Below are 144,179 nucleotides of genomic sequence, written 5' to 3' on the forward strand. Positions count from 1 at the left end.
ATTCATCTTGAGTTGATTTTTGTATATTGTGTAAGGAAGGGGTCCAGTTTCAATCTTCTGCATATGGCTAGACAGTTTTCACAGCACCGTTTGTGGAATTGGGAGTTCTTTCCCCATTGCTTATTTTTATCGGCTTTGTCAAAGATCAGGTGGTTGTAGATGCATGGCCTTAATTCTGGACTCTTTCTCTGTTTCATTGCTTTATGTGTCTTTGTACCAGCATCATGCTGTTTTGGTTATTGTAGTCCTGTAGTGTCACTTGAAGTTGGGCAGCCTGTGGGTACATAGTATGTATACATACTTGTGGGTTAACTGAGATATTTTGATACAGGCACACAATGTGTAATATAATCATATCAATGTAAATGGGAACCAACAGAATAAATATATACATAAATAAGGATTTGGCCCATGTGATTATGGAGGCTAGCAAGCCCCAAGATGTGCACCTGGCAAGCTAGATACCCAGAAGAACTAATGATGTCAATTCTAGTTTGAAAGCCAGGAGGCTGGAGACTCAGGAATACACATTGTTTCATTTTAAGTCAGAAGGCTGGGAGAAACTAATGTCCCACATTAAAGGCAGTCAGACAGGAGAAAGAAGAATCCTCTCTTACTCACAGAACGGTCACCCTGTTTGTTCTAGTCAGGCTTTCAACTGTTTGGATGTGGTCACCCACTTTGGGGATGGCTATCTGCTTTACTTAGGCTACTAATTCCAATGTTAATCTCAACCAGAAACACCTTCAGACACACCCAGAGTAATGCTTGATCAAATATCTGAGTGTACCAGGTCGCAATCAGATGGAAACAAAATTAACCATTGCAGGGACAGTCTTTATGAAACCTTTGCTGATCCCTTTGTGCTGCTGTGAAATCATGTCTTTATCTTGAAACTGAAGCATAATTGTAGCATTGAGGTGCTAGTAGACTTCCAATGTATGGAACTTTCTAGGTCTGCATGTAATGTGCCCCAAGCCACCTTCTATGCCCTGGGAAACCTCACTGTACCCTATATTCTGAAGTATTTTTAGATCTTTAGTTTTATGAAAATAATTTTATATGAACCAATTTTGCTAATTAAAACAATTATTTTAAAAAAGCTTGGTGACAAATACACGCACAGTGAAACATTTTTGAAATGCAGTAGAACAAATAGCTTCAAAAGCAAGGATTTTAGAAATCTTCATTTCCTCATGTTTGTTTAAATGGAGGGATAGCTCAAGCTGCTTGTTCGATCACTCTGATGGATGAGGATTTCTGCTTGTTACGTAAGGGAAATTACTAATTGTATTATTTTTGTGTGTGATGCTATGCCAAAGCAGAGTGAGGTTGAAAGCCAAACTATCTAGGGGCATTTGTCCTTTTAATTTTTCCCCCTAAATCTTTTTATTAACTCTGGTTCTGAACTTATTCTATTTTCTAGAAGATGTGCAGGTAGGATAAATGAGAAATACACTAGGCAAAGTTCAATGTGGGTGGAGGGGATGGGGGTCCCACTCAGAAATGCTCTGCTTAGTCTCCTCTGGAGTATGGCAGATAGGGAGGGACACCATTGTTGCTGGGGCACAGAGACCCAGGGCTGTAAGGGGAGCAGGAGGAGGCGGGGTTAATGCCAGAAAAGATAATTAGCCACAGCCTGTGATCTTCCAACCTCATAATCTCCTGTAGCCTGCTTCTCATATATTAAATGTGTATCTGTGGTGTATGGGTGGCTGGGCATAGAGTAAAAGAGGCCTCATACAATGCAATGTGTTTGGCCCTAGCTGGTCAAGAGGGTAGCTCTTTTGAGGTTTTGTTAATAATCAGAGAAGGGGAGAGAAGATGTTTGCAGAATGGCAAGTAGAGATAAGTGAGCCCTGTCAGGGAAGCCAAAGTCAGAACAAAGGGGAGACCTTGAACTCTCAGAAGTGCTCTGGGTGCATCGCATTTGACACAACAAACCCTCCCCACAAAAGGCTTGTGCCCATCTCTTGCTCCCGTACCTTCAATTTAAAGGCAATTTGGTTGGCTTGTTAGACACTGGGAGCCCATAGGACCAGGGGAGACAAGAATAACACTGGAAGGGTCAGCACAGCAGATCTTACAAAGTGGAGTTGTTTGAATAACGAAAAGCAAAGAAACAATAGGAGACCAATTCCAAGGAGTGGGGCAGAACGGAAGAGCCCTGTAACATCGGAAGAGAGACACAGGAAACAGCATCTAAAGCAACTGTGGTTTCTCTAACAGGGAGCTTTTGCTTTATTTTTCATCTCTCAAAAGGTGTCAACTTAAGAAAACCTCACAGCTCCTGTTGGCTTCTTGCTCTCAAAGGGAAATTAATTATTTAGAAGTGTGATGAATAGTTCATCAAACCTTACTCCAACAGGGTTGCTGCTTAGGCTCAGAGTAATTGGCCAGGAGCAGAAGCGGGGCAGGTCCTTTCCTCAGTGGTTCTTTCTTCGCCTCTTGGGAGGGTGAGGATGACTGCCTGGGGTGGATCTTTTATCCCAGATGAGAACAGGGGCAGACAGGAAAACCGCGGTAATTCCCAGGATCGGCCTGCAGGAGGAGCCAGCGCCCTTCAGTGGAACAAGCTGTCGTCTTAGGAAGGGAGGGCTCTTACCTGGGAAGGCTTCAAGGAGCCTCAGATTCCTCCCTAAGTCCCAATCTCCCATCCGGTGGAGCAGGCAGCAGGTGCTCCCAGGCACTCTGCTTTCACTATTGCAGACCCTGGGGGGTAGGGGCTGTACAAGAGAAGGTTGTGTAGCAGAAGGAGAAGTGTGGTGCAACGTCCAGCCACAGAACTATGCTTCCAAGCCAGCCTCTGAACAGCCTTGCTTTTCCCCACAATGTTCCTTTTCTTTCTCACCCCTTCCTCTCTCGCATATCACCCACCCATTCACGTCCACACCCCTATACATTTAGTGGAAATGGTCAAAAGTTTAGGCCTAGCCTCATGAAAACAGTTTCCAGACTGAAGAGGTGGTATCTTTTTAAAGGCAAAGAACACAGATGATTCGAGTTTGTAAAATCACTGACAATTGGAGGAAGACAGACAAAAACTATTCCTGGCCTCATCCTGATCAGTAGATGAGGTGAGAGGCAATGTATGTCGTGCCTCTCTTTACTCCGTCCAATATGGACACAACTCAGGAGCTTTGCTCCTAAGCTGTTTGACTTTAGACCAGAGGCTCCCAGCCTCTGGGCTGCAAATGATGCTTGTCCAGACTGGCCTGTTAGGAACCAGGCTGCACAGCAGGAAGTGAGCTGTGGGCCAGTAAATATTACCACCTGAGTTCTGTCCCCTGTCAGATCAGCCATGGCATTAGATTCTCATAGGAGCAGGAGCTCAAACACATGCAGGAGATCTAGGTTGCATGCTTCTTGTGAGAATCTAACTAATGCCTGATGATCTGAGGTGGAACAGTTTCAACCTGAAACCACCTCCCCACCTCCACTGCTGTCCGTGGAAAAATTGCCTTCTGGTACTAAAAAGGTTGGGGACTGCTGCTTTAAACCTTTCACATAACCTCTCTAAGCCTGAGTTTCCCTGTCTGTAAATTGGGAATGGTAATATACATTTCACAAGGAAATTGAGAGGATTAAATGAGCTAACTTTTGTAAGGTTCTTGGTCTATAGTCAGCATTTGATAAATGCCAGCTATTACTCTTTTTTTTAAATGTTATCATAATTCCACATTTGTCATAGATCTTATGGGGAACTGGGCAGAAGAATTTGAATGGGTCTGGGAAAATCAACTCTTACTGTTGGAGAAAACATTCATATTCCCATCCTATTTCTTTTAGCAATGGACAGCTGTTTTCATCAAATTGCTGTTGCTGTGCTAATGATAGTGAATTCTCTCTCCCTTCCTCCTTCTTCCCTTCATCTGCTTCTCTCTCTCCCTCTCCTTCTTCCGCCTCCTTCCTTCCCTTCTGCCTCTTGTATTCTGGGGAATTTTTTCTGAGATGTTGTGAAATGTCTGTTTTTTAGTAACAAGTTCTATTATTGAAGGATTTGTGTTATATTACTAAGCCCATTGGCTACAAGTTCATTACTTTCCATTCCAAACCTAACTCTACTTCACACAAAGAAGAGTAATTTAACTACACACATGCACAAATGAGTGTCCCATTTGACTTCTGTTCTTCTAAAAGATTTAAAAAATCATTTAGTACAATTATTTCTGACATGCACCCATTAGCTCTGACATGGTTCTGTGAAAAATAGTTGTGGTCATTTCACTCAAAGTAATGGATTAAGATAATAAATCTGGCAAGGCCTAGCACTGAACCAATATAATCCTTTCACCATTGTTTGTAATTATGTCTTTTGGCAGAGAAAATATTCTGAGTAGGAGCAAGTTACGTCTCCAAATGAGTGTGAAAACTTTCAAATCTGGGGCTTCCACGTGTAGAAAGCTCATAAACTCAGTTGCAAAAGGTTCCTGGCAATTGCTGCTGGGTGTTTTCCACTCAGTGCTACAGTGTGCTCTGTGGCTGAGGAGCAGGAAGCTTGCTGTCAGCTAAAGAGCCTAGGATAAAGGCAAATCATCCTCAAGCATTTGCATTTGAGAAGCAAGGTATCTGTGACCAGGAGGCTTCCAAATGCCCACTAATAGGTTATGGCTGTATGTTGATTCATACATCCACCCAATGTTTACACCTAGCATTTACAGAATTCTAGGCAATGGAACTACAGAAAGGACTCACACGTGGATTCTGCCCTCAGGGAGCTTACAGTGTAGTTACGGAAACAGACAAATTTAATGAGGCTAAATTTAGAGGCAAATACTGGATATGTCTGGCAAACTGCTGTGGTGAGTCCTCTATGCCATCTGTCTTTAATTATCTGAACAAATTCACATGGAAGAAGGATTTGATTTGTTCTCCATAACCATTCAGGTCAAAGCAAAGAACTAAGAATAAAAATAATTCTACTTTTTGAATGCTGCCTTTGTACCAGGCATTTAACACGTATTGTCTCATTTAATCCTTACAGCAACTATAATAGTCTGCTCAGGCTGCCATAACAAAATACCATTGACTGCATGGCTTAAACAACTGAGATTTATTTTCTCACAATCTGGAGGTGAGGAAGCCCAAGATCAGGGTACCAGCCTCTTTGGTTCCTGGTGATGGCACTCTTCCTGGCTTCCAGATGGCTGCCTTCTAGCTGTGTGGTCACATGGTCTTTCCTTGGTGCCTGCAAATAGAAAGGGGGAAGTGGGAGAGTTTTTCTTCTTTTTATAAGGCCACAGTTGTATCAGATTGGGCCCCACCTTTATGCTCTCACTTTACCTTGATTACCTCCTAAAGATTCTATCTCCAGAAACAGAAACTGGGGATTAAGGCTTCGACATATTAATTTTTGGAGGCATACAGTTCAGTCCATAGCACCAACCCTATGCCTTACATTATTATCCCTGTTTTTCAGATGAGAGGAATCCCGCTCAGAGAGGTTATATAACCTCTCCAAGATTACACAACTAAGAAGTTGCAGAGATAGGAGTCTATGTCTGTCTGACTAAAGGATGACTTTTCTTTTGTGCTATCCTGTGTTGCCTCTTGAATCAGTAGCATCTCCCACTTCACTGCATAGCACATTTTGAATCAATATGAGAGAAATCTTTGATGTTTGAAATAATTAGAGCTGGTAACAGGGTCTCCATCACAGACAGTCTTAAGCAATGTATAGATGTTGTAGAGGAGATTCTCAGACGGGGTGGAATATTGTACCAGAGCAATGATTTCCGAAGTATGCTAAGTGATGGGGTGGGCCTTGGGATGCCTACCCCACATATCGTTCAATCAGAGCCACTCAGAGTTCATCTACTAAAACAATAATCAGACATTCATTTATTGAGCATTTACCAGGTACTGTTGCATAAACTTCCCATGTATTCGTTTATTTAATAATTGAAACAGCACCAAGAGGTAGGTACTGTTATTACCCCCATTTTACAGATGGCCCAAAAACGAAGGCATGGAGAAACAAAGAAACTTGCCCAAGGTTGCACAGGTAGGGTAAGTGGAGGTGGGATTTGAACCCAGGGCTGCCTAGCATGGGAGCCTGTACTCAATAAGCTGTATGCCAACCATCTTCTCAATTTTATTAGAAATATTGAGTTTCTTTGAAATAATTCACATGAACAAATAGTGATACAGATTGAAATTTTTGAAAATCACTGTCTTTTCTGGCATTTTTGAGTTTCACTGGTTCAATAATCATTCTCCAGGTTGATGGTCAAGAACCGCCAGTGACGCTTTCTACCAGATAAGACTGTGGCTTCGGCCTCTGACTGCAGACTCGAATCCTTCTTTTAGCATTATAAAGCCAGAATTTGCTGGATTTGGCCGTGGTTGCACCTGTAGACTGACAAGTTGCCACAGCCTGACTTTGTCTCCCAGCTCTGAATTTGCTCTCTAGCTTATAGTGCTGTGATTTGGTCTGTGACATGTCTATACATGGAAGCTATCCATTGGTCCCACCCAACCTGAGCACAAACCGGAATTAAGGTTCACTGGACACAATGAACTGGTGGAACATGGAAGCCTGAGGAACCTCCTGAGGAAAGACTTCCCTGGAAAAGAAGGAGTCAACCAGGAGTGATGAGCCTGACCCTGTGAGAAAGCCCTCGTCATCAGAGTAGAAGGGAACAATCATTGTGTAACATGGTCATCTGTCTCTCAGGTCTGTCTCCTAGCCAAGACCACCATGGACTAATGACTCAGTGCTGTGAATAGGAGGCATGCACATAAAAAACCAAGAGCACTGGTTTATGCAAAACTCCTTAAGACACCTAGGCACCAGTATTGCTGCTTAAGTATGGCTCTAACGGAGTCCAACCTGAATAACAAAGTCAGTCATTTAGTTACCAATATGGGTTGTACATCCATGGTGCCCACAGTCTAGTGCTTAATTTTCTGCTGAACAAGAAACATGAGTTTTTATGAGAAAGGGAATACAGTATAGGGGAAGAACATAGTCTTTATCTAATGGTGTCAGATGAGGAAGTAAACAAAAGTACAGCACTAGAGAGCATGCATGGCCAGAAAGCATCTGAATGTGTATAGACTACATATAATGCTGTTATCAGAGATTCATTTCTCTTATCTTCCCAATGGGACTATTAATACCTACCTTGAAGGGTTGGTGGGTAGACTAAATAAAAATGTGTATAAATGGATATAAAGTATCTTGATCAGTTCCTATAACATAAGAGCCCTGATAAATGGAAGATATTATTATTGGTTGGAGTAGTAGTAGTATTGTTATTATCTTATTATTAGTACCCGTGAAATATGTTCCACATAGCAAAGAATATGAATCTAGGGACAGTCTAAATAGTGGTTATGTTTTATTTGTCAATATCAATTTCAGCAGCTTAATTCTTGTGACTTTCCTATTGAATATGCTCTGGATGTTACTTCTATCTTACTGTCTGGGTAGGGAGTTTCCTGAAAGCAGGAATTTCATTCCCATCAAATTAGAAACTTGGTCTGGAGAAGAATCACATCTTCCCAGCTCTACAGGAGAGCCTACCATCAGATGTGAGGCAGGCTGAAATTGCGTACAAGCCTCCAACACTGGATTTTAGTTTTCCCCAAAGACATAGATACTATCTTGTATCTAAAGCCCACAGGTGGTCGTTTGGTATGTGACGTTCCTGAGTGTAATGAGATAATAGCATTCTCCATTTTATTACTCATTAATGTCTTGCTATTATAGTTGGATTGAGCTAGAGTGACAAGGCAGAAAAGAGATGGGAGCAGGAAGGCTCCAGATGCCTCATCATAGTTGAATTTCTATGGAATATCAGAAACCATTTTGTACTCCAAAACTGTGTAGCTGTCAAATGTCCCCATCCACTGCACTGAAATGTTTCCCTTTAGTTTTAAGCCTAGGCACATTTCAGGCCCTATTGAATGCATGTGCTTCCAATTGATTTACATTTAACACATCAAAATGTTGTTTTGTAAGAGATTTGATGTCCAAGATGCCGGCTGAGCTGCTTTTATGAACATTTTAAAGCCTTTTTCTTTGAAGGGATTGAAACCTAGGTGGTACTCTGTGTTGTTTCCAGCCTCAGATAGCCAGAGGGTGCTGGAATAGTAGAGGGCATCCTGGGATGGCCTGCATCTAGTAGAGTGAGTGGTGAGCTGGGGGAAGACAAGAGACTGAAGGCAGTTGTGGATCAAATGTGGATGGGACACATTCTTTGTGCATAATGACTAGACAGACATCTGAAGTCCCAAATATTGTCATTTAAAACCAAATTTGAGTCCTAGCCCTTTCAACGAATTTTTATTCCTTCTTGTTCAGACTTTATCTTCTTCAATTTCTTAACCTTTCTTGTTCAAACCAGAGTGCAGGACACAGAATTTGCTTTACTGAAATGTTACTATGGCCAGGAGATGTGGAATGGGAGGTACCTGTTGGAAGAGTAAAAAAATATAAAAGATATAAAGCACCACTGGAGTTGAATGAATGTTACTTACAAAGCACCTAATCTTGTGGTCCCCATAAGTGTAGCTGGTGAGTGGAAGGCATTAGGGAGTGGGATTTTGGAGAAGTGGAGCATGTATTCTCCATCTAAAATCATTAAAAATATTTAAACACTGTCCAGACCAAACGAAGCATATCAGTGTGCCCAGTTCACGATACAGTCTCCAGTTTGCAGTACCTTTATCTAATTCAACCCTCAAATTTATTAATGAGGAAACTAAAACTTGAGAGCTGCAAAATGACTTGTCAAAATGCACCCAGCTAGTAAGTGGCAGGAAGAGACTCAAATATGTATGTATTTGCGAAACCATATGTAATTTCATATATATACTCATATTTATATGAAAACATATATTTTTTTATTGCATTTTAGGTTTTGGGGTACATGTAAAGAACATGCAAGATTGTTGCATAGGTACATACATGGCATTGTGATTTGCTGCCTTCCTTCCCCTCACCTGTATCTGTCATTTCTCCCCGTGCTATCTCTTCCCACCTCCCCACCCCTCCGATCCTCCCCCATTTCCCCCCAACGGACCCCAGTGTGTAGTGCTCCCCTCCCTGTGTCCATGTGTTCTCATTTTTCAGCACCTGCCTATGAGTGAGAACATGCGGTGTTTGATTTTCTGCTCTTGTGTCAGTTTGCTGAGAATGATGGTTTCCAGGTTCATCCATGTCCCGATAAAGGACACGAACTCATTGTTTTTGATGGCTGCGTAATATTCCATGGTGTATATGTACCACATTTTCCCTATCCAGTCTATCATCGATGGGCATTTGGGTTGGTTCCAGGTCTTTGCTATTGTAAACAGTGCTGCAATGAACGTTCGTGTGCATGTGTCCTTATAGTAGAATGATTTATAATCCTTCGGATATATACCCAGTAATGGGATCGCTGGATCAAATGGGATTTCTATTTTTAGGTCCTTGAGGAATCGCCACACTGTCTTCAACAATGGTTGAATTAATTTACAGTCCCACCAACAGTGTAAAAGTGTTCCTATTTCTCCACATCCTCTCCAGCATCTGTTGTCTCCAGATTTTTTAATGATCGCCATTCTAACTGGCGTGAGATGGTATCTCAATGTGGTTCTGATTTGCATTTCTCTAATGACCAGTGATGATGTATTTCATATGTATATGAAACCAATGAAGGAAACTTATGAACCACACAATGCCTAGTACTGGTAGTTTAGTGAGGAGAAGATTGGCAAACTGACAGTGGAAAAAATAACAAAGTGGCTGGGAATCAGAAATAAGGAAATGGAAAGTATACATTAGAAATTGGGGATGGCTCAGAGAAGGTGGATCTTGAATCACTTCTGAGCTAGAAGTGACAGAAAACTCGAGAGCTTAGAAGCAGGTGTGAGGCAGGAGAGTGATGGCAGCATGCAGTCCCTTTGAAGAGTTAGATGAGGAAGTCTTAGACAAACATGTAGTCTAAAGTGATATGTGATTAATATTCCAGTTAACAGTTTAAAAGCATATCAGGCACTTCCTAAGCTAAGAAGTGGAGGATAGAATGTTTGTATTCACCTGGAGGCTTTCATTTTGAGCATTATGATTGTTTGTGTGTGTGTGTGTGTGTGTGTGTGTGTGTGTGTGTGTGTCTAGAAATGTAAGTTAAATACTACCGTATATCTAAGATCAAATGTTTGACAAGAAAATGAGCTACACTGTACAAGCATATGATGTCACTTCCATGTATAGAGTTAAATTTTGACAGATAGCTTCTCCTTGGGAAAATGGTGCCATCCACAGTCATCATGATCCTCATTTAGTTGCTGTCTAATTTTTACCTGCAGTTAGAAGTTGATATTATGTGCACGTGTGAGGTACCATTTCAGGCCCTCTGTTCTCTTAATCAACTGTGTGATACCATTTTTTTTGGAGTTGACACCATTTATTAACACCTCTTCCAAAAGCAGCTTTCAGCTAAATTTAAGGAACACCTAAAAGGTTCCTTCAGGACATAGTCTTCTTTTACATATTGGAGTGGCTGGTTTAAACTTCAGTCCATAAATTTAGGTTTCTATAGTTCAACTTCTTCTTGGGTTCCCTAACCCATAGGATGGCCAAACTCAATATCATTCTATTTAAGGATCTCTCCTTCCCCTATGGTTGTATGCACTGGCGAGCCATCTGATCCTTAATGTCATCTACTAGATAAGTTGCACCTTTGATATCCCTCCACCTGTCCCCTTCAACTCTAATGGCTCTCTTTGATACTTCCATACTTCATTTTGCGGACTTGGAAATTATTCTGATCCTTCCTGGCCATAATCAGGCACAGAAATTTATGTTCTTCTTCATTCCCCAAGGCTTTTGCCTGGAAGGAATTTGCAAAGACCCTCTTGCTGGGTTCTAGTTATGTTTATAGTGTCAAAATTTCTTTCTCTCCTTCTGTCCTCCTCAATAAACATGTTCAGTTTACTCTCTATCCTCTCAGAACTTATTTTTTTTGGACACCCAAACTGATCAACTCTTTTATTTCTGCTTTTGTTCAGTCATATCCCTACTGACACAATGAACACAAAATTGTGGAACTGGTGGAATTGGGAAGGGAGTGGTGGTCATTGGGGTACAGTCTGGATTACTAGGAGAAAAATGATTTCAAATAATGTTATTTCCTGGAGCTGCTGGGATTCTGGGATTTGGCACCAGGGGCAGTCTGTTGTCTGAAAACTAGGCAAAGCACTCCACGAAACTATTGGATAAAGCCAAATTGTCTTTCGTATCTTCTACCCCTTTAGTGTCAAGTGCAGTCATTACTCTGCATAAAGATGTTTGCTAAATTCATTTTAAGGGGTACTATGATTTAAATGATTGTTCCCTCCAAATTTCACATTGAAATTTAATTGCCATTGTGACAGTATTGAGATATGTGACCTTTAAGAAGTGTTTAAGTCATGATGGCTTCTTCCTCATGAATGAACATCTAATGTCATCATCATAGGAGTGGCTTTGCTATTGTCATCAAAGGAATGAGTTCGCTTCTCCTGGACCTCTCTTTCTTTTTTTGGCCCTTGCACCATGTGATACCTTCTGCCATGTTATTATACAGCAAAAAAATCCTCACCAGAAGCTGGCACCTTTATACTGGACTTTCCAGAACTGTGAGCCAATACATTTGTTTATTATAAAATACCTAGTTTATGGTATTCTGTTATAGCAGCACAAAACAAACTAAGACATCCTGAAAGAGTAGTGTGTGTCCTTCTTGGCTTTTATGAAATTGTTAGTTGGAAGTCCAGATATTGCAAATATTTTCCAACCTGAACACTTCTGATTGCAAAATATGTATATGCACATAGAAGTGTTCACATAGGGGAGGTGTATCAAGAAGGGATGCAAACAACAGATAGAGGGAAATCAATCAATTAGAGTAATCTAGTATAGGGGCCAATAGAAATATTCCATTTCAAAAAACCAGTAAGTACTCAAATTATGGGTAAGAGCAACGGAAAGAAACTGATGGCTGGAGGAATAAAATTGGAAGCTTGGCTTTATTTTCAATAAGAGACAGAGGTTTGTGGGACAAGAGAGAAAATAACAGCAAATGTTACTTCAAAGCTCATTTCCCTTCCTTGCCTTCCTCCCACCCTACCTCCTTGTCCCATAGTGAGAAATAATGATCATGTTCCACACTTGGAAGAATGGGTAATGGGAAGCATAGTGAGAGGAAATGACTTTCTCAGCAAATTGTCAGCAGTGGTTGAAGGACCCACAAGTGATGTTTCTCTGGGTGCTCTCACATACAGGCTTCCAAAGCAGACTCTGGCTGGATAACTCAGCTGTCAAAACCCTGTGGCAATAGGACCAAGGTAGTGGGTTTCTTCTAATTTGGGCCTGGTGGCCTAACTCTGTTCCCCAGCTACAGATGGAACCCAGGCCATAAGCTTTAACCCTATGTATAGTCTCAGCCTCAGCCTAGCCTTAATCCCAGAAGAAAGTCAAACCTTGGTCGCAGGTAGAGCCCTAACATTCTCCAGAGGCTGAGGTCCTAATACTGATCATAAAATGACCTCTAATCTTTGTCATAGGTTGAATTCTTAAACCCAGCCATAGGTTGAGCCCCTGACCTTGGCTAGCTACCTCAGATGTATGTATTATGGGGCATCAAAGGGATCAGGAAGGAAGGTAAAGATGTTGTAGTGTATCTCTATTATTTCTACTAAGAAAAGGAACTTACTCTATTAATAGGACATGAGTAACCTATTTTCACATGATGACAAATGATATCTACATGCTTTTTTGCTAGAAGCCATGAGGAGAAGCTTGCTGGAGTGAGAGTATGAGAACTGTAGCCTCTAATTGAGGATAGAATTTAGGATCGATATGATAAGGTCTCCTTGAAAACGTATCTGCCAGGCCGGGCACGGTGGCTCACGCCTGTAATCCAAGCACTTTGGAGGCCAAGGCAGGCAGATCACCTGAGGTCGGGAGTTCAAGACCAGCCTGATCAACATGGTGAAACCCTGTCTTAAAAAAAAAAAAAAAAGAAGAAAATGTATCTACCATTTTATGTCATTTGTTAAAAAGATAGCACTAGTGTTTGTTTTGCTCCACTCTCTCATGTTTAAGATACCAAGGGCAATGCCATGACAGCCATTTATGAAAATGCACCTAGTACTTACAGTCCCTTTCTTTCCTGAATCCTTTACCCCAGTGATCTGCCAGAATATCTAAAGCCTCCAACATTTGAATCACTCCATTGGGTTTTGACATGGGCAGCTTCTGTTTTATTGCAAATCTCACTTGGGATATTTCCTGTGTATAGATAATGATAATTAAAATACATTTAGAAAAGGAGTCCATTCTGAGTAACCAAAATAAACTGTTTCCAGCATTCAAACCAGTCCAAAAGTTGGTGTAAAGTGTACAAGAGGTTTAAATACAAACTGGAAAAATAACACTTAAAATGGAGTAAATCTTACTAGGTAGTTAAATATTTGATGCAAGTTTGGAATTTTGCCTCAAACATTTACAGAAGTATAGGGAGAAGTTGATAGTTAATTTTAGTTACCTAAAAGGCAGTCATATCAGAAGCAGGGGAAGGCTGGGTGACTCTCCACTTCCAGGCAGTAGTCAAGTCCTAGGTAATTGATCAAAGTTTGCTAGAAGGTAGAGTATTTCACATATGCTGCCCAGAGACAAACTTCTGATCTGCTTGAAATTTCTAGTTGGAAATGTATATATCCTTGCAGATATTTTCAAACCTTAACACTTCTGATTATAAGGGACTCCTATCTATAGGGAAGCATGATATGTGGATTGCTGTAACAGATGATGGGACTATAGAAAGCTGTTTTCTGTATCTGCAATCTCTCCTTTTCTCATCAGTTCTTAATCTCAAGTTGCCTTCTTAACGTAAAACACAGCAAAAATAATCCTTCAATCCCATATTCCGCTTCTTAGCCAAAATTTATCAAATAGGTTGAGCTTACCGTCTACACTCCCTCAGTTGCACTTAATTTTTAATTTAAACTTTATTGAAATGTAATTTACATACAATAAAATGCACACATTTTAGTGTATATTTAATGAGTTCTGAAGAATGTATAAACTCATGTACCCATCATCACAATCATGCTATAGAACACTTTCATCACCCCAAAGTCAATTGCCCCTTCCTAGTTAATTTTCTACCTTCCAGCCCCAGAAAACCTCTTACATTCTTTTCGTTGCTATAGATTATATTTTGGGGTGGGTGAGTGGGTTCATATCAATCAAGTATAATGTATACTTTAAAATGTTTAATTTATTTTCTTTTCAGATAATTTGTTTTTCTTCCTTTTTATTGAGGTATAATTGATACATAAAAATTACATAAATTTAAGGGGTACAACATGATGGTTTGCTATGCATATACATTGTGAAATGATTACCACAATCAAGTGAATTAGGACCTCTATAATCTCAGAGTAACCTTTATTTGTGGTGAGAGTACTTAAGATCTACTGTCTTAGCAAATGTAAATGTAGTCACTATGCATTACATTAGATCTTTAGAACTTACTCCTCTTATAACTGAATGTTTGTATCCTTTGACTAATATCTCCCTGTTCCCTCCCTCCACTCCTGTCCCCAGCCTTTAGCAACCACCATTCTGCTCTCTGTTTCTGTGAGTTCAACTTTTGTAGACTCCACATATTAATGAGACCATGAAATATTTGCCTTTTTGTGTTTGGCTTACATAACTTAGGATAATGTCCTCTAAGTCATCCAAATTGTCACAAATGGCATAATTTTCTTCTTTTTTTTTTGTGGCTGAATGATATTCTATTACTTACACACACACACACACACACACACACACACACACACACATATTATAATATACACCAAATTTTCTTTATCCTTTCATCCACCAATAAACACTTGGGTTGTTCCCGTATCTTGGCTATTGTGAATAATGCTGCAATAAACATGGGAGTATAAATATTGCTACAGAATACCAATTTAATTTCCTCTGAATATATATGCAGAAGTGGGATTGAGGGATCACATGGTAGTTACATTTTTAATTGTTAAGAAAATTTCATACTGTTTTTTATAATGCTTGTACCAATTTACACTCCCACCAACAATTTACAAGAGTTCCCTTTTCTTCACATCAACACTCCTTATATCTTGTCTTTTTGATACGGGTCATTCTAACTGGGATAAGAAAATATATTATTGTGGTTTTGATTTGCATTTTTCTAATGATTAGTAATGTTGAGCATCTTTTCATATACCTATTGGCCATTTGTATGTCTTCTTTGGAAAAATGTTTGTTCTGGTTCTTTGCCCATCTCCTAATTGCATTATTTGTGGACTTTTTTGGGCTGTTGAATTTTATGAGTTAGCATGTCTTTTTTTTTTTTAATATCTGACTTTCACGAAGCATAACATTTTTGAGATTCATCCATGTCATGGTGTGTATCAATAGATTATTTGCAGATGCCCTTTATTGGGTTAAAGAAATTCCATTCTGCCAAACTTGCGAACATTTTTTGGGGGAATGGGTGTTAGATTTTGTCAAGTGTGTTTTCTGCCCCTTTTAAGATGATCATGTGATTTTTTTTTAGCCTGTTAATAGGATGAGTTATTTTTATTGATTTCCAAATACTAAACTAACCTTGTAATACTAGGATAACTATTGACCCACTTGGTCATGATGTAGTATCCCTTTATATGTTGTTGAGTTTGTGCCATCAAATTTTGTTAAGAACTTATCTATTCATGAGGGATATTGGTCTGTAGTTTTCTTTTCTTGTAATGTCTTTGCTATATTTTGGTAACTGTAATGCTGGCCTTATGGAATGAGTTGGAAATATTTCTTCCTCTTTAATTTTCTAGAAGAGTTTTTATTGAATTTAAATGTTTGATAAAATTCGTTAGTGAAACCATCTGGGGCTGGAGTTTTCTGTCTGGGCAAGTTTTAAACTATAAATTCAATTTAAAAAATAGATATAGGGCTTTTTAGGTTATCTATCCTTGAGTAATAACGACATCTGTTTGAGCTACTTTGAGTGGTTTCTTTCTTGCAAGAAATTTGTCAGTTTCATCTGCTGTAATATTTATTAGCCAAAGTTGTTTATAATATTAATAGCTTTTTAATAATTATAGAATTGGTAGTGATGTTACCACTTTCATTCCTGATATTGATAATTTGTTTCTTCACAATTTTCCTATACAGCCTGGCTATAGATTTATCAATTTTATTGATTTTTCTCAAAGAACCAGGTTTTTTATGTTATTTATTTTTCTCTATTGTTTTTCTTTTTTTACTTCATAGTTTTCAACTCTGATTTTTATTATTTCATTTCCTCTGTTTATTTTGGGTTACATTTTTTTTTTCTAGTTTCATAGATGGAAGACCTTTCTTATACTCAAATACATTTATTTAGTGCTATAAATCCTCTGGTAAGTACTCTGTTAGCTGCATTATACAAATGTTCCTAAGCTGTGTTTCTAATTTTATTAAATTCAAAATACTTTCTAATTTCCCTTTTGATTGTTTTAATTATTCATCATTTATAAATGTGTTTAGTTTCCAAAAAATTTGTAATTTTCCAGAGATTTTTCTGCTATTGATTTGTAACTTAATTCCATTGTGATCAAAGAAGATTCTTTATGTGACTTAAATAATTTTAAATTTATTGAGACTTGTTTTATGGCCCATATTATTGTCTATCATGATAAATGTTCCATGTATACTTGAACAGAATGTGTATTCTTCTGTTGTTGGGTGGAATGTCCTATGCTGATTATATGCTATTATTTCTTATCTATCCTTGCTGACATTCTGCCTGGTAGTTCTATATCAGTTGCTGAGAGGTAGAGGTTATAGATACCAACTGTAATTAAAGATCATGTCATTTGCTTCTGTCTCTCAATAAATATTGTTGTTTTTTGCTTGATGTTCATTGTCTGAAAACGATTGTTTCATATATTTTTTTCCCTTTTTGTTAGCTCCATGTATACTTGAACAGAATATGCATTTTTCTGTTGGGTGGGATGTCCTATGCTGATTACATGTTATTATTTCTTCTCTATCCTTGCTGATATTCTGTTTAGTAGTTTTATTAGTTGCTGAGAGGGAGATATTATAGGTCTCAACTATAATTAAAGATCACTTCATTTATTGCTTTCATCTGAATAAATACTGTTTTTTGTTGCTTATGCTCAGTGTCTGAAAACTACTGTTTCATATGTTTTGTTCCTTTTTGTTAGTTGTTTCAGGCAGGGGAGTAGACTTAGTCCATGGTAGTCCGTCTTGGCCAGAAGATGGACGTCCAGCAACATTTATTTTTAAGCATGTTCAAATTTGGCTTTCACATTCCTGCTACTAGAAACTGCCCTTACAGGGGTCACAAAGAACTTTTTGTTGACAAATTCAATGGATGATTTTCAATTATCTTTTTTACCTCTTGGAAGCATTTGACTCCGTTTACAGGACTTTCATCTCAGAATATTTTCTACCTTTGCCTTCTGCAAAAGTTATGGATTATCTTGGTTTTTCCTCCAAGCTTTGTGGCAACCTTTCTCAATCTACTTAATTAGTTCATTTTCTTGTACTTGTCTCTTTGATTTCAGTATTTTAACACATATTAATTGAGCTTCTCCTGGATGCTAGATGCAGTGGCAATTGTTATAGGGGCCTCAAACTCAATACACCTCAAACCAAAATCATCTTCTCTCACTTCTTACCTGACCTTATTTTCCTATGTTTCTTTTCTCAGTAAGTGCCATCCAGGGTCCTACCTGGAAACTTGTGAATTTTTCCCTCTCCTTCACTATGCCCACCTTACATTCATGTCTGATAACAGGGAATGATGTCTATAAAATATTACCAGGGCCAGGCAATCTGAATGGAGGGAGGGGCAACCCTGACTAAACTACATATCAGTAAAACTTTATGTAAAGGTTTTGATTTTGTCCACCTTTAATGGGAGACTAAACAGTGTTTCTCACCAGAGCCTGAACCACCCTCAGCAGTCTCATTCCTATGCAATTAGTTCTCAAGTCTTTTAGGTAGTATGTATTTAATATCCCTTGAAACTGTCCACTTTCTACTATCTTCCTGGATACCTCCTTTGTTTGGCACAATGATCAAGGCTACCACTCTAAACTAAACTACCATTCTCTCTTGCCTTAACTACTATAAGAGACTCCTAAGAGATCGCTCTACTTCTACTCTTACCCTGCTTTTCTCCTAATCCATTCTCAATTTAGTAGCCAAAATTGTCCTTAAAAATGAGAATCAAATCATAGTATTACTTGCTTTAAAGCCTTGTAGTGACTCTTTTTTGCCTTTTGTTTGTAAATAAAGTAAACACGCCATATCAGGATAAATAAAACCCTGCAGGATCTTGACAGTGCCTATCTTTCCAGTTTCATCTCTTGTCATTCCCCGATGCTCACCACTTTGTCTAGATAATTTCTATTCATCCTTAAGATTCCATCTCAAGTACCACTTCTTCCATGAAGACTACTCACTCCCTCATATGGTTTGGATTTGTATTCCTGCCCAAACCTCATGTCATACTGTAATCCCCTGTGTTGGAGGTAGGGCCTTATGGGAATTGATTGGATCATGAGGGGCAGTTTCTAATGGTTTAGCACCATCCCCCTAGTGCTATCATGAGATTTGGTTGTTTAAATGTGTATAGTATCTCCCCACTTGCTCTCTTCCTCCTGCTCTAGTCATGTAAAATGTACCAGCTTCTCTTTTACTTTCTGCCACAATTGTAAGTTTACTGAGGCTTTCCCGGACATGCTTACTGTACAGCCTGTAGAACCACAAGTCAATTAAATATCTCTTTAAGAAAAATAAATTACCCAGTTTCAGGTATTTCTTTATAGCAGTGTCAGAACAGACTAATATAGAAAATTGTTACTAACGAGTAGAGTATTGCTATAATGATACCTGAAACGGTGGAAGTAGCTTTGAAACTGGGTAATGGGGAGAGGTTGGAACAGTTTGGAGGCTCAGAAAATGACACAAAGATGAGGGGAACTTCTTAGAGACTTGTTGAATGGTTGTGTCCAGAATGCTGATAGTGATACAGACAGTGAAGTTCAGGCTAAGGAGGTCTCAGAAGGAGATGAGGAACTTATTGGGAACTGAAGCAAAGGTAACTTTTGTTATGCATTAGCAAAGAACCTGGTGACATTGTGCCCTTGCTCTAGGGATCTGTGGAACTTTGAACTTGAGAGTAATTAATGATTTAGGTAGGGTATTTGGTGGGATAAATTTCTAAGCAGAAAAACGTTCAAGAAGTAACCTGGCTGCTTCTAAAAGCCTATGCTCATATGTTTAAGTAAAGAAATAATCTGAAACTGAAACTCATATTTAAAAAGGAAGCAGAGTTTAAAAATTTGGAAAATTTGCAGCCCCATCATGTGGTAGAAAAGAAAAACCCACTTTCTGGGGAAGAATTGAAGCAGAATGCAGAAATTTGCATAGCTAAAAGGAATGCAACTACTAATAGCCAAGACAATGGGGAAAAGGCCTAGAACACATTTCAGAGCCGTCCACAGTATCCCCTCCTATCAAAGGCCTGGAGGCCTAGCAGGGAGAAGAAGTTCCTTAGGACACTGCTCCTGGCATCCTGGCAGCTCCAACTTGGGCCTTGGCTCAAAGGGGTCCAGGTACTCAGGCTGTTGCTTCAGAGGGTACAAATCATATAAGCTTTGGTGACTTCCATGTGGTGTTAAGCCTGCCAGTGCACAAAGTGCAAGAACTGAGGTTAGGAACCTCTACCTAGATTTCAGAGGATATATGGAAAAGCTTGGATATCCCAGCAAAAGTCTGCTGCAAATGCGGAACCTTTATGGAGGACCTCTACTCAGGCAGTACAGAGAGGAAGTGTGGTGTTGAAGCTCCCGCACAGAGTCCCCACTGGGTTACTGCATACTGGAGCTGTGAGAAGAGGGCCACCATCCTCTAGACCCCAGAATGATAGATCCACTAACAACTTGTACTGTGTGCCTGGAAAAGCCACAGGCACCCAATGCCAGCCCTTGAAAGCAGCCATGGAGGCTGATCCCTGTAGCGCCACAGGGGTGGAGTTTCCCAAGGCCTTGGGAGTCCACTCTTTGCACCAGTGTGACCTGGATGTGAGACATGGAATCAAAGGAGATTATTTTGAAGCATTAAGATTTAATGACTGTTCTACTGGTTTTGGACTTGCATGGGGCCATTCTTGAGGCCAGTTTTCTCTTTTTTGGAAAGGAAGTATTTACTCATTTCCTATATCTCCATTGTGGAAGAGACTTGCCCTGTCTCAGGTGAGACTTTGGAATTTTGAGTTAATGCGGGTATAACTTAAGACTTTGGGTGACTGTTGTGAAAGCATGATAGTATTTTGAAATATGAGAAGGAAATGATATTTTGGAGGGGCCAAGGGCAGAATGATATGGCTTGGATTTTTGTTGCCACCCGAATCCCATGGTGAATTATAATTCCCATTGTTAGAGGTAGGGCCTGGTTGGAAGTGATTGGATCATGGAGGCAGTTTCTAATGGTTTAGCACCATCCCTCTAGTGCTATCATGAGATCTAGTTGTTTAAAAGAATGTAGCACCTCCCTGCTTTGCTCTCTTCTTCCTGCTCTAGCCATGTAAGATGTGCCTTCCTCTCCTTTGCCTTCTGCCATGATTGTGTGTTTCCTGAGGCCTCACCATGCTTCCTGTACAGTCTGCTGAACCATGAGTCAATTAAACCTCTTTTCTTTATAAATCAACAAGTTTCAGGCATTTCTTTATGGCAGTGCATGAATGGACTAATGTACTCCTTAAAGGTGATTTTGGTGACTCTCCTCTGTGATCTTGTAGCACCCTTGATTTACCCCTATTTCAGCACTCATCATACTTTAATTATAATTGCCTGCTTAGTTACTTGCCTCTACAGCTTGATTGTGAACTCCTTGAAAGCAAGGAGTCTTTTTTTTTTTTTTTTTTAGCTCATCATTATATTCTCAATAGTGAGCACAATTTCTAGCACATAACATTTTAGGGACATATGAATAAGTGGAAATTTAGCCTACATCTTAAGAGGAGTTAGTATTTTAAGTGTTTTCCAATACTACACCAAGATTGCCTTCAGATTTTCTTCTCTATTTCTGACGGTGGTACAGACGAAGAAGAGAGTACTTCCCTGTGGAATGATCAGGGAAGGTATCACAGGGAAGTGGAATCTGAGGTCTGTTTTGAAAATCAGATAGGACTTCTGCCAGATGATTATGGAGAAAGTATTTTTAAACCCCAGGAATAGTATGAGCAAAGACATAGAGGGAGGGTTGATTGTATACTCAGTGTCTGGGGAAGAGCTAATAGTTTAGTGCCATTAGGAGAGAGGGTTGATATAGGTGTGTAAAGGGAGATAAATATAGAAAGCTAGATGGGGACCCTGAGGTGGGATACTTTGAATTGCCTGCTATAGGGTTTAGACTTGATTTCATGGGCTCTGAGGAGTATTTTGCTTATGTTTATCATGCATTATAAAGACTTATTAATTATGCAAAAGGATTGGACCATCTTGAAAACACAATGTTTTTTTCCCCAAGAATATATCTTAGAAATTGTATTATAAATGAATAAAAATGATTTACTTTACAAACATGTATTTTTGCAGGAAACATTTTGGGTGTGTATAATTTTCTTTAAATGATATGAAATTGAAATATATATTAAATCCAAAACAAATGATTTTTAAAAGTATTCATTGTTTGGACTTTTCTTGCCATAACTTGCTTTTGTGCAGAGGTAATTGATAATTAACTACATATTAAATAGGCAGGCTGTCAGCCTGGTACATGATGTCTTGCTCCCAGCCAAACGCCTTGAATTATTGTTGTAATTCTTGGAATCAAATCCAGTCATCAACGACATCAGTTGTTAGCTGTATATGAGTTAGTGGAGTGGTGACAGTGGGAGAAGATGAATCACTGGACTATAAAGCAGAACTGAATTCTAGTCTTACTCTGATACTGGCTAACTGTGTGATTTTGGAGGAGTCAATTCACGTATTTGTACTTAAATTTCCCCAACTGCAAATAAACATTTAACTCTAACATTGTGTATCATTTTTTGCTTGTCAACATTACTCAACCCAAACATCTTTATTTGCTGGGAGAAAATAATCTTTCTCACATCCGTTTGTTTCTAGTGAGTTACTCCTATGATCAATTGGCCAACTTATTTGGTTTTCATTAGTAGAAACAAAACAAAAACAAAAATGAAATTATTTTGCTTCACATAGCACTTTATTGAAAATGGCTCGTCAATTCCTAAGATAGCTGATCTGCATTTGGAACCTTTGTCCCAATCTCCTTGTTCCTTCCTCCCTTCATTCACTGTAGGGAATGATCTAATCCAGTATTGCAAAATACTGCTCAAACCTATGTCTCTCAGTTTTGGCCTCTCATTTGAAATTTGGATTTGAACTTCCAACTACTTATAGAACATTTTCATTTAGATTTATCCTGCAGGCACCTTAAACTCAAACTGTCCCAAAATGAACTCCTCATTTCCAAAAAAATAACAGTGACAAAATGAACAAAAACCAAATGTAGTTCTCTTATTGTTCCCTAACTCAGTGGCTGGTATAAAACATGTAACTTAAAATCACCTGTGCCTCCTTTGTCTCCCTAATGCGGAATCCCTAAACCTAATCAACTACAGATATCTTACAACATCTCTCACTTTTTTCCTCTCCTTTCATCTCCTATTGCCACTGCTCTCGAGCAGAACTTAGTCTTTTTTACTCTATTTTGTGGCAGGAGCCCCCCAAATGGCTCTGCTCTTTCCACTTCTATCTGCACTTCACATTCCCATTAGAATAATCTTTCTAAAGCATAGCTGTTATCATGTCACTCTCCCCCTCATAAACTGCCACTGTCTCCATCCTCATCACCTACAAGATAAAACACAAATGGTTCTGCTTGGCATCTGAAACCATCTACAATCTGGAATAGCCTACCCCCTCAGGCTTATCTCCTCTGGCAGGCTATGCTCTGTATTTGAAACGTATACTATTGTTTGTCACTCTTACACCTTTGTTGTACAAAGGTGTTGTTACACCTGCAATGTGTTTCTATCATTGCCTGGTAAAATCTGGCTCATCCTTCAGTTAGTTATGTGTGCTGTTCTTTGAATATTTTGTGATTCTCGATTGTTAAATTTCCTTTATTGATGAGATTTCCTGCCAGATTGTTGTCTCTGTTTATGCAGTTCCCTGGAAGGTGCCTGTTGGGGCTTTTGCTCTCTTTACAGTGAGCATAGAAGATAGATAGAGATGCTTCTAATGTGTCAATGGGCAGGATATTTTAACAATTGGCAATCAGGACATGGCCACTCCCCTTTCCTTTCAGAAGTTGTCAGCCTCTAGGGACACTATTCTGTCTCCCTGACTCAAGCACGGTTCCTGCTTGAAGACGGACACTCCGATTGCTGTTGCCTGACTCACAGTGGGGACAGAGCAAGGGAATTCCCAGAGGTTAACCAGTTTGTCTGCTACAATCACTTTAGTGACCCTTTTAATCTCCTTGCTGGCTTTTTCTGGATCACACCCTTGTCAGATTTCATGACCTCCAAGTGTGAAGCACCCTTTGTGTAGCTTCTACCGTTTGTGAAAACAGACCCTGGTACCTAATCTGTGCATGCCATGGGCTGCTGTTTTCCTATTTAGTTTGATTTGTTGGTTTTCAATTTTGCAGAGATTCCTTAGATTTTAGTCTCCTGATGATGTAGCTTTTGGATTTTCAGTCTAGGATCACCCACTCCCCTCTGTCCTTCTCTGTCTCTGTGTCTCATTTTAGCTTTGGTGGAGAAAATGGTATGGAGTCAGGAGGTAGGAAAACTAGCGTGTGTATTCAGTCTGCTATTTTGAAACCATCTTCAGATCTCTGTGCAAAATGATTTGATCCATGAAGTCATTCCAATTACAATTACTCTCTCCCTTGCTATTCTTCTACCACATTCATAGAAAACAGAGAAAAATTTATATGAGAATTGATGTAAAGAAATATGGCATTAAATAGATATTCCCAACTAAAAAGTAACACTCAATAAAATTGGAATTATTGGATAGTTCTTAAAAATGACTTAAAGAGGCTTAAAATGACTATATAAAATATACAACTAAATGGGGGCATCTGTGTGTGTGTGTGTGTGTGTGTGTGTGTGTGTGTGTGTGTGTAACTGATATGGTTTGGCTGTTTCACCACCCAAATTTCATCTTGTATTGTAGCTCCCGTAATTCCTACTGTGGGAGGGACTCGGTGGGAGACAATTGAATCATGGGGCCATTTTTCTAATACTATTCTCATGTTAGCGAATAAGTCTCATGAGATCAGATGGATTTTCAAGGGGAAAACCCTTTTGCTTGGCTCTCATTCACTCTCATCTGCCACCATGTAAGATGTGTCTTTTGCCTTCTGCCATGATTGTGTGGCCTCTCCAGCCACATGGAACTGTGAGTCTGTTAAACCTCTTTTTCTTTATAAATTACGCAGCCTTGGGTATGTCTTTATCAGCAACATGCAAATGGACTAATAGAGTAAACTCGTACCAGGTAGTGGGGTGCTGCCATAAAGATACCCAAAAATATAGAAGTGAATTTGGAAATGAGTAACAGGCATAGGTTGGAACAGTTTGGAGGGCTCAGAGGAAGACAAGAAAATGGGGGAACAATTGGAAATTCCTAGAGACTTGTTGAATAGCTTTGACCAAAATGCTGATAATGATATGGACAATGAAATCCAAGCTGAGGTGGTCTCAGATGGAAATGAGGAACTTGGTGGGAACTAGAGCAAAGATGACTCTTGTTATGTTTTAGCAAAGAGACTGGTGGAATTTTGCCCTGCGCTAGAGATTTGGGGAGCTTTGAAATTGAGAGAGATGATTTAGGGTATCTGGTGGAAGAAATTTCTAAGTGGCATCTTGAATACAAGATGTGGCATGAATGCTGTTAAAAGCATTCAGTTTTAAGAGGGAAACAGAACATAAAAGTTTGAAAATTTTGCAGCCTGACTATGTGATAGAAAAGAGAATACCGTTTTCTGAGAAGAAACTCCAACTGCTGAAGAAATTTATATAAGTGATGAGTAGCCAAATGTTAATCCCTAAGACAACAGGAAAAATGTCTCCAGGGCATGTCAGAGGTTCTCACACCAGCCCCTTCCATCATAGGCCTGGAGGCCTATGAGAAAAAAAATTGTTTCAGAGGCTGGGCCCCGGGCTCCCCTGCTCTGTGCTTGGTGTCCTGCATCCACGCTGCTCCAACTGTGACTAAAAGGAGCCAAGATACAGTTCAGGCTGTGGCTGCAAAGGGTGCAATCCCTAAGCCTTGGCAGTTTCCATGTGGTGTTGAGCCTGTGGGTACACAGAAGTCAAGAATGAAGGTTTGGAAACCTCTGCTTAGATTTCAGAGGATGTATGGAAATGCCTGCATGTCCAGACAGAAGTTTGCTGCGTGGGGTGGGGCCCTCATGGAGAACCTCTGCTAGGGCAGTGCAGAAGGGAAATGTGGGGTTGAAGTCCCCACAAAGAGTCTCCACTGGGACGCTAACTAGTGGAGCTGTGAGAAGAGTGCCACCATGCTACCTATGGTAGATCTCCCAGTAGCTTGCACAGTGCACCTGGAAAAGGTGGAGATTCTCAATGCCAGCCCATGAAAGCAGCCAGGAGGGTGGCTGTATCCTTGTAAATCCATAGGGGCAGAGCTGCCTAAGACCGGAGAACCCATCTTTTGCATCAGTGTGACCTGGATATAAGATATGGAGTCAAAGGAGATTATTTTGGAGCTTTAAGATTTGACTGCCCTGCTGGGTTTTTGGACTTGCATGGGGCCTGTAGTGCCTTTATTTTGGCCAACTTCTCCCATTTGGAATGACTACGTTTACCCAATGACTCTACTCCCATTGTATCTAGGAATTAACTAACCAACTTTTGAATTTACAGGTTCATAGGCAAAGGGGACTTGCCTTGTTTCAGATGTGACTTTGGACTGTGGACTTTTGAGTTAATGCTGAAATGAGTTAAGACTTTGGGGGACTGTTGGGAAGGCCTGGTTGGTTTTGAAATGTGAGAACATGAGATTTATGAGGGGCCAGGGGCAGAATGATATGGTTTGGCTGTGTCCCCACCCAAATCTTATTTTGAATTGTAGCTCCCATAATTCCCACTTGTTGTGGGAGGGACACGGTGGGTGATAATTGAATCATGGGGGGAGTTTTCTCTATACTGTTCTTGTGGTAGTGAATGAGTCTGAAGAGATTTGATGATTTTACAAGGGGTTTCCCTTTTCACTTAGTTCTTATTCTCTTTTGTCTGGCACCATTTAAGGTGTGCTTTTCAACTTCTGCTGTAATTGTGAGGCCTTCCCAGCCACATGGAAATTTGAGTACATTAAACCTCCTTTTATTTATAAATTACCCAGTGTCCGGTATGTCTTTATCAGTAGAGTGAAAATGGACTAATACAATAACCAAAAGCCAAAGTCGTGTTAAATGGTGAAACACTAGAAAGACTTCTATGAAAGCCAGGAAGAAGGAAATAATTAACTTTGTTCTGGGGGTTTTAGTCATTATAATTAGATAAGCAAAAGAAGTAGGAAGTATAAAAACCGAAAAGGAGGAAGCCAAATGATCAGTTTTTTACTGATATGATTAAATACCTAGAAAACACAAGAGAATCAACTTAAAATATAGTACATAGTAAAATAATTCAGACTTCTCAGAATAAAATTAATATATACAATTGATAAACTTTATATAAAAATATACTCATATAATAAAAAAATCCTTTTTGCAAGTGTAAGAAAAATGGTAACAGACCTAGAAATAGATTTATCAGCAAGGTACAAGATATTTTGAAGAAAACTTGGAACACAAAGAGGAGGGATCTAATTGGAGACTTGAACCAATGGAAAACCTATAGCATATTCTTGAGTTTGAACACTGACTATCATACCTGTGAATTTGATGACTTTAATATTATCTGAATAAAAATAACCATAGAAAACTAAAGTTCATATAGAAAATTAAACATGCAAGCCTAGTGTGGAAAAACCTGGAAAAATTTACTAGTGGAGAGCTATCCCAATCCATATTAAATACATCATAAAACTGTAGTAATTAAAACTTTAAGATACTGACACATAACAGACACACAAATCACTGCAAGAGTATAGATAATCTAAAACTAGACCCAAATAGATAGAGGAAATTAATATATAATAAAGATAATATTTCAAATCAGAGGAGAAAAAAATGGATTATTCAACAAGTGGTACTGGGTCACCTGGGTAGCCATCTGGTGATGATTTTGAGTAGCCAAAAATAAGGTTGGATGCTTCCTTCTATCTATGCCAAGTGAACACAGTCACCAGCATAGCTTATATCACCAGTAATGTTCACTGCCATAAAGATGTCTATAATCAGAACCAGTAACTACCATACTAACTAGCAGCTATCACCACTATTCAGCTCTAATCCCAGACTTCGTGCCTATCATCAACAACTATATTCATTGCCAGTCCCTGTCACCGGCAGCCATACCTACTGCAAGCAGCCTTGCAAGTATCCATCAGCAGTAACCACACCACTGGTTCCAGCCAGCACCAACCATATTCAGTACCCCTCCTTGCTATCACCTCCTCCCTACCTTGACCTCTTTACCTTCTGGACTGCTTCTGCTCATACACATTCCTGTGCCTCTTGTCTCCACCAGCCTCACTCTTCACATAAACAAGACAGCTCATCATTCTCTTCTCAGCTTAACCCTTACCTCTTCGAGTAGGCTGAGACTCTATTTGATTTGCCCATTGTACTTGCCTGTTACATATTTTAGTCAATCAGTGAATTAATTGTTCCATTTATTTAAGTTCTATTACGCTTTATCTTTTTTGTTCCTCACCGTATCTCTCAGAGGCTAGCGCAGTGCCTAGTACGTCACTGGTGTTCCACAAATATTTGTTGACTGACTCACTGACTGGATGGGACTGTTTATTCTTGTGCTAGTCCTTCAGGTTGCTCTGATGGTACAATCGCATTGCACCTTGAGGCCTTTCTTTTCCCAGTGTCTCCCAGCCAGTGTCTGCTAAGGACTTGAAATACTTACAGTTCCTTACTTCTCTGTGTTGAAGCTTGGAGAATACTTGTGAGAATGCAAATATAGTGACCACTGATGGTACCCAGCAAAGAGATCTTATAGTAGATCACAAGGCTCTTCAGGTTGAGAATTAGTCCAGTTGGTTATGATATTAGGGGAGGAGAGACCGCGGAAGAGAGATTCCTCAGCATAAACTTTGAGGAGGGAGTGTGAGGGCAGTGCCCAAACAGTTGATATGAGGAAATTGAGGAGCCAAGATGCAGGTGGGATGGAGGGAGGCAGTGATGCCACAAGCCAGGCTCCATTTATAGCTCAGCTTAAGTTACAATCTGTGTACCTTGTTTAGTTTTTACATAAGAATTTGTTGGCAAAATTTGGGGCTTTTTTGGTGGGGAAGACAAATCCTAACCTTTTGTGAAATGACACTGAGATTTATAATTAGATAATAGTGGCTGTCTCTTGAGGGGACTGTCAGTTTGCAAATGATTCCCACCAGATTATGGTGGGATCAATAGGAGCTGAATAATTAAAATTCGATACTACTACATCTCTCTCAATAACACTGTGGAGAATGATGTATGACAGATTTAATTGAATTTGTCAGACACCATGGCTACATGCATAGATCACGGGGGATATTTTTAGAGTTATGTATTTGATTTTCTGATGAGACTTGCAAGGGGGCTTTTAACATTCGAGGTTCCTCCTGAGCCCTGAGCTGCTGTTTTCTGGGAGTGCTGACAAGGCCAGGGAACACTGACCTGACTTTGTGCTGTACGTCAAAAACAGTTTAAACATAAAATGGCATGGTTGCTAACTCAATTCATGGAGAAAAAGTTGATTGGGGGTAAAAAAAAAGGTCATACAAGAGAACAAAACATCTATTTCCTAGTAATTTTCTTTCTCATGGCATTTGGTTAGCCACTGAAGGGACAATTCTGGAATAACTCAGGTGACTTGAGGTCCAGCCCTGATGGAGTAATGTCATCTGTTTGCCATCTCTACCTGGTAATATTATCAGGGACAATTATGACACAAGATTTCAAAGCATTTTGTAAAATGTTACGCACTATGAGGTAATATGAATATGTTAAGTATTACATCTAATTTTTTCTAGTATTGCCTCTATTTGTTCATTCATTCATCAATCCATTCATTCGCTTATCCATTTAATCACACATCCATCCATTCATTCAGTAGACTTTTACTAAGACTGAACTCTGCCAAGTTCCCCGTTCTTGAGAGGTACATCATCTAGTGGGGGAACAAACCTGTATACAATTAAGTGTTACAAAGTGCTATAGGTATTATGGTAGAAGAATGTCCTAGTTGTAGGGGCACAAATCTGGTCATGGTATGGATGTCCAGAAAGGCTTCAGAGAGAAGGCAAACATGATCTGAGTTGTGAAAGTTGGGTAGGTCTTCACCAGGCAGTTGGTGGTACAGGAAAGAGCATTTAAGGTGGAGGGAGCAGCATAAACAAAGGCACAGTCTAGAGTGCTTTAGGAACTCCAAATAGTTTGGTGTAATTGGAGAGATGAATGTGAAGTTGGTGGGGATGGTTCATGAAGTGGTTCATATGGCATTTGAGGGTGCTGGATCTTTTTGCTAGGGGCAGTGGGGAGCCATTGGGAGGTATAAACGAGGGAGTTGTATGGAACAGTTTGCCTTTGAGTTAGAACCCTCTGGCATCAGCGTGGGAGGTAGATCAGAAGGGGGCAGGGCTAGAGGCAGAGTAACCAGTTAGAAGGTTATTATAATAGTTTTAGGGAGAGATGATGCAGATTTGAATTATGGGTTTAAACACTAGGTGAGTGACGACTTAGCAGTAATTTCAGTGCAGATGCCCAAGATGGGGAAAGGTTTCTGGATAAACTCCTCTTTTATGACAATTCATGAATTTCCTTCCAACTTTGGCTCTGAATGCAGTATTCACAATCTCAGGGACTACCGTCCTTCTATTCACACAGGTCAGAAACCTACCCCTTTCTAATCCTTGACATCCAGTTGTGTAGACTGTACCTTCAAAATCTCTCTCCATCCCTACTGCCACCATCCAATAATCAGGCCACTGCAATAATCCTATTATCCCCTTCCAATCTGAACTCTACACTATAGCCTGGAAGGTTATAGTGTAACAAGGTATGAGAGTGGTATAAGATGAGTTATAAATCATCTGAGCCCAGTGTCTTTATAATACAGGGAAAACAAAGTAAACAAAGTTAATTTGAGAAGTGTTTGGCAATCTCATCTCAGTCTGTGGCAAAAGATACCACTCATTTTTGGTTCTTAAGCTGCCTTGAGACAGGCCGTTCCTTTTTTCTATTGAAAAAAGGGTAATGACTTATAGAATCTTAGTTTTGATACAGCTATTTCCCTTCCTTTTATAGGGCAGAGGTCGGCATGTCTCACCTATTTTTAAATTTGGCCAACAGATTTCTTAAACTATTTTTTTTTTTAAGGTCAATTCAAGTCTCCTTTCTTTGGTTTACTCAGTTACACTCAAGCACCAGTACCATTTGTTCAGTATTTCTAATTTGTGCTACCTAACTTTATTCATTTCACAGATGTTTATGGAACTGACACTTTAAATAGGTAGAATAGACAACTGTGTACATGATGGGACTTCACAGACTCGTAAGGTATTAAAGTTGGAAGGGACCTCAGGGATCACATGTGTCAAGCCCCTGGAAGCAATGCAGTCAGACACACAGACATGGATGAAAATCCTTCTTTTATCACTCAGCCTTTGTGGTCTGAGCAAGTCATATAACCTTTCTGAACCTAACATTCCTTATATGTGAAATAAACATTGTACTACCTATTTGGGAAGATAAGGGAATTATTGATGTAAATCACCTGGAGCACAATGTTTAGCACATGGTAAGAAGTCTATAGATTTTAGTTTTCTTGAACTCCTTCTTTACATTGCATTAAAATGATACATTTAGGATAATGAGTCTCAGAATACTGAGACTAAGAGAGAAATGCTTTCATGGGATTATATAGCTAGGTGGAGTTCAGATTAGAATACAGTTCTGTTTCCTTGCTCTATTCGTGGTTATGCTTAGAAACCCCCCTGCTCTGGTGCAGGAACAGGTTGAGGAGGTGGTGGGGAAGACTTTGTGTTTTTGGCCCAGGAGATAGGGGCAGAGAAGAGTGAGAGGAAGACAGTGAAGCCAGCAGAAGCCAGATTTTACCTCCCTCTCAATTTTGCTAAAGAATACAATTACTGCTCTTGTCCCAGAATGTGTCGTGTGTCATTTATCATGAGTGAGTTTACTTACAATGAGTCAGCATATGGGGCTGCTGGAGACAGGGATCTATCTAATTCCTAGAGAAGTCTTCTTGGCCGCGTGTTGGATGATAAGAGAAGTCAGCTGGGAGGAGTAACCAGCACCAAGGGAATAATTGAGAAATGATATGATTCAGAAATTCTTAGAAAAAGGCACATAAATGAATCTCCAACAATTAATAGCAAGCAGGACTTAGCTGATTTAGAGTGAACCACCTTGAGGTCCTTCAGATTTGTGTGTGTGTGTGTGTGTTTCAAATATTATGTCATTAGGAGACTAAGTTTTATTTTCAAAACTATTCTTCACTACTGAAAGCTACAACAACTGGCAGAGGCTGCATGTTTCCTATTTGGGTGCTTGCAAGGTTATCGTTCTCTGACATTTATTGTCTGTTATGCTTATAAATATTTACTTTCATGAATATTCTGGCATCATGGCTCAGTTCCTCTTTTCTTAATATGAGTAGAGGCAGGGTTATGTTAGCAACCAGAATAAAAAGCACATTGATATTGTTGACCATGAGGCTCTGAGGTCCAGGTAGAGTAAGCTCTGTTTATTTCAATTTATTTGTTCACCTACATAAGAGATTTTGTTGCTGCCCCTCCCAGCCTCCCATCCTTCTATCTTTTATTGATGGATTATAAATTACACTTGGCAACTTGGTGTTCTTCCTAAAGCAAGGTAATACTGTTGATTTATAATCAATTAGATAGGACGTGTCCATTGAATCATGTCTCTATTGGTGGGGCATAGTAAGATTTCTTTGAGGTAATAATACTTAAAAAAAAAATCTTCTTACTTATCATCCAGCCACAAATAACAATCCTATGGCGGCCAAGGTTACAGGGCCCAGTCTGTGGTCAGTGTTAGGGGTTCAGTCTGGAGCCAGGGTTAGCTAAGTGCCAGGGGACACAGTATATGGTTTGTTCAGGTGAATCCCCTCTTGAACTTTTTCTGTAACTCAGAAGAGTATTTACTTTTATGATCCGTCATCTACCACATTCTACTCAGAGAGCACAGACCTGAGGGAGGGGAGCCCTGAGCTGGAAGGTGGAGCGCAAAGGAAGGAGGAGGGGAAGTCAGAAGCAAGTCCAGACTGGGGCAATACAGGCAGCAGCTGCCACTGTGGGAAGCCCATGGGCATCAGGTCTTGCCAGTTTGACTGTGCAGGAAGAGAACCTGGAGGCTGAGGGCCCCGGACACAAACCTCACCTACTTTACAACTTTGTCTTTGATACCTTCTGTAGAATCCAGCACTTTGTCTGGAGAGATTGTTGTTGTTGTTGTTGTTGTTGTTGTTGTGTTTTGAGACAGAGTCTTGCTCTGTCGCCAGGCTGGAGTGCAGTGGTGCAGTCTCTGCTCGCTGCGAACTCCGCCTCCCTGGTACAAGTGACACTTCCGCCTCAGCCTCCCGAGTAGCTGGGACTACAGGCGCACGCCACCATGCCTGGCTAATTTTTGTATTTTTAGTAGAGGCAGGGTTTCACCATGTTGGCTAGGATGGTCTCAATCTCTTGACCTCATGATCCACCTGCCTCGGCCTCCCAAAGTGCTGGGATTACAGGAGTGAGCCACCATGCCTGGCCTGTCTGGAGGGATTTTTAAAGGAGGTATTTTGGAATATGATATGTGGAGTGACAGCTATGGTGTTTGAAAATTCCTTCACCCTTGAAACCATGGACTACCTTTGAAGTGTTAATCACCTTGAGCAATCTCTTGGCCCCATTGGTAGTCAGGACCTCTCTATGTGGGGACTTCCAGTCTGGTCATGTAGGATGTTGTTTAACCTGGAGGTCTGAGCCTGCTGCCAGGCCTTTCGCTTGGGAGAGGACGAATTTTTCACAGGCTGCTGGATGTACTTCTGGATGTGATAATCAGAGAAGGTAAAAGGTCTCAGAGGAAAATCCTTTTAAAGGCATTCAACTTTAGTGTCACCAGAGATGCTTAGTGCAACTTTGTAAAACAGACAGGAAATGCCCTTGGTATCTGCCAGGGAACATATGCTAGGAAGCAGTTGCAATGGCAGCTAGGTTAACAAGGAACTGGTGAAGAATCAGGAGTCCAAGAGGACTGTAGCTTATGAGTGCACTAAAATGGTGATTTCCAAAACCATTTGGAGATTCCATATGGCCTAAACATGGAGATTTTAATTCTTTCCATCCTAGGAGTTAGGGAATATGTGCATTTAACAGATGCCTCAGGTCTCTCGGATGCCACTGGTACTCAAAACTATAGCAGTAACCACACGTAATTTCAGATTTCTTTGAATTGGACCTTGTGTACGCTCTGACGTGAGTTGAGCTGAAACTTCTCTTGGGGTTTGTGATGAAAGGGTTGCTTTAGCAGCGGAGTACTGCAAACAAGTTCAAAATAAGGAGAATGGCTTAGCTGTATGAAAGAATACTCCAATTCTACAAGAATCAGATGTTTGCAAGCACAGTTGAACTATTGTTTTGTGTACTAAAAATTAGTACTCTGTGTTCGTTTCTCAGAAGTCTTTTCCTTTCTGTGTGGTAAGTCTCATAAAGGCCTCTTAGTATGCAATGCTTGCTTTTCCAAATGAAAGCTAAAATAATAATAATAAGTAAAATAATAAAAATCTGCTTCTGGTACATGCGCACGTACACATACACACAAGGTATGTAATTCAGATTGATTTCTGTACAACACATCTGAATGACTAATTTTTGACTACAGAAGAATTACAGGTTATGAAGTGAGGAATGCAAAGGGGAGAATGGTAGCTGAATTGTGAAAAAAGACATACTTCAAATAAACAACTTTTGTGCTTGATGTAGATATCACTACCAGTTTTTCCTCCAGGAAAATCCTTTTTTCATCAAGCCCAAAGCATTAGAAGCCAGAAAAGAGGGAGGGAGAGCAAAGGGGTGGGGAATGAGAAACTAAGAAAGGGTTCAAGGCTGTCCAAAGGAGCTACCGAGTTTGAACAAGCCTCTGAGATCTTTGGATTTCTTTTGTTTTGGTGATGTCTTGGGGACTTTGTCAACCTTCTCCATCATCGACCTCCTCTTAATGTCCATACAATGTTTATGGTACATAGGAGGATTTGGAAACAGAGAAACAGATGGAAGAGAGCCCAACCCCAATAAATCCTCTACAGCCCATTCTCCATCAACATCTCAGTTCTGTCCTTGTACTACCTCTAGGGGTACCTCTTCCCATATAGCACATTAACCCAGTTTGTTCACTACCTCCCCGTCCCTTCTCCAAGGCCCACTGGTTCAATCAGATACTTGCTCTGGCTTTGGGGGAGTGGCATTGATGTAGGCAACTGAACCTAAAATTAGCTGACAGCAAAATTAATTATATGAAATTGTGACCCCAGAATAGGAAAGCCTAACTAAATCAAAACTAGAGAATATGAGTCCTCAAATGGCACAAAAGTGATGGAAGGGACAGGTTGTAGGTATAGATGGTTGGGAAAGTACAAACTTCTCTCATTTCCTTGTATATCCACAAGCTAGAAGGAACAGATAACATAAGATGGGAAGTAGAGGAAGCTGGGAAAAAGTTCAAGGAAAATTTTGTTGTCCATCATAATTTGTAGTCATAGGTATTTTTTTTTTCATGGTACATATCATAGTGCTGTTTATGACACGGTGTCTCAAACTGTAATGTATACGAGAATCACCTGAGGATCTCGTTAAAATACAGATTCTTATTCTGCATGTCTAGGAAGAGGTCTGATATTCTGCATTCCATGGTATAGGTGGGGGTGTCTGGAAAAGTCGTTAAGGAGGAGGTGGGTCTTGAGGAGGCCATTGAATGATATGATGAAGTTTAGCTAGAGAGAGAGGTGAGGTAGGAGATGTCCCGTGGTGCAGGGGTAGGAGAGGCAGTCTGAAATAAAAGTACTGGGAGAATGGAGTAAGCATTTTATATGCCCAGAACAAAGGGAAGTTGAAGTTTGCAGAGGAAAAATCTTATTTGAAGAAGATGCTGAAAATAGGGTTGGGTAGATAGAACGGAACTACTTCATGGAGGGCTTTGAATGCTGGCCTGAGGAATTTGGGCTTTATCCTGATATAAACAGAATCAATGAAAGATGTTGAGCCGAGATCTTACAGCACTACATAGCATGGATCAAATGGAAGAGAACCTTGGAGGGAGGGAAAATGTCAATTGCAGTAAGATAGATGTGAGGATATGAAGCCCTGTATCAGGCTGGCAGTAGAAGATTTGGGGAAAAAAAGTCCTCAGACTGGGAAACTGTAAAACTCTGTGACTGATTGAAGGTCCCCCTCCTTCAAATTACTTCATCCAAAAAAGCTAAGAGGCTGTGGGGCCAAGGTTTATCTGACTAGTTCATTTCTAAAGTTCTTGTTAAACTCCTGACAACCGGGTTGTGAAGTGAGCTGGCTATGTGACCTTATGGGAGAACCAACTTCCTATAATATTGCCAGAGGAGCTGAAAGGTGATGTTCTAAATGGTATATAAAATTCTGAAAGGATAGAACAAATGGATGCCAATAAGCCTTGTGAGATAGTAACTACTGCTGAAACACAGGGTCATAGACAGACCTTGGAGAAGCTAGAAATGGAGCAAGCAATTTAGGTTTGATTCTGTTTACAAGGTATGTGTAATTGGAGTCTATACTGACAAGAGTTCAGCTATAAACACAGATTCCATCCAGAAGCATTTGAGGGCAGTGCTTGACATGCTGTGGGAATAAAGGGTTAAGAGGAAGAAATAAATATGGGCTCTGTCCTTTTAGCATTGTGAGGCCCAAGCCTGACTGGCCAGATGTTCCTCTGCCCTTTCTAATAACTGCTTTGTATCCCCACAGCATGACAGTCATTCAGGGTTTGTTACATTGTTCAGAAAAGTAAGTGACATATGCCCCTATTCCTGAGCGGTAAATTGAAAACAGTGCCGAAAAGCCCCTTCCTCTGTCTTAAGTTTCTCTAATCATTTGTCTGCAGTGGGGCCTGAAATGCTCAGTGTGCAAGTCACTTTGACACACAGGACTCTGTGAAAAGGCAAGTATGTTAAGCCAGTAAAGAATACTTCTACTACCTCATCATGGAGAGAGCATCAAGTGAATGGGGATACAGGACAGGGAAGTTGTGGTGAGGGGAAGCCGAAACGTTCTGGATGATGAGACCATGTTGGGAGAAATCTTCTCAATATGGACGTGAGTGGCACTAGGTAGCCAAGAGCCACTGCTGGGTACAGTAAATGTTTCTGGATCAGCCCGTGGCAGCCCCACACCTGAGGAGCAGCAATCTTCAGTCTTAATTGCAAGGTCTGGTGAGTGGTAGTTTTCTATTCCACACATGTTGGTGGACTTGACTGTTTAAAAGACATCTCCCTGTGCCTCACGCTTTTGGGAAAAGAGCATTGATTCATTCTACAATGATACGTTTCTGCTGGGCTGAAAAACAACCTGCTAGGTCTTACTGGAAAAAAATTGGATCCCAGGATTTATATATGCAGAGGACCATACCTCCCCTGGGTCCTTTTGTAGCTCTAAAAGTTGATACTGAAGGACAATTGAGAGCTCCTATTGCCTGTCACAGAGTTGGCAGTCTGTTTGTTGAATATACTAATAAATGATTGAATACATAAATAAAATACAAACATTCTGAAGAAAGCACTAAATTTAAAGTCTTTTAAGGCTTGAGTTCAAATTTCTAGACTGCCAGAAATTTGACTCTTGGACCTTTGGTAAATGTTTATTTCTCTCTGGGCCTTATTTTCTTAATATATAATAAAATGGAAATAATGATACTTGCCCTGTCTCTTTTTCATAATTGTGGGAGAAACCATATATAAAAAAGAAATAATTATTTTGGAAACTAAAATCCACAGAAATGTCCTGGGCTGAACGAGGAGAGTCATTCTGATGTTTGCTAAATTAAATATATCCCTGGATCTCGTAATGGAGGGTCACTACTGCCAGCCTCTGGTTTAGAGGCATCCTCCTACAAAGAAAGCTCTGTATTGCCAACAACTCATTCTCAGACTCCTGTGCAAGCAGTGTAAGCATCAGATTTTTGTTCTTTTCTGCTGGCTTTTCTCTTCTAAGTGACAGAAAGAATTGGAAGCATTGTGGACTTCACATGAAACACTTTTGGAAGCCATTGACCAGATGTCTATTGTCTCCTCAGCGGCTTGTAGCCATCCCTCCAGGGATGAGAGTTATCTTAACGATATTTTTCTGTGAATCCTCAACTGTCTCTATGAAGGCATTGTCCCAGGGGAGTGGGAATGGGAGGGGATCAGGAGACAGCAGAAGAGTGGGACTTTCTCTCTCTTCTTCCCCACCTTGTGATTTACAAAGAGCAGTTGATTTGACTTTCAATCAGCCTCTTCTTTGTGTCATTTTCCTTTCATCTGAGGGCTTACTCCCCACCTTGGGCTCTGCTCAGTTGATCTCAAAAGAAGCTTTCTCACATTCCTTTTCTTGGACATATTGTGCAGAGTTCCCATTTAAATGGATGCTTTGTTCTCGGGGTTAGGGGAGAGAAGGTAGGATGATTTAAAAATCCTGCCAGGAGTCCTTGAGGAAGCAGGCTGGAGTCCTGTTTGCAGAAGTCAATAGCCTTGTTGTAAGCAGGCATTGTGTGTTCTAGCACAGGCGGCTGAAACAAATCAATTTCAATTTACTTGTCCAGCAAAAGGAGCCATTATTTAGAACTGAATAGCCTGAGCTCCCATAATATATTGTGAAAACTTATTGTAGTTTTTACTGAGAACTAGCTTATGATGAAATTATTTGTTTAGAAGCAAAGTGTGGATGTTTATAGAATATAAATTCTGGAGTTATTGATTAGAGGCATTTGAAGAATGAGTCACATTTCTTTTCTAAATGTGGTGGTCGGATGATATTCATATGATGAACATTGATCCCACAGTACATTGCTGGCTGGAAACCTGGCAGGATCTTTATTTTGACAATAAGTGCAATTAACATGAGGGGAGGCTGTGTGCTAGTTAGGGAGATACCATAGTAAAGGCTGAAGTCCATTCATCTTTAAATGGCAAGTTGGATCATAAATCTGGTTCCCTTATGAGAATATCTGTCACAGGCTCTATATTTTACGTTAGCTATAGAGCTTGGTATATTATCAGTAAATTGTTGAAACTGCCTGTAGGAGTAACATTTAAGGCTGGAGTCACTGAAGTTTTAGTTTCCCTTTTTGCACAGTTTACATTGAAAAAAAAAAAAAAAAAAAAAACAAAACCAACCACCACCACCACCAAGATATTTGGGCTTGAGACATGATTTATGTCTCTCTCCCAAATTAGCTGATCATATATTTTTCTAATTTTCAAAACTTTCTGTGCATCTTATGTAACTTCCTATTATGCTCTTTTGGAAAATGACTACAGTCTGTGTATTGAGATTATATATTGAGATTTTCCATCGAAAGACATCTCCCTAGCTCTCCCATGAGTTTCTGTGTTCTACAAATTTTGGATATATTTACCTATAGAGAATGCATCATTATCAACATACTTTCAGTTTAGTGAAACACAGATTTTTTTTTTTTTTAAATTTCAGTACCAACTCTATGCCATGTACTAGGCTAGGTCCTGTGCCTTTGCCATCACTGTGGTCTAGAACTTCAGATTCTGTTCAGTTGACGGAGTTGGATAGAACCCTGAGTTGAAGAATAATAACTGCTGATGACTTATCATCATGACCTCAGCTCCTAGGAATCTTGAGACCTGTATAACTTACACCATTTCTCTTGACTGATTATCTGAACAACTCATGTACCATTTAGTTGCCTTTTGATCTCTCCTATTTTCTTTTATTTTGTGTTTATTTAACATTGTTTGTGGTAGTTTTTGTTTCCCTTCAGCTCTAGTAAATGTTCCTTGAGGGCTGAGGCTGTGTTCATTTTTTTGTTATCCCCCAAAGGTACTGACATCTGTTGAATTAATGATAATATTGCCTTACAAAAACATTGTAATATCTTGTGTTAATATTGCAAGTAGTAAAGTTGCCACTAAAATAGATTCCACATGCATATAATAATAATAGTGGGCAATAATTATCTCTTTACTGTGTAGCATTCTAGAAACTTTGCATGTGTTATTTAATCCTTCCAGTGATACCATGATATAATATAGTTGGTATTACCATTTTATAGATAAAGAAATTGAGGCTCAGAGAAGTTAGGTCATTTGCCCAACATTACCCAGCTAGTAAGTGGCAGAACTGAGAACTCAGGTCTGCATATCAGTTTTTTGTGAATTTCTCCAAAATATATGTATTAATTAATAATACTTAATTAACAATGCATATCAATTAATAATGCATATAATAATACATATTCTATATATATTTTTTGGAGATGGAGTCTTGCTCTGTCACCTAGGCTGGAGTGCAATGGTGCGATCTCAGCTCATTGCAATCTCTGCCTCCCAGGTTCAAGTGATTCTCCTGTCTCAGCCTCCTGAGTAGCTGGGATTACCAGCATATGCTACCACGCCCGGCTCATATTTGTATTTTTAGTAGAGACAGGATTTCACCATGTTGGCCAGTCTGGTACTGAACTCTTGACTTCAGGTAATCCACTTGCTTCGGTCTCCCAAAGTGCTGGGATTACAGGTGTGAGCCACCATGACCAGCCTCCAAAAAATATTTTAAGACAACCTCCCTAGCCACTTATCATGCCACCTTCTCCCCTCACTCCACATAGGAGAAATCTTTCAACTTCTATCATGGTGAGCATACATTTTATGGGATCTGTGAACTATTCCGTGACTAAGTAATGATTATTATAATGATGTGATAAGCCAAAAGATGAAGATAGACCTCAAATAAATATGGACTATGTAGATCTGTTTATTTACTTCTTCGGAACCATCAAGCTCCAAAATATTGTACATTACTGGACTCTGAGAATGTGAATTCAGAGGTTATCACAAATCTACAAATAATGAATAAATTGGCCAATGAAGTTGAATTTTCGAAACTGGAAAATCTATCTTCAAGAGTCCGCAATGTTGAAAGGATTAGGGATAGGTGACCTGGCAGAAAGGTTCCTGCCAAGAAGGCTGTACAGTTTGTATCATATGCTTCTAGAAATAATCACCTCCTTAATTGTATTACAGTATATAGTGTATGTTTTTTAACATCTGTATTGAGTTGTAATTCACATTTAATGAATACAATTCAATATTTTCAGTATATTCACAGGGTTGTGCAATTATCAGCACAATCTACTTTTAGAATATTTTTATCCTCCCACAAAGAAACCCTGTCTAGCATTGGGAGCAGGGTCTGTAGGGGAATAGAGTGACTTTTGTGGTTTTTGTCTTTGGTTCTTTTATGTGATGGATTATGTTTATAGATTTGTGTATGTTGAACCAGCCTTGCATTCCCAGGATGAAGCCTACTTGATCGTGATGGATAAGCTTTTTGATGTGCTGCTGCATTCAGTTTGCCAGTATTTTATTGAAGATTTTTGCCTAGATGTTCATCATGGATATTGGCCTGAAGTTTCCTTCTTTAGTTGTGTCTCTGCCAGGTTTTCGTATCAAGATGATGTTGGTCTCACAAATCATGAGCGAACTCCCATTCACAATTGCTACAAAGAGAATAAAATACCTAGGAATACAACTAGCAAAGGATGTAAAGGACCTCTTCAAGGAGAATTACAAACCACTGCTCAAAGAAATGAGAGAGGACACATGTCACTCTCATAGAGTGACTGTATTACCCTGTAGACCCTGCTCCCAAGCCCAAGGCAATCATGAATACACCTTCTATCTCTATAAATTTGCTTATTCTGAACATTTGATATAAAAAGAATCTTTCAATATGTGGTCATTTGTCATTAGTTTCTATCACTTACCATGCTTTCAGTTTCCTTTGTTTTACAGTATGTTCCGTGCTTCATTCTTTTTTATTGCTGAATAACATTTCCATTCTGTGGATGGATTGTCACTTAACTTTCTGGATGATGTCTTTTGAAGCACAAAAATTTTAATTTTTATAAAGTCAAATTTTGTTTTGTTTATTATTTTGGTGTCATAGGAACATTTCATTGCCAAATTTAAGGTAATGAAGGTTTATTCCTATGTTTTCTCAGAGTTTCCTGGAGCTTGGTTTTATATAATCATAGATAAAGTTGGACTTAATTTTTGTATATGGTGTAAAGTAGAGGTCTAATTTCATTTTTTTGCATATGTATATACAGCTATTCCAGCATTATTATTGAAGAGGCTACCTTTCCCCCATTTATTGTCTTGGTACATTTGAATAAAGTTAACCACAAATATAAGGGTTTATTTATGGACTTTCAATTATATTCCATTGATTTATATTTTCATCTTTATATCAGTACCATGCTGTTTTATATAATGTAGCTTTGCAGTAAAATTTGAAATTAGGAATTCTGAGTCCTGAAACTTTTTTTCCCCAGATTTCATTTTTCTTTTTAGTTTTGGCCCCTTGTATTTCAAAATGAATGTTAGGATAAGTGTATCAATTCTGTTAAAAGAGCAAAGTGGCATTTTGATATGTATTGCATTAATCTATAGATTCAATAATAATATTTAGCCTTCTGATCTAGGAGCACGATGCTATTATTTATGATACCATTTTTTTTTTTTTTTTTTTTTTTTTTTTTTTTTTTTTTTTTTTTGAGACGGAGTTTCGCTCTTGTTGCCCAGGCTGGAGTGCAATGGCGCGATCTCGGCTCACCGCAACCTCCGCCTCCTGGATTCAGGCAATTCTCCTGCCTCAGCCTCCTGAGTAGCTGGGATTACAGGCACGCGCCACCATGCCCAGCTAATTTTTAGTATTTTTAGTAGAGACGGGGTTTCACCATGTCGACCAGGCTGGTCTCGATCTCTTGACCTTGTGATCCACCCGCCTCGGCCTCCCAAAGTGCTGGGATTACAGGCTTGAGCCACCGCGCCCGGCCATGAGACCATTTTTTTAGAGTTTCTACACACAGGCCAGTCATGGTGGCTCACACCTATAATACTAGCACTTTAGGAGGCTGAGGTGGGAAGATCACTTGAACCCCGGAGTTTGAGACCAGCCTGGGCAACATGATGGGACACTATCTCTACAAAACTTTTTAAAAAAATTATCTAGGCATGGTGGTGTGTACCTGTAGTCCGAGCTACCTGAGACGGCTGAGGTGGGAGGATCACTTGAGCTCAGGAGATCAAGATTGCAGTGATCTGTGGTTACCACTGCCCTCCAGCTTAGGCAACAGAGCAAGACCCTGCCTAAAAAAAAAGAGAGTTTCTACACACAACATTGATTTGTGATGCTACTGTAATTGGAAATGATTTCTTTTTAAAGCATTTAAATGGACAGATATGATTATATGTATTGTGCACACCATGATATTTTGAAGTATACACACACAATGTGGAATTACTAAATCTAGCTAATTAACAAATGCATTACCTCACCTAGTTATTATTCTTGTGGTGAGAACACTTTATACTCACTCTGTTAGCATTTTTAATAATACAATATATTGTTATTAATTGTAGTCACTGTATTATGTTCTCTTGGACTTATTCTTACCATCTAGCTGAAATTTTGTATCTTGTGTCCATCATCTTCATTCCCCTCCCTTTGCCCCCATACACAACCACTTCAGCCTCTAGTATCCATCTCTCTGCTTTTGGGAGATGGACTCTTTTTTAGATTCCACATATGAATGAGATAATGTGGTATTTATCTTTCTGTTCCTGGTTTATTTTACCTAACATAGTGTACTCCAGGTTTATCTGTGTTGTTGTAAATGACAAGATTTTCTCCATTTCATGACAATAACGTTTCATTTTGTATATACACAACATTTTCTTTATCCATTCATTCATTGATAAAATTGATGTGTTTGTGGAAGAACAAAGGGTCCAGGGCTTCCTATCCCATTATCTTGCTAATGGTATCCCAAGGCAATTCGAATTTAATAACATTTATTTTAATTATAAGTAAGGATGACCTTTGGGGATATGCCTTGTGATATAATACAACAGAGTTTTCTGGAACTTTATAGGTGAAAAAGGTATTCTTGCCTTTCTTTCCTGGTTACCTGAGGTCACGTGTGTCATTTCGGGCCTTTTTGGTTATTTGGCCAAGGTTATTGAGCCCTAATGGTTGTTAAATATTTGTATGTATTTCAGAACACATCAGAAATTGGGGACCCAGTCCCTGTATTTGAGGGCAGAGTAATATGGAAAGAAGTTTCATTTCAGATACTGTATTCACTATAATTTGTTTTCCCTGTTTCTCAAATGAGAATATTGAGATAAGAGAAGTAAAGTGATGTCTGCAAGGTTGTGTAGAAGTTTACTGAGAAAGGTAAAGCTAATACACAAGTCTTTTATGTGTATAGTCATATAGCCACACTTAACTGCAAGGGAGAGTAGGAAACATAGTCTCTCTGTCTGTTCAGAAAAAAGTAGAGAACAGATATTGGTGGGCAGCTAGTAACACCTTGCATACTCTGGTAGTTCATGTTAGAAAAGCAAGATGGAAGACATTTGGAGGCAGTAGAGAAAGCAAGAAGAAAAGAGGGCTTGATGAAATAGTCCAGTGTTCTCATAGTTTTTGTGAGTGTATGCATACAATAATAGCATTATTCATTCAGGCACTGGGATAGTGCCTTCAATGAATTATCACATTTAGTGCTTACAAGTTCATGAGATAGTTACCATTATTACCACCTTAAACATGAGGAAAATAAGGTCCAAAGAGGTAGGCTGCTTACTCATATTCACATAGTTAGTAGAAAATAATAAATGATGGTTATGAAGCCAAACCTGTCCAACTCCAATAATTCGATGGTATTGTATTTTTCTGGATTTGGGTTATAATGCAGGCATGTATTATTTCTATTTGGGAAAATTAGAGAACATTTTAGAGAGAAGGTTAGGATTTGAGCTGAACCTTGAAGAATGAATGGGGTTGAATTTTAAATAATGTAGAGGAGCAGGGAATTCCAAGAAGAGGCCTCATGGGGAAAAATTGGGAAGCAAAGGTATGTTCAAGAAATAAGGGAAGCAGTGAAGAAGTTTCCCAGGAGAAAAGTGAAGATGAACCTGAGAAAGTGAGAAGATTTAAATGTTAGACTAAGGACTATGGACTTGATCTTATAGATAGTGGAGATGAATGAAGTATTTTGAACAGGTGAGTGTCAACATCATGTTAGTTTTACGTACACGTAAAAGGCTATGTGTAATTTAAGGGATGTTGGAAAGCCCCTGTGGCCCTATTTCTTCACCACTTACGACTTTCTTATTCAAGTATCATATTACTGAAATTCCACAAGTAGAGATTTCTTTCTTAGGGTTATACTCTCTCCTCTCTTTTAAAATGGAAAATTTTACTCATCCCTGCAAAGAGTAACACATTGTTATTAAGATATCAACATGAAGGTCTTCATTAGTTCTTTTCATTCCCTCAGAGCAGAGGTTTTCCCAAGAGTATAGAATGCCTAAGCAAGAAGGGGAAAAGGTATTCCGGAAGAAGAAAGAAGGAGATTCTTGCCAAGAAGCTTTCTGCCTGCTTCTGGCTTTGGGGTTTGAGCCAGTTCTGAACTCCAGACATTTGAATTACTAACCAATTAGATGTCTGCACCTTCTATTGAAGAGGGTACACACTAAGAGATGTATTTTGCTTTGTGCACAAAGGTTTCTCTTGAAAATAAATTGCTATCTACTGTAAGATTCCAAATCCCTACATTGGCCTAGTCTCATTCTCTCTCTGAATCAGGTCTTAACGTATTAGCTGTAAAATAGTCATAGAAATAAGGATTATGTGTTGGTGTGAGTATATGCATGCATATATATGTAATCATTATTTCTGTGGCAATATTCGTATGGCCATAGGTGTATATCTTTATGTGTTATAAAGGTTTAATTATTTAGCTTTCAGTTTTGCTACCCTTAAGTTAGTAGAGAGCTTCTCTTGATTATTTTTTGAGAGGAAAAAACCCCTCTGCCGAGAGAGGTCTGTCTTAGCTTAGAGAGCTTATGGCAGTAGGCAGAAAGGAAAAGACTGATTGGGCATGGGATTGTGAGAGTTAATGTGACTTGTGTGGAAGCAAGGTCCTCAGATGCCTCAGTCACAACTGGGCAGACTACACTGGGAGAGAAGGGGAGGTAGAGTAATAAAGGCCAATCAGGCAGAGGATTGAACTCTGACACATATCTTTAGGACTTCAGGACTCTAGTGCTGGGAAATGGTGATTTTACAAATCACGGACAGTGCCAGCCCCTGAAAACTCTGCATGGTTCCACATGAAAGCCACTTTTTGTGACAGAACTTTTGAGTGTATCTCTTGAGTAGTAAACTTTAGTAGCAGTCTGAGTTGATTTTTTCCTCAAATAAAATGTTATCTCCGTGTGTGTGTGTGTGTGTGTGTGTGTGCATGTGTGTGTGGGGGGGGGGAGAGAGAGAAAGAGAGAGAGAGAGAGAGAGAATGAATGAGGATCCTAAAAATATGTATGTGGTCAGGGAGAGCTGGAGGACCAGGTTTGCCTTGCTAAAACAATTTTCCAAATGATAGCTGTCACTGAATATGTTAGCTGACAGGATTGAGAAAATATTAGCAAAGTTACATGCACTGAAAAACCTGTTCTACAGGCATGGTCTGGGCAAATGTTACCTTGGTCTATAAGAACTTCAGTTGGATTGACACTCCCCCTTCTTGTCACCCTGACAAGTCACAGATTATCAATGCTGAAAGAAGGCTAAGACTATTCACAGGCTGAATACAGTAGATAAAGTGAGTGGCAGTGTGTTTTATTAGTCCATTTTCATGTTGCTGATAAAGATATACCTGAGACTTGGCAATTTATAAAAGAAAGAGGTCTAAATGGACTTACAGTTCCATGTGCCTGGGGAAGCCTCACAATCATGATGGAAGGCAAGGAGGAGCAAGTCACATTTTACATGGATGGCAGCAGGCAAAGAGAGAGCTTGTGCAGGGAAACTCCCATTTTTAAGACCATCAGATTTCATGAGACCCTGTCTCAAGACCAGCATGGGAAAGACCTGGCCCTGTGATTCAATTACCTCCCGTCAGGTTCCTCCCATAACACATGGGAATTCAAGATGAGATTTGGGTGGAGACACAGCCAAACAGTATTATGTGGGAAGAAGAGATAGGAAGATATCTGAGAATATACCCATAAAATGCTGGAAGAAGGGGAAGCTTAGGAATCATGTGGCTTTTCTTTACCCAATCTCACCAAGTGACGTGACAAGCTATTTTTAAGCTTTAGGCTAACTAGTCTCTACTTGAGTTTACATTGTCCCAGGCTGGGAATTCTTTCTCAAGTCTTAGGTCCCTGATTCCTAATTATGACTTTTCTGTACCATATAGAGGTCTCCAGAACAGCCTGGGACCTAAAAATAGCAACATAGTCACTGGAAAACATATACCCACATGGAACTTGAAAAGTAGGGAAATGACAGTAATGAAATATAAATCTTTTGGGGAATTTTTCACTGGAAACAGGATGTCATGAATTGCATTAATTCAACATGCTTTTATTATAGTGTGTCCAAACGTATGCCTTATACTGGGTTGCTGGGGTATTCTTTATCTTCCAATCCGTTCTTCACACAGTTGCCAGAATGCTCTAGAACGTAAATCACATTATAGCACATCCTACATAGAACCAGTCTTCCTAATAATGGTATTTAAAGTCTTTTGTGGTCTTGTCCCTGCCTATCTATCCACCATTTTTTTTTCAACATGTCTCTTATGCTGCTTTTAGATATTCACTCATAGTGTTCTATATCATGTGTACATGTTTGTCTTCATTCATAATGTCCCCTCTGCTCCAGATACACTTCTCATCAAACTCCCTTTTTCAAGTTCCAGCTCAGATTTTATCTCCTTCAATAATATTCTCTTAACTCCCAGGTCCCTCCTCTCTGCTCTGATAGCAACATAAATTTCCTTTTTTAAAAACACTTAACCATATAATATTTAAATGATTTCATTATCATTTCAGGAGAAGTTAGCAAATGCTGACTGGGACTAATGGTGCTGAATGACTTGGTACCCTTTGGAGGGGCCCTAGGAAGCTAAAAATCTTGACTTTATTATTTTATTAACTACTTACCACTGTATGCAAAAGAACAACTGTAGTGATTCTTAATCTAAATGTTGGGACTAAGTGGCAGTGGCTAGCTAGAGTTTGCTAATTCAGAATTAGTATCTGAATTTGATAGCTTCTCTACAGAGGATGGGGGAAGAAAATATATTTTTGCTCTTTTTTTCTCTTGTTGGATATGCTAGACCCAATCCCTTCATGTTACCTGAGAAAATGGCATGGAATGCTTGCATAAGTACCAAATGGCTAATTAGTTCACTGTCGTTAAATTGCATGGCCTGTAAAGGCCATTTATTTGCTTTGCCTTTCTTGCAACATAGATTTGTTACATTAAATCTAAGAGAAAAAAGATCTGTTTGCCTTACATTTTGGCTGTGTCCCAGGGAGGCAAAGTTTTATGCAGCCTTTCAACCAGCAGCATGAAGGTTTATTAGATGTAAAAAAAAATGCATTTGCTATTCTTTCAGGGCAGTTAATGGAGTTACTACATATAAAAATCTCTATAATATTTTCTGTTGCCAAGAAAAAATTAAGTGTAAGTATGCAAACATCATAGATATACCATTAATAGTTTATATTAACATACAACCCATGTTCAATTCACCTCAGACATTTAGTGTTTACGGTGTTCTAGTTATATGTTAGGAATTCAGGAATTCCTAAATTCCTAGAAATGTGAGACAAAGTCTCCCTACCAGAAAATCTTCACAGTATGATAAATGCAATAAAAAGAGAAAAAAGATATAAGCTACCGAGTGAGCACAGAGGAAGCATGGGTGAACTGTATTTAGGAGGTCAGGGAAGACTTGTCTGAAGAGGGAACTTCTGCCTATTCTTCATGAATGAGTGCGTATTCACCAGATAGACATAAGGCAGAAGGAGGGAAAGGTAATCTGTGTGGCAGGAACAGCATATACAAAGGAAAGGAGAAGCAGCAAGGCTTGTTCCAGTAACTATGCATAATTCAGAGCTGATAAAGCATGAAATGTAAAGGCTTGGGTTATGTAGACAGGAGCCTAATTATGAAGTACCTCATGCACTTTATTTTTTACATGTTAAGGAACCAGTGATAGGATTTAAGTAAGAGAGTTATATAAACCAATCTACATTAATTTATTTATTTGGGGTGCCAGTTAATGAGAATTGCTTGAGCTACTACTATGTGCCAGGCCTTCTGTCAGGCACTGTGGGTATAGTCTTTCTCTTGATGGAGTTTAAGGTCAAGCAGGGGGAAGACAGATATGGTAAAAACAAATAGAAATGTGATGAATGCACTGAAGAAGAAAAACAGAATGTAAAGGGAACTAATCTACGTTAGAGGTATGGGGATGGAGAAGAAGTAACAAAATATAAGTGGACATTAGCTAGGCAAATGGGGAAGGGGAGAACACCCCAAAGACTGAGGGAGGGAGATACACAAAATGCCTGAGGGAAAAACTAACAAGCGGTTTCAGGGTAAATGTAAGAACACCAGGGTGGCGGAACTATGAAAGGTCACAGGAAAAGAGTAGCAGATGGGGCTAGGTTGGTTGGTTAGTTTTTCTTTGCTTTGATTTACTTATATTGGAGAATGTGTCTAGCAGCAGAATAGGGGGTGCATTTTGCAAGTGAAAAGTGGAAGTGCGAAGGAGTATTGTAGCAATCTAAGGGAGATGGGATGAGGTCCTGATTAAGGGCAATGGCAGTGGGAATGGTGAAGAGAGAATGGAAGGATAAGCTGTTTAGGTGGTAATATCAATATGACTTAATAACTGATTAGATCTGAGGGCTAACAAAGAGGGAGGAGTGGAGAATAACGTGCTTTTCTGGCTTAGTTAGTGAGAAAATGTGGGCCACCAACCAAAATAAGAAATATAGTTGGTTATTTCAACTCTGGTATGGATTCCAGTTGCTGATTATTTATAATGGACTTTGAACTTCTAACCTCACTCTACTCGTCAGTACTGGTGTCCTCTATCAAAAAACAATGTATTTTTTATTAAATTACAATAGCACAGGAGTACAGTAAAAAATTAAAATAGTATAGAAATGCACAAAGAAAACGAAAATCTTCCCCTTCATCCACCCTAGTCAATTTCCCCATAGGTAGCCTCTGTTAATAATTTCTTCTAGAAAAATATTGTTTGTACTACCAGCATATATATGTAGTCTTCATAAATTTATATACACAGAATCTTACAAACAGTTTTACACCTTGCTTTTTTATTTTAACACATTGTGGAAATCATTCTATATCAGGACACACCCATTCTTTTTAATGACTGCATAATACAATGTTACATTATATGGATATAGCCTAATTTAATTAACTATTCTCTTATTGAAGGATTTAGGTAGTTTTTAGCTTTTCATTGTTATCCTTGCATTAAATAGGTATATGTTGAGGCACTACTCTGTGCAAGATGTAATCCTTGCCTCTCTGGAGTAAATAGTCTGGTGGAGAAGATAGTCATTAATTAAATTACAGAAATGTCGACTTGCAACTGTGACACATGCTCCAAAGGTGCTTTAAGAACTTGTAATAAGGTATTTGGCTTAGTCAGGGGGGCCCTAAAGGGCTCCCTTGAGGAATTCATGCTTGAGCTGAGTAGGAGATAACAGAGGAGAAAGATGTGTAGGAGATAACAAAGAGGAGAAAAGAGCATTCTAGGCCACATACAAAGAATAGATGCACTGGTAATTAGGGAAATGCAAATCAAAACCACAGTGGGATACCATCTCATGCTAGTTAACATGATGATCATTAAAAGTCAGGAAACAACAGATGCTGGAAAGGATATGGAGAAATAAGAACACTTTTACACTGTTGGTGGGAGTATAAATTAGTTCAACCATTGTGGAGGATGGTGTGGCGATTCCTCGAGGATCTAGAACCAGAAATACCATTTGACCCAGCAATCCCATTACTGGATATATACCCAAAGGATTATAAATCATTCTACTATAAAGACACATGCACACATATGTTTATTGCAGCACTATTTACAATAGCAAAGACTTGGAACCAACCTAAATGCCTAACAAAGATAGACTTGATAAAGAAAATGTGGCACATATACACCATGGAATACTATGCACCTGTAAAAAAGGATGAGTTTGTGGCCTTTGCAGGGACACGGATGAAGCTAGAAACCATCATCTCAGCAAACTGACACAGGAACAGAACACCCAACACCACATGCATGTTCTCAGTTATAAGTGAGAGTTGAACAATGAGAACACACTGACACAGGGAGGGGAACATCACACACTGGGGCCTGTCAAGGGTAGGGGGCAGGGGAGTGATAGCATTAGAAGAAATAACTAATGTATGTGACAGGTTGATGGGTGCAGCAAACCACTATGGCATGTGTATACCTATGTAACAAACCTGCATGTTCTGCACATGTATTCCAGAACTTAAGGTATAATAAAAAAAGAATAGATGCATTTTAAATTTCAGTATACAATAGGAAATCCTTATTAACCAAGTACTTATCTGAGTCTCTAGACTTGGTTATAAGATTTTATGGAGGAGCAAAAAATCATTAAATGATAGGGTTTGGTTCTGTGTCCCCACCCAAATCTCATCTCAAATTGTAGTACCTATGTGTTGAGGGGAGGGACCTGGTTGGAGGTAACTGGAACACAAGGTCTGTTTCCCCCATGGTGTTCTTGTGGTAATGAGTTCTCATGAGATCTGATTGTTTAAAAGTGTGTGGCAGTTTGCCCTTCTCTGTCTCTCCTGCCACCATGTGAAAAAGTTCCTTGCTTCACCTTTAACTTCCATCATGATTTTAAGTTTCCTGAGGCCTTTCCAGCCATGCAGAACCGAGTAAATTAAATCTTTTTTCTTCATAAATTCCCCAGTCTTAGATAGCTCTTTATAGCGTGCGAAAATGGACTAATACACAAAAGCACAACAATATTCTTTTATTCTTTTTTTTTTTTTTTTTTTTTTTTTTTGAGACGGAGTTTTTCGCTCTTGTTATCCAGGCTGGAGTGCAATGGCACGATCTCGGCTCACCGCAAGCTCTGCCTCCTGGGTTCAGGCAATTCTCCTGCCTCAGTCTTCTGAGTAGCTGGGATTACAGGCACGTGCCACCATGCCCAGCTAATTTTTTGTATTTTTAGTAGAGACGGGGTTTCACCATGTTGACCAGGATGGTCTCGATCTCTTGACCTTGTGATCCGCCCACCTCGGCCTCCCAAAGTGCTGGGATTACAGGCATGAGCCATCGCGCCTGGTGACAACAATATTCTTGAGTGAACTGGCCATTTAGGAAATTTTTTCTCACTCACCCCTCTCTACTTAACACTGGAGTCTATCCTTGCTCATCACATAAATGTCTTTGTCAATCTTTATAACAGAAAGAGAGTGCAAATCAATGGCAAAGTGAAAATTTAAATATTGTAAAAGACACAAGACTTAATGAAGTTGATGAAAGTGAGAGATTTGCTTGAATCCCACAAAGCCATTGACAGGTGAGAATTGGCAGAGTTATCTTTTAAATAGACAGAATAAATTTATGTATATAGTGATAAGACGGCTAGTATGAAAGAGAATGATGGGAATATCAGGAATTATGAGAGGTCCTTGGGAAAATTGATAAAATCATTTAATATTTTATAAAACTTACTCTTTGTGATCCTGCTATGAAATAATGAGAAGGATTCTTTCTTATACTATTATGCAATTTAGTCAGAAAAGTCACACCAAAAAAACCCCAACTACCAATATTTGATGTATTCATTGCTCAAATAATGTGCTTGCAGTTGCATTAAAACGTTTTAAAAATTATAAGACACATTTTTGTAGGTTTAATTTTTAAAAAAATTTCAATTAAACATTTAAAAAATTAATGATATTCTGCTTTCTGTTTTAAGTAGACTTCCTTTAAGTAACCCCTTTTCCAGTAGTGGTTATTGTTGGATACATGGACTGCCTCTATTGCCCAATTATCTTCGCCAGAGGTGGCATCAATTTGCATTTCCACCAGCAGTGTATGTGAGTGCCTGTTACTCATCTTGGTGAGCTTTTGAATTATTGACAATCAGGTGGGTGAATAAGACATCTTCATTGCTGTTTGTATTTGCATTTCATTAATCATGAATGAGGTCGAACATCTTTTTATGTGTTTAATGGCCATTTGTATTTCATTTTCTGAGAACTGCCTGTTGCTATTCTTTGCCTGTGTTTTGTGGTGGTGGTGGTGGTGGGGGGGTTGTTTATCCTTTTGTCATTGATTTGTACAAGCTTGTTGTAAACAAAAAACTTAGTCATTTGTCTGTCATATATGCTGCAAACACTTTTTCAATGTGCCTTTTGTCTTTGTTCCTGACATTTTCGGTATTTGTAGTAAGTGTAGTTTTCATTTGGATTCTGACATTTGTATTCTGCTTAGGAATTGCTTTCAAACCAAGTGTATAAATTAATCCCCTTATGTTTTCATCTAGCATCTTTTTTACTGTTAAAACCTTTTATCCATTGAGGATTCATTTTGGTATAACAAATGAGGAATAAATTCAGCTTTTCTGTGAAACAGTCACAAGTCCAAACGTCATCAAGTGAATCATCCGTATTTTCTTTGCTGATATGAAATGCTAACTTTGTCATATGTTAAATTTCCATATGTATAGCAATCTAATTCTGGACTCTATTGTGTTCCATTGGTCCACCTATTTCGTCTCTACTATCAGATTCTTTTAGTCTTTGCAGGTTCACAGTGCTTTTAATTCTGCTCTGTTATGCTTCTCTTTCAGAATTTTTCTGGCTATTCTTGCTTATTTTCTGTCTATTTTGTCTGATACAGATAACAGAAATGTGTTAAGATCAGATCAACTTCTACTGTGTTTTTGAAGATTTCTCATTGCGTTTTATGTAGTTTATGTGCTATATGTTCTGATTCTGTTTTTCAGTGCATGAATATTTATGGCAGTTATATCCTCATTGTGGATGGTGTCCCTTATCAAAAATCCCGTTTCCCCCTTGAATTCAATCTTCTCTGATATTAATATCATGACCTCTGGTTTATTCTTTCATCATTTTTATGATATATAATATGTTTTATAGTTCAGTAATGCTGTTTTGGTTCCCAGCTTTTTTTTTTTTAACCTCTGTAATCTGCCTTTTCATCTTATTCTTCTCATTCCATTGTTTTATCATTTGTCTTTGATGTCTTGTCTCAATGACTCCACATTCTCTTGAAATTTTTCTTTTCCTTACTAAGGAATGTTATTTTCAAGAGTGGATTCAGTATCTGTATTCCCATTTCTTCCTACTCTCTCTTGCTTTCTCCTACTCTCCTGCTCATTCCTGTAATATTTTTGCAAAGCTGTCATTCTATATCTTTCTATCGTAGTCACGTTTAAATTAAAGAGTTCTCCGAGAAATTCTAAATACAGTGGGATAAATTTTTCTTCACTCCCTTATCATTTTGTACCTCCTTAAGAGCCTCCATTTGCATGCTAGGCATTGGGTGTTCTAGCCACATTCTGCTGTGCAAAGGCAGTTGCAATTGGTGGATTCCTGATATCCTGTCTGTAATATCTTTAAAATGCCTGTAACAAGATTCATCCCACTTGGTTCAATAATTATTCTTACTAGGAATCACAATCAATTTGAAGCAACTTTTAAAAAATACCAAGGCTTGGACCCCACCCTCTAAAGATTCTGATTCATGTGACCTGGCTTGAGACTCAGGAATTGGCATGTTTCAGCAGCTCCCCATGTGGTGACTGAGAACCACTGACCCAAATAGTGACACCACCTATTACACATAGAGTATCTTAGGCTTCAAGTTGTTCAAAATGAAGTCCTCGAACCTTTCTTTCCAACAAATACAATCAATGTCAGAACTCAACTTTTCCCATTTTATCCACCCATCCTAGGCAATAGAGAGAAAAAACCAAAACAATGCAAAACCTTTGGGTTTTTGCCACAATACTATCATCCTGAAAGCTTGAAGGGAGAATTGAGCAGCACATGGCCATGAGCTGCTTCTTCCTGAGCCCTTTACTACTTCAAATAATTTTGTCTTATTTAACTGAATTTCTTGTTTGTTTACTATCTCGTCTACTTTCAATTATTGCTAGAGAAAATTATCTGTGGATGATTATAATTGTTATGTCTTTTTACATCAGGATCTACCCCAATTTGCAAAAGCCAAAATGAAGGTTCACTGACTTCTGGTCTATGGTGAGATATTGTGGCTGATAACAAGTAGCTTCTTTTCTTGTAAGAAATTTTCCAAAACTTTTCTTTTCAATCAAGTTTCAGGACTTTAAAAGATTCACTTACATTATTTCCACTGTACTAATTCATGGGAGACAGGGGCTTGATGAGAGCTATAGCAATGAAAACTGTTTCTCATTGCCTTTACTGCAACTTTTCAAAGATTGTGGTATATGAGCCTTTGCATGTTTGCTGCTCAATTTTCCATATTTTAGGTTTATTATTCTTTTTGTAAATGTTGGGAATGTATTTTGTGTAAACTAGCTTCACTCCACCATCTTACTCTTAGAGCTCATCTGTGTTGTCTTTATTTGTCAGCTTCATTTATATTCGTAAGGTGCTGTAATTTTTGGTTCTGTGTCTTCCCCAGTTGTCCCTGGTCTATGGTGTCCAAAAGCCTACATTTTCTAAATTGTGATGTGGTTTAGAGAATTTACTCCAATACTTGGATGGCATTGATTTTGAAAATTAGCCACAAGAAATTAACAGTATAGGCCGGATGTGGTGGCTCAAGCCTGTAATCCCAGTACTTTGGGAAGCTGAGGTGGGTGGAACACCTGAGGTCGCGAGTTCAAGAGCAGTGTGGCCAGCATGGCAAAACCTCGTCTCTACTAAAAATACACAAATTAGCCAGGTGTGTTGGCACATGCCTGTAGTCCCAGCTACATGGGAGGCTGAGGCAAGAGAATTGCTGGAACCTGGGAGGCGGAGGTTGTAGTGAGCCAAGATTGCACTATTGCATTCCAGCTGGGTGACAGAGCAAAACTCTGTCTAAAAAAAAAAGGAAAGAAAAAGAAATTAGCAGTATAGGCAGTTCTATTTATTATTCTGTTGTCACATTTCCTACCAGGGTGTAAGACACAGAAATACTTCAGGCAACTTTTTAGAATACAATAAATCTAAAAGATATAACTTGGGAAAATGTGGTAATTCAACTGACATTTCAGAACAGTTTAGTTCATATCTGCCCACAAAGGAGTTAGGAAAGGCTATCTCTATCCCTTTAAATAATTTGCAGATATATGTTCTTCTCTGGATGATATTGAGCAGTGATGTTCATTTGGTCTTAAGGTTAACATTTCTTGGTGTAAAGAAGGGTCATGGGGATGGCTACTTTCAGTCACAGTCCTGAGCATATTTGTTGAAATTTAATGTTTTATCTGCTTATTCCTTCAGCAAATTTTGATTTGTTGTGGTGCCTTCTATATGCTAGGCTCTGTTCTAGATACTAGAAATACAGCATTTGTATCAAAGAAAAACATCCCTGCTCTTCTAGAGCTTATATTTTACTAAGGGAGATAACAAAAAGAGGCAAGATTTTTATCAGGTACTGGTAAGTGCTAGGGGACAAATAAAGATGATTAAAGGGATAGAGTGATGAAGTGGTATTTGGGGCTACCTTAGGTAAAATGGTCCGGATAGTCTCTCTGCTTAGGTAACATTTAGCAGAACTTGGTTAGGTGTCTGCTGTGGTATGTGAATGGGAGTGAAAAAATAGCCACATAAGATGCTCTATGAAGAAGGTAATCTACAGTTATGTAGTTTTTTTGTGAGCTACTGGATGCTATATTTTTCTCTCAGAGATTCTAAATGAAGATTAACATAGTAAAGGCTCTTGGCAGTTTTACAGAAAAGAAACCAGTTAACTTTGTATACCCTAGTGTTTTTCAAATACATTCAATGACATTTGTGTGTAATTCGTACTCTGGGGAAGGAGGTGTAACTTTTGGGAAATGCTGGAAAAGTGTGATAGAATAGCCACAGTGCCCCAAATACAAAGTCCTTCTTTAACTGAAGCCCAATTATTTAGAACCCACAAGTATGGAAATGTCTGTGCTGCATCTTCCCCTTTCCACTACCCTGCCCCCGCACCATTTTGAGGAAAAAGAGGCAAATGTTAATAAAATAGGCTGAGATAGAGGATACAAAATCATCAGAATTTAAAAAAGTAACATAAATCCAACAACTACATTTTCATGGAATTTGCTAGGGTAGAATACATTTAGCCCACTGTCTTATCATTGCTGTAGATATCGTCTTGTAGTATATGTTCAGGAGACCCTGAGGTCCAGCAGATTTGTGGGTACTCAAAGAGCAATTTGGGTATGTTTCACCAGCTAAACTTTTCCAGATTAAAAAAAAAGAAAGGGAATCATTGTAGGATGATTTTCCATATTGGGGGTTGAATCCAAATTCTTAATCTGTAGTTAGCCAGAAGTTATAAATCACCCTAAGCCCTCACTTTCCAATATCCATTTCATCAAGTTTTCAGAGGTGACCACTAGGTGATTGAGTGAGGCCAGGGTCATGAGGGTGGCTACTTTCAGTCACAGTCCTGAGTGTATTTGCTGAAATGGGCAGAAGCATTTAAAAATACACTGGGCAATATATAGGCTCTGTCAATCAGGAGAAGAAAAAGTGTGGTGCTGAAATTTCTTTCCAAACTCCTGTATATATACAAATGTGTTTCTACAGGTTACGCTGCCTTTTTCAAGGTTTGATCTATGAGACAATAAAGTCTTTATTCAATTGCAAAATTGAATGCACCTGTACATAAAACATCATTTAATATTCTAGGCAATTCATTTTTAAAGAGGAACTGTCAATCTTTTGACAAGCTTCAAACTTAACTTACTCTTACAAATGTCAAGGTTAAGCATCAAGTTTATCTCATCAATCTTTGTAGTTGTACAACTAGGAAAGAGAGTAGCTAACATTATCTTAAGGGTCACATAAACGTTAATTTAGTGAGTCAGCAGATGTAAAAAATCTCTGTCTCTTGTTTGTAGGAACAAACAAGGTAGGCTGTGGCATCTGAATATTGTTATATTTTCTTGGAATTTGAATAAACATTGTAGAAAATCCAGTCTTTGGGAGAGCATACCTGGTTATCATTTCTACTGTCTGAGAAACTGCAAATATCTCCTTAAACAGTGATTGAGGTCTCATAGGTTGAACAGTGAGCTGGAGGCAGCTCACCCTACTTTCTTTGTCTTTTCCATTCTTCCCAGAAATCGCTACTAATTGGACATAAAAGAACACTAGCCATTCCACTTAGAGTATAGATTTTCCTCTCCTATTAGGCAATCACTGGTCACCTATTGCACTGTGTAATTAGAGTGTTCTCCTTAGAAAATATGGGGAATTGGGGAACTGATCATAGTTATAAAATTTACATATTTTTATTTTCCTTGTTTAAGATGAAAACTGTATTTACTGCATTCTGAATCCTAATTTATGGTGGTAGTCCTACCTCTTTTGTTCATTAGTGTGTGTGTGTGTGTGTGTGTGTGTGTGTGTGTGTGTGTGTATGTCTTTGCCTATACACAAGTATTGTTCTGGGTCACTATGTTATTCTTAATTTGGTTATTCTATTGTCTGCCATGTAATTTAGATAGTAGACAAATGATTACTCATGTTTGTATAGCAAGTCCTCTGGTTTTATTGATTAGTTTGGGAATATTTTACAGAAAATATTCAGCATCACAGGAATAAAATTGGAGGTTCTGGTCACATCTTCTCTTCCTCCAAGTATTGTGTTAAGTTTTTAATATATTTTGTACTAAAAAGTAAAATTTATAAAAATGACATGTATTGAGTTCCAGTCCCTGTGTTAAGTATCTTCCTATATACTGCTTCACTTTTAACTATCAGTGACTCCATTTATGCTCCATTTTATAGTAGATACTCAATGTATATTTATTCATTCTTTCAATAAGTAATCTACTCATACTGAAAACTATAGGCTATTCTATCACACCTGGGATGGGGATTGTGTTGATGAAACTAAAGAGATAGAAAAGAAATGAAAGCCTCAGCAGAAAGTTACAAGCCAACTTATCAAGAAGTGTGGGTGTACTTAAATGTAGCAAGTGTGAATATTGGGGAGGTTGATGCTAAAGAGGACCATTATGAAATCCTTTATGTAAAGCAAATACATGAATTGGCATTTCCTGTCTATTTCCACCCTCTTGCCTATCTCTGCTCAAATCATCCCTACCGCCAATACTTTATAAATCTGGATTTTCTTATAGTGAATTTCCTAAATATAGAATATGTGGGTCATGTAAACCCAGATGGAGATGGGCTTTGTGATGCAGAAATAAGATTTGGTATTTGGACAATTTTTTATGTAAGAAAAGTATGGTCCTTGTTGTTGTTTTGGTTCTGCATGGTTGTTTTCCCCATCACAGAAACTGGAGTTTGTGATTAGGAGTTAGCAGTCTGCAAAATGAAACCCAACTGGGTTGCCGAGAGGCAGGCAGCTGCAAAGGGAAGCTCAGGAAATTATGGGTTTGAAAGAAGAATAAAAGCTTTCCCTAGCCATTCAGGATTATATAATCAAATCTGTATCTGTCAATTGCCAGAGTCCGATCATGGAGTTTGCCTATGATTACCTAACCTGAAACCCAGAATGTGCAAAACCCATTAAAAGAAATACTTGGGAAAATGAGCATGGCACTATACAGACTTTGAAATTGACTTTCATGAGTTGTCTCTGAATAATCAGATCTAGGGAGAAGACGAGCCAAGGGGAAGTGATGGGCATTTTGCTAAAGAAGAAAATAAGCATTTCTATGTTATTGTTTCCTCCCTCAAATGGTGGTTAAAATAATAATAACTTTTAAAAATCTAGCAAAGATCTCGCTTCCATCACTTGTTAGTGTGAAATCAATAGGTAATATTTCCTAAAGCCTCCACTTTTGTCCACATTCCCAAATGCAATCCCTCCTCTTCTGTCTTTCCCTTTCCTCAAATAGGTTTTATTCAACCAACTCTTCTATTTGGGTTGATGCTGATTTTCTTCCCTGCTCTGGGTCTTGCTACCAAGAGAAAGGATAGGCCATACAGGTGTGAGAAAAGCACTGTAGATAAGATGGTACCTGGTCCGTTTTGTATCTAATCAGAAGACGAACACATTTATGCTAGTAAAAGTGTACACAATACAGCCATCCAGGCACTCTATCCTGTAACTTATATCATTGACTGCCTGGTACCAAGGAAATTGTTATCCACGACGTATAGAGCTCACTTTCTTGGTCTAAACAAAACTTTTATGGTAGCCATATTGGCAAAACACTGCTGACATAAATTTTATGTGGGGATAAAAATATGCTTGGAGGGGGTGTAAATTTTATATGGATATATAGATTTCAGAATTCAAACCTGACAAATTGATGAGATGGCCAGGGAGAGCTGAATTTTCTTTTTTAAAAGGTAATAAAAATAACTCAAGGGCTGTAGACTGAGATAAAAATAAATGCTCTACATAATGTATTTGATGTAATTTATGATGTCTTTCCTGTGGCTGTTCTTAACAGACTGGAAGGAAGTAGGTCTATAATGCCATTGGGCCCTGCTTTCAGCCAGCAGAAGTAGTTGGTGCTGATTCCTTCCCACTGAGGGTTCTTGCTCCACAGCGAGTATAATAGGTACAGGGGGATGGTATGAAGCACCTGTCAGTTCCTTCTTCAAGGAGGGACTATGCTGCTCAGCTACTGGGAATCAGGTTAACAGGCAGCGTCCAGCTTCCAATCCCTTCAAGGTTTGCATCAGCTGCACGGTGTCACTTCACCCTAGGCCACACTAGTTCTTGGAACATCCATATTCAAGATGGGGATGAAAAGGCCTGATCATCCCAGCCCAAACTGCAATGCCTCTGAAGGGCCATTTTAGTTCCAGAGCTCCCTGTGGGGTTAGCCAAGTCTGTCCTTAAGCTTGCAGTACAGCTTAACATTTCCCTCTGTCCTTTTCAGCTTCCTTTCTTTATCTTCTACAAATGCTGCCACTGCAGGTACTCTTTAATAAACATCCTGGACACGAAACTCTTTCTCAGTATCTACTTCCGTGGAAACACAATCAAGGACCAGGGCCATATTGTGACTTTATTAGTCCTAGGCATTTTTGCCTTCAGTGACATATTCTTCCATAAAATATTAAAATTATATTTTATGATTGTATTGGTATAAAAATGATATATTAAGATTATATATTAAAACACTGTTTTCTACCTCAGAGTTCATTTTTTCTTCAGATTTAAAGTGAAGTAAAACTTTTTTTTTTTTTTTTGTAGACCTCAGGCCCTGTGCCTACTATGCCTAATGGGTAAGTTGGTCCTACTTATGGTAGGAGCCAATTGTGTACCAAGCAATAGACAAAATTATGAAGCTTGGGAAGATTGTTTTTATGCCTCTATCTCTTTCAACCTTAGGTCATCAGGTCCCCCAACTACTGCCTACTTTTCAGGGAAACCAACCTATACTGAGCTCATCTTTTGGAAACGATCATTCCTATGAAGATTTGAATGATTGATAATGCTGAGGTTCATTATTTTATCCCTACAACAGAGAACTTCTGGAGGCTTGCTTTGTACAATGTAAGAGTTCTTGTTACTGATTGGGTCAATTTTCTTCTCACTCCTTATCTTTTTTCTCTGTGCAAATTTCCTGTTGCTCTGTTGAATCTTCTTAAGGGAACATAGATTGAGCCTCATGCCTGGGAAAGGCTCAGATTGCCCTTGCCCATGGCACCATCTGTGTGTGGATGAGTAGGGACAAGTTAAAACAAAAGTATCCTGACACCTTACACTAAAATTAACTCCAGATGGATTAAAGACTTAAACATCAGACCTAACACCATAAAAACCCTAGAAGAAAATCTAGGCAAAACCATTCAGGACACAGGCGTAGGCAAGGACTTCATGACCAAAACGCCAAAAGCATTGGCAACAAAAGCCAAAATAGACAAATGGGACTTAATCAAACTCCACAGCTTCTGCACGGCAAAAGAAACAGTCAGTAGAGTGAATCGGCAACCAACAGAATGGGAAAAAATTTTTGCAGTCTACCCATCTGACAAGGGGCTGATATCCAGAATTTACAAAGAACTAAAACAGATCTACAAGAAAAAAACAAAGAAGCCCATTCAAAAGTGGGTGAAGGATATGAACAGACACTTTACAAAAGAAGACATACAGGAGGCCAACAAACATATGAAAAAATGCTCATCATCACTGGTCATTAGAGAAATGCAAGTCAAAAGTACATTGAGATACCATCTCACACCAGTCAGAATGGCGATCATTAAAAAATCTAGAGACAACAGATGCTGGAGAGGGTGTGGAGAAACAGTAACATTTTTACACTGTTGGTGGGAGTGTAAATTAGTTCAACCATTGTGGAAGACAGTGTGGCGATTCCCCAATGACCTAAAAATAGAAATCCCATTTGACCCAGCGATCCCATTACTGGGTATATATCCAAAGGATTATAAATCTTTCTACTATAAGGACACGTGCACACGAATGTTCATTGCAGCACTGTTTACAATAGCAGAGACCTGGAACCAACCCAAATGCCCATCGACGATAGACTGGATAGGGAAAATGTGGTACATATAGACCATGGAATATTATGCAGCTATCAAAAACGATGAGTTAACGTCCTTTGTAGGGACATGGATAAACCTGGAAACCATCATTCTCAGCAAACTGACACAAGAACAGAAAAGCAAACACCGCATGTTCTCACTCATAGGTGGGTGTTGAACAATGAGAACACATGGACACAGGGAGGGGAGCACTACACACTGGGGTCCGTTGGGGGGAAATGGGGGAGGGATGGGGGCTGGGGAGGTGGGGAGAGATAGCATGGGGAGAAATGACAGATACAGCTGAGGGGAAGGAAGGCAGCAAATCACACTGCCATGTGTGTACCTGTGCAACAATCTTGCATGTTCTTCACATGTACCCCAAAACCTAAAATGCAATAAAAAAAAGAAAAATAAAAAAGAAAGAAAGAAAAAAAAGTAAGATGGACCACCTAGAAAGACCTGATTGCTTTCTTCCTCTCACCTCCTTAGAGTCATAATTCCAGAATGATTAGCTATCTTCTTTTTTGGCCTGTCTGGGCCCTAGATGGTTCTTTTTGTTTGTTTTTGAAAATCTAGAAAATATATATTTTTGAGTGCTTGCTGTTTACCAAACATTTCTTTGGGGTTCTTTACATACATTATCTCAATTAAGTATAACGGGATATCCTAGCTAAGTCTGATCTTGGATTCATGATCTAGCTGTGTGTTGAATCAGGGGCTCACACAATATCAAACTCCATTAACTGAAGTGTCTAACAGGAAAGAGACCTCAGAAGTAGGCTGTTGTGCTTAGGTGACTAGGGGTCAGAGACAGAGAATGGTTAATAGTGAGGGCAGTATGCCCAAAAGGGCAATAGATCATTTCAACTAAGAGCATAGATTGTAAAGTCAAGCTTCCTGGATTCAAATACTGACTCTGCCACTTATTTGCTAAGTGACCTTGGGCAAGTTATCTAACCTTTCTGTGACTCTCTTTCCTTACATGAAAAATGAGAATAAGTACTAACTTCATTGGGTTGTAGAAAAAAATAAATCTGTCAACATATATAAAACATTTAAAACAGTGTCTGATAGTTGCCTGAAAATATGTTAGCTAATGCAATTATGGGGTCTATTGCCCTTACTGATCCCATGGACTGATTGTCTTAGCCCCTACGTACCTAAAAATTACAGACAGAATCTGAAGTTGTTTTTAGAAGAGTCTTTGTGAGACCGAGTACTAATAATTCTATGTTGGGTCCAGGTGATACAATACAATACACACCTGGGGAGGGCACCCACCCCTTCTCTGCATGGAACCAGAGAGTGTCATTGGGGGTTTGTGAATACTAAGAAATAGTCCTCTGATCAGGCAAGCTGTACTCTTATCTGGAACCTGCTCTATGAGATCAGGAGATGGGTGCAGAAGTGTCTGTCAACTTGTGGCACAAAATGATCACGACTATATCAAGGTGCTATGGATTGCTACAGTCCTTCCAACACTGCCTGCCCCATTTATATGACCTGATGTGAGTAGGCCCAGAACCTGGGCTGGGATTTGGAAGAGCAGCAGTTAACCATCTTCTTAGAGGTAGATTAGATACTTGGCTGAATCACTCCTTGCTTTCTGGGTACCAGACCCTGTGTTATCAGTACTATGGCTCCCCTCTAGTGAGCCTCTATCTGGAGACAAATGTTTTCTGGAAGGCCTTTACTGTAGAGACCTTGTCATTAACAGAGTTATTAGGCAGACAATGGGAGATGAAGATAACTCAGAAGGGGTAAAATGTAGGGGTCAGTAAGTGTTAATTTCAAATAAGCATCTTTGCCAAAATGAAATAATTACTGTATCTAGATAAAGCAGACTAAGTTGGAACAAGCAAATGTTCTTGGCAGGAAGTCAATCACATGTTGCACAATTCAAGTTATGGGCAGCTACAGACAGCTTTAAAATATTTTTTTGGCTTAATGTGATGAGTATTGAATCCCCTTTTGTTAAACATTTATTAGCAATGCAGAATTACCAATAAGTAGATCACAAATTTACTTGTCTTACTCTTAAATAATTACGCTCCCTTTCTGTCAACTTTATCTTTCAGAATTATCATTACTAAATTTCTTGGAATAATGGGGACCTAGGCTTCTTTCGTATGATCTACTACTAGGGATCTGACTGGCCCATTGCCAATAAGCTGGCATCTCAGTGGTAACCTTGAAAGAGATTGGAAATAACACTTAACATACATCTTTCCTATTCTAAAAACAAATAAAATCCCTTCCTTGATTTGCACAGTCCTATTCTTTCGTTCCTTTTCTTCTCATCCTAACTTCTTTTTTTTTCATCCTAACTTCTTAAGTAGATTGCACTCATTGTCTCCATTTTCACACCTCTATTCCCTCTTCATTCTGTTTTAAATTGGCTTCTGCTGTCATTATCCACAGAAACTCCACTTGCTCAAGTCAGCACTCTCACCAGGCCTTGTCCACTCATCATCTATGTGGTGCTGATTCCCAGATCTGTATTTTTAGCCCCAGCATCTTCCTGAAATGTCAGCCTTATATATTTGATGGCCTGCCAGTATCTTTAGCAGGATGTATCACAGGCAATTCAAACTCTATATGTTCAAAATGAAGCTCATGATTCGTTCCCATCAAATCTGTTCCTTCTTCTGATGTCCTATTTTGATGCCCAGTTTAAAGGTCATATTTTATTCCTTTCTTTATTTTACTTTCTACATCTAATAAATCACTATGTCTAGTTGACTTTCTCTTCTAAATATTTCTTACATCTGTCCTTTATACTCTATCCCTACTAATGCACTCTTATTTTAACTTCTGAACTGATAGTAGTTTCCCAATAGACCTCTGATATTCTCCCCTTCAGTACACTCCCCATGCTACTACCAGGGAGATGTTTCTGTTATGAAATCTGACCTTTTCGTTTCTTTGGTTAAAACTCTGTAAAGCTTTCCCGTTACCCACTGAATAAAGCTAAACGTAACTCATATGACATATAAGGCCCTCCAAGTCCTTACCCTGACTACTTTTTCAGCTTTACGTTAGAAATGTATTTTATTCTTTCTTTATGCCATGCCATTTCTTGCTTTTCTACTTTGCTTATACTACCACTTAGTCTAGAATGCCTTTCTCTCCCTACACCTAATTGGTCTGTATGATTTGACATATCTTTAAGATTTAGCTTAGGTCCGTCTTCTTTTTTTGAGATGGAGTTTTGCTCTTGTTGCCCAGGCTGGCATGCAATGGCATGCAACCTTGACTCACTGCAACCTTCACCTCCCAGGTTCAAGTGATTCTCCTGCCTCAGCCTTCCTAGTAGCTGGGATTATAGGCACCCGCCATCATGCCTAGCTAATTTTTGTATTTTTAGTAAAGACGAGGTTTCATCATGTTGGCCAGGGTGGTCTCAAACTCCTGACCTCAGGTGATCCACCTGCCTCTGCCTCCCAAACTGCTGGGATTACAGGTGTGAGTCACCACTTGAGACAGAGTTTCGCTCTTGTTACCCAGACTGGAGTGCAATGGCTCAATCTCGGCTACTTCATTTCCAATTGATCCTAAGTAAACAGAGTTTTTCTTTCCCTTTTCTTTCTTTCTTTAAAGGATTAACTATACATTTTACTCCATCGAGAGTATTTGAAATGTCATCTGGCAAAAGAATTTGTTAAAGAAAAAGAGTAGGTAAAGAAGTCTTGTATAGCAAAACAGATACATAGTATAATCCGTTTACTGCATTATATAGTAGACAGTGCACTCAGTTCTAAGCCAAGTTTGCTGCTATTCCAGCAAAAATGTCAAGGAAAAAAAAACATTCCTGACCCTTAGCCTCTTTTTTTCTTCTTTTCCTTCTTTTTTCTTTTCTATTCTTTTTTTTTTTTTCAGATTGATTCTTGCTATGTTGTACAGGCTGGAGTGCAGTGGCATGATGTTGGCTCACTGCAACCTCCACCTTCTAGGTTCAAGCAGTTCTCTTGCCTCAGCCTCCTTAGTAGCCGGGATTATAGGCATGTACCACCACGCCTTGTCCTACTTTCTCATTAGCAATCTTCTTTGCTGGTTCTTCTTTACCTCCATGACTTGTAATTGTTGGAGTGTACTAAGGCTCACTCCTTGGATGACTTCTCTGTCTATCCTCACTCCCATGATAATCTCATCCGGTCACATAGCTTTAATCACCATCTGTATACTGACTACTCATAAATTTATATCTGTAACAGATTCTTCCCTGAAGACCAGACTCAAAAACTTACTGCCTAATGCTCATTTTTACCTTGAATTTCTGAAAGGCAGTTCGAATTTAACATATTCAAAATCCAACTCCTGATCTTACTCCAAACCTATTCTTCTTTCCCATTTTGGTAATTTACAACTGTATTTATCTACTTGCTCACGCCTAAAACATTGACATCTCCTGTAACTTCTCTCTTTCTCTCATACACCAATCCATCATGAAATCTTGCTCTTATGTTCACAGTATGCTCAGAATATGACTATTCTCAGCACCTCTACTGGATTTTTGGAGGAGCCTATTAGTTGGTCTCGTTTCTACCCATTTATGTTCTACTCTCCTTACAGCAGCCAGTTTAATCTCATTAGAGCATAAGCCATATCATAGTACAAGAGTCAAAATATTTCAGTGGCTGAGCTATTCAATTCTGGATTCTCATATAGTGTGGACTTGGAAGTCTTTATCAAGTTGTATGGAATACTTGCTGCTTAACAAATATATTGCTTAGTAAGTGCATAAAAATTACTAAAAAATGGACTAGGTTCTATATGGGCTGATATGGTTTTGTGTGACATTGATCAGAGAAGGGAAAGAATATACAGATCAATAAAAAATAGACTTCTCTGATAAGACTTGGGAAGTGAAATGTGGTATGTGTCAGAGGCCAAGAGGTTGAAGAAAAAGTGACCTCATCAGAAATAAAGGTTATGGGAGCTGTATAAACAGGATCATTACCAACTAATTAGACAACTCTGAGAATGAAGAGTTTATGTCTTTGTATACTCTGGGCTCATTTCAATCTTGAAGTAGAATACATTATGGAAAGAGTAATGGAGGTCACGGACATCCAAATGAATAGCTAGATGAAACCTGGCTGAAAATTTGCTAAATTTAGTGCACAGACAAAAACCAGTTGGGACCTTTATACTCTGAGTTTGTATGTACGCAAAAAGGTAAGGGATTAGAGATAAATTATGTAGGTCATCAGATTAGCCACCTTTATTGGGGGATGCTGAAAGGAAGATGAAGACAATGGAATTTCCAGTGGATAGGTTTAATCAACTGCCTAATTTAGGAACTGAGTTTGAATTTTGAAGGTGTGTCCATTATTGGGTGGCAAGCACATAGGCAAGAATGAATATAATTTTCAATGTGTCCAGTATTCTGGAGGAATAGAACATGTAAAATCATAACTGAAGAAACAGACAGGAAATATAGAAGCAGGTATTGGAACAAATGATTTCAGCATATTAGCAAATTAAGTATACTGCTGAAAAAGAAAATTTGAATAGATTATTTATGACATAGTCCTGAGATTTTAATCAGAATATTACCTGACTGATATATTCACATTAGTAGAATATAAAGCTAGGAATTGCTTTTTTCTTCTTTTTGATTTCTAATGTAATCTGAATTGATTTCTGTATAAACTCCCCAAAGAGGCAAGCATGATAAGATTAATACTGAGGTCATTTACTGGCATCAGGAAAAATATTGCTAATTGTTTCCTCATATAGTATCAGTGGGAGAAAAAAACCTTGTAGATGATTAGCTTTCAATAAGGGGAAGGCCGCTGGATTTAAAGTGACAGTTTCATTCTTGTCTTTAGCAATAAAGCAAGGACCAAATGGAAGGAAAGGGCTGCAGATGTCTATAGTGTATAAAGTAGAAAACAGGAGAATAATTTAATGTGGATAGTGGTGCTGACTGATACAACTCAATCCAATGCATATTTATTGGGCATCTACTGTGTGATAGGCATCATGTTAGAGGCACCAGGGGATACATAAATGACACAGCTCTTGCCTCAAGCTGCTTGCAATTATACTGATGGTCGGGATAATTGCAAAAATAGTCATATCCACAGAGTTTATGTGTGACCTTAGGAGCATAAGTAATTGCTGCCGTGTTAGCTAAAAGCAGGGTGTAGCTGGTAGAGAAGGAGGATTTCTCCTCAATGATTTCAGCTTGGGGCTTATTGGGATTGCCAAGGAAGATGATAAGGAAGAAGTATTTTGCAGTGGTCTGCAGATTAGTTGGGCAGCTGTGGTGGCACAGAGGCCTTATGGGAATATGCAAGAGGATTATTTTTTGTCAGTTGCCCACAGGCATCGCTACTCTTCCTGATTCCAAATATGAGAAAGATGGAGTGATTTGGAAGGGCTGGAGTTTTGGTAGGTCTTAGGATTGTTGTGTTTGTTATTGGGCTGCCCTCTTTCTTGTCATCATGCTCAAAGGCTGCCTGACTCATTGCTGGCTTGCTTCCCAATGGGCTTTTATGAAGCGACCTATTGGCTGGCTTGTTTCTTCCTCCTTCCTTCCCTCCTTCCTTCCTTCACTCCTTCCTTCCTTCCTTCCTTCCTTCCTTTTTCTCTCTCTCTCCTCTTTCTCTCTTGCTTTCTTGCTTGCTTTCTTGCTTCCTTTCTCTCTTTCTTTCTCACTTTCTTACTTTCTTCACAATTGTGTCCTCAGGCTGGTGGTCGTATAAACATTTGGTACATAGGGTTTGCTCAGTATAATAGAAATGCAAAAAGTGTGAGCACTTCAGAAGCACCAGCTTCTTCAAATTACTCCATTGTTATTTAAAATCATTCTTATCTATGCATTAAAGCAGATATTCCTGGTAGGTGGCTGGTATAATTTGAATGAATCCCTCAACAGTTCATATGCTGGAAACTTAATGGCCAGTGTAACAATATTAAGAGGTGGGGTTTTTAAGAGGTGGTTGGGTCATGAGAGTGAAACCTTCATGTATAAATTAATGTTATCATGGAAGTGGGTTAGTTCTCAAGAAAGCAGATTGTTATAAAAGTCAGCTTGGCTTGCTCTTGTGGTCTCTTTTGCATGTGATCTCTTGCCTTATCAGCTATATATCATGAGATGACCCTCACCAGATGCTGGCACTGTGCTCTTGGACTTCCAACCCTCCAGAACCACAGCCAAATAAACTTCTTTTCTTTATATATACCCGGTCTATGGCATTCTGTTATGGCAATAGAAAACAGACTAAGACATTGGCAGAAGGGACCAACTAGTTGTTGTGCCTATCCTATGGGTGCTCTCATATGTGTTGTGCCAATGTCTATAGGACAGGCCTAGTGAACTTTTTATTAATGTTAAAGTAGGGACTAATAAACTAGAGAAAATAATTTGAAGAACAACTAGAGGGTTAGACAAGGTGGCCCAAAAGGAATAAGAAAAGGAGGAGAGCGTCGAAATTCAGAGTGAGACACAAAGAAGAGATTATAGATTGGCAGAGGTGGCAGTGTTGATAGATAAGTAATTCTTTTAAGTGGATAGCAAAGTGTTGTTTTAAGAAAATAAATACAAGAAGAAAAGAGGAGAAATGAGAAAGAGTGGGAGTTACTAAGAGAATAAGCAATAGATAAAGACTGCTTGATTGTCGTGTAGTCCACAGACTGAGGTCCTAAGGCTGATATGAAATTGCTAGGTTTCCTTTGGGATCAGCAGGATTGTAGGGCTCACATACAAACCCGTGAAGCAGCTCCAGTGACATTTTGATATAACTTGGAGCATCATGAAAGTTCTCAAAAACCCTAATATAATGTACAGTGTTCATTGATTGTGGCAAAAAATATGTGTCTGTTCTCTCAGGCTGAAGAGTCACCCTGTACTGTGCGGCAGGTCACAGAAGTCGAGAGAGAAGATTGTAAATTGCACTTTTGAACCTGGCCTCGAAGTGCTCATCCAGGCAGCTGGGCCAGGCTGAAGTGAACACGAGTTCTGCACAGGCGAATAATGATAAAAAATGTCATTTGCAAGTCTTCTCTGTCAATAACAAAGCTCATCTTTTTGTGCCAGCAAGACATTGCAGGCAGCCCATGTTTCAAATTCAGTTAATCTCAAAATAATTCAAAAATCAAAGCGCTTATTCAACCATCAAGATATACCAGATTGACTCACTGTGTATTCATAGAAGAGATTGTGTTTGGGGGTGGGGAAGGAAGAATCCAATATCAAAATCAGTCAAAGAAGCACTAGTTTTTGTTCAGTATAAATTGTTTTCAGAACACACAACTGCATTCTGAATACTAAGAAATATGGCCAAGGAATAGTTGATGATGGAATCATTTGCATTTTCAACTGGAGTAAAATATAGCACCTTAGATCTCTACAATTAAGTGGTCTTCGCTTCTCCCTCACATTTAGCTGTTTCCATCTCACTGGTTTCCCCTCTTAGTTGTTAATTTTATACTCTGCCCTTCCTATGGGCTGTTGTGGTATAAAAAGCTAGCAGGAAGCAGAGGCATCAGGTTTGTAATTTGTTACAATATTATCATCTTTATACTATTTAGCATGTGTATTGGCTAGCACTTTGGCTTGTTTTAAGATTTTTCCCTTCTATTTTCTCCACTGTTTCTCAGCTAAGGGGAAAGGGCTGGTGTTGTATAACTCTTTGAGCCTCGCTTCCCTCATCTGTGAGATATGGAAAGTAATCATACCCTAGAAAGTTCTCATTAAGTATTAGCTGTCCACTCCCTGCATTTACCGCTTCTAGTTTTATGGATGTGGAGATTGCAACCCTGTGAATGGCAGAGTTGTCAGCTCTACAAATGCATCCTTTCTCAGTGTACTCTTTGAAGCTAAGTGAATGAGATGACGTAGGAGAACTGACCCCTTAGAAGTTATATTGAATAGGGAGCATTCATTACCATATAGTGTACATTATTCAATTTTGATGTAAAACACAGAAGGCAAACTGGCTCAAGGAATTAGTTAGAGGGGAATAGTTAGCAACATGTCTCTACTCTGAAAGGGGTGCTGAGGATGAAGACAGCACCCATATATTTACTCAGTATAGATCTTCTTCACTCATATATTTACTCAATATAGATCTACAATCTCCTGTTCACAATTCCAAAATCCAAAGTCTTAAACTTGAGTGCTCTCTCTCTCTCTGGTAAATTTGGTGCCCCAACTCATTGACAGCAAAATCTGTCTTTATCTAATATATGAGGCATTTTACATTCTTTATTAATGCAACATGGAGCAAGTATTTATGTGATCCACTACAGATATATTAATGTGTTAAATTATGGGATGATGACCCAGATCTTGCTGGGGGTGCAATTTATAGTATATAGCCCACATTATCTTTCTCAAATCTGAAAAGTATTCTAAATTCTGAAGAACTTATGGTCCCAAGGTTTTTACATACACGATTGTGGCTCTATAAATACATATTTAGTGCCTTTAGTATGCCATGCACTGTATTAGGTGCTGGGAATGTGACTAGAAATGATAATGAAGATGATGCACCAACAATTAGAAAATACTCACTCCACTTTGGGAGATGTAAAGTGCTTATGTGAAATCTCTGATTTACTGGTAAGGCTTACTGGGACCTTTTGTAGCAGATACTATTGTAAATCATGGTTCTTGCCCTCAAGGAGCTTGTAGCCCTAGGAGGGAAAGCAGCAGGTCTGTGTGATAGAAGCTAAAAGAACTCTATAAAGAAATGTTATGCCCTGAAGTTGCTACTGTTGCCTCGACTAAGACCTTGTGCTATCTATTATCACACTGGTGAATAATGGAGCAGGAAAAAGCCCAGGATCAAGGAGAAAGGAAGTAGCAAAGATGGAAAAGGAAAGATAAGGCTAAGAATGGAATGGCACGGTGGCTCAGGTGTCAAGGGACAACATTTAATGAGACATGATCATATCAGTCGAGGTAGGAAATTGAAATCTAAGAGTATGTTGCTTGCCATGGGATTCTGGCCATGAACCATTAATGCCATAGCATAGATAACTGTGACAGATAAGAGTTTATTGTACAGCCTGGCTTGTTAGCTTTAGAGGAATGGGTGAGGGGAAATCTTAAGAAGTAGCATCTCTTATTTCTCAGCAACTCCTTCCAAAGGCATGACTTAAGGTAAAACATTTCGGCCCAAGATTTTCTAAAGGGCAAGAGCCTTTCTACCTGAGGCCTGAGGGTGACTGCCTAACACCTCCTAAGTGAGGGTGGATTTGTCCACGAGTATATAAAATAATGTCTTGCCATATTGCATGGCTAAGGTCAAATTCTGAAATGAGAGAGAGAGAGTCCAACCTGATATAGCACCTGCCTATTCCTAGTGCAACTTTCTTTCTAATTGCTCATACTTGATGCAAGACCTGATCTATCCTGTTCAGGTGACCATCAGTTATAGGTCTCTGTTGGCAACAGGCCATGCTTTCTGCCCTCCTTTGCTGGCAATTGATGGGCTGAAGTGATTAAGGGTGATATACTACATTACAAGCATCATTCCCATAACCAAGAAGACATGAGCGCACAAGGCATCCATGTCCTTAATTGATAATTCTCATGAGCTGTCCAGACAGGGGCCATTTATATATTTGGCACCCTCATTTTTCTTTCCTCCCTGGGGTTAGGTGCTGCAGCTGGTAGGGCCATTACTCCCTTGTCCCTGCTCGTGAGTTTTGGCTTGTGGCTGGCTTGCCTGTCAGAACATAAGCCTAGAGCACACAGTGGGTAGTAGGATGGTACCAGTGAGTGGAGAGGGGATCTGGAAACTAGCAATCCCCATCTGGTAAAGCAGAGACTTTGAGCCTGACCTAACTGTACACCATATGAACAAGCTGAACCCGGCTTGTGAGAGGATAACAAAATCACATCAGCAACATTTACTATTGTCATTATAACAATTATGACAACTAGCATTGTTTGAATACCTACTCTATGCTAGGGGCTTTACATTCATTATTTCATTTAATGTTTACAAGAACCCTGCAGACTTGCCCTATGCTGCACAGCAAAAGTATTGTAGTTCAATTGAAGTTCAAGTCTATTTCTATCCAAAGCACATACTCTTCCCCTGTCCCCCAGCCCCAAGATGGAGTATCACTCTGTCACCCAGGCTACTGTGTAGTGTTGTGATCTTGGCCCACTGCAACTTCCGCCTCCTGGGTTCAAGCAATTCTCCTGCCTCAGCCTCCCAAGTAGCTGGGAGTGCAGGTGCCTGCCACCATGCCTAGCTAATTTTTGTATTTTTAGTAGACACGAGATTTCACCATGTTGGCCAGGCAAGTCTCAAACTCCTGACCTCAGGTGATCCACCTACCTTGGCCTCTCAATGTGCTGGGATTACAGGTGTGAGCCACTGTGCTCAGCCCAAAGCATGTACTCTTTAAACTAGACTATACTGTCCATTCAGAGAAGTCTCAGGCAGCAGAGGTAATGTGCTTGGAATTCTCTGAAAGCAGAATTGGACTGAGGAGCAGACCAGCCAGGTAGCTGCCTAGAGCATCAGGCTATGGGGGCACTGATACAGCCCTGGAAAATGTGGAAGAGTGAAGCCCATTAACTCATTTCCATATGCAAATCCCTATTTTATTGGGTCCACCACCTTTAGAGCAAACAGAGGCCTTAGAAGAAAATAAAAACCACCCCTTACTAGATTGGACATATATCCACTTACTAATTTTACAGTACACATACAAGTTACATGAAGCACTGGAGGCCTTACTACCAATGCTCAGAACAGCCAGTTGCCTAAAGTGATTATAGCAATCAGTTGAAATTCTGAAAGAGAATAATACATGGTCTAGTGCTGTGTGCCAGGAATGAGTTATTTTCCTGTCAAAATTTTAAACACTTTTAATATGCTTTACAATCAATTTTCTGGTTCAGAAAATTGCATTTAATAAATCCCTTAATTTGAATATAAAGAGGTATTTAGATTCATTAACAGAGAATCAAGTTCGTGTTTGCTTTCGTATTTCTCTTCACTATTTTCTTTCTTCTTTCCCTCTACTCTCTGTCCACATCCCTGTCTCTCTCCCCCTTCCTGTCTTTTCTTCCCTTCCTCCTCCCCCTCTTCCTCGGCACTGTTACTGCAGTTTGTGTCAGCATTTCAGCCCCATTAGCAGTTGGAGACCTATTCAATTCTTTACGTATATGATCTTGGACATCTCCATCCCGGGAATTGCCACGGTTCCCTGCCATGGCAGTGGACAGTCCATGTTGTCTCAGTCTTACAGAAGATAAAGGGCAATCAGCATGGAAAGAAAATGAGTTCTTGGAAAAGGGGCTACCAGGTGCTCCAGCAGCATTCTGCTCCTAGCAAAGCAAGGCTTTGATAGTGTGAAAGGAAGACACGTGGCTTGTATGTCGTGTAAAATGAAGTACTGTATCTTGAGGTTTTTCTTTCCTTTCTCCACTCTGACCCCAGTACCTCCAGAGATCTTCACTTGTCAGTAGATGATGCTCTTAAAATCCTCTTAGGCCCCCCATGTGGACAGTACTACTGGCAAAATGTTGGGCCGTCCATGTTAGCAGTGTTAGCATTCTGGTGTCACCTAGAAACGCTGAGTGAAGCTGCGACATGGGGGACATAAGCAATTCTGGTGGCCCAGAAGCTGGGAAAGATTGCAGAGAGCCCATATATTGCAATATCAATTGAGGACAGAACCATAAATGTTTAAAGCTAAAAGCAGTCCCAGAAATAATTAATGTAACCTTTTTTTTTTTTTTTTTTTTTTTTTGTACAAACAGGAGATGGAGGTCTAGAGAGGAAAGTGGTTTACTAACCTTATATAACAATTCAGTCTCTGGCACAGCAGGCCTTAAACCCTGGTGTCCTAACTCCCAGGGGAGTCTTATTTCTGCTATCTCATGACCATGGGCAATTCCAGGGGTCTGAACAGAATTGTATAAAACTATCACCTTAGGCAGCAGCTATTAAAGCCCCGTCCCTTGGGTTTAATTTCCACTTGTGTACTCTATGTCCTCCTTAGGTCAAAATGTGATCGAAGCAACTCACTTATCTAGCTAGGAAATGGTTTGCTGTCAAAGATTATTCTAGATTCTAAGTATATGGGATTCAGACAAATGTAACTCTGCTTTTAAAGTGTCATGTCTTAGTAAAAGAGAATGAGGAAGGTTTAAACACAAATTGTTTGCTGGTATTTGCAATATTAATGAAATCGAATAAAGCAATATTAATAAAGACAATGGAAATGTGGACAGGGACCTGGCTCCACTCTTATTGATTTGTCTCTGAGACCCTTCAGACAATAGGGGAAGTGGCATTTATTTGACATGGTCTTGTTTCGTTGTTGGGGCTCCTTTTCTCCTATACACTTTAGTTTGTTACATCAAGGGAGACTGGCTTTTATGTGGTAGGCTATTTATGTTGAATAGAGAATCACAATTGGTCACTTCACTTCTGGCATCCTTTTAAAACAAATTCTGGGATGAATGTTTTGGCTTGGTAGGCTCATTGAATTTAAAAGAAAATAGAGCCAGTAGAGAATTTCAGAGTGTGCTCTCCAGGTACTAATTTTTTAATGAGGAAGGCCAGGCTGGAAAGACTTGTTCAAGGTCACACAATAAATGAGTGCTGAGTCAGGATTAGAACTGAGACCTTATGACTCCAAAAACAGTATGCTCATTGATGTAAGGAATTATTTTCATAAATTATCGTATCATATTATCTTGAAAATGCTCACAGGGTCTATGACTAGACTGTACAACATATTTCTCAAATATCATTCAGCTCCAGATTCAAGCTCTAATTCTGAGTCTGCTACCAACTCAGTGTGTGACCTTGGGCAAATCATTTAAACTCTCTGTGTCTCATTTACCTTCTCTGCCAAAACAGTAAATCAAAACCTGCCTAATTTAGCTCACCAAATTCTTTTTTTTTTTTTTTGAGACAGAGAGTCTCGCTCTGTCACCAGGTGCCAGGCTGGAGTGCAGTGGCGCGATCTCGGCTCACCGCAACCTCCGCCTCCTGGGTTCAAGCAATCCTCCTGCCTCAGCCTCCCAAGTAGCTGGGATTACGGGCGTATGCCACCACGCCCAGCTAATTTTTGTACTTTTAGTAGAGACAGGGTTTCACCATGTTGGCCAGGATGGTCTCGATCTCTTGACCTCGTGATCCACCCACCTGGGCCTCCCAAAGTGCTGGGATTACAGGCATGAGCCACCACGTCCGCCCGGCCACTCACCAAATTCTTAGAAGTCTCAAACAAGATAGTGGACAAGAGGTAATTTGTAAAGTGTAAATTGTTGTGGAGATGAGACTGTAGTAGTATTGACAGTTTTTAAATATTCCCAAAAGAATTTGCTTTTAGCAATGCAGACTACTGGCTTTTAGGGACACATTACAACTTTTGTGGGCTCTAGGCACTTTGCCTTCATGGGCCCTAAAATATTCAAAATTGTTTTATGACTGCATTGGTGTAAAAATTTGCATATTAATGTTATGTATATTAAAACATCTTTAACCTAAAAGTATATTTTTTCTTTGATTTTAAAATATATTAAGATATATATTGTGGACTCCTAAAGGTATTGAGGGCCTTAGGTGTGGTGTCTACCATGCCTAACAAATCAATCAATCCTGCTGATTTGGACCAGCCCTCTAACTGAGGGCAATGAGAAAAGGTAGACAAAATACAAATAATATCCATTTTAAGACACTGGGGATCTAACAAAGGAGTGAAGAGTTAGAGAAGAGAGAAGCTAAGAGAAGTTAATCTAACATTTAGTGTCACTTTCTCCTTCAATATACTTCTTGATTCCAAAGGTATAGCTGAGCTGTTTACAATTCTAGGGGTTAACATTTAAAGGTCAGGGTCCATCAAAGAGGAGCGTTTCTAGTAAAGCCCCTGGTTTTAAGCTGACACTCTGAAGGGCAACACCTAGGCAGAAAGGCAAATCAGAAATAGACTAGCTCTTCTAGGGACTGAAGACTAGCATATATTCATTTTAATATCTGATTGGGTTAAATTGATCTGGAGTTGTTCCTGCCGTTAGACTCTTAATGCCTGCCAGAAAACAAAGCAAAACAAAAATGTAAATAATCTCTGGAGGAAGGTAACCTCATCTAAAGCCTCAAATTAGTTTAACAATTTTTCACATTTGATGTTTTGGACTTTCAGTCAAAAATAATTAGGCACAGGAAAAGATAAGACTGTATGACCAAAAACTGAGGTTAATCAACAGGTAATAGAAACAGGTCCACAAGGGCCTCATAATGCAGTTATTATACAGGCTTTAAAATAACTATGATTTATATATTTAAAGAATTAAAGTATCTATAGATGGCATTGTTTGTTCTAGACTGGAAATGAATTACAGAAATACATGTAGTTAAGCAGTGAGACATTTGTCTGTTTATAACATTTACCATACCCATGCCCTGCATGTGAATTTTATACTTGGAAAGCTGTCAGTAGGATCCAGTATGAGATGTTGCCATTCATGTGAAGTTTGGTTTTCCATGGATGGTTATGTATTCTTTGAACATTTGGGTTCCAAGTTCTTCAGGTGTACAACATAGCACTCATTTTTATAACCCCACCCCCCAAATGTAGAATTTATGATAATTTGGAAAATAATGGGCTTTGTTTTATCTTCACGCAAAAACAGATAGTGAAACAAGATTGTAGGAGGAATGCCAAGTCTGCTTAACAAAATGTACTCTTTTTTGAAATAGCCCTTCTTATTTTACATCTGCCTTCTCACAAAAAATATTCTAATTATAAATGAGTCATCTCTCTTAATTAAAGCTTGTCCAAGGGAGTCTTTTTACTAAAGCAGTTTATTAGTAATTAGTTTACATTTGTGAACACTACTTGATATAATTATTTTTCTTTAACGTTTGTATAAAAGTTAGACTCTGAACACATTCAGTTAAATTCTATTCTCAAATAATCTCCTTTGGTAAAGCTTTATTCTCATAAAAGATAATCTGAATATTCAACTTTTTGGATTTCCCCTACTGTCTTTTTAGTAAAACGGAAAGGATAAAAACAATGTTTTCGTAGTGTCCGAGGAAAAAAAGATAAATATTTTGAGACATGGTTTCAATTATTCTTCTAAGGAATACTACCTATGGCTATAGGAATGCAATTTGTTTTTTTCAGCTATGCCAGGTATGACCCAAAGTGTTCCAAAGGAATTAGGTGGAGAAAGGAAGAAGAGTTTAGAATCTATCGATTCAGAGACAGTTTCAACTGACTGTAATGAAACAATTTCCCATTTGACAAAGAAACAAAATGATATTCAGAGGCCACTGGCAACACAGGTTTCTTTTCTCCTATTCCCTCACTCCCCATCCTTCTTCCTTTTTCTAGATGTTAAGTTCTCTCCCAGAAAGCTGTCCTTGTTTTGTGTAATCCTGTTGCTCTCTGAATTATGCCCTTTTGCTTTATTGTGGTTTCTGATCGTAACAAATTTTGCCCTAAGATAACCTTTTATGGCAATTTCAGTTCCCTCCCAGGAGCCTAACTTTTCCCATGGAACACAACATAGGTACAGCCACTCAACTTGAGGAGAGGGACACGTGATTGATTCAGGGGAATTTGTATTTTCTGGGCATTTCATAAAACATAGGTAATTATGTTTCTGAAAGTATACTCAAATCTTTTGTTAACTGAATATGATAGCATTCAGCTCACTGCCCTGTCTTCTGACAAAAATGACCACAAAATGGATAGCCTTTTACTGAGCACCATCTACATGAAAAGTTCACATTAAGAGCTAAAGGGATATACAGAGGAAAGCACAGGAAGGGGTTCTGTCTTTACAGGAGTTTATGAACAAATAGAAGATAATGTTATATGTGAGGAAGTGGTGTGAGGCCTTTGCTCTGCTCTATATTCAGACTTTATCTCTTTTAGCCCCCACTGTGCTTAACATAGTTTCTGGTGTATTTTAGCCACTCAATAAAGGGATATTAAATACATTAAAGAAATGAGTTAGTGTGGGCACTAATTTGGCATTAAACCACACACATACCTCTAGGACAGAGCTCATCCAAGGAGAGCTAATGCAGTGCTCACAAGGAGGCAGTGAAATTTGGTGGTTCGCTGACCATCAACTCAGCAGTAGATCTTTGATGAGATCATTTACTATTTGAGAATATGACAAAAGCTATGAACACTTGTTCCAGAAAAATACGTAAGTGCACATACATGGTAACTTTTGAGTGCAATTTAGACTTCCTGTGGATTCTCTAAATGTCTATAGTCCTGTGGTTAGGAACCCCTACTTTTCTGAATGTCTATTATGAGTCAGGCACTGTGTGGGACGTACACTGGGTGCTGTGAGAGCCCAGAAGAGAGATATTTATCTCAACCTGGTGATTTAGAGTAGGCTTCCTGGAGAGTTAGAGACTGAGGCTGAAACCTGAAGGATAAATGGAATAATAATAATAATAATAGTAATAGTAATAATTAATAAGTCACATGACAACACTCAGGGAGACCTTTCCTATTCATCCTGGTGAAAATAACATGCTGTTTTCTATCTCATTATTCTTTCTTCATTTTTAATAGCACTTATCACACTCTGTAGTTGTGTTCTTTTGTTTATTATCAATGCCCTGAGTAGAATGTAAGTGCCACAAAGGTAAGTGAATTCAATCTGTGGTGTTCACTGCTATATCCCCAGTGACTGAAAGAGTGCCAGACATGCTCATTATTTGTTGAATGAATAAGGACTTCCTAGGCAGGTGGAAGAGCTTGCACGAAAGCACAGAGACATGAGAGACTATGTGGAGTCTATGAGTCATTCAATGTACCTGTAAGGTAAAATGTAAATGAGAGTGCTGGCAGATGAGACTGAAGAGGAAAGGAGTATGCAGGTCATAGAGGACCCCCTTAAGGCAGTTGAACTCTCTGTAGTTCCAATGTGGAGGACAATTTCATGTAGTCATTTCTGGGGAAAAATATTCTAATCTCAGGAGAAAGAACTGGGGATGAGATGGGGCAGAGAACAAAGTAGAATAAAACAAGTCCAATCCAGGCTGACTTAGGATGTTCTGTCATAGAAACTCTACAACTACTTCCTGCCTTTGACTCTGGTTTGGGTCTCTAACTATGGGCTGGTATGTTGGACTTAGGCTCTGTTAAGAAGGATAATGACAATGATAGAGTAAATTGATCAATGCACTGTGCCAAACCATATGCCTAGATTTTGACATTTCATTTTCACAATGACCTTATAAAGGAGATACTGTTATATCACAGTCACATGATTTAGACAAGGAAATTGAGACTTGGGTCACGCAAATTCCTCAGTGTCATACTTCAGCAAGTGCAGGAGTAAGGATTTGGAACTAGGCAATTTGAATCGAGAGCTTAATTCTAACCAGTAACCTCCATGCTTTTCTAACAATTAAATTTCTGTCTCTGCCCCCAGGCTTCATCTCTGGACTTGGATAGACTAGGGCTATACCACTGGGCTTCTTGTTCTTAATTTCCATCCTCTATGCCCTGTCACTTGCTTATGGGTGTTTGTGGCCATGTCCTACTCTAGTCTGTGATAAAACAACATCACATGTAGAATAGTAAGAACTCTTATGACATTCAGCCCTGAGCTCTCTAGAGGTAGTTTGAGTGGATTAGAAATCATCTGGGCCAAATCTTGCTTGCAAATCAGTATTGATGTTGTCACTTTTAGTGATTTGTTGACAGAAACAGTATCTTTTATTAGCCAGATCCAGAGAAGACCTTTTCTGTTAAAGCACGTGTTGGCCTGTGCCAGGGAATGTAGGAACTGGGAAGTCTATGAAGCTGTTTGTTGAATCAGTTTATATCGTAATTAATATGTAACAAGGTAATTCTGCTAGTAACCATGAATGTTTCTGGGTTGCCAGACACTTTTTTAAATAACATTTTCGTGTATTTACTTATTTATTCCATGTATATTTATGAGGTAGTTAGTTACCACTACTATCTACATTTTCCAGATGAGGGTTAATGAAATTGCCCAAACTAAAGAGCTAGTAAGAGGTAAGGCTTGAATATGAATCCAGGCAAGTCTGGGTCCCAAGCCTGCTCTTTTAACTAGACAGGCTGTTCTTTGCAGGCTAGTTTCATAATGTCGTACAAGGGTTTGGATCATAATCCCCCGCCCCACCCCCCCCAAAGAAACCCCACACAATTCCGAATGCCATAATCCTGAATGTCAAAATCCTGAAAGATCTAAATACTTGAAGTCCTGAAAATCACAATCACAAAAGATTGTGAAATTTCAAAAGTTGAAATCCTGACAGTTGAATTCTGGGAAAGGGGTAAGTTGTATGCAGAATAGTTCCATCATGTTAGAATTATTACCTTGTTATTGTCCTCATTTTGACTTGGAAGAAAATTCAGATAAATAGATTGACCATGTGATATGGCAGCAATGCAAACTTCAGTTTAAAATTGCATCATTTGCCTGCATTGGCATTCTTTCCAGCTGATGATATTCCAGGAGCTTTAAATGAATTAAAGCCACTTTTGCCCAAAGAAGCCAGGAAAATTACGGACTGGTTTGAAAATAATTATATGTATGGTAGGATAAGAAGTACTTACTCAGCGATGTTGCTGTTTGATCGCTAGTATTGTTTCTGCCAAATTTGTAATCTATATATGAGTACATGCTGAACAGATTTTCATACACCCAAAACCACATAGGAGCATGGCACAGAATATGGGAAAATTTAATAGGGAATGCTCATGTTGGTGTATATTGAATCACAGAAGAATTTCAAAAAGAGCAGCACCATGTAGAAAATGAATGTGAACATATTCTCCAAGAAGAGCCATGTCCCAAAACAAAAAAGAAGCAGCTATTCATCATGATGCAAGACTTCAACATATAGTTAATGATTGCGAATGCCTGCCAGCTCTTGTGGACTATCTCTTTGCAATTGCCCATAATCTATGCCTGTAACACACTTTTTCATATGTCAAATTTTCTTTTTAGTTTTTTTCTTTTTCTTTTTTAGTTTCTTCAGTATTTTAAATTGTTAGCATTATTTTTTTTACAGTTCACTGTGCTATGTATTTCATCTTCGTATCATTTCCAATGTTGAAGATACCAGTTGTGTAAGATTTTAGAGCATTCTAATTTATGCATTTTTTTTTGCAAATTTAACACCATGAAAATACATTATCCAAATGTTGACTTTGGTGTAAGCACTGTGTGTGCATGTTGTTGTGCAAACATAGCGCGTATACCAAATTCCTCACATATTGTGAAGAATTGTTAACAATTCCTCAATAAACAAAGAAGTGTCCTTTTTGTACATCTGCATTTGTGACTGATAAAATTTCTCCTCATCTTGGCTTTTTGGGCAAATGCATGTGTGGTGGTGACCCACCTCGGTTTCCAATAGATCTTGACAATCAGGTTACTCATCACAGTATTTCAGATGACTGCGGTTATAAACCTGGGTGTACAAAATTACCAACCATGGTGATATGCATTTATACATTTCCCTTCTGATCTATTTCTTTATAAATGCAATTTGTCTCCTGATAACTGTTATATCTGCGTGACAGTATGCCTGAGTGTTTATGCTTGAACAATATGTGTGTTATTATTGCCTATTGTATTGTGTAAAGTGGCCTGTGATGTATCATGTTTTATATTTCTCAAATAAATCCCTTTTTATAAATGTAAATAAGTATCTTTTAAAGAATTAAAAAATATTTTATTCAGAATTATATTTTTGGGATTTTGATCTTTCAGGATTTTAATAATTTGGGATTATGGTATTGAGGATTGGGCTTTTGGGGGTTTTCATTGGTGTCTGTTGCACAACACACTTAAGAAACATGTATTGAGTGCCTATAATGTATGCAGCATTCCACTAGGAACTAATTCAGGAGCCTTTGCATAATGCAAGAAATGATGGAGACTTAAACTAGGGCACTGGAAATAGGTTTGGCAGATATTCCCTTTGGCAATATAGGAATGACAGGAAATAAATGGTAGCTTGTTAGATAGTGCACGTTTGGTTATTTTAGGACAGAAGGATTTGAGTGAGCCCATATCTGGGTGAAGGTGTGCAAGTCTGGGAGAATGAAGAACAGAGAAGGTGACAGTGGCAGAGAGAGCAAGATTATGGAGATGATGAGAGATCGGTAGTTTAAAGCAAGGCTTAGCTTTATAGCAGTGGAAGGCTGTGTGTATATAATGAGAAGTACAAACTAGAAAGGGAGTTCATATACAATGGACATGTTTTTCTTAGTGGAGTAGGAGACAAAAAATCATCAGCTAAGAATGAAAGGACTGAGAATGCCATGGGGTTTTTGTGAATGGGTTGATTGGGGAAGATTTGAGAAGAGAAAATAGAAATGGCTGAATGTGAAATGAAAATATTTTAGCAAATTATGTCCCTCAGAATATTATTTCAGGAGACAATGAGAAAAATGCTTCTAGGGAAAGTGTACTGGGAAATTAATCATAGTATGCATTTCACATTATATATGGGAATATGGAAGACTCTTAGAAGTTCTGTGGTACAGAAATTACCTACCTTCATTATCCTGTATTTTCCAATTTATTTATAGAGCATTTTGTAGTCATTTCTTCACATATTAATTATTAATATCCCATATCATCAGTGTTCCAGGGAATGCATTTCAGGCAATGCTGATACAGAGGGCTGATTTGAGATAAATAAAAAAACTGATGAAGTATGTTGAGAACCCATGTACCTAATCATATAATGCATGTATAATTGAGGCATTTAGTGCTGTCTTGTGACTTCAGCCAGCAATACTTTGTAGCCTGTAATGTAGAGCAGAGAAAATGGAGAGTTGTGTTTGTTCAAGCGTGGGTTTTGGCAAGGCAAAAGCAGCAGAATGCAAAGGGGACAAAATAAATGATGATTTGGTAGACGTGTTGTTGATGAAAGCATGACGGTGGGTAGAGAGAAGGGCAAAATGACTGAGGGGGTAGGAGAAGTTGGAGGGCCTTGTCATAATGGCATCAAAGGACATTTCTGGTGGGCAAGAGGGAATGGGAGAGGTGACAGTGAAGCAAGAAGGTATATATAGATATATTTATTATTTATTTAACAAATATGGAGTGTAATAAACTATAAAATGCTTCTCAGAGTTGGAGTAGGATGAAGCTGGAGAAGAGGCTGATGCATTTTGTACCTAGGAAATCATTAGTTACTTAAAAGTGAACAATTTGTACAGTACAAAGGGTTAATAAGGGGATGTATGGTGAAGAGACTTACGAAATAAAACCTCATTGATTTTTGCCAGTAAAAGGAATGACAAATGGGAAATTACTTGAGAAGACTGAAGGACCAAAGTGTTTTAAAAATTCTTATTTTGTTTGTTTGCATGTAGAACAGGTGAAACAGGGGGCTTGAGGTAAGGACATTGGCTAGGAGGATTGGGATAGGCAGAAAGGAAGGAATAAAATCACCAGCATCACTGAGGGTTCAACTAAAAAAAGTTAACATGGATTTATCTTATGGTCTTTCCCTGGTTTGTTACCTGAGAACAGGAGGGTTAGGGGATGGTAATGCAGGGGTTGAAACAGATCAGGAAAATGGATAAATGTTATGAGGGAGCAAAGCAGGTTGTTTTTAGAAGGGTGAGGGCAGGGTATTAATTTGAGTTCCTGGTGAGGTGAAGTTACAAATTTTGGACAAAAGCCCGGAAAGGAGTGGGAATGAAGGCCTTCAGAGTAGAAGGAGTCAAAAATTTCCTGGGTCAGGGTGTCATATGTATTAATGCAGAGAGAAATTAATGCCACCTTAGACAGGAGTCTGTGTGGGAGGAAATATTGTTAGAAGCACAAAATGGAAGAGGGACTTGGGAGTGAGCAATGCCACCGTGGAGGAAGAGAGGGTGGAGGTGTACTTGGATTATAGTATTGGCTTATAGTATTGGATTATAGTAGCAGCTAAAGGAAGGTGATGGAAAAACAGAAGACAGGCAACTGACATGAGTGAAGAGAAGGCAGAGTTTCTCTCTTGGTCCACAGAAAAAGAGGAAGAACAGGAAGGAAAAAAAAAGGAAAAAGGAAGTGGAAGAGAGGCTTTCTTTTGAAATAGTCATGAGGGAGGCAGAACTCTCAGGGGAAAGACAGCAGGCAGCAGGTAAATCAGGGGCAGACAGAATCCTCTGGGGATAGGTAGAAAATATAAGAAATGCAATTGGTAGTAGAATAAGGCTCCAGAGAACGTAGAAGAAAGGGATGGGGGAGTGTCAAAAGCAGAGACAAATACCATAAGAGAAGATGGACTGAGTTGAAGAGTGTTGAAAATAAAAGAAGCAACACTAGATTTGATGGTTTTATTCTGTGAGCAAAAGTAATGGCTAGTAATGGGGTATGAAGGATGCAAGGTCTGAAGGCTCCAAACTGAGGCCAACCAAGGGGCAGACATTCCTACCCTAGGAGGAAGAAAACCTGGCATGATTGACTAGAGGTAGCTTGACTCCCCATGATATAGTGTTGAGACTGAGGGCTGTGCTGAAGTTGAGAGATGCATCAATAAGCTTACCTGGGCTTTGGAATAATGATGATAGTACATATTTTTTGAGTTGTGGAATCCCGTATCCAAGACCTTGATTCAAAGAGAAGCACAGAGTGTCACCCTAATCCCATGTTTGGTGATAAATGGATTCCCTATCCCTGTGGAATGGCAGTGTCTCCCTATGCATTTGTTAGATGAATGTTTTCAGATGTGCAGGGGGACATGGAGTGAGTAAAGGGAACCAAGATCAATTTGTAAAGTTACTTTCAGGGCCAGCTTTGGAAAATTGTGACACAGAAGGAATTGTTCATGGTACTGGGTATTTCTCTACCTTGCCTCTAGGTGTTCTCACTGATTGCTGCCTGCCCACACTGTATTTAGGGTTCTTGTACCATTTCCTGTTTAACCAGGGCCATTTACAGTAGCCACCCCTGCTCTAACTGTCCCTTTCCCTTATTCAAAAAACTTGACCATGTGCCTTCAAGGCCCTACTCTATTCTTCCCGATGTTTCCTTCATAGCTAACAAGTGAATTAGTGTTAAGGTAGTTAAATTGAATTACTTAATGTCTTCATACCCTCAGGGTTTTTTTCCATTTCATCTGGGTATCTTAACCCAAAGGAAAAACTGACTATGGGAATTGAAAAATCTAAAGTAGAGGAAGGAAAGTAAGGAAGGGCTTCCTGGCCCTCAAATTAAACCAGCAAGACATTTAGCTTCTGGAGGTTTCATTGGGTGTGGAACTGATTTTGTTTTCTAGAAAACTTGGGGTTAGCCCTGGTTTCCTGTGGCCTAAAAGTACTGACACACCAAACTTTTGGGTACAATGACTTGCAGTTGCTTATATTTTCATTGTCTATCGCAGGCGTCCCCAAACTTTTTACACAGGGGGCCAGTTCACTGTCCCTCAGACCGTAGGAGGGCCGCCACATACTGTGCTCCTCTCACTGACCACCAATGAAAGAGGTACCCCTTCCTGAAGTGCGCGGGGTGGGGGGGGGCGCGGGGGGGAGGTGTCTGGATAAATGGCCTCAGGGGGCCGCATGCGGCCCGTGGGCAGTAGTTTGGGGATGCCTGGTCTATCGCCTTTGTTGAGCCCTCTGTGGATAGTGTGGTAACTTTTTTTCTGTTCCTCAGAAACTTTACACTCTAGCTTGCTTGAGGCATAAATAAGCTAAATCTTGCAAAGAGTCTTAGAAAAGTACTTTTCCCTAAAATCAATGCAAAGAAGCTTTGAAAATAGACCCATTAAGTTGTTTTAACTCTGCATGAAAAACTATTTAGTCAGGTAAATCTAATTCTTGAACAGGCTGAAACCTGATTTTTTCCATCCATTTTTCTTCCTCCAACCAAAGAACCCTAGGTGCTCACTAAGGAATGCAAATGTCAAAGTGGAATTTTTTTGATATGTGTCTTCTCGCGAGTGGGGGCTGTGACAATGGCCTTGTTGGTTTCAAGCAATGTCTCAGGCTCTTGCCAGCAATTATAGGCTTACATTCTCACAATACAAAGAGGCTACAAGTGGCACAAATTGCTATCCAGAGCCAACTCTAAGCAAAATGGAGATCCCTTACTTTGTACCCAGGATATCCATTTAATATCTGTTCTTTAGTAAGTATGTGCTGACCCTGTATTTCCATGTCAGAGTTGTCTGTTCAGAATGGTAAAATCATGGGAAAACTTTTCTCATCTGTAAATTTCCCAGGCTATTCTCTTCCTCATCCAACTAGCAACCAATTTATTTGACCATCTGCTTTACTCTCCACTTCTAGGCACCTCATACATAGAGACATTTACGAGTACAAATCTGTTTCTTCTTTTTCAAGACTCTGAGTGCCTTCAGGCAACCATTAGACAGCTCAGAGACCTCTATTGTGTCCCTTATTATGGATCCGTTGTATTGCACCATGTTCTGTCCTATCCCACCTGCCAGCAGCTGTCATGTTAGAAATCTATCTAGCAAATCAATCTCTGCTAAGGTCCTAATACCTAGTAATTGCCAAAGTGTGGCCTCTATTCTTCCCCTCAGGCATATTTGCATTTTAAAAAGGAACTTTTAGAACCACAAAACCTATTTTAAGAAATGACTCTCTATGGCATTAATTTCAGACATTTATTCTTTCAATAAATATTTAACATGTACCTATTCTGAGTCAAACATTGCATTAGAAACAATGAATATGCAATAGTAAAATATGGTTCCACCCTAAGGAGCTTACAGCATAGTATAAGCAATAGGCATGTAAAATAATTTCAGTGTAGTGTCATAAGTTCTATGAGAAAGCTATTATTAATTCATTCAAAATATGTTCATTGACTGCCTATTATGTACAAAGCACTATGTTAGATACCAGAGAAATAGCGGTGAACAAACCAGTCTTTATCCTCATTGAGCTTACATTCTGTTGTATATACAAGGCAGTATAGTTTGATACAGGAAGGAATAATTTGACTGAGAAGGTGGGCAGGGCTACACAGTCATGATATTTGAGCTAGATCTAGGAGGATGAGCAGAAATTCAAGTCCATGAGATGGAAAAAAGCATTCTAGGCAGAAGAAATGTCATGCACAAAGACACAAAAGCATGAAAGATGGACATATTGCGTCTTTGCGAAATGGCAAGTAGTTTGGGGTGTCTGGAGTGTGGGGAATTCTGTAGTGGAGCATCATGGAAATAAAGTTGGAAAGACAAGTTAGGCAAGATGGTAAATGATAGAAGCTGTACAGCCCTGTTTCTGGGTCACACGGAACAGGTTCAAATTTGGGCTCTGCCACTTATTAGTTAGGTAATCTTTGGGCAAATTATCTAATCTCTCTGAGTCTTGGTCTCCACACCTATAGATGGGAATAATAATTGAAACAACCTCATGGTATTGGAGTGAGGATTAATTTATGTAAAGTGTGATGTTTGTCAAGTACTTAGCACAAGGCCTGAAATACAGTAACTCTTCAATAATTTGTAACTGTTGTTATTTTGTAAAGGTGATTGAATCGCATCTGTAGGCAATGGGAATCTGCTTAAACTGAATTCTTCATAAGGGAAGTGACTTGATCAAAGATGTATTTCAGAAAGACCACTCCATCATGAGAAAGAAGGAGAGATTTTAGGGGTTAGCGAGAAGAGGTAAGGCAGAGAGTTAATAGACTAGTGCAACAATTCAGGAAAAAGACAACACAGTCCTGGATAAAATTGAATTGGGGAGGAGGAGAGTCCAAGGGAATGGAATTGAATGGGATTTAGGAGATTGTTCTCTTAGTTCTTGATTTGCACAGGCAGGAAGAAACAGTTGAGGCCAAAGATGTAATCAAAGAAGATGGTGAGTGATTGGAAGGAATGGTGATCCCTTTAACTTAAATGTGAATTACCAGAGAATGGGTATGGTTTTTTGGAGGAAGTGGGGGAATTTCAGGGAAGAAAATTATTGAGACTATCGCAGCAAGTTTTGTTACATTTATGTCTGTAGAACATCTATCTACCTACCAATTGATTTAGCAAGCAGATGAAAAGATGTGTTAGCTGATGAAATTATAGATGATGCAAGAGTAGTAGATGAGATTATCTAAACAGAAAAATATTATCTAAATACAAAGTTGAAATAGACTGGGGACATAACCCTAAGCACTTCATTTTTTTTTAGGGCTAGGCAGAGAAAAAGGAACAAAGTAAGAAAGAACCATCAAAAATATAGAAGGCCAAGTATTAGGACTGTACCCAGGAGCAAGGGATGAGAGTTCCAAAGGGGAAGGAGTGGGAAATAGTCTCAAATGAAGCTGAGAGGTATAAGTGAATTGGAAATTGAGAGGACACTTGGAACCCTTACCAGAGCTGTTTTATTGGAGAAACGAAGGTAGAAGCCAGATTGCCTGGGCTGAATAGTCACCTTGACTTCCTTAGCAACCCTGCTGTATAACTAGCAAAGGGGATGAGGTCACCCAGTGTGCTGGTTAATATTGTCAACTTGATTAGATTGAAGGATGCAAAGGGTTGTTTCTGGGTATGCCTGTGGGGCTGTTGCCAGAGGAGATTAACATTCGAGTCAGTGGACTGTGAGAGGAAGACCCATCCTCTATCTAGGTGTGTACCATCCAATGGGCTGCCAGCATGGGTAGAAAAAGCAGGCTGAAGAAGGTAGAATAAGCTGGCTTGCTTAGTCTTTCAGCCTTCATCTTTCTCCTGTGCTGGATGCTTCCTGCCCTTGAACATCAGACTCCAGGTTCTTTAGCCCTTGGATTCTTGGACTTACATCTGGTTTTTCAGGGGCTCTAGTGCCTTTGGCCGCACACTGAAGGCTGCACTGTCTGCTTTCTTACTTTTGAGGCTTTGGGACTTGGACTGAACCACTACTGGCTTCCTTGCTCCTCAGCTTGCAGACAGCCTATTGTGGGACTTTACTTTGTGATTGTGTGAGTCAATTCTCCTTAAAAAACTCCCTTTCATATATACATATATCCTAATCTGTCCCTCTAGAGAACCCTGACTAATACACCCAGGATATCATAGACCATAAACTTGGAAGAAAGAGTAAGGATTTGTGTCTTATATACATATCTAACCAAATGCTCTGCTGCTCTACAGAGCAACTATATCATAGGCAGTAAGGTCTGTGGCTTAGTTTGATGATCCTTGCAAACAGTGACTCAGTCATTGTGTAGATACAGTCTAAGAAACAAGATTTTAGGGGTTTCAGAAGAGTTGATCTTGTTAATTCGTAATGTCATCAGAAACTCTTTGGTTATCTTTGTTAAAATTTAATCATAGATTAGTAAATTCTATTTTCCTTTAATAAAACATAGCATTTTCATCTCTGAATAGTACTTTTAAAAAATATGCTGCTATATATTTTTCTTCCTGAAGAAAGCTGTTACCTCTTAAAATCTCCGACTCACATGTGTGGCATGAAAAATTTATATGAAGCACACATTTCTTCTTTCTTTTTGGAATTCTGTATGATTTCCACAGAATGGAATCTGAATGCCTGCATAAGAAAGTGTAGGTTCGCCGGGCACGGTGGCTCACGCCTATAATCCCAGCACTTTGGGAGGCCGAGTCGGGTGGATCACGAGGTCAAGAGATCGAGACCATCCTGGTCAACATGGTGAAACCCCGTCTCTACTAAAAATACAAAAATTAGCTGGGCATGGTGGCGCATGCCTGTAGTCCCAGCTACTCAGGAGGCTGAGGCAGGAGAATTGCTTGAACCCAGGAGACGGAGGTTGTGGTGAGCCGAGATCGTGCCATTGCACTCCAGCCTGGGTAACAAAAGCGAAACTCCGTCTCAAAAAAAAAAAAAAAAAAAAAAAAGTGTAGGTCCCCTACCCCTCTCACACAACCCGGGTACCCTTTTCTTCATTTGTATTGGAAGAAGGTTTCTACTTTTCTTCTGTACTCACAGTATATTGAAGAACATATACAGAAGGAAAAAAGAACTTTCTAAAGCCACAACTGCTTTTACTTAAAAGGGAAATCACTTTGCAAAGGACCATTGTGTAGCAGACTTAAGGTGTTCACTATAATAGTTCCGGATGTCAGCTTTAAAATTCATTTCCGAAAGGAATAAAACCATCCAATTCTAGCATTTGTCTGGGAACCCCTACACAGAGAGGAAATTGGCTAGCAGATATGCAGATGTGGGGGTCTGTGCCACGTAACTGCTGAGGTCTGGGATGGATCTTAATCACAGGGGAAGTTTATAAGCAATAAAAGAGGCCTCTGTGGAGGCTTTTCAGGTCCCAAAGCTCATTTTATCCTAAGAATATAGGGCCCTGGAGCCTGTGTGTTCACAAGCAATAAAGCAGTCTAACTCTTCCCAAGTTGCTAAAAGAGCACACTAAAAATGATGCCATCCTCAGCACTTCTTTTTCAAATGGTTCAAGAAGAAAAACCATGTCATCTTTTCTAATACCCACATCCTATTTTCAAATCTGCCAAAAATAGTGATTTTAATTCACAAGCTTTAGACAAGAGGGGAAAATGCACTCAAAAGGACAGCTTGATTTTCTGCTAATCTTAACATTTTATAAAAATAAGCTTACCGTGAAAGTGATGATCTCGTATAGAAAGCTATCTGATTGGAATGCCCAAGGTTTTTGGCTGGGTTGCTTTGCTTTTGTAATTTATTTCAACTGTGGTTGATGTCTTTCACCAAATTGTCCTCATGTCCTCGGCACTTTGTGAGGAAAGAAGCCTTCCTCAAAATTGTCTAAAGCTCTTCTACTAGGTTGCCCTTAGTGTGGACTGGTACCTGTGTGAATCTCAGTCCCAGTTTCTCTTCTTCAGAGAACTATCTGTTCTTCTATTCTAAACATGGGGTCGACCAGCTGCCTCAATGAGTCCAAAGACTCACTCCTATGAAATACTTTCACAGACCTTTAAATGGGGCCCTGTTCCAAGAGGGCAGCCTGGCAAATTGATAGCTCCCACTACTTGATGGAATATTTTCCGGCTATTGTGCAAGGTTGGGCTGCTAGACTGGTACTGAGATATTAATTTGGGACAACTGTCATTCACATTAAACACATGATAATTTTAGGGCAACGTTGACTTAGGTATCAACTCTTTTCCATCTGCATTCCAATTGTGGGTCAGCCATTTGCCTATGGCACCAGAGGTTAGTGGGAGCAGCTGTTGGCATTTTTTAAACTCCTCACCATCCCACTACTGGCACCCAGGACAGTCACCACATTCTTTTGCACAGGCTCTGTGTCTTGTCTCAGACGGTGGGTGGTCACATATATGTCCCCTTAGGGCTTTTGAGACTATTTTGCTCCTATGTCAAGAGTTCTTCTTGTCCTCTCTTGCCTTTAATGGATGTGGTGATATCATATTCTCTGAGGCTGATCTTAAACTGTGCCAGATGAGGGATAGATGCCCCTTGCATGAGTAGAACCACTCTTTTCATTCTGCCCATGGGTCCCTGGCCTATCTTCCCAGCTGGTGGTACTGTATGGAAGTCAGGGGGATGTAGTCAATGTTGAAAGCAACCATATTTGAGGAATGTAATGATTGTGGCCCAAAGCATTGAAGATAATACATGATTGGAAGATGTGTTGTCCTACCTTTATTCTATAAAACCCCTAATGGTAAAAATTTAACATGACCAGAAAACAAATTATTATTCACATTTTCCTGCATACCCTAGGCAAGGCTTACATTTGTGGCCAGCATTAATGGGGAGTGAGGCATAGATGCTGCAGCATCATGAGTTATGATGCAGTGAACATTAAGTAAATGGTATTACAGAACTGCAGAGATAAGATTTACATCATTTCATTAAATGGATTCTGAAAAGCCATAACTTGTGAATAACAGTATTGCTGTTTTCCTCATAGTGGCCAATATAAAATTAGCTAAGAATGGCATACTTACAATCAACCACAAAAAGAGATGGTCCCTGAACATGAAGTATATTTATATGCACAGATCAGACAAGAAACAAACACATAAGCATTGCTTTTTGACCCATCGTTCTAAATCTTTATTAAGTCACTGTATATACCTCACATGAGCCCATAAATTTTGTGATTCATTTTAAAATCTAATTTTATAAATAGTAAAGAGTCCCACAGAAATATTTCACAGGGTTGTTCCCACCCTAGAGGTGGCCATAACCAAAGCATTAAAAGTTTAAACTGCTTGTTAACACAGATACAGTTTTGTGTTGCTTAACAAAGAGGATATGTTTTGAGGATGTATTTTTAGGCAATTTCATCATTGTGTGAACATCATTAGATGATTCTATCATTGTAAAAACCTCATTGAGTGTCCTTACATAAACCTGCATGGTATACCCTACTACACACCGAGGCTATATTGTATAGCCTATTGTTCCTTGGCTGCCAACCTGTACATCATGTTACTATACTGAATACTGTAGGCAATTGGAACACAAAGGTAAGTATTTGTGTATCTAAATACAGAAAAGGTATATTAAAATACAGTATTATAATCTCATGGCACCACAATTATATATACAGTCCATTGTTGCCCACAGTGTCATTATGCATTATATGACTGTACTATACATTTTTTCCCCAGAAAGGGTCTTTATCTATCTGTCAAAGATCGAAGTCAAATAAGAAAGCTGTAATTTCTTTTGGTTTATGTAATATTATTTGGAGCTCAACCCCCAAAGTAGAAACTTAATGAGAAACTAAGATATATACATTAACTGTCACATAGACTTAAATTTCATTGGTTTAGATAATTATTTAATACTTATTCAGTGTATTAGAAATACTTTGCTAAGCATTGGATATATTTCGGTGAACAAATTAAACAGGGACTGAATAAGGACCTCACAGAGCTTAGAGTAGCTGGGGAGACATTAAACAAATAAATATACAAATATTATTGTTATGAGTTTTAATATATTCAAAGGAGAATAAGAAGGCTCTTTGTGAAATGTTGATGACAGGGGTCTTGCTTTATACAGAAAGGGAAGATATTTCTTATAGAGGAGACAAACTGAAACATGAAAAGTCAGAAGAGAAGAGATCCTGGCAGAGCAAACAGCACATAAGCAGCACTGAGATGGTTCCTTCCAGGAATGGAAAATGTGGAAAAGAGTGATTAAAAATGACATTGGAGATGTTGGCAGAAACTAGGTCATGGTGGGACTTGTAGGAGATTGAATCTGATCCTAAAAGCTATGAGAAGCCACTAGGGTATTTTATATAGGAGAGGAAATGATCTCATACGCATTGTTAGAAAACCACTCTGAAAAATGCAGGAGGGTGAGAGTGGAGGTGGGAAGACCATACAGAGGGCTGCTGTATAGATCCCGGTGAGAATGGTGGAAGCTGAATCCAAGGTAGCAACAGTGGATTGGAAACAAATAAGCCACTTTGACATATGTCTTGGAAGTTGAAATGATAGGACTAGCTGATGAAGTGGATTTGTTCATTCATTCCTTCTTCCAACAAATATTTGAAGGCTACTTCCTGTGTTAGGCATTATTGTAGGTGCTGTGAATACAGCAGTGAACAAAAATATAATCTCTGCCCTCATGGATCCTGTAGTCTAGCAGAAAGATAGACATAATAAACCAGGAAAATGTAATATGACCAATGGTGATAAGAACTATGAACAATAATGAAGCAGGATAAGATGTGAAGTGAGTACTGGAATGGGTTTGAAGTTGCTATTTTATAAAGAGTGGTTAAGAAAAAGCTTTCTAATCAGGTTACATTTGAACAGAAACTTAAAGATAATAAAGGAGAAACCTATGTGGTTATCTTGGGGAACTATTCTAGGCAAATAAAACATCAGGAGGTAGAAATGTACTTGGCAGTTTGAAGAACACTGGAGAAATCAGTATGTCTAGAGTTGAATGGGCAATGGTGACGGCAAAATGAGATTAAAGGGGTTCTGCGACGGGGAAACTCATGTTGGGCATTGTAAGAACCTTGATTTGTAAGATAACATGGGAATCCCTCGGAGAGTTTTGAGTAGAAGAGACATGTCATCCAGCTTATGTTTAACAGGATCATTCTGGGTACTGTGTTGATAATAGACCATAAGGAGGCAAAAGATGAAGCACAGGGACCATTTAAGAGACTGTTTCAGTAATTTATGCTAGAGATGATGGTGGTTTGGACTAGAGTGAATATATGTACAGTGCTTGGATCTGTATAAATTTTGAAGTCGAAACAATTTACAAATCAATTGTACATGGGTTGTGAGACAAAGGAGTCAAGGTTGATCCTAATGTCTGAGTAACTGGGAGGAATTAGAGTCACCACATGTTGAGATGAGGAAGACTGTGAGGAGCTGTTTTAGTAAGAAGGAGTTTTAGATTTGGAGGTGGAGTGGGAAAGAATTCAGAATGACTCCTAGATTTTTGGTTGGAGCAATTGGATGGAATGCGGTACAATTTCCTTAGGTGAGAAAGATACAGAATTTTAAAATTTTCTGTGCCAAGCTCCTTATTTTGATAGATGAGGAACAAAAGCCCTGAGAAAACAGCCACTTAGTTCAGTAGTGTAAGAGTCTGGACTTGGTTAAATGTCTCCTAATGAAAGGATCCTGATTCTTGCCTCCTTTCTTTTTCTTTTTCCTATTATACTTTAAGTTCTGGGGTATGCAGGATCATGCAGGATTGTTACATAGGTATACATGTGCCATGGTGGTGGTTTGCTGCATCCATCACCCCGTCATCTACATTAGGTATTTCTCCTGATGCTATCCCTCCCTAATCCCCCTACCCCCTGCTATTCCTCCCCTAGTCCCCCACCCCCAAGGCCCCAGTGTGTGATGTTCCCCTCCCTCTGTCCGTGTGTTCTCATTGTTCAACACCCACTTATGAGTGAGAACATGCAGTGTTTGGTTTTCTGTTCTTGTAAAAGTCTGCTGAGAATGACGGTTTCCAGTTTCATCCATGTCCCTGCAAAGGACGTGAACTCATCATTTTGTATGGCTGCATAGTATTTTATTTTGTATATGTGCCACATTTTCTTTATCCAGTCTATCGTTGATGGGCATTTGGGTTGGTTCCAAGTCTTTGCTATTGTGAACAGTGCTGCAATAAACATATGCGTGCATGTGTCTGTATAACAGAATGATTTATAATCCTTTGGGTATATACTCAGTAATGAAATTACTGTGTCAAATGGTATTTCTATTTCTAGATCCATGAGGAATCGCCACACTGTCTTCCACAATGATTGACTTAATTTACACTCCCAACGGTGTAAAAGTGTTCCTATTTATCCACATCCTCTCCAACATCTGTTGTCTCCAGATTTCTTAATGATTGCCATTCTACCTGGTGTGAGGTGATATCTCGATGTGGTTTTAATTTGCATTTCTCTAATGACCAGTGATGATGAGCTTTTTTTTTTTCACGTTTCTTGGCTGCATAAATGTCTTCTTTTGAAAAGTGTCTGTTCATATCCTTTGCTCACTTTTTGATGGCGTTGTTTTTTTGTCTTGTAAATTTGTTTAAGTTGTCCATAGATTCTGTATAGTAGCCCTTCGTCAGATGGGTAGATTTCAAAAATTTTTACCATTCTCTTGGTTGCCGGTTTACTCTATTAATAGTTTCTTTTGCTGTGCAGAAGCTCTTAAGTTTAATTAGATCCCATTGGTCTATTTTGGCTTTTGTTGCCATTGATTTTGGTGTTTTAGTCATGAAGTCCTTGCCCATGTCTATGTCCTGAATGGTATTGCCTAGGTTTTCTTTTAGAGGTTTTTATGGTGTTAGGCTTCATGTTTAAGTCTTTAATCCATCTAGAGTTGATTTTTGTATAAGATGTAAGGAAGGGATTCAGTTTTCAGCTTTCTGCCTATGGCTAGCCAGTTTTCCCAACACCATTTATTAAATAGGGAATCCTTTTCCCATTGCTTGTTTTTGTCAGGTTTGTCAAAGATCAGATGCTTGTAGTTGTGTGGCATTCTTTCTGATGTATCGTGTTGCCTCCGAGGCCTGTGTTCTGTTCCATTGATCTATATCTCTCTTTTGATACCAGTACCATGCTGTTTTGATTACTATAGCCTTGTAATATCATTTGAAGTCAGGTAGCTTGATGCCTCCATCTTTGTTCTTTTTGCTTAGGATTGTCTTGGTCATACAAGATCGTTTTTGGCTCCATATGAAGTTTAAGGTGATTTTTTTCCAATTCTGTGAAAAAAGTCATTGGTAGCTTGATGGGGATAGGATTGAATGTATAAATTACTTGGGAAAGTATGGTCATTTTCATCATATTTATTCTTCCTAACCATAAGCATGGGATGTTTTTCCATCTGTTTGTGTTCTCTCTTATTTCCTTCGGCAGTGGTATGTGCTTCTCCTTGAAGAGGTCCTTCACATCCCTTGCTAGTTGTATTCCTAGGTATTTTATTCTCTTTGTAGCAATTGTGAATGGGAGTTCACTCATGATTTGGCTCTCCGTCTATTATTGGGGTATAGGAATGCTTGTGACTTTTGCACATTGATATTGTATCCTGAGACTTTGCTGAAGTTGCTTATTGGCTTAAGGAGAGTTTGGGCTGAGACAGTGGGGTCTTCTAAGTATACAGTCATGTCATCTGCAAATAGAGACAATTTGACGTCCTCTCTTTCTATTTGAATAACCTTTCTTTCTTTCTTTTGCCTGATGGCCCTAGCCAGAATTTCCAATAGTATGTTGAATAGGAGTGGTGAGAGAGGGCATCCTTGTCTTGTGCCTGTTTTCAAAGGGAATGCTTCCAGTTTTTGCCCATTCAGTATGATATTGGCTGTGGGTTTGTCATAAATAGCTCTTATTATTTTGAGATACAATCAATTCATGCCTAGTTTATTGAGAGTTTTTAGCATAAAGTGCTGTTGAATTTTGTCGAAGGTCTTCTCTGCATTTATTGAGATAATCATGTGGTTTTTGTCCTTGTTTCTGTTCATGTGATGGGTTACGTTTATAGATTTGCCAATGTTGAACCAGCCTTGCATCCCCGGGATGAAGCTGACTTGATCTCGATGGATAAGCTTTTTGATGTGCTGTTGGATTTGGTTTGCCAGTATTTTATTGAAGATTTTTGCATCAATATTCATCATGGATATTGGCCTGAAATTTTCTTGTTTAGTTGCGTGTCTGCTAGGTTTTGGTATCAGGATGATGTGGGTCTCATAAAATGAGTTAGGGGGGATTTACTCTTTTTGTATTGTTTGGAATAGTTTCAGAAGGAATGATACCAGCTCCTCTTTGTACCTCTGATAGACTTCGGCTGTGGACCCATCTGGTCCTGGACTTTTTTTTTGTTTGGTAGGCTATTAATTGTTGCCTCAACTTCAGCCCTTGTTATTGGGCTATTCAGGAATTCAACTTCTTCCTGGTTTAGTCTTGGGAGGTTGTAAGTGTCCAGGAATGTATCAGTTTCTTCTAGATTTACTGGTTTATCAGCATAGAGGTGTTTGCAGTAATCTCTGATGGTAGTTTGTATTTCTGTGGGATCAGTGGTGATATCCCCTTTATCATTTTTTATTGCATCTATTTGAATCTTCTCTCTTTTCTTTATTAGTCTGGTTAGTGGTCTCTCTATTTTGTTGATCTTTTCAAAAAACCAGCTCCTGGATTTATTGACTTTCTGATGGTTTTTTTGTGTCTCTATCTCCTTCAGTTCCTCTCTGATCTTAGTTATTTCTTGTCTTTTGCTAGCTTTTGAATTTGTTTGATCTTGCTCCTCTAGTTCTTTTAATTGTGATGTTAGGGTGTTTATTTTAGATCTTTCCTCACTTCTCACGTGGGAATTTAGTGCTATAAATTTCCCTTTAGACACTGTTTTAAATGTGTCCCAGAGATTCTGGTATGTTGTGTCTTTGTTCTTATTGGTTTTGAAGAGCATCTTTATTTCTGCCTTCATTTTGTTATGTATCCAGTAGTCATTCAGGAGCAGGTCATTTAGTTTCCATGTAGTTGTATGCATTGGAGTGAGTTTCTTAATCCTGAGTTCTAATTTGATTGCACTGTGGTCTGAGAGACTATTTGCTATGATTCTGTTCTTTTGCATTTTCTGAGAAGTGATGTACTTCCAATTATGTGGTCAATTTTCGAATAAGTGTCATGTGGTGCTGAGAAGAATGTATAATCTGTGGATTTGGGGTGGAGAGTCTGTAGATGTCTATTAGGTCTGCTTGGTCCAGATCGGAGTTCAAGTCCTGGATGTCCTTGTAAATTTTCTGTCTCATTGATCTGTCTAGTATTGACAGTGGGGTGTTAAAGTCTCCCACTATTATTGTGTGGGAGTCTAAGTCTCTTTGCAGGCCATTAAAAACTTGCTTTACATATCTAAGTGCTCCTGTATTGCATGCATATATATTTAGGATAATTAGCTCTTCTTGTTGCATTGATCCCTTTACCATTATGTAATGCCCTTTGTCTCTTTTGATCTTTGTTGGTTTAAAGTCTGTTTTATCAGAGACTAGGATTGCAAACCCTGCTTTTTTTTTTTTTTTTTTTTTTTTTTTTTTTTTTTTTTTTTTGCCTCCATTTGCTTGGTAAATCTTCCTCCCTCCTTTAATTTTGAGTCTATGTGTGTCTTTGCATGTGAGATGGGTTTCCTGAATACAGCACACTGATGGGTCTTGACTTTTTATCCAATTTGCCAGTCTGTGTCTTTTGATTGGGGCATTTAGCTCATTTACTTTTAAGGTTAATATTGTGATGTGTGAACTTGATCCTGCCATTTCAATGCTAGCTGGTTGTTTTGCCCATTAGTGGATGCAGTTTCTTCATAGCAGGCATCCCTAAACTACGGCCCATGGGCTACATGCGGCCCCCTGAGGCCATTTATCTGGCCCCCTGCCGCACTTCAGGAAGGGGCACCTCTTTCATTGGTGGTCAGTGAGAGGAGCACAGTATGTGGCGGCCCTCCAACGGTCGAAGGGACAGTGAACTGGCCCCCTGTGTAAAAAGTTTGGGGATGCCTGCTTCATAGTGTTGATGGTCTTTACAGTTTAGTATGTTTTCATGGTGACTGGTACTGGCTGTTTCTTTCCATATTTAGTGCTTCCTTCAGGAGTTCTTTTAGGGCAGGTCTGGTGGTGATGAAATCTCTCAGCAGTTGTTTGTCTGTAAAGAATTTTATTTCTCCTTTGCTTTTGAAGCTTAGTTTGACTGGATATAAAAATCTGGGTTGAAAATTATTTTCTTTTAGGATGTTAAATATTGGCCCCCACTCTATTCTGGCTTGTAGGGTTTCTGCTGAGAGATCTGCTGTGAGTCTGATGGGCTTCCCTTTGTGGGTAACCAGACCTTTTTCTCTGGTTGCCCTTAGCATTTTTTCATTTCAACTTTAGTGAATCTGATGATTATGTGCCTTGGGGTTGCTCTTCTCAAGGAATAACTTTGTGGTGTTCTATGTTCCTGTATTTGAATGTTGGCCTGCCTTGTTAGTTTGGGGAAGTTTTCCTGGAAAATATTCTGAAGAGTGTTTTCCAACTTGGTTTTGTGCTCCCTGTCACTTTCTGGTACACTGATCAAACGTAGATTTGGTCTACATAATCCCATATTTCTTGAAGTCTTTGTTCGTTTCTTTTCACTCTTTTTCCTATAATCTTGCCTTCTCGCTTTATTTCATTGACTTGATCTTCAATCTCTGATATACTTTCTTCTGCTTGATTGATTCGGCTATTGAGACTTGTATATGCTTCATGGAGTTCTTGTGCTGTGTTTTTCAGCTCCTTCATGTTATTTATGTTCTTTTCCCTGCTGGTTATTCTCATTAGCATTTCATCTAACCTTTTTCAAGGTTCTTAGTTTCCTTGCATTGGGTTAGAACATGCTCCTTTAGGTTGGAGAAGTTTGTTATTACCCAACTTCTGAAGCCTGCTTCTGTCAATTCATGACACTCATTCTCCATCCAATTTAGTTCCCTTGCTGGTGAGGGGTTGTGATCCCTTGGAGGAGAAGAGGCATTATGGCGTTTGGCAATTTCAGCCTTTTTGTGCTGGTTCCTTCCCATCTTCGTGGATTTATCTACCTTTGATCTTTGAAGTTGGTGACTTTGGGATGGGGTTTCTGAATGGATGTCCTTTCTGTTGATGTTGAAGCTATTTCTTTCTGTTTATTAGTTTTCCTTTTAACAGTCAGGCCCCTCTGCTGCAAGTCTGCTGGAGTTTGCTGGAGGTCCATTCCAGACCCTGCTTGCCTGGGAATCACTCGTGGGAGCTGCAGAACAGCAAAGATTGCTGCCTGTTTCTTTCTCTGGTAGCTTTGTCCCAAAAGGGTACCTGCTAGATGTCAGCAGAGCTCTCCTACATGAAATGTGTCCCAGGTAGGATACATGGGGGGTCAGGGAACCACTTGAGGAGGCAGCCTGTCCCTTAATGGAGCTCAACCACTGTTCTGGGGACTCCATTGCTCCCTATAGGGCTGTTGGGCAGGGACGTTTAAGTGTGCTGAAGTGGAACCCACAACCGCCCCTTTTCCCAGGTGCTCTGACCCAGGAAGGTGGGGGCTTTGTGAGTCCCTGATGGGCTGTCTTTTTTTTTTTCTCTCAGATGCCCTGCCCAGCAAGAAGGGAATCTACTTCACAGTCTGCCTGCAGAAGCCTTGCTGAGCTGTAGTCCTTGGCTTCACCCAGCTGCTGTAAGCTTCACAGAGGTGGGGCTTTGTTTACACAGGCGGTGTTGAAGCCACCTACCAGAGCCTTAGCAATGGCATGTGCTCCTCCCCTAACCAAGCTGGAAGGTCCCCATTGGAGCTCAGACTGCTGTGCTGTCTGCGAGAATTTCAAGCCATTGTCTTTTAACTTGCAAGTCTTCGTGGGGTTGAGACCCACTGAGCCAGCTCTCCTAGTTTTCTTGCTTCAGCCCCCTTTTTCAGGGGAATGGGTGATTCTGTCTTGCTGGTGTTCCAGGTGCTACTCACCTAAAACGGGTGCCCAGTTTTGTGCTAGAAACACCAGGCATTGGCGTTGTAGGTGCCAGAGGAAATCTCCTATTCTGTGGGTTGTGTAGACCATGCGGAAAGTGCAGTATCTGAGCTCGAGTGTTGGAGTGTTGGGAAAAGACCCTAATGGCTTCCAATGGCTAGGAGGGAGAGTCTCCGGCCCCTTGCACCTCCTACGTTAGGCGGTGCCCCATCCTGCTTCGGGTTGCCCACCTTGGGCTGTTTCCACTGTCTAACCAGTCCTAATGAGATGAACTTGCTACCTCAGTTAGAAATGTGGAGATCACTTGTCTTCTGGCTTACTCTCACTGGGAACAGCAGACCGGAGCTGTTGCTATTTGGCCATCTTGGAGGAAGTCCCCTCTTGCCTCTTTTCCATACTGACTTTTTAATTTTTAAATCTCTGAAATGTGGAAATGAAATGGTAAGTTTCTTAAAGACAAGATCTGCTCTTTAAGCTTCTTCTGTATGTTATGTTATACTGGGTACTTTTTGTTTTATGTATGAACATCCCCTTTTTCAGGATCCATTATTTTCCACACATCACCTGAAATCTACATGGTTTCCACGGGAGTTACTATGCCAGAACAATATGATCCCACCTCTTCTCCACAGTGAATTGTTTGAGGAATCGACATCTAACCCAAAGTGGGCCAATTTCTTCTGCCTGGTAAAGGGAGGAATGCTCATTCTAAGTGCTCAGTAAATATTTGTTGACCTGAAATGAAGGAAGAGTGAAGCTTTCGGAAACCATATATATAAAACTTTTTCAAAACATATGAATTAGGGAATGATTATTTTCATTTCAAGAAAAAATTTTGCTCTACCAGAAGACTGACTGTAATTTTGCTTTAAATAACAATCTTTCTAGTGCATTCAAGCATTTGTTTATGATCATTCACAACTTGACAGGCTGGGGTTGATGGGAGAGCATTTTAAAGTTAAAGCATTTGGAAATACTTTCCATTAAATTCTCTTTATATGGGTCTGGAGTCTGTACTCCACAAAGGCCTCTCATTTCCAAACAAAAGTTTTAAGCTATCAATTGGGTTAGCACCCAGTGTCAATACAGGCTAAATGATGCTAAATAAACTAGTGGTGCTTTCAATTGTGAGTTCAACTTAGTATGTTTTATAGGCCTCTATAAGACTACATTAAATATAGACTAGATTAATTGAAAACATGGTGCATAGGGAATACCCAGAGTGTGTGTGCCTGTGTGTGTATGTGTGTTTATAGTTAGAGAATATGAGTACCAAAGATACATGGATAGAATCATAGGTTGCTCATAACAAAGAATGAAAGTCAACAATAATACACATTAGCAGAAAGATGCATTCAATGTTTATCAATGAGCTTCTACCCTACTGGAGAATAAGAGGGAAAAAAAAAGTGAGATAGAAGTATGTGGAGCTCAAATTTAAAGTCAGATAATCCATTCAGCATATTTGATAGTCCTGTATTTATTCTGTGAAGATAAAAGTGATCAGTTTCCATAATCATATTAGTGTTAGATAGCATAAAGTAAGCCAAGTTCAAACTAGACTTGTCTGAAAAGGGAAAAACAGGAAGAAACAAGAGGAAGAAGCAAAAAAGGAAGAAGATGAAAGAATAAATGGTAGTTTCATGAACACACATAGCTGCTAAGACTTGTGGAATCCCTCTTTATTTTGTCATACATGGATTTGAGCACCTTTACGCTATGGAGAAGCAGCTTCCAAATGAATTCACATATATCAACCAAATGAATGTGCTAATGTTTGAATGAATACATGTAGTTTGTTGGAGACAATAACTATTGAAATCAGGATACTGTATAATTCATACATATATTAACCTCTTTTCTCAACTCTGGAACAATCTCCTTACATTAAATAGTTGTAAGTAAATCTCTGTCTAGTTTGGGCTTTGTCGACTGACCAGATCACTTTTTCTTTGTTTAGTTACCTCCTACCTGTCCTTTGTCTCAGATGTTATTTCCTCCAGAAAACCTCTGACTCTTCTAGTCTGATTTATTTCTCTTCTGAGCTCCTATTTTACTCTCAGGATAACACCAAAATAAAACTCTTCTTATTCTTTTGTGATGGGCTGTTTACCTGTGTGTCTTGCTAGATTTGTGAGTGGTTTGAGGATATAGACCTTGTCATACATGCACAGATGTGTATATATATTTAATTCAAAGCATCTAGTGCCCACCATATAGTAGATGTTCGATAATGATTATTTAATGAATGATAAGATCGATAAAAGAATGAGAAGAAAGTGAATGATTCAGCCTTAGGGTTAAAGTGGCTAGCTACACAAATGAAGAGGGAGATTGGACATGTGCAAACAGTAACTTGCAGTGTATATAGGAAAAGATGGATGATTTTGGTGAGACTTGTTCATAGTGTTTCTATAAAAGCCTTCTTTTTATGCAGATCTTGGTGAGCTTTATCACTTTTAATATAGGATATTGAGAGATATGCTCCAGGCTGGATATATGCATACATCCCCACAAGGGAAAGAAATCCACAAGTGTCTTAGTCACTCAGTATTTCCACACAGTTACAGTTAAGGGGTAAACTCATAGCATAAGATAATGATGAGATCTTGGGAAATTTTAAAACAAAACTATGCATGATCAGATTCACATTTCCTGCTACATGAATTTCATTTTGTCTGACTTCTTCCTTATTTTATAATCTATATAAGGTCTATACTTTCTACTTAATAAAATATAAAATTCACTGGCGTAGTCCTTTTTTCTGCTCTCTCATCCCTGTCATGTGGACAGCCAAGCACTTTCAGTTGCCCACAGATGCTCTAGGTGGCTTAATGTTTTCCCAATCGAATTACTCTTTTCTCTTTTCTGGCTCAGTTATTATGGGATCATCTTTATCATCATTATCAGCATTAATGCTGTGTCATAATGATACACATAATTGGATCACTTGCTCACTTGGGTAGATAATTGCTTCAATTTGCTGCCAGCTTTTCCAGCTACCAGTGACATAGCCAATAGCCATATGAGAGTATAAGCAAATGATTGGAACTTATTTATTCTATATGATGGACCAACTCCAAAGTTCACTGTTTGGGTATGATTGTATGTTGTGAGTTGTTCATTAAATGGATGCTACCCCTCTTTACTTTATGAATGGGCTGTGTCCATAGCATCCTGAACCCCTGGTATGTTTATGGTGGCCTTACTGCACCACTAGCACCTAGAAGTAGTGTTTGGTATCCAGATAAAGAAAATAAAGTGCTCGTTAGACCAAAGGTATAAGTTTTATTTCCATGGTTAAGTGAGCTCTTGGTTCTTGGTCACAAACTGTACCTCTATTTCAATAGGCCCTGACTCTGGCACAGACAGAACTCTAACCATCCCATAATTAGAAGATGGTGACAGCTCAAGAAGATGACTTTAATTAGAGAAGTCCCTCTAAAACAGAATGATGTGACAGGCAAATGTCACATGATAAAAATTCTGGGTGCAGGCGGTATGCCAAGACTCAGGTGAGCAAAGAGATTTTCAAATAATAGAGAACTGATGACATTGTCAGGTCAGAGAGGGATGATAACATGTTCTGGGTCAGTTCTGGGGTTACTTCTGGGTATAAGGAATGGGACTTTAGTTTGAGAGCAAAATAGGGCCAATGTATTAGAATTATTAGTATTAAGATACAGGAGGAAGCAATGGGGCAATTACTTGAAGTAGGTTATAAGGTAGAGTTTTGGTCATGCAGTGATCTGGTGGAGCTAGCTCATCCTGGCTTGTGAGAGCTGACTGTGTATACTTCTCTTCCTAACTTTACTGTCAGTGAATTCATGTTGATGGTTTGCTGTCAGCTATGGTAGGAGTATTTGCACCATGGGAATGATCAAATATTATAGATCAGGCCTCTCTTCCCAGTTGGAAAGCCAGTTTACCAGCATAACATTGATAATAGAAATAACGTAGCAGCAAGTGGCTTTATCAAATGCTAACTATATGTTAAATACTTGCATTATCTCATTTAAGTTTCACACCATCTAATTTTTGGAGGGAGTGAGAAAACTGAGGCTAGAGAAGTTTAGCAAAAAGTTCAGTTACTAGAATGGGGCATGTGCTCAGAACATGACTAATAGTAAAGGTGCTTTAATTATGGGGCATTTGTGTACTAAACTAGGGTTCTTAAATCTTGCCTCGGATTCTAGGACTGAGCTTGCAGGCAGTGGAGGGTAATGCTTAGGGAACCAGGCTAGTTATTATTTCTGACAGAATTTTAAGTAGAATTATGTCCTCATCTTTACTATATCCTCTTGCCTGAAGTTTTTCCAGTATTCACCAAACTGTGGCAGGAAAGTTCTAGAATTAGCCTAGGTAGCTGCTTCCACATTATATATTTTTGTTCTAATTACTAATTTATCAACTTCTAACCCCTTCTCAAGAGTCTCCTTTAGCATCATACTTCTGAAGCTCTATGTGATCCTAAGATTCTAGATTTTAAAATGCATGTACTATTCCCCAAGATGTTTAAGAACACCTGTCCTTATTTCTGTATGGTACGTTCAAATTTTTATAGCCAGGAAGGACCTTAAAGATGGAGCTATTTTGTTTTCTTGTAGCATACAGACTTTAAAAAGTCAGTTATTTCAGTCTACACACATTTCTGGCAAAAAGATTATATTTAATTTGTCCTAAATTACTTTCATACCCAATGAGACAAAAGTATATAAACAACTAAAAGAAAAATATATTAAACTGTGTAAATCCAAATACACAAATATCTAATAAGCCCTGACCAGTTCTTGGGAATTGTAAATGAGATTTTAGGTGTATAATGCCTGCAGATTAATATAAGGTTTACTTAAACCAGTGTGTATTTTTGAACCCTAATAATGATTTTCTTTAACTTTACTATAGCAATTTACAGCAAGTCAACTGCAGGAAGATTAAGCATAGTGGTAATATCCTTTCTATTACATTAGACATAATAGGAAACCCAGATCTACCAAGAAATCATTTTTTGCTCTGCAGTTGGCCCATTATTTCACATAGTTCTGAGGGAAAATAGAGGAAAAGCACATTTTAAGCAAGTGTAGACATCGCATACGTTTGTTTTTGGTTTTGGTTGAGCTGGCATTTTGCATACTCTGCAATTTCTATGTTACACAGAATAGGGTTCAGTTGAATCCAAGAGAGGTTGTGATATTTAGGTAGTGAAATGAATAAGAACAATGTTATATAGATACAAAACCCCATTGTGCCTGTGACGTTTTAGAATAACCGTCTAAAACCTTCTAAAACTGATGCACCAAGATTTGAACTATTGGGCTAATTCATGTATGTATGTGCGCATACGTGTTGGAGAAAGGGGATTTATAGTTGAACACCACAAACTGATGGCTTTTTGTGTAAGCAAGTTACTGCTGCGTAATAAACTATCTTACAAATTAGTGACTTTAAACAACTATATATTATTGCTTCTTAGTGAGCTGGTCAAGCAGTTTTTTTTTTTTTTTTTTAGTCTTGTCTGGTCTTACTCATGCATCTGCAATAATCTATTGGTCACCTGGGGGCTAACTTGTTTAGGATAACTTCAGCTTGGATAACTTAGCTCTTCTCCACATTCTCTTGCATCTCCCTAGCAGGTTAACAGGAATATGTCCATATGGTAATGGTAGAGGTCTAATAGAGTAAAAATATTCAAACAAACACTCTCCTTATGTCATATTTGCTAACATTTAATTATGGAAAGAAGTTATGTGACCAAGCCCCAAATGAAGAATAACATCTTTTGAAGCAAAACTGATGAGAATCCACAGATGCGGTTGCTGTTCCATATACCAGCAAAAATCAGCTTCCATGCCATCTTTGATACACATAATACAGGCTTCCAATGCCTTGAGAAATGAAGCTTGGAACTTTTAATACAAATGCTATTTGGATTATAATGGTAAAACCATAATGTCCAGTACAATGAAAGAAATGATCCTACTGTATTTTGCATTAAGCACGATATGTTGTTTATTAACTCCTTTAGCTAACATTTATTTTTCATCTAATCTATGTCACTATCCAGTTTAGGAAAGACATAGCAAACTGGAGCATGACCAGGAGGAGACAATGGATGCTATTGACTGAATATTTGTGTTCTCTCTCCGAAATTCATACATTGACATCTAAATCTCTATTGTGATGGTGTTTGGAAATGGGACATTTGGGAGCTAATCAGGTTATGAGAGTGAATTCCTCATAGATGGGATTTGTATCCTTAGAAAAAGAGACATATAAGAGATAATCTCACTCTCTACCATGTGAGGCTACAACAAGAAGACAGCCTTGTGCAAACCAGGAACCAGGCTTTCATCAGACATTGAATCTGCAAGTACCTTGATCTTAGAAGTTCCAGTCTCCAGAACTGTGAGAAATAAATGTTTGGTGTTTGAGCCACCCAGTCTATAGTAATTTGTTATGGCAGCCCAACATCACCAGGAGAATGGGAATAGTGAGGAATCTGAATACAATCTAGGAGAAATTGTTGGAGAAGTTGGTGATTTTTGGACTGCAGAAGAGAAGACTTAAGGGTGATATAAGCAGTGTCTTCAAATATGTAAAGAGCTGTCATATGGGATAGGGATAGCATTGGTATATATCATCCCAGAAGGCCAAATTTTCCATTGCCTTGAGAACAAAAAGGAAGTTCTTAAGCATGTACCTACAAGGTCCCACATGATTGGTTTGTCTGTTTCTTTCACCTTATTTCTGCCACTTCCCCTTGCTCACTGTAGCCAAGCCATGTTGACCTCCTTGCTGTTCTTTGTGCACATCAGGCCCACTTCTATTACAGGACTTCTGTATTTACTGTTTCCTTTTCTTCTATGGAACACTCTTTCCCAAAATATTTGCATAGTTAGCTCCTTTTAGTTACTCATATCTCAGTTCAAATGCCGTCTCCTAAGAAAAGTCGTTCTGAACCCATCAATCTAAAATTAGCCCCGGTCGGGTGCAGTGGCTCATACCCACAATCCCAGCACTCTGAGAGGCCAAGATGGGCAGATCACTTGAGGTCAGGAGTTTGAGACCAGCCTGACCAACAAGGCAAAACCCTATCTGTACTAAAAATACAAAAATTAGCTGGGCATGGTGGTGTGTGCCTGTAATCCCAGCTATTCGGGAGGCTGAGGTGGGAGGATTGCTTGAACCCAGGACGTGGAGGTTCCAGTGAGCTGAGATCGTGCCACTACACTCCAGCCTGGGCAAAAGAGAGAGCCTCCATCTCAAAATAAAAATAAATAAATTAATAAATAATAAAATTAGCCCCTACACCTCCCACTGTTTTTTTTTCTTTTTGATCTCATAATCTTACTACTTTACTATATGTATCACTATCTGAAATTGTCTTATTTTTATATTTATTTACTAGCTTGTTATTTATTTCCTTGCAAAAAGAATGAAAGCTCCATGAGCGTAAAGACCTCATTTGTCTTATTTACCACTGTGTCTCTGTCTTATGGTAAACAGTGCTGGTACATAGTAGGTTCTCAATAATTATATATTGGATGAACTAATAAATTGAAAAAAATCATAGGTATTTTGTGAGCTATCTTGTGAAGTAATGAGTTTTCTGTCTCTGCATCTGTTTAAGGAGACATCAAGCAGAGATAAAAAGACTATCTATCAAGGAACTCCCAAATTAAGTGGGAACATTGATCTGATGATCTCTAGAAATCCTTATAACTCTTATAACTCTGGTATTTTATGATGTCCAAGGTCTAAGGAGAATATTATAACTGTAGCCTAGTATTCTTATAGATGTATAAAATTCAAGAGGATTTCAAGGTTAGTCATCTCATGTTTCTTTTTTATAAATTGTACTTTAAGTTCTGGGGTACATGGGTACATCTTGCAGGATTGTTGCATAGGTGCACACATGCCATGGTGGTTTGCTATCTCCATCCCCCTGTCACCTACATCAGGCATTTTTCCCAGTGTTATCCCTCCCAAACCTCCCTGCCCCCCGCTGTCCCTCCCCTAGCCCTCCACCACCCAACATACCCTAGTGTATGGTGTTCCCCTCCCTGTGCCCATGTGTTCTCATTGTTCAACACCCACCTATGAGTGAGAACATGTGGTGTTTGGTTTTCTGTTCTTCCAGATTCATTCATGTCCCTACAAAGGACACAAACTCATCATTTTTTACAGCTGCATAGTATTCTATGGTCTATATGTACCACATTTTCCCTGTCCAGCCTATCATTGATGGGCATTTGGATTGGTTCCAGGTCTTTGCTATTGTAAACAGTGCCGCAATGAACATACATGTGCATGTGTCTATAATAGAACAACTTATAATCCTTTGGGTATATGCCCAGCAATGGGATTACTGGGTCAAATGGAATTTCTATTTCTGGATCCTTGAGGAATCACCACACTGTCTTCCACAATGGTTGAACTAGTTTATACTCCCACCAACAGTGTAAAAGTGTTCCTATTTCTCCACATCCTCTCCAGCATCTGTTGTCTCCAGATTTTTTTGATGATCGCTATTCTAACTGGCATGAGATGGTATCTCAATGTGGTTTTGATTTGCATTTCTCTAATTACTAGTGATGATAAGCATTTTTTCATGTTTGTTGGCCTCAAACCTAGGAAGTACCATTCAGGACATAGGCATAGGCAAGGACTTCATGACAAGAACACCAAAAGCAATCACAACAAAAGCCAAAATAGACAAATGGGATCTAATTAAACAAGAGTTTCTACACAGCAAAAGCAACAATCATTAGAGTGAACCAGCAACCAAGAGAATGGGAAAAAAATTTCTGCAATCTACCCATCTGACAAAGGGCTAATATCCAGAATCTGCAAAGAACTAAAGTAGATTTACAAGAAAAAAGCAAACAAATCCTTTCAAAAGTGGGCAAAGGATATGAACAGACACTTTTCAAAGGAAGACATATGTCTCCTTTGAACTAGTTTGTACTCCCACCAACAGTGTAAAAGTGTTCCTATTTCTCCACATCCTCTCCAGCATCTGTTGTCTGGAGACATGTTTTAAAAGTATATTATTTTATCTTTAGGAAATTTTGTGAGATCAGGGTATCACCATACAGAATGTGTCTACAATTATAATTTGTTTACTTTTTGCTGTAGACTCTCAGAAGGTTGAGTTACAAACACCTCATTATGTAGATATAGGTAGATGTAGATATAGGGTTCTGAACACATTCTACACTAGGAGCCATTTAACTATTATTTCTATTTTTTCTTCCCTGAAGGGAAGGCTCCTTGAGACTATAAGAATGAGCTGGACCTTAAAGGATGGGACAGGTTTTGGAGCATATCAGACATTTAGGCTGGGAAAAGGGACTAAATGAAGGCATGGCCATGGAAATAACATATGTGTGAAAAAAGCAGAGTATCTGTCTTGACAGATATATGGCAGACAATGTGTTTCTAAGAAAATGTGGGAGATGGAAAACTTGGGAAATGGACAAGCAAGGTTAGGTTGAATCACATAGAAGCTTGAGGTTTTTTTAGATTTAGCTTTTGTTTTAAATTGATACATAATAATTATACATATTTATAGAGTATATGTGAATCTCATATAGAAGCTTGAATGTCAAGTTTGCGTTTCATCCATAGAGGGCAGGATTCTAGAATAAAGGAAGGATGTATATCTATAAAACAATATATGTCTATGTAATTATAATATATATAATAAAATATGTTCATGTATGTATGTGCATGTATGTGTTGGGGGAAGTGGATTTATGGTTGAACACCATGAACAGATACCTCTTTGTGCCAGCAAGTTATATATTTTATTATATATAATATATAGTTATATATTTTATTATATATATTATAAATGATGTATATTTTATTATATATTATACATAAATATAAAATATATAAATATATAAAATAAGTATATAAAATATATAATTAAAATAATATATATACTAATTTACATATATATAATAATGGGGAAGCCTTCCAAAGAAATTTAAAAGATGTTGAATCTCTTTTCTCTTTTGGAAGAGGAAACTGAGACTCAGAGAGAAAAAATAACTTAACCAAAGTTACCCAGCCAGTTTACAGCATAGCTAGAGAGCACTAAAGCTTTCTGATTGCTAGCTCAGTATATTTTCCAATATACCATGAAAGTGATAAACTGAGAGCTATACTTGCAATTTTAGGTATTACATGCTTATTTAAACAAGCAAGTAATCAATTAAGATGAATTCTGTATTAGCAGATGTTCAGGAGCAACTCCTGAGGGCTGTAGAGGTAACAAATGTCTGGCAGTGACTGCTTTGATGAAGAGTGGTACCACAGGGTACAATGTTCCTCCACAAACAAGAGACCCTCTCTACTGTGTCCACTGTGTGTGGCCCAGCTGGGAAGATGATTAAATGTATACATTAGATGGGAATGATCAAGTACCTCTCACCACATGCTCAGTGGTTTTCTTTAATTTCCAAAAGCTGCACTGGCTAGAACCTTCTATTTTAATTGATGGATGTTCCATTATGTGGCTGCCTAGTTCACTCTATTTCTAAAGGCCATCACGATCCATCACTGCTTTGTGTTAGACTAGGGATATCCAGTGTTGTTGAAGCTGCCATATTGATTGGAAAATACAGACTGGAGGCACAGGTGACAAAGTAACTGCTCAGGCCTAAGTTCTAGAATCATTATTGATATTTTCGTAAGGGAATTAAACTGAGACTACTTCTGATGTACCTGGGGTTTCCAGAGAACCTGTCCCTTGTGACATGTTCTATTACCTTTCTGTCACCAACTTGCTCTGAATCTACAAACACTACTGCTTAAGAAGGCTAGTCAGACAGACTTGTTTTCAGATCCTTCTTCCACCCTTTAATAGCGGTGTGAATTTAGTCATTGAACTTACTTTCTCACATATAAAATAAAAATAATAGTAGCATTTGCCTAATAGAATTTTGTGGAAGATTAAATGAGATATTTCAAAGTGTATGACAATTTAAGGTCATTATGTTAACATTATCATTAAGAATACAGAAAAAGATCCAACTGAAATGGAACAACTTTGCCTCAGTAACCCACATTCTCATAATGGTAAGATTAAGTTTATTCTATCATAGGAGATAAGACTTGAGTGAAAGAGAAGCGGGATGACTAAGTTTCGACAAAGCGTAGGGGAGAGAGAATGGGAGAATGCAAGTCTCATTCAAAAGATACTGTCTGGAAAAAAGGCAAGATTGGATATGGATACCATATAGGGACCCTGGCTAGTCAGAGAATATCAGTTTAAGAGATTAAGGCCCAGAAATGTTACATTATTTGTATATAGTCACAAAGTTAGTGAACAACAGAGTCAGGACTAGTTGTCAGGTTTTCTAAGTCCCGGTCTTGTGCTCTTTCTTGCCTCCTCATTTTGCTTCCATTTAAACAGTTAGTTTGATAGAAGGAATAAGATCTGGTGTTATAGTACAATATAGTACAGTATAGTAATAGCACAGTACAATATTATAGTTAAGAATAATTTATTGTGTATTTCAAAATAGCTAGAAGAGAATATTTGGAATGTTGTCAACATAAATAAATGATAAATATTTCTGATGATGAATACCCTAGTCACCCTGAGTTGATAATTACACATTGTATGCATATATTAAAAAATCACATGTATTTCATAAATATGTACACTTATATATCAGTTAAAATACATGAAATAAACTTTTATATTTCCAGTAAAATATATGTAATCCATTGAATGATAGAGCTAAATTTAGGGGCCTTTAGAGGTAATTTCATCCAGCCCTTTGTTTTCAGTAAAAAAATTGAAAGTCAAAGAAGTTACTTTTTCACCATCTCATATCTTATTAGTAGCATATCCAAAACCAAAACCTGGATGTTCTAATTGTCATTTAGTTATTTTTGTATTTCACTCTCAGACTTTAATAGTAAAAGACTTCAAGTCCTTTCAAAGAACTTAAGACTTTTTCTTCCCTTTCCTCTATTGCCCACCAGATTATCTGTCTTATTTTAGCTCCTGGTGCCACTATGTAAAAACGTTGGTATCATATCAATAGCACACAAGAACTATTGTAAGCATGTAAGAACTTGACAGTAATATGCAGGTATGAACTATTGGTAAATATTCAAGTGAATTTGATATCACATCATTTTTATAGCCAACATTATGATACCTTATAATTTTAGGATTAAGTTTTGAATAGAATAAGATTGAAGAAAGCTCATGGACTTTGATGGTTAAAGTTTGCTTTGGTACAAATTAATATGTTCAACTGATGTTTGTACTGGTAAATAAATAAAACAGCAAATATGTGTCATTAAATTTTACAGTGACAAAGATAACAGATTCAGCTCAAATGGGCTGGATACTTGACTTTTGTACTAAATGAACACTGTTCTTCCTGCCCCAGAGAGAACAGTCATGTAGAAAAGTCAGGGAAAAGTTTCCCTTGGAGGTATCTATTGAGAACTTAGTTAATCAAGTCACCATTTTCCTAGGCAATCATCAGTTTTCATTACTTTGTTATCATTGTGTCTTCTGTGTTAGCTGTCAAGTTAATAGCTTTTGGGAGAACTACCATGAGACATGTGTTCAAATCTCTACAGATTTTGCAAGTGAAGTTGTGTGGTCTTCACCAGATTTTAAGGTCTTTGAGCACAGAGGCAATGCCTTTTTAATCACCATGTCTCATAACTTTTGTTCTCATTTAGCCTTTGTTATTTGCTCAGTTGAAGTCCATGCAACTGCAAAACAGAAGGCTTCTCCAAAGGGCTTACCCCGTGTCTTCAAGCTCTATCTGCAGTTCTGTTTCTCATAGAAACTCCTGGTATAGCTGCAGCCCTCATTATTTCCCCATCTTGATTTCTTGTCTTTTGCTCACAATTTTGTGTTTTTCCAGAAGGCTTTCCTTTAAAGGCAGATTCTACTTAGTTCTTTTTGTTCTCCTACAGTATTAGACACATGGCAGTTCCTCAAAAATATTGAGTTGATTTCAATCAATTTCAAAAGCTAACTACCTAATTGTGTAATATTTGTTGTCCTTGAAAACTTTTATATAGGTCTTACATTCCAGCTTGATTTAAAGTCGATCATCAATTGCTTGTGGCCATAAATGAAAATATAAGTTAATAGTATACTTTAGGTTTCTCCAGTATCCATCTAAAATTGATTGTTCTGGGATTCCAGGTGAACTGAATGAGGAGTCAGAAGACTAGAGTTTTAATCTTTGATCAGGCTCTAATCACCAACATGGCCTTGGGCAAATAACTTGATATCTTAGTGTCTCATCTGTATAATACAGTTAGAGGAGTTAATCACTCAGGTCCCTTTCTAGTTATGTCATTTGGTGACTGATCAATCCCCACTCAAGAGTCAGGTAAGGGTAACAGTCAACTTGTATGCTAAATCTGGCCCAATTACTGAGCTAAGAAAAATTTTTCCGATTTATAAAGAGTTATACAAACAAAGAAGAACATGTGACAGAAACCTATGTGGTATGCAAAGCCTAAAATATCTACCATCCAGCCACTTACAGAAAAAGTTTTATGACCCCTGGTATAAAGAATGTGAGCATAAGCTCTTGGCCCAGCTCTGTCCACTTACCAATTGCATCAGCAGAGGTATGTTTTGTTGTGTATCTATGCCCCAGTTTCTTCTACAAAATGAGGATGGTAACAGTTTCTACAAATTTGTTTGTTGTGAAGATCAAATGAGATTATATATACAATCTTCTAATTTATACATTATATATACATATATAAAATGTATATAAATTTATACATTATATATACATATATAAAATGTATATAAATTTATACATTATATATACATATATAAAATGTATATAAATTTATACATTATATATACATATATAAAATGTATATAAATTTATACATTATATATACATATATAAAATGTATATAAATTTATACATTATATATACATATATAAAATGTATATAAATTTATACATTATATATACATATATAAAATGTATATAAATTTATACATTATATATAATATATATCTATACATTATATATAATTTATATGTATTATATATATAATGCATAAATTAGATGCCTACAATAGAATTCGTATTCACTAAATGTTAACTGCTGTCATCATTTCTATAATTCCTTGAGAGAGGTAATTAGTTCAAAAGGAGGAGATGAGGAGGGACAAATAATAAAACCTTGAACCATAGCATTTTAGGATTGGAATTGTGCTCAAACACTATCTAATCAGCTCATTTTTATTAAAGATGCTGTGACCAAGATTCAGGAAAATCAAGTGATTTGTCCAGAGACATAGTTTATTATTGTCTGAGCCTATATATTTTCCTCTTATCAAAGAGTCACCTAATGATTCCTAATTCTAGACGTTGACCCATGAGCTCATTGACTTTTAACTTTTTATTTTAAAATAATTTCAGGGTTATAGAAAAGTTGCAAAAATAGTACAAAGAATTCCCCTATACCTTTCATCCAGCTTTCCTGAATGTTAATATTTTACCACATTTCTCCTCTCTTGTATTCTTTCTCTTCCTACAGATAATAGATTTGAATAAGCTTTTTGTTCCTAAACTGTTTGAGAGCCAGTTGCAAATGTGATATCCATTTACTGCTAAAACTTCAGTGTATGTTTAATAAAATCAAGAGCAATCTTTTACATAATCACAGTGCAATTATTAAAACAAAAAATAAATATAGATATAGTATTATTTACTCTATGGTCTTTATCCAAACATTATCATTTGTCCTACTTATGTCATTTGTAGCAAAAGTACATCTTGTCTGTGTCCTTGAGAGTACAAATTTAATTTTTAGTGGGGGATATGTCCCTTGCAGACTTTGAATATTCTCTCATGAAATGTGTTTCTAAACTCCTCAACATGCTGATTCCATGCATTTTAAGACAAGGATAAATTTTCCTTTGAGATCTCTTTATTCCCCTTTGCCTTAATCAATCCAAAGTGGTCAGCAAGATGCAAGTAACATTTCCTCATAGACTAGCGGAAGCCATTAACACAAGTGACATGTTCCTGGGATTTAAGTGGTTCTGTACCGTGCGGTCCAACACTTAGATGTATGGTTATTTGTGTTTAAATCTTAGAGTGAAAATGAAGTAACAATTTGGCACCTTATACCTCCTGCTGAAAATAGACAAATAAAACTCATAAAATCAAAACCTAGGTCAAATCTGTTCTATTTACTTAGCAAATGACAGATTGATAGGACCATCTCTTAGAACATTTTCAGAGGTTTGTCTGAGGCTGATGGAGGGGAAGATATATAAGAGAAACGGCCACTTATTTTTTTTGCATTACTTTGGTTTATCTTATTTAGCAGTGACCCAAGTGAAAAGATCAAGGTATAATACCGTTTTTGTTTTGTTTTGTTTTGTTTTGTTTGTTTGTTTGTTTGTTTGTTTTTCAGAGAGATGGGAAAAGCACATCTATGACTCATTCTAGCATGGCTGTAGGGTTCCATTCTGAAGGGTCAGGTTATTTTATAAACAGGTTTCTTTGATAGTTTTGTTTGGTAAAGAACTTTGGAGAGGGGGATTCTCATTGCTCCAGTGTAATATTGAATTCAGTCTCACAAGATTTCTTTCTTTCTAGTAGGGTTCTTTTTTCTTTTTTTTCTAGTGGTGTTCTTGTCTTACAAATGCTTTTCTTTTACAACTTCTCTTTTAAGCAAAAGTAGAGCTGAGATATTGTTGTTCCAAAAGCCTTATTTGTTCAGCTTGAATACTGTATATTGCAGTGCCAGCCCCCAGCTCCCTCTGTACATTACTCTATGGTACTTCCCTTGGTTAGCATCTGGTATTCTCTTTTTTTAAAAAAACTTTTTTTTTGTTGAAAAACATAGTAAACATACAGAAGAGCAAAGAAAATATAGAGCTAATGAATTTTCACAATGTGAACACTCACATATAATCACCACGCAGCATAGATGAAGTGATTGAAGAAGCACCCCCTACATTCTTGAAAGTACTCGTTCCTCCCTATCATCCCTAAAATTAAGGAAGTAACAGTTATACATGTTAGAAGTTATCTTCTAACATTTATAATGCTAGAAGTTCTTCTAACATGTATAATTGTTACCTCCTTAGTTTTATTTACAGTTTTATCATTTGTTTATATTCTCAAACTCCATATTGTTGTCTAATTTTTGAATTTTGTATTAATGTAATTCTATAGTATGTATTCTTTTGTGTCCTGGCTTTTGCTCAGTATTATATTTATGAGATATCATCTGTGTTGTTCATTCTCTTTCTCTCTGTCAGTGAATATACTACATTTCCTTCTGTAGACAGACATTGGGGTTCAATCCAATTTTCAGTTATTATCAGTATAGCTTCTGGTATATAAACACATGCATTTCTATTGGAGATAAGAGAATTGTGGAGTCATAGTAGGGAGACATTATATCCTGGTTTGCTTTATTCATTCCTGGTTGTTACCTATTATCCTGGTGTAATTATTTATAGTGCCCCATTTCACTCTCAAAAATGTCTTTGGATAATAAAATAGGACAATATAATCATGAGATGTACTTTAATGTTAAAATTTAAGATAATGCCAAGTGATTTTTCAAAGTGAGTGTACCAATTTATAGCCCTACCAGCAATGTATAAGATTTTCACTTGGTCCTCATCTTTATCAACACTGTTTATTTTCAGTCTTTTTAGTTTTGGTCTTCTTGTGGGTGTGTAGCAGTATTTCATTATAATCTTAATTTCTTTGGTTGTCATTGAAGTTAAGCACTTTTAAAAATATTTACTGGATTTCTTTTTTGTGCATGTGTGAATTGCTTGAGTTCTGTCATTTTTGCTTTGCATATTAAAGGCCAAGTTTTATAGTATAAGTAAGTCTAGAATTGTTAAATCACTTATTGTTTAATGATATTTTTGCATAAACGTCTATTATGTTTGATGTTAATAAAGACACATCTGCTTTCTAATGGCTACTATTGGAATGGTAAATCTTCCAATCATTTTATTTTCACCAACTCTGTATCCTTATGTTTTGTATATGTCTCTTGTACACCGCCTGTTAGTTTTTTGGAAATTCGGCCTGTGAATCTTTTTCATTTAATTGGAATGCTGAGTTTATTTACATTCAATGTAATAACTGATGTATTTGTGTTTAAATCTACTATATTCCTGTATACTTTTTTTTGTCTGTGTTTTCTCTTCTTTCTCAATATTCTTTCTTTTTAACTTTTTTTGGGGAGGTGATTGATTTTTATCTCTATTCTCCCACAGATGTTTATATATTATTTTGTTATTCTCTTGGTAATTAGCCTAGAAATTATAACATTCATCCTTAAATTATTAAAACCTGAACTAATTAGTAGTTTAACTCTCCTCTGAAAACTCAGATATCTCAGAACAGTTTAACTCTATTTTCCCTGTTTCTGACATATATGTTATTATTGTTTAAGTCTTTCTCCTTTGAAACAATTTTTTTCTCTTTGCTGTTTCTTGCTGCTTTTAAAGGTTTTCTTTTATTTCATTGTTTATGTTCAGTTAATCATTATGTGTCTTGTTCATTTTTTTTTATTCTTTGGGATCCCCAAATGTATAGATTGATACTTGTCATCAGTTTTGGAATGTTTGCAGTTTTTATTTCCCCAAATACCCTTTCTGTTTCATTTTTCTTAATTTTCTTTCTGTGATCCAGGTTATACATATGTTAGATTTTCTTACTGTGTCTTTTATATCTATCTCTTGCCTTTACTTACTTTTCATTATTCCTTTCTATTTGTCTCATCATGGAAAAGTTTTTTAAAATATGAACTATTTTCCATTTCATCCAGCTATTCAGCCTATTCATTGCATTCCTGAATTTGGTTATTGAAGTAATCAGATCTAGGTTTTTTTGTTTGTTTCTGTCATGCTATTTTGTAGTGTCAAGTTTCTTGCTAACATTTTCAAGCTCTGTCAAGCTCAGCTTTTCTCTACATGAAAATATTAAGAATATTTGTATTATAGATACTGCTTTTAATCTTAGTTTCTATAATTTTTGGATTTCCTCTTTTATCTGTTGCTTATGCTATTTTTCATGTTACTGTGTTTCTTTTGGTGCCTGATTATTTTTGATTGTTTGCTTGACACTATTTTTTTAATAAACTTTTTAAAACAAAATTTAGAACAGTTTTTAGATTTATAGAAAAATTGCAGATACTACAAAAAGTTTCTATATACTCCACACCCACCTTCTCCTAGTGTTAACAATTTAAGTCAAAATGATATATTTGTCACAATTAATGAACCAATTAATACGGTATCATTAACTAAGGTTTGCATTTTATCCTGATTTCCTTTGTTTTTACCTAATATCCTTTCTCCCAGAATCCCATCCAGGATAATAATTAATTGTCCAGTATCCTTAGGCTTCTCTTATCTGTGACAGTTTCTCAGACCCTCTTAGCTTTCCATAACCTTAACAGTTATGAGAAGTACTTGTTTTGCATTTTGTAGAATGTCCCTCAATTGGGATTTGTTTGGGTTATAATAGCATGTGGTTTACATATATTTACTATAGAGTGTAATAATTTGAGGTATAAACTGATTCCCCAAGCAGCTATTATATGAATTTGACTGAGTCCATCAAGGTACTGGCACAATTTCTCTGAAAGGATCAGATTGTGAATAGAAAATGATGATTCTCAATGGCTACCTTCATAGGGCTCAATAGCGTATGGGACACTTTTTGAATGATTCAAAGCTTTCTTTTTTTGTGTGTATGTGTGTACTTATTTTTTTTTTCTTTCCACTGTTTTTTCTTTATTGTGCTTTAGGTTCTAGGGTACATGTGCAGATCATGCAGGATTGTTTCATAGGTATATACATGGCAATGTGATTTGTTGCCTCCATCCCCCCATCACCTATATCTGGCATTTCTCCCCATGTTATCCCTCCCGAACTGCCCCACCCCCTTGCTGTCCCTCCCTTGGCCCCCCAACAACAGACCCCAGTGTGTGATGTTCCCCTCCCTGTGTCCATGTGTTCTCATTGTTCATCACTCGCCTATGAGTGAGAACATTCAGTGTTTGATTTTTTGTTCTTGTGTCAGTTTGCTGATTCAAAGCTTTCTTAAAGGTGAACCTTAAATCTACAGTAAAGGTTTATCATTACCCAGGGTTGTCAGTGACAAAAGTTCATCCAATATGAAGAAAAGGATGTCTGAACATTTTTGAAAAACAACACATAAAATTCTTAGAGAACTTGAAATAGGAACATGCAATAAATAGTATTTCAGTGACAAATCTTTGTGTTACATCTGTGAATAGTGTCATGATTGATGGCTTCTTCAGTTGCAAGAGGCACAGAAGCAGTATTTGGTCAAATATAAGTATACTCAGTAATAATGATGCTTTGGATAAAATTGGAACCATTGCTAACTAGAAATGTTACATATTTTTTTGGAAAGCCAGTAGGTTCCATGCTGAATCTACACATAATAACAATTCATTTTTTGGGTCAAGCTTGCATTCGCCAACAAATTCTTGAACTAGGACATTTTCCTGTATTATTTGAGATGAGTATTTTCAAAACACTCAGGCAAAGTGAGATTCTTTTAAATCTTAGCCTTAAAAAAAAAAAAAGGAGTTAACTGCCTGAAAGAAAAAAAGGCTCCCTACTACACTTTCAAAATTATTTATATTAAAAAGGGAATAAACAGCTCACAATCATAGAAATGTCAGGACAAAGGGCTTCTTGAGGTCATTGAGATAAATGAAGGCCACATTTAGTGAAAAAGAAAGGGAAATCCCATATAAATGAGAATGGGAGATGACATAGAAAATGAGCATCTAAGGCAAAAAGAAATAACTGCAGAAATGAATGAGGATGAATTGATAGTAGGCATTTTACATGTCAGAAAGGAGGCATAGAAATGGGAAGGTGATTATAAGCTAGGTTCTCAGAAAAGGAGTTTCTCATAAAAGAGGATAATGGTATATGAAATTGGTGAGGGAAATTGGAAGAAAGTGGCAATATGGTATCAACAAAGCACCAAGTTAAGACGGAGGAAAACAAGAAATGACAAATCAAAGAGTAAACTACCATCCAGCTATGATGGGAGCAGCCAGGGTGCCTCAAGCATTTTACTGTTGTGCCTCAGCTTATGGTGACTCTCAGGAAGAATGGTGATCCTTCCATGACACAATCAGTGTTCTGTGCTGTTTCTGATTCTTTTTCATTACACGAGTTACAACTGAAAAACTATCTCTACTAAGAACATGTTCCAATTTACCAAGGATAACTAATGCTGGGTAAATAAAGGCTCCTATAAGGGTATGGTAGACTTTTTTGTTGTATTCACTGCAGTAAAAACAGGTACAGGCTTTTAAAAATGCAAATTATAGCACTTGAACATGAAAGAGTATTAGAAGATGCTGTGTTGCCAATACAGCATTAGCTGAGTTGAGGTCTTACTCTGTAAGCTGCCGAAATTTGGGGGGTTCCTGAGGGGAACATGTGTTCTGGAACTACCCTATTACAAAATGATATTTGATAGTGGTAGTGGTGATGATCCAACTGGTTAACAAAGCCTTGTTTCCCATGTTTTTATTATGTATGTCCTATTTCAGAGCCCTCAATTTCTACTCAACATTGTTTATGTACCTCTTAAATAAACATCATTATATTAATCACCTTCATTGTACAGCACTTTATATTTGGTCAACCACTTTCCTATCCTTTATCTCATTTAATCTTTAGCATTTAGCCACAGTTCAACTTTCTTTGGTATAAATAATTGTTTTAAAAAACTGAAAACAGTATATCATTTAGAAATTTGTAGGTTGATATTATGCTAATTTTACACAAGCTAATTATCATTGCTTATGTATTAAGTTGTGATTATGGGTAAACATTTTATTAGAAATAATTTTCACATTAAAATGTATAATAATATACTGGTCTAAATACAGTATTTTTAAACTGAGGAAAACATACATGTTACTCAAAATTACTTTGTATTCCTAAAATACTTTGTTTCATGACATTGTGTACTTTTATTGTGATTACTGATCAATTTGGAGAAATTTTTACCTTCTTATTTTAAACCTTCTATTTGTCCTACTTTTTCTGTGCTTATTTCCTTTTTTTCTTTTGCTTTCTTTTGGATTGACTGTTTGTTTAAAAAATTCATTTTGTCCCTTCTACTTGTTTGAAAATTACATATTTTAGTTCTGTATAAGTGATTCACCTTAAAGTATCATTATACATACTTATCAAATAATCCTAAACATAATTAGTATCTTTAACCCCTCACCAAACAATACGAAAATCTTACGACAGTTAGGCTCCCATCACCCACTCCAGACTTATATACTGTTAGTGTCCAGTATTTGACTTAATTTTAATCTCCATGATTAGCAATTATTATTGTTTTTAGGTGATGGCAATGTTTTATTACTGAAAATACTAGATAAATATCTTATTCTCAAAAACATATATACTAAAATTGTCTCTAAATATGATCATAACTTTTATTATGAATGACTGGTAACTGGGCCATTTACAAGATAAAAGGTAAATTTTTTTATTTTCTTGAGACAGTCTCGCCCTGTTGCTCAGGCTGGAGTGCAATGTCATGGTCTCGGCTCACTGCAACCTTTGCCTCCCAGATTCAAGCAATTCTCCTGTCTTAGCCTCCTGAGTAGCTGGGATTACAGGCACTTGCCACTACATCCAGCTAATTTTTGTATTTTTAGTAGAGACAGGGTTTCAACATGTTGGCCAGGCTGGTCTCGAACTCTTGACCTTGTTATCCGCCTGCCTCGTCTTCCCAAAGTGCTGGGATAACAGGCGTGAGCCAATGTGGTAAATTTTTAAACTTATATTTTATTTTTAATTGACATGAAAATTGTACATATTTATGGGGTACAATGTGCTGTTTCAATGCATGTATACATAGTACAATGATATATATCAATTTCCTCAAACCACTGGTCATTTCTTTGTGGTGAGAACATTCAAAATTCTCTCTTCTAGCTGTTTTGAAATATACACTGTTCTTAACTATAGGTAACTCTACCCTGCAATATAATACTAGAATTATTCCCCCTATACAACTAGAACTTTGTACCTGTTGACCAGCCTTTCCCCATTGCCCCTTCCCCACATCCTCCCTATCCTCTGGTATCCACTGTTCTATTCTCTACTTCTATGAGATCAACATTTTTAGATTCCACATATGAATGAGTTCATATGATATTTGTCCTTTTGTATTTGGCTTATTTCACTTAACATAATGTTCTCTAGGTTCATCCATCTTGTCACAGATAACAAAATTTCATTGTCTTTGTGGCTGAATAGTATCATTGTGTGTGTGTGTGTGTGTGTGTGTGTGTGTAGGTATGTGTCACATTTTTAATCCATTTGTTTTTGAACACTTAGGTTGATTCCATATCTTGGCTATTTGTAAATAGTGATATAATAAACATGTGGATACAGATATATATTTGACATGTTAATTTCATTTTCTTACACCCAGCAGTAGAATTGTGGGATCATATTGTAGTTCTATTTTTAATTTTTTGAGGAACCTCCATACTCTTGTCCATAATGGCTGCACTAGTTTAAATTTCTACCAACAGTGTATAAGAGTTCCTCTTTCTCCCTCTCCTTGCCAGCATTTTTTTTTTGTCTTTTTGATAATAGCCATCCTAAGAGTTGTGAAGTGGTATGTCAATGTGGTTTTGATTTGCATTTTTCTAATAGTGATGCTGAGCATTTCTCTTATACCTGGTGACCATTTGTATATCTTCTTTTGAGAAATATCTATTCAGATCTTTTACCCACTTTTAAATCAGATTTTTTTTTTTTTTTTGCTTATGAGTTGAGTTCCTTGTATATTCTTGATATTAATTCCTTGTCAGGTGCATAGTTTACAAATAGATTTCCCCATTCTGTAGGTTGTTTCTTCACTCTATTGATTGTTTCTTTTGCTGTGCAGAAGCCTTTTTGCTTGATATAATCCCATTTATCTATTTTTCTCTTTTGTAGCCTGTGCTATTAGGATCTTATTCAAAAAACACTCTTCCAGTCCAATTTTATGAAGTGTTTTCCTTTTTTTTTTTTTTTTTCTAGTAGTTTCACAGTTTCAGGTCTTACATAAGACATCCACTTTGAGTCAATTTGTGTAAGTGGTAACAGATAGGAGTCCAGTTTCATTCTTCTGCATGTGAAATATTAGGTGAATATATATGAGTGGGTTTACCTAATTCCACTGACTCTGCTTCCTTGTCTGGTGAAGATGCTGGGTGGACTCTGTGATTGGGTAGGGTCACAGGCTGGGCTCTGCAGTCTCCTCTGAACTGCAGGCTGTGATCTCTGGACAGATGGTATCACTGGCTGGACTCCATGTTCAGACAGGACCTCAAGCTATACTCCACAGTTGATTGGGATCACTGGTTCTCCTGGTTGGTTCAGCAGGGCTGCTGGCTAGGCTTCATAGTTGAACCGAGTGACAACCTATATACCCTGCAGTTGGGCAAGGTTGCTGGCTGGGCTTCCTGACAAGGTGGGACCACCTTCTATGCTCTGTGGCTGGGCCAGACTACTAGCTAGGGACCCCAGCTAGGAAGAGCTGCCAATGTTGCTTCCTGGGCAGATGGAGTCACTGGCTTGGCTCTGCATGTGGGCATAGTCTTGGGCTGGGATCTCTGGTTGGGTGAGGCCTCTAGCAGGGACACATTATCACCACCAAGATCCGAACACTGGTTGCCATGAGCCCTTTCCCCTGCCCTTCTTTGTTCCCTGCTGATCCCAGTTGGTCTAGCTAGTCCTGCCAATTCACCTAGTGTTCTCCATGGTGTGAGACAGAAGTGGGCCTCCCTGAGAGTGCCCCAGAATTCTGGGGAAACTATATGTCCACCTCCGACCCTCCATTACGGAAACCATAGCTCCAGAGGATCCCTTTTGGTGTCTCATGGTGTAGCCTGGAGAAGAGGTGAGTGGCCAGTGTAAAACCATTCCTTTTAACCTTCTAATGCTACTTTTCTTGTTTTGACACCAACATAGTTCTAGATCCTTTATTTTCCTCTGCACTTTGAAGAGTTTATTCTTGAGTTTGCTGCTGTGGGGAATCCTATTTGTAGTATAAATGCCTTTGTAAGTCATCTGTCTTCCCTTCTCTGTGATTGCATTTAACATATTTTCTCTGTCTTTTGTGTTTTACCAACTCACCACAATGTATTTAAGTGTACTTGGGATATATTGTTCTTCCCAGTTTAGAAGATACATGTCTTTCATTAATTCTGGAATCTTCTCTGCCATTATCTCTTTGAATATTGCTTCCACTATTTTCTTTATTCTGTCTTTCTAGAACTTCAAGTAGACATACATTAAGCCTTCCCACTTAAATCTTCTTTGTCTTTTAATTTCTATTTCATGTTTTCTACATTTTGTTTCTCTTAATTTAATTGTGGATATTTATTTCAATTTTGTCTTCCAGTTCACTTTGTCTCTTCAGCCTTATCCAATCTTTGGTTTAACCTATCCACTGAATTCTGAATTTCAATTGTATTTTAAGTTCTAGGTATTTTATTTTGTTCCTTTGCAAATCTGCCCATTTTATCCTGTATCATAAAATCTTAATATCTAAAATGTTTGAGAAGCTAAATAAGTACTTTTATTGTTTCTACTACTTCTAAGTATGGTTTTACTTTGGCTGAATTTATTTTGTGTAAATTCTGAGGGTCTGCAGTTAACGATGCTTTCCTTCAGAGGGTTTTTGCGTTTGCTTCTTCTAGGTGCAAAGAGTTGTTACCAACTTGAGACATCTTTAATCCTACTTGTTGTTTTGGAGCTTCCTGAGGATAGTATAGATATAAACCCCAGACATAACTTAGGGTAGGCCTATTGCTACCAATCTTGGGAGAGATCACTTATCCACGTCTGGAACTACAGAAAGAGAGACAGTTTTTCTCATGGGTTTCATTTGCCATCAAGCATTTGTTTGTTTGTTTGTTTTTGTTTGTTTGTTTGTTTTTCAATTCATAGTGTTCACTAAGGGTGTGATCTTCCTCATGGCTGGGCAGTGGTTTCAATTTAGGTGCTCAATTTGCTCTTGCTTCAGCCCAAGGCCTAAATTTCAGTACCTAGGGAATACGCTAATCCTCTAATCTGGATTTCTGGTATCTGCCATAGTCTGAGCCAGCCCTGGTTGTTGCTTGTGCTTACTGGTCTGGTTTTCGCCTTTCTCTCCCTGTCTCTCTTGCTTTCTTCTTCTCTTTGTCACCGTCTCTGCCCTCTCCCCTTCAGCATTTCCTTTATTTCTCCTAAGTTCCGCAATGCATTTAAAACTGTATTTGTTGTGGTTTATCCATAAGGTAGACATTTTAAAGGAAAGGGCTTTCCAGATGATCTATTGTGCCACACTGATGAAAGTGGAGTCTGTTCTTGTGTGTATTAAGTATTTAATAAATTCTTTTTTTTTTTTTTTTTTGAGACGGAGTTTCGCCCTTGTTACCCAGGCTGGAGTGCAATGGCACGATCTCGGCTCACTGCAACCTCTGCTTCCTGGGTTCAGGCAATTCTCCTGCCTCAGCCTCCTGAGTAGCTGCAATTACAGGCACATGCCACCATGCCCAGCTAAAATAAATTCTTAATAAAAGAGTGATGCCACTGAAGATAATTTTTTTTTTCTAAAATGGCCATTAGAGCTCAGTACCAGAATCCTGGGATAGATGTATCCAGGGTGGGGATTGTTTATTCAGTATTTTCCTTGAAATACTTACTTTTAGGTGTCATACCTTTCTCATTGCTATAGGTTTAAGAAGGAACGTTTTAAGTAGTACTAAAACACTTATAGGAGTATGAAGTTCTTTGAAGTAGAATAAGTATGAGAAAAAAACCTTACCCTTTATAATTTTAAAATGTGATATATTAATATTTTTAACATGTACCTTTTAAATTATTTATATTTTTACTTTTTGGCTTAATTCTACAAACAAAAAAATATATCAAATAAATACAAACTCTTAGCAGCAGCCAGAAACAAGTCCTGAGAAATGAAAGCTATGTAAACTAGAAACAACTGAGTTAAGTTTTCAGAGACAATGTAGACAGGGAGGATTTCTCCAGAAAGCATGAGCTATAATTGATACCAGATATGGTGGTGCATATCTTTTTTAGGGGGTCAAGGAGAGCTTGGCTTTATCATTGCCTCTGAGCATGACAGTTCTATTTCCTCTGAAAATCCCACGAGAAAGAAAATTGTAGCCCCTGACTGATATCTGCTTAGGGCTAGCAAGGCACTCACAGGTAGACCTTGGTGTTCTGTTGGACATAAAAATTTCTCAGTACACTAACGTCAGACAACGTCACTCTGCTACCATGAGAGAGCAAGACAAAACAAGACTACTTTGTAATCATGTCTGAATGCAGACAAAAACAATTCCCAGACTATGGAGATGACCACATGCACCCCACACCCCTGGTGAATAAGAGTTACTGTTACTTTTCATCAATTATTGTTTTACCCCACTGCATTCCTCATGTGTCCTTAATAAAAATTATTGATAACCATAGAATTATCACTGCTTCCTGAGAGAACCTAATCCAGGGCAAAACCATGCTTACTTAAACTTTCCTCAGAGTAACCGGACATAAGCCGCAATCCTGCAAGAAGCTCCTTTCACTGAAAAATCCCCATGATTCCCCATGATGTAGTGTTTCCTAATTGAAAAGAATCAATACACTTAAATTTGTTTGACTGAAGGTGTGTTTCTGGTGGTTTTGGGGTGGAGGGCATTGATTTCTGGGTGATGTAGAGTTGCATTTTACCGCCAGTAAGCCAAATTTGGCTTAGAAGTTTTATCAAAATTTCTCAATCAGCTTTGGGAGTACTTGTTTCAGTAAGAATAGATCTGAAAATTCTATGCTTTATTGTCAATAATGATACACATAGAGATGATAATGTGATGGTATTCTATGTTCAAAAAAGGGGAAAAGGCCTGGACTTGGACTACCTTTGGAGATTTAGTTGATACCATATTGGTGACACTCTTAGCTGATAGGCATTCTCTGGTCTGGCTTTCCATAAAGATAGCGATATTTACAACTGGTTATTGACTTTCACCCGTGGCCACCCTATCCCATTCCCAAATAACTAGGACTATCACTTTAGAACAATATAGCGTCCTGTAAAGCAGGAGAGAAATTCGAGTTATACGTTTGCCTTTTAAATTTCTAGTAGCATAATCTCATGGGTCAGGTGAAACAAGTTTTATGTAATTTTGGAGTGTAACAAAATATGGTTCGTGAGCCTTTCAGAGGAAGAAGGAGATTTGATATGCTGAGAAAGCAAAGGGGACTGGGGAAGTCTGGGTTTATTTCCCATCCTCAGAGCATTCGGCCTAGATTTGTGAAAATGTTAAGAATGATGAATGAGCTGTAAATAGAAGATTTATCTGACTGTGAGCCATAAACAACCATAAATGGATTAGACTGAACAGCTGGGAGCAAAATCGTGGGCATTATGCAGGCACATAGAGCCGGCTGTGGACCGTAACTAGCATCCCACCCTATTGATTAGCTGTTCTGTGGACCATAATAAAACTATCATGGTTAATTGCTAGAAAGAGGAACACACCTAGAAACAGGCAAGTTAAGGTGTCAGGCCTCCAGTTTATTGCTCAAAGGCAGGATAATTTGTGTTTCATTACAGCACTTTCTCGGCAGGATCTATAGGGCTCAATCAAATATCACCACCCACCCCCAATGCACAAACACTTTTCTTGGGCATGGGAACATTTGATTACATTTTGTTGCCTTCTAGCTATGGATCAGTAACTTTTCTAGTCAATCTATTCTGAACTGCAAGCATTCCGAAGGAAAGCCCAAGTGTTTACGGTGCAACCTAGGTAATGAAGAAAGGCGTTTTTCAATACCAGGCAACCAATTTTCTTCACCAGATTAACGTGGGCTCATTTAAGTTTTTACACATTTTTACTTACACAGAAGCCATAAGAGGAGCAATCTCATAAATCATATAGTTATAAAGGAGTGGTTAGGTCTTCTTCATTATTGTTATTTACACCCAAGAGAAAGTGACAAGAGTTTGATAAGGGACTCTGTAGAGTTTCTCCTGCGTTTAAGAGTTGCAGCGTATTGAATAGAGAATGTTTTGGTTTATGTCATAGAATGATACAGGAAAGGGATAATGCACTATTTAATTTTGTTTTCTATAACAGCCATCCTATTTGAAAAGTTAATATATCTCTTGGAGCATTAGTATAACAGGAACTATGAAGACTATTGGCTATTTCCCTTTAATACTGTTATTACAGAGTAATATGTGTGTATGTGCTAGATTCATACATAATGTGTCATTGGCAGTGGAGAAAATAGGTGTGTCTTGCAAATGTGAAATATAATGTGAAGAAAACATATTTCTAGTAATCATGCATGTTTTTACCAGCTTTCTGCCATATTCTGGGATATACTTTTCCTTCTGCTATATTCCTGAGGTTACTATAGCTTAGTAGCAAAAAGCACCATTCAGTTTTATTGGTTCCTGTGTGTAGTCATTGACATCCTTGATTATGTTGTTCTTAGCAGTAGGGTATGGGAGAGGATTTGTTTGCTAGTGGAGTATAACTTTTCTGAGTGTGATCACTCAGCCTGCCTAGTAATCTGATTTATAGCTCTGGTCATAGTAATCTGTCTCTAAACCCACATTCATGGTTCAGTTATGAGTGTTAATACATGTCTATTGAAAACCTACTATATGCTACACCTCTTCACACTAGCAGAAAGTGGAGACATTATTAGATATATTGTCTAATGACTTTTAGTCTTATTTAAGGTGATAATGTCACCACCATACATTTGTTTACAACCAGAACACCATGATGTATGGAGAAATTAGGATTTGTGTTTTAGATGTTATAAAGTAAAATATAAGCCTCAGGAAAATAAAGGTATACACTCTTAGAACCAGAGAGATGCAGATGTAACAGCCTCAGGGACAGAACTCTTGATAAAGTGGGTTTTTGGAGTTAGCAGCTCTTTTTTTTTTTTTTTTTTATAGTAAGTCCTGGGAAAATTTAAGCCCCTAAGAAACTAAGAACTTCTATACCAATAGATACCTAGCTCTTTGAAAAGAAAACATTTCAGTTGCTGAATGGCCTACCCTGGACAGCTGTTAAAGATTTGCCTCCCCTTTCCTGAGAAACTCTAGTGGGTTGAATTGTGTCCTCCTACATATATGTCCAAGACCTAACCCCTAGTAGCTGTAAATGTGACCTTATTTTGAAATAAGGTCTTTGCAGATGTATTTAATTTAAGAATCTTGAGCTAAGATCATCCTGGATTTAGGAGGAGCCCAAAGTCCAATGGCTGCTGTCCTTATGGGAGAAAAAAAAGAGATTTGAGATACAGAGAGACAGAGGTAAAAGCTATATGAAGAGAGATACAGAAATTGATGCATTGCTGCTATAAGCCAAGAAATGCCAACAGCAACCACAAGCAAGGACAGATGCACGGAATAGATTCTCTCTCAGAGGCTCCAGAAAGAACCATTTCTGCTAACACCTTGATTTCAGAATTCTGGCCTCTAGAACTATGAGAGAATAGCTTTTTGTTGTTTTAAGCTAAAAAATTATAATTTGTTATGACAACCCAAGGAAACTAATACAAGCCCCAACTCCATACAAAATTCCCTTTGGTTGCATTGGGTGTAAGTGGAGAATGCTCTTATTGCCCTTGATCAGTTGACCCTTATTAGTTTTCTCCTGTGCTGAAAAAATCTGATACCCTTTTCTCATACTCTAAACTCTACTGGCAAACAAATCATCATATAGTTATGATTGGATACAAGTGTATCACAACAATAATTTTTCTTTCATTCTAACTGCTATCTCTATTAATCTCAGAAACATAGAGCATTGTCTTTGTGCTGCTGTAACAATATAATAATGGGCCTGCTCCTGTGGCATTAATCCATTTGTAAGGGTGGTGCCCTCATGACCAAAACATTCCCGAATTAGAGATCAAATTTCCAACAAGCAAACTTTGGGGGACATGTTGAAACCATAGTGAGCATTCTTGGCGTGATAACACCCTTCTGAAGTACCTTTACTCATCCATATCTGCTAGCTCATGTACAATTAGGTATCTCCATCGCAATTTCACCAGGCAATCAATCTCTCTCTCTCTCTCTCTCTCTCTGTCTCTACACACACACACACACACACACACACACACACACACACACACAGACACTACATACATATATTCTTAGACTTGAGGTATTGGTGAAATCCTCTCCCTTAGCTGACTTACTCGTCTTGGAATTGGTTAAGTCAACATCTAACTCTTCTTTCTTATACAAGCTGCGATATCTTGTCTATAATACATTTTTTCTCTCTGGAATCTTTTATAACATATTCTTGTCTGGGGCACAGATTAGGGAGAAGAAAATGGTTTATAGTAATGAGTCTTTCCCTTTGCAATGTACCTTCTTATTGTATGTTTTCAATAGAGGGCTGGATTAATTCTCAGCAGGCCTCAGATGTCTGTCTTTTTCTTCTAGCCTCAACTCAGTATACTTTGAGTTCAACAGAGAGCAAGAAACATGTCTAGTATATGGTGATTTGGGTCCAAATTTGGTACACTTTGAAAAGATGTTGTATAAGGTGAAATATTCCATCTTGAGTATTCTTCCCACTGTTCCCTTATAGCTAATATATGCTGATCCCCCAGGATGGGAATGAAAATGCATGCATCCTTTACTAGTTGTTGGGCTATAGCTTGTGGTTTTCTCAACCTCTTCTATCCAACTTTACTCATAATCTGTCAGACTGTTCTTATGATAGGGATGGGGCTTTAATTTCCTCCACCTCTACCATCCAGAGCCTTATGGACAGGTCTTGATCTGGAGCATCTTCCCATAAAGTATCATAATGCACTGGACCTGTTGTATGACATTACCATATGGCAAACACATTAGGGAATTTGAAGAGAAAATTATACGGCAAGGCTCATCAGCAAGGATGATGTGACAGATTTAAATAGTTGTTTCAATCAGTGTTGGGAGATTAAAGTTTTGAAAGATATATATTGATCAGAATGTGAAGGATTTATTAAGGTTTTGTATGTGTGTTTGTATACACACACACACACACACACACACACACACACACACACACACATCCTCTCATACACACGTACACATGCACCCATATATATGAAAAGGGATTTATTAGTGAAATTGGCTTATGCAATTATGGAGGCTGAGGAGTCCTGTGATATGCCATCTGTAAGCTGGTAGGGTGGATCAGTTCAAGTCCAAAGTCCTCAGATCCAGGGAAGCTAACGGTGTAACTCTCAGTCTGAGGCCTAAGGCCTGAGAAGACTAGTGTAAGTCCCAGAGTGTGAGGGCCAGAGAACCTGGATTGCTGATGTCTAAGGGCAGGAGAAGAAGGGTGTCTCGACTCCAGAAGACAGAGAGTACACACAGATTTACCTTTCCTCTGACTTTTTTTTCTGTCTGTGCCCTCAGCCAATTTGACAATGCTCACCAATATTGGGTGAGGGTAAGTCTTCCGAACTCAGTCCACTGATTCAAATGACAGTCTCTTTTGGAAACACCCCCATAGACATATTTAGGAATAATGCTTTACCAGCTATCTGGATAATATCTTAATCCAGCCAAGTTGATACCTAAAAATAATTATCACAGAGTACCCTGAAAACAGGGCAAAAGAATTTCGAATTATTATGATAAGGTAAATACATTTATTTACCTACTATATATCCTGCACAATTCCTTCCAAAAAAAGCATATAGGTAAACATATATAATAGGACAGCAAAGGCAAATTTTGGAAGAGAGATAAAAAACTATTTTACGAAAATGTGAGATTATAACTATTTCTCTGTTCTCCCCTCACCCAACCCTAACAACTGTTATTTTACTTCTTTATGTTATTATTGTCCATAGCCTGGATCACTGTCTGAAATTTCACATATTTACTTATTTATCTCATTCTCCTAATTAAAATGAGTCATATTAGAGTGAATATTTTTGTCTGTTTTGTTCTCCGTGCGATCCACAGTGCCTAGAATGGTGTTTGGTAATAGCGGATTTCTAATAAGTACTTGTCCTTAAAAAATAACTATACTGGGAACCAGAAAGGGAGTTGATTTAGATTACTAAATTGTGACAAAATGAAATAGTCTGAGGCATTGATCATTATGACGGTGGTGGTGATTGATAGACTGGATGAAGCCACTAAGGAAACTCTTGCAGTAATCTTGTCATGAGGCAAAAATATAGAGCCTGGTCCTGGATAGTAGTAAGAATAAAGGGAGTCTGGGTGCGGTGGCTCATGCCCGTAATCCCAGCACTTTGGGAGGCTGAGGCAGGTGGATCACGAGGTCAGGAGTTCAAGACCAGCCTGGCCAAGATGGTGAAACTCCATCTCTGCTTAAAAAAAAAAAAAGAAAGAAAAATTAGCCAGGTGTGGTGGTGCATGCCTGTAATACTAGCTACTGAGGAGGCTGAGGCAGAAAATCGCTTGAACCCGGGAGGCGGAGTTTGCAGTGAGCCGAGATCGTGCCACTGCACTCCAACCTGGGTGACAGAGCAAGATTCCATCTCAAAAATAAATAAATAAATAAATAAATAAACAAACAAATAAATAAATAAATAAATGAAGAGAACAACAGAAATCCAGAATTATTGGTGTAATTTCACCATCACTTTCTACAAGATTACTCCTACTCTCACCATTCTTTCTGACCAAGATGTAAAAGACCATGGACATAATTAATTCATAATGGTTCAACAACCTGCCTTCAAATGTTATGCTGAGCAAGATGATCTTTATGAGTCCCTTTCAAGAATCTGATGTGATAATTTTGTGATTTCACCATCCCCAACTTCCAAACAAAGTATGCTTCCCTGAAACAGGAAGGATTCTAAGAGTATTTTTGATTCAGTTAAATAGACTGTAAATACATTTGCATGAGTGTGGTTCTAGCACTGCTGAAACAGGGAACTTTAGTGTTTGTATGACTAACACTTTGTGCTCCCTATTCTCTTTTACTAACAGACAAACAGTGGTAAATCATGCAACAAGCAGGACCATTATGAAAGGAACAAAGGTATTAATTTGGGATTTTGCCAGAAGGCTTAGAAACAAATCAGTCCATTTACAGCTGAGAGCCTCCATGCTGTTGAATTTTCATGTTCTCATTTTCTCAGCCAGTAACTGCTACCACTGAGTTGATGTTCCTGAGTTAGAGATAATGTTTTCCTGGAAATGGAGCCATCTACTTTTGCTTCTCTTCAAGAGCAAACTGATCTTTTGAAAGAATGTTTTCCATATGCCACCTGAGTTGATGATAATTATTATTAATGGTATCTCTATCTTTCTTCCTAGCTGACCTGCAGAGCAAAAGAATAAAAGTCTTAGCGGAATTAATAACTCCATTGCAATGCATCATAAAGATAAGCCAGTAATTACAAGGTCAGATAGGCATACACAGATAGATTGTTAGCTGGTTATACTATAATGAAAGAGCAGACCTTTTACATAAGTTTATGAATAATGTTTTTCATAAAGACAGGAGATTGATTATCCCAGAAAAGCTTCCCCCTGAACCTAAGACCATCAGCAATCACAATAATGAAATATTAATAACAAATTTGAGAATCTATCAGGAGTAAATTTCATAACCCACTATAATGAGTTTCTTGTTTCTAATTTTGGAGGGGAGCTAAATGAAGTATTACTGAAGGCAGAAAAACAGAAGACTATGTTTTGCATTGGGAGACAAATCAAGACTGCTTCATTTTAAAGAGTAGATCTGAAGAAGTGGCAGGTAGGGGAGAACAATAGGGAGTTTAATTTTTATTTATTTTCCATATAGAAGTAGCTTTATTAGTTAATCTCATTTTTGAAAAAAATAGTCTTTGGATGTATTATTTTTCTGAAAACAAGTGTATAATTATATAATTACATCTTTATATTATAATAGCTTGAAGAATTATGTTTGTTAGTTACCTAGCAACCATAAAAGCTGAATTTCAAAGCAGGAGATCAAAACTAGGATTCTTAACATAGAAGTAAAATAAGATGCTTCTTAGTAAAAATAATGCATGTAGTAATTTGGAATGATGATGAGAAAACAAAAGAAAAATGACCCCATCGATGTATTTTTATTTTTCTGATCAATATAAAATGATGTGGGTGGCACCAGGCATGAATCCAATTTTCAGCTGCTATATTTAGCATCCACATTAAGCTCATCTTCTTAGTGGTTTTAATTACTCACATTGAGATATGTGAATGTATCAGTACTGCATAATTACATTGTATTCCGGTATAAAAAAGGGTGGTGTGTCACTTCAATACAAAAGGACATAATTTAGTAGTAGTATATAAACTGCTGCTTTCATATATGTTGATATTCATGATCATTCATGCTTCAATTTATATCTCCTACTGTGGGGCTAAGCCCACATAGGATATTCTCTTTCCCAGTCCCATTTGTAATCAAAAGCATTTATCAAAAAGCCATTGAGAATATTCTAAAATTAGATTGTGGTGATGGTTGCATATCTCTGTGAATGTACTAAAAACCACTGAACTGTACACTTTAAAAGAGTAAATTTTATGATATATGAAATATATCTCAATAAAGCTGTTAATTTAAAAATAATATAATTGAGTCCCTCAACCCCTGCAATCATTATTCTCCCTTTTTTCCTTAGTATTGTCTTTTGAGGTAATGATATCTTCTGACTGGCCTCGTAACTACTCCTAGAGTTCTCATGAAACCTAAGATTGCAAAAAACAGAACGAGACATTCAGCTGGTCACAGTCCACAAATTATGTTAAAATTAAGCCTCTCTAAAAGAAACTTGGAGGCACTGGTGACAGGTTGAGTATGAGATGCAAAGGTCAGTCTTTGATATCTAGCACTGCTTGTAGGAGCTACATGAAAACTGTGCACATGTTGCCCAGGGGCTTCTGGAAATACCTGGGCACAATGTCAAGGAGCTGAGACTGATGATATGTAACCAATTTTCTTATGGTCAGATTGAACACAACATTTCTTCCAAAAAAGTTAAAGTCATTGTGCAAAGAGCAGTCTATCTAGTCATTAGCTTCACCAAAGCCAATGCCAGACTATGATCTGAGGAAAATAAACAACTCTCATTGCACTGTTTATGTATTTTGTATAGTTAGCCTTGTAAACTCCCAAATAAGACAAATGACCGGGGTCAGGATCAGTATTATAATTTGTGACCACAAAACTGGGTAATATTAATTGTTTCACACAGTGATTAAATTCAAGGTTTTGACAGACCCCTGAATTTTGTCCTGTACATGACAGCTCCCATACTCATAAATGTTATTCTCTGTTGACACACAACATCCCAGCTATTATTACTTTAAAAAAATATCTTTTTAAAGAATCTCTGTGACTTACGGTTTCACCCTAAATTTGACCAAAGTGATTAACCAAATGAGATTAACTCAATAAGATTGGTGGAATCTCAAAATTTTCAACCCCTTGTTATCCAGCTGAATATTTTGTAAATAAATACCTACTGTGACATAGAATAGTAGGCTCTTTGGAGACTGTACGATGAGTGAGACAGTATTCCTGCCATAAGGACAAAAAGTCTAGATGATTTTAATACAAAGAAGAATAAATATAAAAGAGGAGAGGTAACCTATGCCTTCTGGTTTCAAAGGATCACAGCTGGTTGAGCAGATCAGGAAGTGTTTGCAAAAATAAGTAGCATTTCTGGTTAATATTGAAAGATAGGTTATACTTTTGACAGATGGAAAGAAGATACAGACGACTTTCCAGATAATAGTGAGCAGAGGCACAGGGGTGGGGAAGAAGAAATAATGGGACTCACTAAATGCAATTGGATATTTTTAAAATGATTACTCAGCAGTAAGCATATGTTACATACAAGATATTGTGTTGGCACTATAGAGGATCTAAAGAAATACAAAATTTTATGCTTGAGTCATGCCAGACTCCCAGAAACCTATATATCATGATATCTCTATTTTGTCTTAGTCTCTCATAGGAGTCACCCCTTCTACACAACTTGTATTTTGCTGTTCTGGCTTATACTTTTATCAAAGTATGTAACAAGAAACAGCTAAAGCAAAGGGATGCCTATATTTGCTATAGAAGTACTGTTAAGGCTATCATTTCATATATCACCCCATGCCTCTTAAAAGCCCCATGCAAGAAACTTCTTTAGAACAGAATGCTAGAGAAAGTTTTGTTTCACCTAAAAATTTTGTATAATTTTTTGAGACCTACATCCATCTTCACTTTTGCTTTGGCTGCCAAGAAGTTCATATCCAAGTTGGAGGCTCAATTACAGCAAATTAATTTGGTTTATGATCTATATAAAATGTTATTTTAAAATTCATTAATCCAGGACATATTTATTGAATACCTACTATATGGCAGGTGTTGAGTACATAGTGATGAATGAGAAAGACATAAACATTATGTAAGATTTAGGTAATAAATGGGTAAACAAACATATAAATACATGTAATTTGTATTTGTGCTTGTCCTGATTCTCTATTTACAATATTCATTAGTTTACTGAATGTGTTCTCATTGTTAAGCAATCTTTATTGAGTAGAGTATAAATAAATGCATAAGTAAATAACACAGCTACACAAAAATGTTAAGTTGAGCAAACACTTTATATTTTAAGTGAGTTTCTGTGTAATTGACTCAATCTGTAGGCAGTTTTTCTTTGAACTGGGACTCTATGTGTATAGCTGTATCAGCTGATGAAATGACATTTCCAAAGTTAAAATATTCATTTTTTTAAAGTAGTAGGGAAAAAATAAAAATCAGTTTCTTCCTGTACATTATAAACTTTAGAGGCATCCCCTGAAAAAATAAACAAAAGATGAATTTCACGTTATGTGGTCTAGTCCCATTACAACCTTTTCCACAGCAGATCTTTCTATGCCTCTGCCAATAGTGCATCCATTTCAATAAGGTTCTAGCCCAGTCCTCCCAAATCATTAAGGCATAAGTAGCAACAGTGTTTTTCAAGATAGATATACAACCAGGTATACAAATCACATTGTTTTTAAGCTTTCCTCGTCATAAGTGAAAGCGAGCATGATTATGGCCAGTGACCCAAATTTAAAAGATGTGTTTTCATGAGGCCATGGTAAACTGAAATGAACCAGAGCTGTCTTCTACCTTCTGGGGCTTCCTACCTATTGGTGGGCAGGATCCAGATAAGTATGCAAGGCAGTAAGTGTTCAGTAGAGTTATAAACAAAAAAGTGCTGTGGCACAGAGGAAGGAGGTATTAAATCTCACTCAGGGATCAGGTAAATATTATGAAGAAGTGGCATTTGAGCTGGGACTTGAAAAATGATTATCATTTCAGGAAGCATAGCATGTGGGGATGAGCATTCTGACCAGAAGGAAGACATGGAAAAGGAAGGGAGGTGTTAAAATTTATGAACTTGTAAGTAGTTCAAGGTGTTTATACCAGAGACTAAGTAGAGGGATACTATGAGATATAAAGGTGGAAGATTTTGATGGATCAAAATCTTGCAAGACCTTGAATATGGTGCTAGGGAGTTTTGATTTTGAGAGAAAATTATACATTCTCTTGATATATAAATAATGACTATTTGAGAAATATGGAAATGACTGTGGATGTTATTTCAATCTAATACTTCATTAGGTCTTTGTTGAATTAGTCTCTTGGTACTAGCTTGACAAGAGAATAAAATGTTAAAACAACAAGAAGAGAGATTTTAATCTCCTTAATTTTGTTGTAACTAAGCACTTGGAAATTATGAAAATTATGATGAAGTGCTAGTTTACAGCAGGGAACCCAGATTTAGGATTAAAGGTGTTCAGAGATACATACTGTATGTTTGTATGGCTTCAGCTTGTGGCCTTGCAGATTTCAAGTTAATATATATGTCTCTTTAAGATCTAAGAGGGACTGTAAGAAGCTGCAGTGAAAGTAGGAATGTATAACCTCAGAGAAATACAGAAGAGAAGACTATAAATCATATAAATTATGTTGGAATGCCTGGAAATCCTGGAGGGGGCTCCTGAGAAAATTTTATGTGAAAATCTTTAGCTAATCCGTCCTTGCAAAAGCTCAGAACAAAGGTTTTTTAGTTTTTATTTTCTTTTTGTATTTGTTTGGTTTCTTAACCAAGTCCTAGCCTGATCTTGGAAGCCCTATATCTGAAGCTGGGATGAGCTTTATACAGCTGCCTATAGAATGAGAAGGAAAAGACTCTGAAAAACCTTTCTCATAAAAGCTATCATCCTCCACAAAAGTCCCGATCAAGAGGCTGGCCAGTTGTTGATTAGAATGTGGACAGGCCCTGAAGGAAAAGGGGCTATGTGACTTGATACCACATTTTCCCCAGATCTAAAAATATTTTGTTTCTATTCCCTCCTCACTCTACTCCCTGTACCCTACCCCTATTTGCTCCCCCCAAATTAATTTTTTTTCTACAGACTTGATTTCTTGTCTCCTGTGCCAGTGCTGAAGATATCCTGGACTTCCTTGACAGCAAGATGTTTCAATGCTTCCTGACATGTCATGGTTTAATACCCTTCCCTCTTTATCTCAGGTTGTGTCGTTATTACTTCTACATCATCAATTACACCTCCTCATAGGACTGGCTTATTGTCTCCCTCATTATATAGACATCTCTGTTTCTAGGCCCTTTTAGAACATATCTTTTGGTGAATTAAAATCATCTATCTGTCCCCTGGGTCTTGTTACCCTACATATATCACCTGCCTTCTTCAAAATCTTATTTCATGCTGTCTCTTTGATGAGCACTTACAACTTAATTAGCAATGCATATGCAGAGGACATATGGGAGGAAGAACAGTTAAGATACATGTATTTGGTAATGGTAGAGATGCTTATTTTCATTCCTCCCTTCATTCTTACACAATGCTTCAGGGCCAGCCTTGATTTGGGGTAACAGGTTCCACTAAGACTCTTTTCCACCCCACCTTCAATTTTGCTGCTTAGCAATGATTTTCATGTCTCTACAGGGGCTGCTTTCTTGCCCTTGACACTTTCTGTGCTCTGGGACACAAAATTAATATACAAAAATCACAAGCATTCCTATACACCTATGACAGACAAACATAGCACCAAATCATAAGTGAACCCCATTCACAATTGCTAGGAAGAGAATAACATTCCTAGGAATACAACATACAAGGGATATGAAGGACCTCCTCAAGGAGAACTACAACTGCTCAGGACATAAGAGAGGACACAAACAAATGGAAAAACATTTCATGCTCATGGATAGGAAGAATCAATATTGTGAAAATGGCCATACTGCCCAAAGTAATTATAGATGCAATGCTCTCCCGATCAAATTACCATTGACTTTCTTTACAGAAATAGAAAAAACTACTTTAAATTTCAAATGGAACCATATAGCCAAGACAATGGCCCATATTGCCAAGACAATCCTAAGCAAGTAGAACAAAGCTAGAGGCATCACGCTACGTGACTTCAAACTATAATACAAGGCTACAGTAACCAAAACAGCATACTACTGGTACCAAAACAAATATATAGGCCAATGGAACAAAACAGAGGTCTCAGAAATAATGCCACACATCTACAACTATCTGATCTTTGACAAATCTTAAAAAACAAGCAATGGGAAAAAGATTCCCTATTTAATAAGTGGTGTTGGAAAAACACGCTAGCCATATACAGAAAACTGAAGCTGGATCCCTTCCTTACACCTTATTCAAAAATTAACCCTAGATGGATTAAAGACTTAAATGTAAGACCAAAAACCATAAAAACCCCTAGAAGAAAACCTAGGCAATACCATTCATGACATAGGCATGGGCAAATACTTCATGACTAAAACATCCAAAGCAATGGCAACAAAAGTCAAAATTGACAAATAGGATCTAAGTAAACTAAAAAGCTTCTGCACAGCAAACAAAACTATCACCAGAGTGAACAGGTAACCTACAGAATGGGAGAAAATTTTTACAATGTAGACAAAGGGCTGATATCCAGAATTTAGAAGGAACTTAAACAAATTTGCAAGAAAAAACAAACATCCCCATCAAAAAGTGGGCAAAGGATATGACAGACAATTCTCAAAAGAAGACATTTTTGCAGCCAACAAACATATGGAAAAAAAGCTCATCATCACTGGTTGTTAGAGAAATGCAAATCAAAACCACAATGAGATACCATCTCACACCAGTTAGAATGGTGATCATTAAAAAGTCAGGAAACAACAGATGCTGGAGAGGATGTGGAGAAATAGGAACATTTTACACTGTTGGTAAAAGTGTAAATTACTTCAACCATTGTGGAAGACAGTGTGGTGATTCCTCAAGGATCTAGAACCAGAAATACCATTGGACCCAGCAATCCCATTACTGGGTGTATACCCAAAGGATTATAAAACATTCTACTATAAAGACACACTTGCATGTGTATGTTTATTGCTGCACTATTCACAAAGACTTGGAACCAATGCAGATGCTTATCAGAGATAGACTAGATAAAACAATGTGGCACATATACACCATGGAATGCTATGCAGCCATAAAAAAGGATGAGTTCATGTCCTTTGCAGGAGCATGGATGAAGCTGGAAACCATCATTCTCAGCAAACTGACACAGGAGCAGAAAACCAAACACTGCATGTCATAATTGGTAGTTGAACAATGAAAACACATGGACAGAGGGAGGGAAACATCACACATGGGGGCCTGCTGGAGGTGGAGTGCGAGGGGAGGGATAGCATTAGGAGAAATACCTAATGTAGATGATGGGTTGATGGGTGCAGGAAACCACCATGGCATGTATAAACCTATGCTACAAACTTGCATGTTCTGCACATGTATCCCAGAACTTAAAGTATAATAATAATAATAAATAAACTTCCTGTGCTCTGGATGCAGGGGACTTGGCCCTGGGTCAGAACTCTTTCTCTGCAGTAATATATATAATTAAGCAAATGGCACTGAGCAATGTTCTTTCCCCAAGTCAAAATGCTCCCATTTAGGTAAAATTTGAGCCTGCTGCTGGCAGTTAGGAGCCAGAATGGGAAAGAGAAATACAATGTAAAAGCAATATGAGTTTGAATGAAATTATGTTAAGTGTCAGATGGCACCATTACCCGAATCCCCATAGGCAGACATTAGGGAAGGTCTGTAATGTAATGCTGGAGCAGAATTCCACACTGGAGTGTAAAACAAACATGTTAACTCTTTGAGGTCCTTTGGGAGCCAGGGATGTGGAATAAGTGATTATAATCTAGTTGAATGAATAAAGCGAGCTCTGGAGACAGAGAGCAGGAGAGAGAGAGAACATTTTCTGTTGATGTCACATTTATTTTCAATAATCAGTGAATCAGGAAGTACACACAAATGAATTCCCAAGTAACTAAAATTTACTCATTTAAAATGCAAAACTTGTTATAACTTCACTATTTTGTGAGATACTTTTCTCAGTTAAGAAATTAATGTGATCCTACCTTATTAAAATGGAATACACCAAACATATGTCATTTCTTGATGATTCAGTTTGTCATTATTTTCAATAATTATAGTAATTTTTTGTTGGGAAAGTGACATTTTTATTTGGGGTTTCAGTTATGGAGAGAATTGCCACACGTTGAAGGAGATAGATAATACAGATAGAAGAGATAACGTGGTCACCAGCACTGAAGAACGCATGTCATATTTTGGGAAAAGTGAGCAGTTTAATATAACTATGATATGGGTATGTATAGTCCTTAAGATAATTAAGAGTGAAATACAAGAAAGAAATTAGAATAGCTTGTGACTAAATTTAGAAAACTTTAAAAGTCATTTAAAAAGTATACATTTTAACCATTATAAAGTGATGAGTTATCAAAGGCTTTTAAGGAGGAGAGTGAGGTGTCACCCTTGTGATGATGTTTCTAGGTCTTTGAGTCTGTATCAGTGGTTGCATTAAGGAGTGACTGGGGAGAGGTTTAACGCCTCTGTAATCTCCTTTAGCTCCAACTCTGATAGTCATTTCTGCATTTTACAAAACAGTGCCATGCAAACAGCTTCGAATTCATTTCCAACCAGTTAGCTTTTCCCAAATCCCAAGAGGTTGGTTAATGGGTACAAACCCATAGAATAAGTTTTAGTGTTTGACAGCATAGTAGAGTGACGACTATGGTTAACAATAACTTATTGTATATTTCAAAATACTTAGAGTTTAAATGTTCCCAACACAAAGAAATGGCAAATGTT

Source organism: Saimiri boliviensis, chromosome X (genome assembly GCF_048565385.1).
Source record: "Saimiri boliviensis isolate mSaiBol1 chromosome X, mSaiBol1.pri, whole genome shotgun sequence".
Lineage (NCBI taxonomy): Eukaryota > Metazoa > Chordata > Mammalia > Primates > Cebidae > Saimiri > Saimiri boliviensis.